Source organism: Spea bombifrons, chromosome 2 (genome assembly GCF_027358695.1).
Source record: "Spea bombifrons isolate aSpeBom1 chromosome 2, aSpeBom1.2.pri, whole genome shotgun sequence".
NCBI lineage: Eukaryota > Metazoa > Chordata > Amphibia > Anura > Pelobatidae > Spea > Spea bombifrons.
This window is the reverse complement of record NC_071088.1, coordinates 139104344-139244572: the sequence shown is the minus strand read 5'-3', so window position 1 is coordinate 139244572 and position 140229 is coordinate 139104344. Positions and strand designations below refer to the sequence as shown.

The window sequence follows — 140229 nt, the reverse complement described above, 5'->3', positions numbered from 1 at the left end:
CTCTAGTTGTTTTTTTTTTATCATTTTAACAGAAAAGTTGATTATTTATGATCTTAAAATATAATTATAAGAAGCCATCTTTAGCTGAAGGGTCAACCTAAAAAAAAAAAAAAAAAAACAGCATTAGCTAAGGTAAGGTTCTGAGACCTCAGAGGTGTCTTCTTCAGAAGAAATGAAGTCTGCGGTCCCAAAAGCTTATGTAACGTTACATTGATTTTTTAAGTCGGTCCAATAAAAAGCATCGACTTCAACAGACGCCCCATTTTCTCGCCTGTATCCATACTTACTATATAGATATAAAGGTAACCCGTGGTGGGGAGTAAACCTGGGAACCTTCTGGGTTACGCCTGGAGAGTCCGGGTCGCCATGGCGAAATGCCAGAGTTCTAAAACGAAATTATTATTATTATTTATTGTTTATATAGCGCCATAATTCCGTAGCGCTGTGCAATGAAATGCATCATTATATTATATATATATTATATATATATACCGTATATCAATTTACTAACAGGTCAGCCCGAGCAGGAAGTTGGAAGCCGCTTCCTGTTCTCTCCCCGCGTTGTTTTAGCAGACATCGATATAATGCAGTTAGAACAGAAGACATGCTTGTGTTGTACAGCACTATGGAATATGATGGCGCTATATAAAACAATAAATCTATTAAATCACAATTATTTTTGGGCAGACCGTGACAGCATTACTTTTCCTTCCTCTGCGTTATAACGGGCTGACCCCAGGGAGCGTCTGTAATGGGAAGGTGGGAGGTGGCCCTGTATAGTGTGTAGGTAAATCAGCAGGCCAGCCCTGTGTAATGTATAGGTAAATGAACAAGCGTTTAATATTCTGTCTGCTACACGGGGGGTTCAGCTCTTCTTACAGAAGTTTACTGTTTCGTGAACAAAAGGACCTTTCGGTGAGAACAAGAACTGCGGGTTCTGTAAATCCAAGATTTATGGAAAAAGCGGCCTCTAAAAAATATATAAAAGAGACAAACTTTGTTACAGGGAACAGCAGAGCCAACCCTTTAAACATGCGCGGGATAGACATACGGCTTCCGAATCTAAGACGAGACCAACGACTGATTAAGGTTTGAGTCGTTACAGCAGGAGAAACGGGCGACTAGACGGGGGCCGGATGGGGCCGATCTGCCGGCAGCTTCTATTCATACCTAGAAACTCCCTGGGTTTTGCCCGGAGACTGTGGGAGTAGCGATGCTTCTCTGGGTCTCCGGATGAACACCGGGTCGCAGCATTTTGACACACGTCGCCCATGACCGCCCACTGACGGCAGCCGGACTACCTGGCAAGGGGGCCCCCAGGTAGCCGGAGCCGGAAAGTTTGCCGGTACAGTTCTACGTGTCTAATATTTTGGTGAAATCAGGAATTCCACCTCCATCCAGGAACGCTCTGGAAATATAAATACCCGGGAACTTCTGGGCTCCGAGTACCCGGCGCCTACCCTTGCGGGACGCGGCCAGGACGGGGTCCCACTGACGTCAGAGGGCGGCACTGCTGATGTCAGAGGGCGGTACCGCTGATGTTGGGGGCGGTACCACTGACATCGCAGGAAACGCCCCCATTTAAAGGAGAAATGGGTGAGGAGGCGGGGAGTGTTTAAACCTCGCCCCCGCGACCCAGAGAACAGGTGCTTCTCCCGGGCTTTCTGGGTCAAACCTGGAGAGTTCAAAGTTCTGGAAATATTCCCTCCCCGGCATATGCTAAATTCAGAAAAAAGTGAAAAACCCCCCAAAAATAGACGCAAAGGAACTTTTAGCGGCCTTCTCTCCGTGTAATGGCGCCAAATACCACGAACTTCCCTTTCTTGGTTTTTATCCATCTGGCCCAATTTCGTTGGATTTCCCGTACACCAAACCACACGTCGGGATTCCTTCCCCCTGACTCTGCCCAGCGTGACCGTTCCACGCCTCCGCATATCACACATGGCCTCCCGAGACCCTAAGATCATCCTCACACGGGAACGATCCGGAATAACAGGGCTACGGAAGACGACCATCGCGGTCAAGAAATAAGAGGTCATCTTGGCGTCTCCCGCGGCCCATCTGGACATCCAATCATCTCCAATTGTGTTAAAAAGGCATGATTTCAGGAAACAAACGCTAAACTTTACCGGTAATGTTTGGCACTGGCTGTTACCCTTCTTGTGGTATGGATGCTCTTGTGTAAGGATTTTCTGGCGCCGCGGTTGCCATATCAGCACATATGTTTCACATCATTTTTTTCCCCCATATCAGACGTTTCCTTTTGAATTGAGCAGGTGCTCCAAACAATGGGGGGAAATATATTTTTTGGCAGCCTGCTGCGCGGACAACCCTTTATTTGTTCGTTTTATTTGATATTTCAGTTTTTTTTCTTAGATAATGGTCAACAGATGCGGACACCATTGCATTAACCCCTTCAAGTACCACACAGAAGTTTCCAGTCTGGAAGAGAAGAGATAAATGATAAATTAAATGATTTAGCATTATTTATAAACTCTTAATTTATGAATATATTGTATTATATAGTAATCATATAATATTATATATAATAAATAATGAAATATATTATATTGTTAGATAGCATAATATGTGGATTTGCCCCCTCGTGTTCTGCGTGTGGCATTTAACTGCCATGCCACCGAGCTGGACACGCAATCTCGTCTTAATGTAGCAGAATCTGAATAAAAAAAAAGCGTTTGTGGGTTTATTTAACATGCTGAGGTCAGTGGAGTATTTCCCTCTGGTTCTGTCCTAGGCCTGACCCAGGATTAGGGTGACCACATTTTTTTCTGCCATTCAGGTACACACTATGAAGCAGATGAGATCCCACACACAGGTGTATTATATATACATACACTGATACATTTTATATATTATATATATATATCATATACACCCTGATTCACATATACTATTATATATTAATTATTAAGAAGCCTTGGAAACCATGTTGATTTCAGATTTAATAAAATACATACACTCATTACAGACATGAGTAGATATAGAATGTTAACCCCTCTATTACCAGGCATGAGTAGATTCAGAGAATTAACTCCTCTATTACCAGACATCACACACACAGTAACGTAAACAGACAAACACAGTGACAGACGAACAAACCTTGTGACAAACAAATACACTCACACAGACACAGTGACAAACTGTCAAACACATACCTGGGGCCGGCTGCAGCTTACTCTTGAGTTAGTGTGAAGGAAGAACTCAGCCTATCCGGAGAGGCTTCTGAACTCTAAGGCAGTCAGGAGAGTTGAGAAGTCTCCCCTGATTGGCTGAGACCTCCTTCACTCAGACTCCTCAGTCCGGGACAAGGCATTGTCCTGGATTGAGGCTGCCCGGGATATGTGGTCACCGCACTACCAGGATAGCTTTTTCTAATGCCCCCTACACGGCTGCTGTCCAGGATATGATGTTGGCAGCTATTTGGGGCACCGCCAATAAATCAGGACTGTCCTGCACCTAATGTGTTAAGCATTTAAAAGAATTTATCAGTAATAAGCCCTGTATAATGAATAGATAAATTAGTGAGCCGACCCTGTGTAATGTATAGATAAAACAATGCGCCGGCCCCTGTATAATGTAAAGATAGGCCCCTGTAATATGTAAAGATAGTGTTGGCCCTTCCTAGTGAATGTTAAACCTAGTTAAACCAGTAATGTTCTCTATGGAATAAACTCCAGACACTTGGGAGGTATGGTTACAATGTGAGAACGCTAATGTTTGTGGCAACCCCCCCCCAAACCCTGAGACGGGGCAGTTGCCCCCCTCGTCAACCCCTGGGGTCCAGTTTTAAACTGGATACATCCAGCACTAGGCACAGGGGCACCTGGAAACACGCAGGGGCAAGATGGAGGATCAAACAGGTAGTAAAGGGGCAAATCCGTTAGAGAAAACAAACAGTGAAGGACGGCGGTTTATCTGTGCAAGAGCCTAAAGGGGCAACAAAAATTAGAAAAGACCCCCAACATAAAACTATAATCAATTTATTTACATATATTTGTAATGTTTTTAATGTAAAGAAACATACTTAATTATTCTTTCTATTGAGTGTGCTAACGGTGGGGGGCAGAGAGAGGGTCTCAGGGGGTATCAGGGTGAGAGATGGGATTTGCCCCAATCACCAGGAGTCAGTCAATAAGACATCCAGGGCTGCAGATACTCCAGGGGCGCTGCAGCCACTTGGAATCTCTTTTGTCCCTCTCCGGCTTCCTTCCAGAGCTCCCCGTACGTAACATTATCCACCTCATTCATACGCTAGCTCTGCTTAGCTATCCACCAATCAACAGTGGCGACTACAACTCCCGACTTTCCCCGCGCATGCGCAATGTCACCGGCGCGCCATCTTGACAGCGGGAGCCGCAATCAAACCAAGCGGATTTGTGCTGGCCGAGCTGCCCGCGACCGAGCCTTCCCCGGGAGGTGGGTTTCGGTCCGAGGACCTGACAGAAACACCGAGGACTCTTCCAGTCGCACCGGTCCCATTTATTTTGCGCTCCTTAAGAAGCCCCCCTCCTTCCTGTGTCACCTCCTCTTTTTGTTAATGCCCCTTATCCATGATAATGTACCCCGCATTTTACCCCTTCTGCCCCGTTTTTCTGCCTCTACCCATTTGTCGTTGTGTCCCTGTAGTTGGGTTATTGCAGTAAAATGGTTGGTACGGGCTGCCCCCCGGTCTCTGCTTATTACATCATTTACAGCTGCAGATGCAGTTTCCTGCGCGCGTATTACCTCATGCACGCTGTTCAATGTGAAAAACCATAATTTTGTTATCTGAAGTCCTTCACGGTTCCAAGTAGCTGAAGATGCACCCAGCTTGGGTTGGGTTGCCACCCGTTTCCTCATCCTCACTCAGCTACTGGATGGCTGAGGATGATGGGCAGTTGCATCACTAGTTCTGGGAGGCAGTAGTTGCCAATGCTTGCAAATCTCTCCAAGAAAGGCTTCCTTTAAGAGACCTGCCATTGTCTTGCAGGGAGGGAGGTCTCCGGATCAGGGGTAAAGATGCCCGTGGTGTGGCCAACACTCCTGGACTTCAGCAGGGATGAATGCAAGAGGATCCTCCGCAAGCTGGGTGAGTCACTCGGTCATTTTCCTTTATTTTAACCTCCATTCCGCCCTCTTATTCGTCTCTTAACCCTGTTCTGCTCACTGCGCACGCGCTTCCTAGTGTTATGAGTGACTGGTGTAATCCCCGCCCACTGACGTCATCCCATAGCTTCCTCTTGCCTTGTGCAGTTTGTAAACATTGCGACGACAGCGGAGGCTTGCAGTGCGAGTGGGGGAGGGGCGGCTACACGGGATCTCCTAACATTGTATTTATCCGATTCTCGGAATAAATCATTTTTCATAAATATCTTTCAAGTTATCTTGTTGTAGTTTTTACTCCAAAATATAATCATTTCAGGAAAAAAACATATTAGCCGTCTATATGAGTTCCCGCTCTGTTACAACTAGACCAAACTCCCGACTCCTTATCATACTGCCTGTGGGGAACAATAGAATGACTCAGTCTTAATCACACAACCAGACTCTCTGTAGAAGGCGCTGGGGGGTTATGTTAATGTATACAGCGCTGGGGGGGTTATGTTCCTGTATACAGCGCTGTATATTTCTCATGGGGCTCCCAAAGAAAGCACATTTTCCATCTGATTCCTATTCAGTCTGTTGAGTTGGCCTCCCTTCTCGTCATATTGTGGAACAATCTGTGCCATCGACTACAAGTCCCATCATCCTCACGCGGAGGGGTTGTAATGCGACACATTGTTTAAATGCGATCCAAAATGAAAATAAAGGTTTTGGGATGGTGTTCGGGAGGATAGAGGAATGGAGGTCATGTGATTAGTTTGCCACACTCGTCACTGGCGGCCGGAGTATGCCCTTGGCTTGCGCGTGAAGTTCTGGGTATATTTAGGCCGACCTGAAGTGACACTCGGACCCGCCGACTCCTCTGACAGCTGCCGGCCTCATGAATGTGTTTTTTTTTTTTTTGTTTTTTTTTTTTTTTTAATTTGGTGATTTGTGTGAAAATTAGAATTCTTATAGTTTGGCGTCTGCGCATGTTTTTCAGAACTGGAGGCGTATGCGGGTGTTATCAGCGCTCTCCGTGCGCAAGGAGACTTAAGCAGAGAGAAAAAGGACCTGCTTGGGGAGCTCTCCAAAGTATTAAGGTACCCCCCCGTATACCATCTTTCCCTCTTCTGTTATGTAATGAGATGAAATCCCTCCGCAGCCTTGCGGGCATCTCGCGGAGCGACTCATTTTACCCGTTTCTTCTCTGTTAGCATCTCGACGGAGCGGCACCGAGCGGAGGTGCGCAGAGCGGTGAACGATGAACGGCTCACCACCATCGCGCACAAGTAAGTCGTGGCTCCCCTAACCGTAACCGAGCTTTATTATTTACATATATGACGCGTAATGGATATTGGCTGGAGAGACGATGAGAGAGGCAGGAATTTCAGCAAATTATAATATTTTTTATTAAAAAAATATAAATTTTTCATTTATTTTGAATCCATTGAAACGATAGTATTGACAAGATCTCCGTTTGCGGTTTTGTCCTTTGAAGCTGGGTAATGTTCTAGATTTTGAAGCTGGGTAATGTTGTAGATTAGATCACGGATGTTCTCTCTCCTCTCAGCATGTCCGGTCCGAACAGCTCTTCCGAGTGGTCCATTGAGGGACGGCGGTTGGTGCCCCTGATGCCGCGGCTCGTGCCGCAGACCGCGTTCACAGCCACCGCCAACGCCGTAGCCAATGCTGCCGGACAACACAACTCATCCCTTCCCGACCCCGCGGAGACGGGCAACAAGGAAGGTGAGAGCGGCCCCTAAAACGGCAAAACTAGTCCGCCGGCCCCTAAAACGGCAAAAAATAATCCGCGGCCCCTAAAACGGCAAAACTAATCCGCGGCCCCTAAAACAGAAAAACAAATCCGCACCCCAAAGTTTTTTACTAAGAAAATGGCTCCTTGGTGCTCTGTAGAACCAAGGGAATTACATTTTAAAAAATATATATTTTTAAGACTCAAAGAAACAGTCGATGTATTCTTTCCTCTGGAGGTTTAAGCACGTGAAATTACGCAAGCATTTAAGAGGCTTTTTCGGTTTCTATGGCAACAACCTATCAGAACCTGGTTTTGTGTCACATGACAACTAAGTGTTCCCTACGAAAATGCAAATTAGACAAATCTTTATGTGCGAAAAGCAGAATTTCTGGGAAGGGTTTGATCGTTCAACAAATCAAGAAAAATGTTTCATATGCCAGGTTTAGTAAAAAAAAAAAAAAAAAAAAAATCAGTTTATATTTCTGGTTTACTTTGAAGATTAATCTGCTCTGCCACGGTCTGCCATGGGGGGACTTTAAAAAGGAACTTCTTTTGCATGCACCCCCCAGCCAAAGTAAATCTTAATAAATGGCATTTTTTTATGTATAATTATTGTCTCTTTCAGTCGTAGTGTGTTACTCTTACACTAGCACTACATCCACTCCCACATCCACTCCGGTTCCCAGCGGTAGCGTGGCCACCGTGAAGTCTCCGCGACCGGCCAGTCCTGCGTCCAACGTCGTGGTGCTCCCGAGCGGCAGCACGGTCTATGTTAAAAGTGAGTTCATCGTGTTTCTGCGCATGGCTTCCTTTGGAAGTTGTCGGCTCGTTACCGTGCAGCAGAAAGCACAGTCCGTGGATGTTTACCCTACGCGTTTCTTCCTTGTCTTCTGCAGGCGTCAACTGTTCAGACGATGACGAGAAGCCGCGGAAACGGAGACGTACCAACTCCAGCAGCTCCTCTCCTGTGGTCCTGAAGGATGTCCCCAAAACCCCTACCCCAGTGTCCAAAACCATCACGGTACCGGTTACCGGCAGCCCCAAAATGAGTAACATCATGCAGAGCATCGCCAACTCCCTCCCCCCTCACATGTCTCCTGTGAAGATCACCTTCACCAAACCCACCACGCAAACCACGAACACCTCCACGCAGAAGGTCAGTGCTGCCTGACTGTGGGCAGAGTTATTCATATTTAGAGTGAACTATAGTAGTTTTTTGGGGGTGTTTCTCCCCAAAATTGTCTATTTTATGGGGTTACAGATTAAAATAATATATATGAGAGCAGGTAGCCCAAGTTCCACGGCTTGGGATCGTCCTGATTCTTGTTATCTCTCTTATTGTGGATTTATTGGCAGGAAATTAGATAACGCTGAATGTGCCACGTTTAGCCACACGTTTCATCGTTCCTAAAATACGTCCGCAGCGTTTATTTTCTCTCCCCTTCTTGGCTGCTAACAGGTGATTATAGTCACGACCTCTCCGAGCTCCACTTTCGTCCCCAACATCTTATCGAAGTCTCACAACTACGCCGCCATTACCAAGCTGGTTCCTACCTCGGTCATAACGTCCACCACCCAGAAAGCGCCTGCGGTTGTCGCCTCCTCGCAGACCTCCGTAGGACAGACTCCGTCGAGCGGGAGCGTGGCTGTCACCGCAGTGGTGTCTTCTACGCCGTCGCTGGTCATGTCCACGGTGGCACAGGGTAAGCGCACGGGCTGGCGGGTTTCTCGCTGCTCTATACAGGCAAATACGCGCATGTACTGATATCTATGGCTGTCTATAGAATCTCATTATATGGAAATTTACCTACATGAAAAATAATGAAAATGAGATTTATATACCTTCTTCTCTACGTGATTACAGTGCTCTGTTAAGCGTTACCCTTCGGGGGCCGCAGGTCGGCACTCGCTGAGTTATGTTTCATGACGGATACAAATGATTGCCTCCATTAAAGGTGTCTCGACGTCGGCAGTCAAGGTGGCGACCAACAGACTCCCCTCTCCGAAGAGCTTGATGGCCTCCCCCGGGCAGATCTTGGCTCAGTTTCCGAAACAATACCAGCAGTCCTCAAAGAACCAGGTTCACCAGGTGCCACAATCGGCCACCCAGATGACGCAGGCGGCTACAGTGTCTCACACATCCACCGCTCTGCAGTCTCAGGTGCCCCCCGGGGTCAAACCTACCATTCAGATCAAGCAGGAGTCAGGTGGGTCGATATCGTCGCGTGTCATGTGTTTTGATGGCAGGTTTTATAGCCACGTAGCTACTTTCTCAGCAGAAACATAAGCCCAGTCTGCTTTATTCAGTAAATCCGGCCCCTGCTGCAAACGCAGGAGCCTGGACTCTGTCGGTAGATCGGCCCGTTCGGCCCGTCTCGTCTGCCTGTTTTCCCTGCTGAGAGACTCAGTTTTTCATTTTTCTAATGCAGGCGTTAAGATCATCACTCAGCAGGTCCAGCCCAGTAAGATCCTACCCAAGCCAGTGACCCCGGGGATGCCGAACAGCAGCAATGCTCCCATCATGGTGGTCAGCAGCAACGGGGCCATCATGACGACAAAACTCGTCACCACTCCTGGTGGTAAGCGTTCTTTCGTTGGTTATCGTTGGCTATGTCTTTGTATGGTTACAAAGAGTTAAATGTGATTTATGTCCTTTAGATCTCCCTGAACCAAAAAGTTTCAGATTAGGCCGGTTTAAAATTCTGTCTGAACGTTCTGTCACTATTGGGGATATTCCGACAGAAGTTGCATATTATCTGAGCCACAATCTACTAGACAAACCACCTGACCCCTTATCGTACTGCCTGCGGGAAACAATAGAATGGCTCAGTCTTAATCACCCAGTCGGACTCTCTGACTAATGAAAGTCTAAGGAGGAAGGGACTTCATTAGCATCGCCATAAAGCATCAGCTCAGTGTGGGGTTTGAGCCGGGAAAGTCACCCAAAATATCAGTTGAAGGAAAGCGATCGGTCGGTTTCTTATCAGCCGTAAAGCGAGGCTGGAACCAGCATTCGGAGGGTTCGGTTTGATAGTTGTGCTCTTGTGTTGATTGCTTGATTTCTTCCCCCTCTTCAGGTACTCAGGCCACGTACACGCGCCCGGCTGTCAGCTCGGCCCTGAGCGCTCGAATGACTGCCACCCCTGGGGCAACATATGTGAAGACCACCAGCGGAAGCATAATCACCGTGGTGCCCAAGTCCTTAGCTACTCTTGGGGGAAAAATCATCAGCAGCAACATTGTATCAGGTACGTGTCTGCAAAAGCATTCCGGGTTAAAGCTGCTGTTCCACTTGGATAAATTAATTGCGCTCTGCAGCATGCAAAGCAAATAACCGGATCTGCCGCTTATTCTTGCCTCTGATGGTTTAATCGCTTAATAAAAAAAAAAAAAAAAAAAGTTTCTTTGGCAACAGCCTATCAGTGGCTGCTTTTGTGTCACATGACAAATGTTTGCTGGCTATCCGTTGTTTCTTATGTTCTGGCTTCTCCATACGTTACCTTTTTACTGGTTTAACTCTTTAAGGCACAACCACCAAGATCACCACCATTCCCATGACGTCAAAGCCGAACGTTATTGTGGTGCAGAAAACGACAGGCAAAGGGGCGACTATCCAGGGACTCCCGGGCAAAAATGTGGTTACCACGCTGCTGAACGCTGGGGTAAGTCATGCCCGCCATTAAAGCATTGAGGTTCCTCGTCAAATGATTCAACAAACCCAAACGCCACCTCTAGCCACCGCTGAGAATGTTGGATTGTTTCTGTGTCCCAGCAATAAAGTTTTCTTCTTCTTCTAGGGTGAAAAGGCTTTGCAGGCGATGCCAGCAGGAACCAAGCCAGCAATTATCACAGCCACCCGGCCCATCACCAAGATGATAGTTACCCAACCGAAGGGCATGGCGTCTGCTGTGCAGCCGGCCGCCAAAATCATTCCCACCAAGATAGTGTACGGGCAGCAGGGGAAGACGCAGGTATGCCGCCTCTTACACAAAGACGCAAATACGGTATATTTATTAACGGGTAGGTTCCTCCGCCATCATGTATAGTGCAGTGAGTAAGAAGCAAATGGAGAAATCTCACTGATTTAACTATACATTATACAGGGCATCTCAGTGATTTAACTATACATTATACAGGGCATCTCGGTGATTTAACTATGCATTATACAGGGCATCTCAGTGATTTAACTATGCATTATACAGGGCATCTTGGTGATTTAACTATGCATTATACAGGGCATCTCAGTGATTTAACTATACATTATACAGGGCATCTCGGTGATTTAACTATACATTATACAGGGCATCTCGGTGATTTAACTATACATTATACAGGGCATCTCGGTGATTTAACTATACATCATACAGGGCATCTCAGTGATTTAACTATACATTATACAGGGCATCTCGGTGATTTAGCTTCATATTATACATGGCCAGCCAAACTCTCACTGGTGTTGGACCTTCACAATGCTTCGTTAAATCAAGGAATTAAAACCAAAACTCTCCTCACCATAGCAACCAAAGACAAAAAAAGTTTTTCTTTTTTCATTTATTTTACTTTATTAATTTCTAGAATACTGTATCGGGGTAACGCACATCTGCCAGGCATTCAGCAGAAGCTGTTCGTGTAACGGAGAGGATTTTGTGTTGTCTGGATGTTGGGGATAATCCCTGGCTCTGTTTCATTGTTCGATCTAAGAAGAAAATAGAATTTCTTTAATGTGCTTTTCTTTTTTTTAATTTTCTTTTTAAGGTCCTCATTAAACCAAAGCCGGTGACGTTCCAGGCGACCATGATGAGCGAGCAAACCAGGCAGCTGGTTACAGAAACGCTCCAGCAGGCTTCGCGGGTGGTGGAGACCACAAGCGCCACCATCCAGGAGGTGAAGGAAGACACGGAAAGCAGTTCCTCTTCCACCGAGTCCTCGCAGAGCTCCGATTCCCAGCCTGTGGTTCATGTTATAGCTTCTCAAGGGCAGGAGTGGTCAGAGCATGAAATCGCGTTGGACACGGGTCCGACCATCATATACCAGGATATAGCCGGAGAGTCTCAGTCGGCCACATCCACCATCAAGGCCCTCATGGAGCTCCAGCAGAACACAGGTGAGCTCAGACGTTGTCACGACTAGAGGTCATCCATTCTTTCTCCATGATTGGTCAAAAACCTCAAGAAGCCAATCCTTAGATATCATTTCTAATGCTTCGGCTTTTTCTCATTGCCTGCTTTGTCTAAATTACGGGACCCCTACTACTAACATTGTGATCAACATACTATTTGATTATTAAGTATGTTTTCAATGTGACAATTCACTGTCTAGAGAAGATACCATTTTTTATTGGGCTGACATAGAAACAGCTACACTTTCAGGACCTCGGTCGTCTCTTCTTCAAATTGAATCATTCTATGTGAAGAGGAGACCTCTAAGATGCAGAAAGTTTGTTACTTTATATGGTTTTCTATGTTAGCCCAATAAAAAGTCTCCCCCTTTGACTAAATAGTCCGGTATGGTCAACTGGATATATAGGGAACGTATACATCGGCCACTACAACCTTTATTGGGCCGTTTTATTTGGTAAGACAGACTATAGGGGCGCTTTCAAGGTGGACCTCGTCGATATACTGTTTCTTCACCTATAGGTAAAGTCCGCCAGGTGGCGTCCACCTCCACCGTGAGCTCTGGGGAAGTGCCTCTCACCTCTCTCCTCCAAGTCAGCCACCCGTCGCAGCACCTGCACTCCTCGCAGACCACCCGCACCTTGCTGCAGCACGTCTCCCAGTCTCAGTCGGCGGCGCAGGCGTCCGTGGTCGTAAAGTCCATCCCTACGTCATCGGCGGGAGCGATCACTCATCTCATGCAGCAGGTAGCCTCCTCTGATCCCCTCCGCTGGCCAGGCTGTAGCCACCCATAAACTATTTATTCTCACCTAGGAGAATGACGGACGAAACGTTATGAACCCCGTATGCAAACGGTTAATTTACATACCGTGCTGCATGTTGGTGTCTCGCAGCAGTTTTAAAGCTTATTTTCTATAGCCTTACTGTCGTTATTCAGCCATAACTGAAGCCACGTTCTTCTGGCTAATGTCCTTGCTGGCTCCTTCGCTTCCAGGTCACACTGGGTCATTCCGTGGGTTTATTTTATGTTATATATTCGATTATTGATAGTTTTTGCACCTTCTTGCTTATTTTGTCTCAAAGGCTTTGAGCAGCCACGCAGCTTTTGCCAAGAGAACGGAGGAGACCGTTACGGAGGAAGGAGAGGTCGAGGAGATGGACACCCTGGACCCGCAGACAGGACTCTTCTACAGGTCTGCCTTGGCCCAGAAGCAGCAGAAGCAGATCCACCTGCACCAGGAAGGCGCCCACCTCCAAGTGAAGACCGTGCAGTCCTTACAGACCAAGCAGAAGCAGATCATCCAGCTGCAGCCAGAGCAGATCCAGCACAAGATCCAGCAGAGCGCCCAGCTGTCCATCCGCCAGCAGAGGATCGGCCCCCTGTCACAGGACGGCGTCCAACAGCGCCACATGCTGGTTAAAGAGAGACAGGTGCCCTCCCTGGTGTCCCAGCCCCAGCAGACCGTGGTGCAGGTGCTAGCGGTGAAGACCACCCAACAGCTACCCAAACTGCAGCATGTCCAGGGCCAGCAGAAGATCTACGTGCCGTCGCAGGTGTCCCAGACCCCGGTGCAGCTGTCAACATCTTCTGAGAAAACGTCTACAACACAGGTAACCCCCTCCCCCCCTTCCCCGTGCACATTAGGACCACCTGAAGGCACTCTGATATTTCTGCGCCGCCTGGGCTAAATGTAAAAAAAAAAAAAAGTACTTGGAGCAGTTAGTGTAGAATGTTCTGCAGTGTGAAGTTAATTTTTATTTTACTGAGAGTATGGTAGATAAGTGGAACCGCCTCCCAGCAGAAACGGTAGAGGGTAATATAGTGAGGGGATTAAACATGCATGGGATAGACATACGGCTCCTGAATCTAAGACGAGACCAACGACTGATTAAGGTTTGAGTCGTTACAGCAGGAGGAACGGGCGACTAGCCGGGGGCCGATCTGCTGGCAAATGACTTGCGGTTCTTTCCGTCTCCATAGTTTAGTCCTAAATGTTTTTTCTTTTTCCTCCAGGTACCCCAAACCATAGTGTCGCAAGGATCCGCTGTCACCAAGATCACCTTCGAGGGACATCAGCCTCCTATGGTGTCCAAAGCTACTGTTGGCGAGTGTCTTCCCAAACTCACCCCGGCAGTCGCCAGCATCCTGCCCTCATCTGTGGTGACGGAGAAGCCTTCTGTGTCGGACATCTTGAAAATGTCGATGATGGAGGCAGATATCGACCCAAACGTTGAGCCCATGATTGTGGACCCTCCAAGCAAAGTTACCCCCATCATTAAACCTATGCCAGTATTAACTGAGGGGTCCATACCCGCACAGGCCACAAGGCTACCTGTATCCAGCACCGTCACGTCTACGGTCCCCCCTCCACCCAAATGTTTTCCAGCCCCCATAATCACCGCTGCGCCCGCTGGCGCCCTTCCTGTTCCTTTACCGCCGCCTCCTCCGCTAACCAGGAAAGTCGACGTGCCGGTCGCCAGTCAGATCATCCAGATCCAAAACGTCCCGCAAAAGAGAACCGAAGAAGTGCCTTCTGAGATTATCATCCAGGTGATAAATATGTTTTATTTTACTTTCCTAACGTCCCCCAGCATCGCGATTCCCACTTGCTGTTCGTATGAGGACATCCGGTTAATAACGAAACGGTTTCAGCCAATGTAGACTTTCTGCATAATAGCCACACGTTATCATCTGCAGAACCCAGCAGCACATAAAGAAGCCCCCGTACTTCCAAAAAAGTACATTAAAAAGAGTCGGTGAGTTTGGGCTGTAAGAGGCGTTTCATCTTAAATTTTGATTTCGGGTTAGCTGTACGTAGCTTCTAATTACAAAGCCGCCCGTCGGCCAATGTGACCCCGGTCGGTGCATAAAATGTAGATACAGCTCGACTGGCGTAAAGTTACCCGTAAAGAGAGCCTCAAATTCCGGTCCATTTTTTATGTATGTCCCATCTCTATCTGTGGATTGGCGGATCTGTGGTATGGCCTCCTCTGGGGCAGACATTAAGGTCTATAAATCCCTTTATTATTTATAATGGTTTGGTCCACAAGTGTTGTGTAGAGCGCAGGATGTTGAAAGCTGGCCCTTGGAATTTCCATGTTGCGATTGCTTTGAAGGCCGCACGTAACCTGTGGCTGATTTGGCAGTAGCCATTTGGCCCCATGGGGCCGTGCCAGGAAAGCCTGTTCACCTGAGTGTCTGTCTCTGAGCACCCAGGCAGATAAAGCTGGCAGAGACGTCTCTCGCGGTGAACGTAGGACATGGTTATTTGTGTTAATTGAAACAGGATGAGTTGTTTGATGCCATCGTAGGTACATACAAGTCTTTGTTTTCCTCTGCACTTTCAGACCATCCCTCAGTATCCCATCCCTTGTCGCTCCAGCTCCAATGTGGTGGTGGAACCCAGCGGCCTCCTGGAGATGAATAACTTCACCAGCCAGAGGCTCGGAGACGAGGATACGGTCATCATACAGGACGGGGACAGCGGCGGCATGGAGGAGCGGAGCCAGCGCAACCCGACGCTCAACATCGACAACATGTAGCACCTTCGCCGAAGCGGGAAATGAACGAATGTACAGACCTCCCGAGCTCCAAATCCGTAACCCTAAAGATGGAAACCTCTTTAGCGACCGCGTTTGGACTTTTTTTTTTTTTTTCCGCGTTTTGAGGCCAATCTCATCCTCCTCGTTGTCTCGATTTTATCAGTCTGAGTGTCGGGGGTCTCCACGGTTTTCGCTTCTAACCTGTCAGTTGAAAGGAGTTTTTTCTTTGTTTTTGTTTTTTTTCTGAATCCGTAAATCATTGGACGACTTCTGCATCATTTAGTTTTACGATCTCCGCCTCCCACGCGTAACCTCCAATCAGATTCTGATATGAGAAGTGTTCTCCTAAATTCTTAACCCTTCCACACAAATTATACTGGATTTTTTTTTTTATTTTATCCATATCTTTCTTCTTTCATATTCAGAGTACCATGAAGTAGCAGCAGAAACACTTTCGCCGGTTTCTGCCGTGTATAATACAACTTATTATATTTTTTATAACGGTTTGCTGGTGAATGTAGCAGCCGACCTCTGCTGGGTCCCTAAGCATTTCTTCTACATTTCACGTGATTTGGAGAGGGGCCGGTGATTACGGTGTTCTGCCCGGCGGGTAATAATGGCTAGGGGCTGTAAGTTAACGAGCCATCAATTATTGTAGGAATGCGTCGGAACAGGAAGGACGGGCAGCAGACAACAACTCCCATGACGCTTGGCTAATATAAAAAGAAAGCCTATGGCTGGCTTGGGCTTACAGGCGTTTTAACTCCACAGCTGCTGCTTCGCCCCGTATCCAGCTGGAAGCTCGTCTTATTTATCATATGATCATGGATATTATAGGGAGCTTCAGCAGTAACGTGATTGGTTCCCTGGACAAGTTTTTTTTTTTTACATTAAAACCTGCATCGGGGGTTAAATCCAGCACAGTGGGGAACGGCGGAGTTTGGGGGTCTCGTTAATATTGCATTATTTCCCCGCGGCTGTAAGTTTGTGTATATATTTCTATGTACAGTATAGGTGGGTAAATGCGTGCGGGGGAGGGGTGTATATAGCCACGTGTCGTTTCCGTTAATATTCCTTCAATATGTCGTTCTGTATGCCCCGGACAAGAGCAGACATGCTATGGCAACAAACATTTCCAACCAGTCCGTTTCCTCTCTTTGTGTCACAGGCAGGATTTTTTTTTTTTTTTTTTTTTTTTTTTTTTTTTTTTAGCTTATTACAATTTTAAATAAAATATTCGTAGCCTCACTCTTCAAGGTTATTACTATTTTTATTGTGGCTAACGGAGGCTGACTTGCTTGGAGTCCGAGCCATAATGTCTCCAAACGTTATATATATATATATATATTACATTTGTTTTATTATTTTTAGTGGAGAATGTAAAATATTTTGCCCATGCGCCCGTTGGATATCAGTTCTGCTTGGGTGATGTTTTTTTTTTTATTCCGTTATAAGCCGGTATTTACATTTCAGTCGTTGTATCTGAATTCTGTTGCCGCAGGTTAACCTGACACTTTTTTTGTTTTTCGTGTAAATAGATTTGTGTAAAAGCTGAATATTTAATGCGTTTTTTTACTTGCATGTGTGTATATAGCCACAGTTTTTACGACTGTTTTTTTTGTACAGATATAAATAACGGTTTCACGATGAATCGCCTGTGTTTGTGTATATCCTTTTCGTCCATTAACGGTACCGCGGCCTGCGTTTTTGTTACCATGGAAACGCCTGGTCAATCGTAGGTGTTACGGGGTTTCTGTTCCGGTAAGTCTGGCTACACGGCAAGCAAAGTCATTCGGACGAAACTTCCGGTCCGTTTTGGAAACTACATTCGGAGGGGTACTATTTATTCACAGCCGAAGGCCCCCCCGGGTTTAGGAGGAGATCCAGGCTGGGTTTTTGCACCGCAGGACCACCAGCAGCCCCCACGGTACAGAAGGGCACTGAATTTCTGCCAAAATTAGAAAAAAGGACCCTGCTGGGGTCTAACACCCCCCCCATCGGCTAACAGATCAGAAGGAGAGGGAGAAAATTTGGTTTTCCATTTCAAAAATGTATGTTTGTTTTTTGTTGTTTTATTAAAAGTTGAAAAAATGGAATTTAAAGGAAATGTAAAAAAGGATTCAGAGCCCAATGATGTCACCATGACATCACTTGCCTACTTTTTTTTTTTTTTTTTAGAAGCTTGCCTGAAAATGTAAGCTTTCAGCAGCCTTGAGTGTGGGAATGCACGGCACTTAGTAGATCTACCCCCTCGGACACAAAGCAGCTGCTGGTTACCCGCACGCAGTATACACAGAATGTTGTGACTAGATTGTGATCTCGTAGAGGTCTATTCACTAAAGGGAGTGTAGGCAGGAAAGTTGCGCTTCTAACCCTCACCCCGTTTTCCATTATTAGGGGCGCACAGGCAGGTTTCACCAGCAAGAAGGGGCCCAGCTGGTCCTGCACAATGTATAGCTCAATGGGTGCGGAGACAGACGACTGGTTAAGGTTTGAGTCTTAACAGCAGGAGAAGCGGGCGACTAGACGGGGGCCGGATGGGGCCGATCTGCCGGCAGAGTCTGTGGGAGGATTTTGCATTTATTGGACTGGAGCGATGGATTGTTCAGGGAGCGGAGAGGAGAGTTGCAGAAATATAGATTGTAAGCTTCTCTGACCAGGGGGTTTGAAGTCTGACAGCACGAGGGAGCAGCGCAGGTAACATGCTGGAGACGCAAGTCACGCGGGGGGCGAAGAGGGCAGAGCCAGGGGCATAGGCTTATTCAGGCCTCGTCTAGTCGCCGTTCCTCCTGCTGTAAAGACTCAAACCTTAATCAGTCGTTGGTCTCGTCTTAGATTCAGGAGCCGTATGTCTATCCCATGCATGTTTAACACCCTCACTGTATTACCCTCTACCACTTCTGCTGGGCGGCTGTTCCACTTACCTACCACCATTTCTTGAATTCCTTTACCAATAAACTAGCATCTAGATGTGTATCCTCTCCAAAAGTACCACTTTTCTGTAACATTCTGAGTTCCTAGAAAAGAGGGGCATATGGTTCTGGGTGTCAGAAGGACTGGCCAAACTAAACTGGGGCACTTGGCAGGTATGTTCTGTCACTGTACCCGGCCTATACACCTTGTGTGTCTACATTGGCTCTGCATTATATCTGCCCCAATATAACTACATTTAATTCCCCTTCCACGGGCTGGATTGCGGTATCTGCCCTTGTCTCTGTGACGCGGAACCTTTCTTTCCGCCCCGTGCTTCCGGGGGACTGTTTTACTGTTGCTCCAGTCCGTCACCGCTGTGTGTTCCCCGTGTCCTTGGAAGCTGTACCATGGTTTGGCTGCCGGACGAGGCGAAGTGTCTGCCGCCCCCGGGGCTGGCTAACAGGAACTCGCTGTGGTTCGGCCTCGTGGGGTATCTGACCGCAATTACCCACAATTCAATCTGCCGGTACCCGGCCCTACGGGCAGGTGAGTGCCGCGGATCAGTGCCCGGGGAGAGGGGGCAAGATGGGGGCAGTGCCTAGGCAGTGGAAGCATAGGAGGATTGGGGGGGGTGCTCTGTAACCCCGGGATACGGGGTATATAGGGGGGGCGCTCTGTAACCCCAGGATACGGGGTATATAGGGGGGGCGCTCTGTAACCCCGGGATACGGGGTATATAGGGGGGGCGCTCTGTAACCCCAGGATACGGGGTATATAGGGGGGGCGCTCTGTAACCCCAGGATACGGGGTATATAGGGGGGGCGCTCTGTAACCCCAGGATACGGGGTATATGGGGTGGAGGCGCTCTGCAACCCCAGGATACGGGATATATGGGGGGGAGGCGCTCTGCAACCCCAGGATACGGGGTATATGGGGGGGCGCTCTGTAACCCCAGGATACGGGGTATATAGGGGGGGCGCTCTGTAACCCCAGGATACGGGGTATATGGGGGGGAGGTGCTCTGTAACCCCAGGATACGGGGTATATGGGGGGGGCGCTCTGTAACCCCAGGATACGGGGTATATGGGGGGGAGGCGCTCTGTAACCCCAGGAGACGGGGTATATAGGGGGGCGCTCTGTAACCCCAGGATACGGGGTATATGGGGGGTGCTCTGTAACCCCAGGATACAGGGTATATAGGGGGGCGCTCTGTAACCCCAGGATACGGGGTATATAGGGGGGGCGCTCAGTAACCCCAGGATACGGGGTATATGGGGGGGAGGCGCTCTGTAACCCCAGGATACGGGGTATATGGGGGGGAGGCGCTCTGTAACCCCAGGATACGGGGTATATAGGGGGGGGCGCTCTGTAACCCCAGGATACGGGGTATATAGGGGGGGCGCTCTGTAACCCCAGGATACGGGGTATATGGGGGGGAGGCGCTCTGTAACCCCAGGATACGGGGTATATGGGGGGGAGGCGCTCTGTAACCCCAGGATACGGGGTATATAGGGGGGGAGGCGCTCTGTAACCCCAGGATACGGGGTATATAGGGGGGGCGCTCTGTAACCCCAGGACACGGGGTATATGGGGGGGAGGCGCTCTGTAACCCCAGGATACGGGGTATATGGGGGGGGCGCTCTGTAACCCCAGGATACGGGGTATATGGGGGGGAGGCGCTCTGTAACCCCAGGATACGGGGTATATAGGGGGGAGGCGCTCTGTAACCCCAGGATACGGGGTATATGGGGGGGGGCGCTCTGTAACCCCAGGATACGGGGTATATGGGGGGGAGGCGCTCTGTAACCCCAGGATACGGGGTATATGGGGGGGAGGTGCTCTGTAACCCCAGGATACGGGGTATATGGGGGGGGCGCTCTGTAACCCCAGGATACGGGGTATATGGGGGGGAGGCGCTCTGTAACCCCAGGAGACGGGGTATATAGGGGGGCGCTCTGTAACCCCAGGATACGGGGTATATGGGGGGTGCTCTGTAACCCCAGGATACAGGGTATATAGGGGGGGCGCTCTGTAACCCCAGGATACGGGGTATATAGGGGGGGCGCTCAGTAACCCCAGGATACGGGGTATATGGGGGGGAGGCGCTCTGTAACCCCAGGATACGGGGTATATGGGGGGGAGGCGCTCTGTAACCCCAGGATACGGGGTATATAGGGGGGGCGCTCTGTAACCCCAGGATACGGGGTATATAGGGGGGGCGCTCTGTAACCCCAGGATACGGGGTATATGGGGGGGAGGCGCTCTGTAACCCCAGGATACGGGGTATATGGGGGGGAGGCGCTCTGTAACCCCAGGATACGGGGTATATAGGGGGGGAGGCGCTCTGTAACCCCAGGATACGGGGTATATAGGGGGGGCGCTCTGTAACCCCAGGACACGGGGTATATGGGGGGGAGGCGCTCTGTAACCCCAGGATACGGGGTATATGGGGGGGGGCGCTCTGTAACCCCAGGATACGGGGTATATGGGGGGGAGGCGCTCTGTAACCCCAGGATACGGGGTATATAGGGGGGAGGCGCTCTGTAACCCCAGGATACGGGGTATATGGGGGGGAGGTGCTCTGTAACCCCAGGATACGGGGTATATGGGGGGGCATGGAGGTCTTCCTTTCTACACGTGGCAGTAATGACAGAATGATTGTTGCCTCCCCCAGGGGTGCATCGGCAGGTGCTTTTCACCACCATCGGTGTTTTCGTTGGGTACTATCTGACCAAGAAAGAGAACTACGAGCACGCCAAGCGAGACCGGGAGCTCTCCGAGTACGTGAGACAGCATCCAGAAGACTTCCAGAAACCAGGTATGGAGAGCCTAGAACCCCTGCGCAATCTAACACCAGAGGCCCAGATGGGTGGGAGATAAGTGGAGCAGCCTCCCAGCAGAAGTGGTAGAAGCTAACACAGTGAGGGACATGAAACATGCATGTGATAGGCATATGGCTCCTGAATCTGAGACCAGTGGCAGCTCACTTGAGTAGAAGCTGCAGCCATGCAGCTACCCTCTTTCCTGGTCGAAGCTGCCAGTAGGTGTGAGGAAAGCATCCCCATGTTAATCTCCCTGGGGCTGAGCAGACTCCCAGCGGCAGCGTTCACCAAGCCCAAGCTGAGTGGAAGTGAATGTCACATGGGGGGTGGCAAATGAATGTGGGGGGTTCTGCACTCTCCCCCCCTTAAAGAATTTAAAGGGACCACACAGCTATCATATGATGACGTGCGTATGAGGGCCGGCATGTTGGGGAGGATGATTTGATTCTTTGCCTGTGTATAAGGCGGAACCTGCAGTACAGAGATCCAGTATGGCGGGGGAGGGGGGCAGTCAGGGCTTGACTGTAGGGCTGCAACTAACGATTATTTTCATAATCAATTAGTTGGCCGATTATTTTTTTCGATTAATCGGATAAAAAAATAAATGTAAATTTTTCATTTATTTAAAATAATTTAATAAACAGATGTTAAAAACAAACGGCAGAATGAAAAAAAAACTTTGATAAAAATGCATTTCTTGTTTTTATTTCCCAACCTGCACCCCCAGTTATGCACATTTGAGCCCTGGCTTGCCACACTGCCCCCCCACATATGCCTTATATACCCCCTTGATATGCCACTCCGCCCTCCCCACTTATGCCTTATATACCCTATATGCCTTATACCCCCTGATATGCCACTCCGTCCTCCCCAGATATCCCATAGAGCCCTCATAGATTCACAGACTCATTCACAGCACACTGACACCATACTTTAATAAATAAACACAGGGTTAATCTTCACGGCCCCCAGGATTTAGATTCCCCTTAGTTTGGCCCCCCTTTATCTCTAACTGCACCTTAAGTTAACCTTATTTAATTACTTAAATTAACCCTCAGTCCTTGGCATTAAATTAACCCTAAAGACTCCATCAACCATAACTGCCCCTAAATTAACCCTAACTACCCCATCAACCATAACTGCCCCTAAATTAACCCTAAACACCTCATCAACCATAACTGCCCCTAAATTAACCCTCAATACCCCATTAACCATAACTGCCCCTAAATGCCTCATTAACCATAACTGCCCCTAAATTAACCCTAAACACCCCATCAACCATAACTGCTCCTAAATTAACCCTAAACACCCTGTCAACCATAACTGCCCCTAAATTAACCCTCAACACCCTATTAACCATAACTGCCCCTAAGTACCTCATTAACCATAACTGCCCCTAAATAAACCCCCACCTCCCCTAAGTTTCAGCAGCCCAAATATTAATGTTATACTCACAGTTAGATGAGTTGCTGAGCCATGTGAAGTTGTGGATGCTATAGGAAGTGGGCGGGGCCAATCGGAACTGGCCAAAAGGGGGCGTGGTCAACTGTCAGTTACTACTTCCAGTCCTTCCCTTCAGTAACTGCTGCTGTGAGTCTCACTGAATGAAACGGATTATAAAACGAGGGCTATGTTTCAGCGCATGTGCTCTAAGAAAAAAAAAAAAACTAATTTTATAATCGATAAAAATCTATTATTATCAATTTATGCGATTAGTTGACTGTTTACACCGGTTTTTCTATGAATTGTAAATGTTTGAGTGTTTAGTGAGCTGTATTAACTGTCTCTCTCACGCATCGTAGTCTCGAGCTGCCGATCGTTTTTTTTATTTTTCTTAAAACGTTTTGTTTTTTCTTTGGTTTTAGAAAAGAAGACAATGGCTGAAGTATTGGAGAAATTTGTCCCGATCCGCTAGACGGGTGAGAAGTCGGCCCGCCGGACGCCGGGGATCACTGAGAGCGGAACGTCTCCGGAGCGGCTTCATCGTGTTAACAAAGTTAATTGTCTCTACGGTATCGCTCGCTGCGGGGTTAAAAAGTCGTAATTTATATAATTAAAAATGTAAGAAAATGTCTTCTGTCTGACTTCATGATTTAATATCCCCCCAGCAGTCCCGGGGGGGTAAAAAGGCGTTGGTGGAGTTTATAAAATACTGCGAATAATTGAGTTATTGGAATAATGTGGTATTGCCCCCGGCCCCCCCGACTTCACGATCCATCATAACACTCTACCTGTGCCGTCATTGCCCCCTAAACAGACTGCTTGTGCCGTCATTGCCCCCCCCCCTACAGACTGTTTGTCAGGGCGCATAATGCCTATTTGGCAAGAGACGGTTGTAACGGCACAGATATATATATATATAAACACGGCGCATTTTAACGAAGACGCAACGTTGCTAAGCTAAAACCGCTGACTTCCCACATTTGTGGCCCTGGTGCGAGCTCGTAGTCGCTCGAGTAATATGAAGAGGATCGCGCTGGGTAGGATATATCTCGTATCTTGGAGGTGCTTCCAAGCCAGAGATAACACATTGATTTCACATGTAAGAGATTTATCTTATACATTCCATACGATAATGTGACCTCGTACACGCGGTATATCCAACACGCACACAAACACACACAGATACTGTTTGAGGGGCAACCATGAAAAGATGTCATTTTATTTATCCGTTATTTAAGGTGGAAGTCTCACGGGGGGGAAAAAACATTTCAACAGGCGTCATGTACGGTGCCGGCACTGACAAAAAACCCGGTCTGATTTCAGTCCTTTATCTGCAGACCTGGATATCGTCAGATGTGATGTTTTGGGTGACGCTTCCGGCTCAAACACTGTACTGAGTCGAAATGTTAGAAAAAAACCCCCCCAATAGTTCAGACTTTCCACGTTTAGGGTCCTGGTGCGAGCTCATAGTCACTCGACTCCGGTGATTGGGAAAACGAGTAATACGATGATGATGATGATGATGAACTCTCTTCAGGATCCGGCTGAGAAGGGTATATGTCCTCATATCTTGGAGGTGGCTCCGAAGGGATAGGGTCGTTGATGTATTCTACTCTTGGCCCCCATCGCCATGGAACGGTGTGTATGTCTTCCCCGACGCTTCCGCCGGAATCACGGTCGCCCCTTTCAAACAGGACGCTGTCGTAGGAAGGAGGGTCCCTGCTCATTGGCCAATCATCTCCTCCTGCAAAAGGTAGAGGTGGGGCTGACGGGACCGTGAAGACTTCGTCACCCCCCCTTACAGGAAGCGGCTGATATCTGCAGGCTTCTGGGTCCTCCTCAGAGTCGCCGTCCCGACGGTTTTTACTCAGACAGATAGCCAGGCAGTAACACAAGACGATTAGTATGATTACGATTGTCTGCAGTAAGGGAGTTTCACAGACTTTAGGGGGTTTGTCTGTGTTGGATACCGGCTTGCAGGCTGGAAACACAAGTCCTGGGATACTAATCAGTACCCCGCAAGCCAGTAACAGCACCCCGAGTATTACGAACTGCACAAACTGCCGGCTTTTCCCGCAGAGGAAGCTGCTATCTGGATCCGTCGGGTCTCCTTCTAATTCCCTCCTTCTCCTCTCTCGTTGGGCAGTAAACTCTGCCATCATTAAATATGCCAGCCCTACCCCGGCAAGTACCGGGCCCGTCGCCTTGTAGGTGATACAGCTGTCGGACTGGCATGTCGCGAACCCATAGACAGAAAGTAGAGATCCGCCGCATAAGAGCGCCCAGCCAAACACAAACAGCGTGAATGTTATGCTGCTGCTTGTGCGAGGGCCAGGAGTGCCGAAGCAAGTGCGCTCCATGACGGCTGAAACGTGTACCTGTCGGGGGTCAGTCAAAGATGTTCAGGTGCAGAGACTCGCGCCTATGTGCCGGCTATTGCGTCACACGAATGAAGGCCTTTTAATCTTTGCCTATTTTGTCTTTTTAAAGTCACTAGAAATGGCGATTTCGCTGCCTGTCGTGGACAGGTAACTGTTATGCTCAGTACTGCTACTGCTCACAATCTGAAACAACCAGAGTGTCTGGATGCGCTTTTACAGAACATCACAGCATTGTGATGTCACAGCACTATGACATCACAGTCAGGGCAGGCTGTATCACAGTGCACAGGCCATGGGGGTGTTCTGTCCTGCTTCCAAATACCAAAACAGCTGCCGCTTTCACAAATGACAGTGTTTTATTCCACAAATCATACATTTTCGAAAACTAGACACTCCGAGGTATTTCAAACGATGGTAGATTTTATTAAACACGAAAAAATAAACAGAAAGGCGATTACAGGACTGCCGTTGTGATAATGAGATACGATGACAGAGGTTAATGTCAGTTTTAAGTTTTTTATTCTGTTCGTTTTTAACCCAATTTCCTCATTAAATTATTTGAAATAAACAACAGATTTGCATTTTTTTTTTATTCGATTAATCGAAAAATAATCCTAAATTTATACGGCGCAGACCACCCTACTCCATGCGTGAAGCCCCTGTCACTGTTTACCCACTAGGTGGCGATATTGTTCTGGAGGGGTTCAGGGGCAATTCAGGTAAGAGAGTAAAAATCAGACTGCGCATAAATTAAGACTTTTAAAGGGCTCTGCGATTGGTTTGGGGGGGGGGCTTTCCAGACGATCTCCAATAATAAAACCTGTTTTTTCTGTATATCGTTGCCTTTTTGTGCGTTCTGAGAATGCTTTGTATCTGAAGAAGAGACCTCTGAGATCCTAAAATATTGGGCAACTCTTTAGCTTTTTCTGCGTCGGCCCCCAATAAAATCAGGTACTTTTGTATCAAATCATCTGGCTTTACTGTTACCTGAATACCTGTTATATGTTTTACCGAAGATACAAACTCAAACGTCATTATTCTTTTACTTTATTAGCCACGTAGCCCCCGAAAAAAACAAAAAAAAATGTGTCCAAAATGTCTGCTGGGACCGCGGCCAGACCAGTTCCCTCCGCACGCTCGCTGGTGTGGACTGGTTTGGAACATTCGAATGTTTAGTTACGTTTGTTGCGTGTAAAGTTCAGTGACGGCCACGCGGTCCCGGTCGATGCGGCGTCCGCGTCCCTCCATGGTCAGCGCCCCTCGGGCGTCCCGATGAGGTCATTGTACCTGCTGGTCAACGCGTTGGACTCTTTGGTCAGCTGGCCGAGGATGCAGAAGAGCCCCGCCAGGTGGTGATAGATCATCCCTTCGTTGTTCCCCGCGTTTGCCGTCTTCTCCTCGGAGTCGGTGTTCTGGACCCCCGCTGGGACCACGCCGTGCTCCAGGGTCATCCTGATGTTCTTCAGCTTCACGTAAAGTTCATACATGTCCTTGGCCTCGGAGCTTGGTGTGTTGGCGGACTCCTCCACGCCGACCTCGCGCAGCAGACTGGGGATCATGACCGCCTGTTCCATGTTCCGAGCGGCGGTGCAGAACCGGGCCAAGGCCGCGGCCACGCAGTTGACTTGGGGCGCTTGCATGGCTGCCTCCTTTTAGCCGGAGATGTCGGATGATGTCGGAAGTTGGAGCTTTTATAGCAATTATTAAAAAAAAGTAATGGGTGGTCTTTCCTAAAGCGTGTCCTCACATGATGGAAACCGACCAATCAGAGGCCGTCAAACCATTCGGCCTTTTTTTTTTTCTCTGAAAACCTGGCAGAATTCGCCGCTTTCTATAAAGCAGACGGCGTGTTTCGTAAGGCGATGTTTACACGGCAAACGCCGGCCTCGCAGAATCAGGGTTACCGGGGACTGGCAAATAAGTGACCGTTACATCAGGGAACATAAACGACGGGAGATATTCACTAAATCAGTGAATCCACGTCCCGACGCGTTAAAACATTGATACAAGTAACAGGACTGGCAGGGGAGAAACAGTGCACTTTGTATATATAGTTGATACATTTTATTGGGCCAACAAAGGAAAAAGTTACTAAAGCTTTCCAGACCTCAGAGGTCTCTTCTTCAGAAGGGTAATGAAATGTTACATTTGTTTCTATGCTGCTGCAGTGAAATGTATCAACTTCTACTAACGACTCCGCTTTCTATTATGGTTCATTTTGATTGAATAGATATGAAGATGCGGTAATGCAGGAGTTAATTATAAATTTCCTTTAGAACCCTTTATTCTCCCCATCAAGCCTTTTTTTTGCCGAGGTAGTGTTTGCATGTCCCTTCAATGCTTCAGGGTATTTTTTTGGAGAGAATACACTTCCAGATGCTAGTTTATCGGTAAAGGAATTCACGAAAGGGTTGTAGATAAGTGGAGCAGCCTCCCAGCAGAAGTGGTAGAGGGTAATACAGTGAGGGGGTTATACATGCATGGGATAGACATACGGCTCCTGAATCTAAGACGAGACCAACGACTGATTAAGGTTTGAGTCTTTACAGCGGGAGAAACGGGCGACTAGACGGGGGCCGGATGGGGGCCGATCTGCCGGCGGGTTCTGGGTTTCTATGAGCATAAAAATATCCTAAATGTAAAATGTAAAATGTGATTTATATCAGTGGGGTCATTACTGGGCCGCAGAGCTTGCGTTTCTATCAGTTCAGCCGCTTGCTGCACGTATGAGGGTAATAGGAGTCAGTGACCCAGACATGACATCACGGTGTCGGTTTCAACAGTCGGTTGCCAAACCGCGTCGCTGCCTTGGAGTGGCCCTCGGACTCTCCTGATATTTAACTGTTTCATTCGCTTTCAATAATGAAAATGAGACGAGAAACGCGTATATAATGAAAAAGTCGTGGAAGGAATGCTGTGTTTTTGGAGATTTTCTGTGTTGGTGAATATTATGTCATTTGGCTCATCTGATGGTTTATATGACGGGGGCACAAAATATGTCACATGATGATGCGTCACGTGACCCCTTTAGGCTCCTGCAGCGCAGAGATCGGTAAAGCCGGCTCTATTTAGGGCCAAACGGAAAATCAAACGGCCACCGAATCAAACGTAATTATTAGCGATATAAAATAAGAGACCGGTGACACCGAGTCAGTGAACCGGGCCGCTCCCGGGGGGAACAGTTTTGGTAGCGGCCCCCACGGACCAGCCATTCTCCGCTCCTAGAAAGGAGGGGCATCAGGGGAGGAGAGCGGCACATGGAGAGGTAACGTAAGTCTTCACATGGAGCCTCTACGGGAGGCAGGCGTGATGCCAGCACAGGTACCTCTACGGAAGGCAGGTGTGATGTCAGCGCAGGTACTTCTACGGGAGGCAGGTGTGATGTCAGCGCAGGTACTTCTACGGGAGGCAGGTGTGATGTCAGCGCAGGTACTTCTACGGGAGGCAGGCGTGATGCCAGCACAGGTACCTCTACGGAAGGCAGGTGTGATGTCAGCGCAGGTACTTCTACGGGAGGCAGGTGTGATGTCAGCGCAGGTACTTCTACGGGAGGCAGGTGTGATGTCAGCGCAGGTACCTCTACGGGAGGCAGGTGTGATGTCAGCGCAGGTACTTCTACGGGAGGCAGGTGTGATGTCAGCGCAGGTACCTCTACGGGAGGCAGGTGTGATGTCAGCGCAGGTACTTCTACGGAAGGCAGGTGTGATGTCAGCGCAGGTACTTCTACGGGAGGCAGGTGTGATGTCAGCGCAGGTACTTCTACGGGAGGCAGGTGTGATGTCAGCGCAGGTACCTCTACGGGAGGCAGGTGTGATGTCAGCGCAGGTACCTCTACGGGAGTCAGGTGTGATGTCAGTGCGGGTACCTCTACGGGAGGCAGGTGTGATGCCAGCACGGGTACCTCTACGGGAGGCAGGTGTGATGTCAGCGCAGGTACCTCTACGGGAGGCAGGTGTGATGTCAGCACAGGTACCTCTACAGGAGGCAGGTGTGATGTCAGCGCAGGTACCTCTACGGGAGGCAGGTGTGATGTCAGCGCAGGTACCTCTACGGGAGGCAAGTGTGATGTCAGCGCAGGTACCTCTACGGGAGGCAGGTGTGATGTCAGCGCAGGTACCTCTACGGGAGGCAGGTGTGATGTCAGTGCAGGTACCTCTACGGGAGGCAGGTGTGATGTCAGCGCAGGTACCTCTACGGGAGGCAGGTGTGATGCCAGCGCAGGTACTTCTACGGGAGGCAGGTGTGATGCCAGCGCAGGTAGCTCTACGGGAGGCAGGTGTGATGTCAGCGCAGGTACCTCTACGGGAGGCAGGTGTGATGCCAGCGCAGGTAGCTCTACGGGAGGCAGGTGTGATGTCAGTGCAGGTACCTCTACGGGAGGCAGGTGTGATGCCAGCGCAGGTAGCTCTACGGGAGGCAGGTGTGATGCGGATGCTGTTCTAGTATTTGGACAGCAGAGGGAGCTCTCGTTATAAAACAGTTTCTAGTCCAAGGACGCCGCGTGAAACAGTGGGGTATCACGGACCCCCGCAGCCCCCGGGGGGCCCCGTAATGCTCCTTGGTGCAGAAGTGAGACCTCTGAGACCAGCTGTAATCGGACGGAGTTCTTTTATTATATGTAAGGTGACGTTAAGGTTCTGCCGGCTCCCGTTTTGTGTTTTTGTAGACGAGAGCGCAGGAATGTCACGCGTTCCATAACATGTTGCACCGGGGGGGGGGGCTACTCAACACATTTAACAGTGGGGCCCGGGATTTTGGGTTATGCCCCTGCAGCTGAATATGTTATAATATCACAAATAATGCAGGAGACCCGGGGTGAATGCAGCTGTCAGCGTTGTGATTGGTCGCATCACAGGGTCTAAAAGGGTTAAAGATTTCTGCATGCCGCTAATTCACCCACCCTCCGGTCTTATGTCCTGCAACCACTTACCCCTAATTACTTCTTCAGGTAGCTACTACTCCCTCTCTTCATTCAGTCACCCATAATAATGCTTTTTAGATTGTAAGCTCATGCGCGGGGCCCTCAGGGGCCGACCATTCTTGCCAGAAGCTTTGTATGAAGGAACCGTTGGGCTGGATGGCAGCTGGTGGCCCTCGGCTCCTGCCAAACCTCAAGGGTCCTGTCACCGTTTGTGTTAGAAAATCATTCCTCATTCACACGCATATCACACATTCACACGCTAACACCCATAGCTACAATCGCATGTTATGATACGCCGCCTCACTTCTGCCCGGTCGTGTGGGTGTGGCTTTATTTACATATGCGGGCGTTCGCAGCACAGTCAGCGACACACCCAGCACAGTCATTCATCGTACGCTTATCTCCTGCAGCCTCACCTTTTCTTCCGGAAAATTCTGACGAGAGCCGCTGTACTGCGCTGCGGGATAAGACGGCGCTATATTAATCCATGAATAATCCGATCTGGTGATTTATTAGCAAAAAAATGTAGAAAGAGCCGCCTCACCTTAACCTTAAATATTTTATTAACCCTTTATTAGAATCTGTGATACGGCCCCCATATTTGCTCAGGTCATAGGTCAGCTCTGCCCGCCTTCACGGTGTCTGTACTCAAAACACGCGCGGCCGCCATCATCTGGCACCCATGGGCAAATGCCGCTGGCCGACAGCAACACACGCTCACCCGGCAGATCATGTGCTGCACATTACATCCGTGTGAAGGGCCACTTCTCTGGGTCACCACGGGGCCCCGGGGCCACACTCCCCGCCCAGCTCTCCTCCCACATCCCCGCCCACCACGGCCAGGTCTGGTGCTGCAGTGCAGGGCCACCAGGTGGAAATGCTCCGCCAACCTCTACCTGAGTGTAAGAAACCCCAGGGCCACCCCGTCATCGCCATGGCGATGTCCCTTTAATACCTTTTTTTTTTTTTACCTAGAAATGTTTAAAGTCAGAGTGTAAATTCCAGCCATTCTCGGTAGACGTAGAAATCGGCCAAACGTTAATCTTTCCCCATCCGCCGGCGCCGACCGATGGAGGTGCAGCGTGAACCGGTCCTCCCCGCGCGCCCTGCGTTCCAGGATTCACAGAGGTGGCGCGCAGCTTAGCGGACGCGGCTCTCGGGCGCTCGTTTCGCGTGGACGGAAAGCAAAGGGTGGATCGGAGTTTCGTATTTACACAAGAAAACCTATTTGTTTGAAGTGCGGCGACTCCATGAATAACACAGAAAATTACGCAACCTGTCACACAGAGCCCGCCGGCAGACCGGCCCCCGGCGGCCCCCGTCTGTAAAGACTCAAACCTTAATCAGTCGTTGGTCTCGTCTTAGATTCAGGAGCCGTATGTCTATCCCATGCATGTTTAATCCCCTCACTGTATTACCCTCTACCACCTCTGCTGGGAGGCTGCTCCACTTATCTGCCACCCTCTCAGTAAAGTATATTATGACCTCGTGTTGTAACGTTTCTCATCTGAAGCACGTTTCTCTCAGTAATTGTAAGAATGACCGATTAACGTTCCCTGAGAGATTGTTGTTGAGAGCGTTCCGGGGAGGAAGATGCTGGGAGGCGAGGCGTGGGAAAGATCCGCATTGTTAAGATGTTGAATACAGGGGTGTAATAAGAACCATGGTCACAGGAGTGTACAGCGCTACAGAATATGTTGGCGCTATATAAAACAATAAATAATAATGATAAGCCAGCCCCCTGTGCCCACCGATGTCCATGCAGTAAGGGTGTTCTGCGCAAAATAGATGCCAATACAATTACAGGCACTCGAGGGGTTAATTATTTTTCTTCAGTTAATCCATGGCTTTGTTACCATTTTGGTAACTTTGTGTCGTTGTCGCACTTATTCCTCCCCTCCGCTGGCTCCCATTCAGCAAAAAATCTCCATTTGTGGCCATCGCTACCGGCTGGCCAGTGGGGGGGGGGGGCACCAAATATCTTTAATATTTAACTATTTGATTAAAAATTACATTTTCAATGATATTGGGCTGCGTTATAGTTTTTTCTTCCTGTGAGAAAATCCTAAATCTCATCAAATAACGCATTCTATCCACAAACGATCGCTTATAAACCGCATTCATAAAACATACCTCCCAAGTGTCCCTATTTAGTTTGGGCAGTCCCTCTCTAAACCTCAGGACCCTGATGCCCCTTTTCTCCCCCCCTGATGCCCCTCTTTTCTAGGAGGTCAGAATGTTTGCTGGGGATGAGGGTATCGCAGGGTTCTACTGCCCTAAAAGCCCCAATAATGTGTATAGAAACAGCAGGGAATGGGTTAATAAATTAAACGGGGTAAATAAATACATTATGGAGTTTGAAGGAGAGAGACGGGGGATGGGAGAGACATTTAAATACATAAAGGGACTTAACGAAGGACAGAGGGTGAGATAGAAAGGAAGGAATTTTTACTTTACCGAGAGGGTGGTAGATACGTGGAACAGCGTCCCAGCAGAAGTGGTAGAGGGTAATACAGTGAGGGTATTAAACATGCATGGGATAGGCATACGGCTCCTGAATCTAAGACGACACCAACGACTGATTAAGGTTTGAGTCGTTACAGCAGGAGAAACTGGCGACTAGACGGGGGCCGGATGGGGCCGATCCGCCGCCAGGTTCTGGGTTTCTGTGTTGGATGCACGGTTAGGATGACGTCATTCGTTTATTTGCCATTTTCTTTGGCACGGCATGCTGCTGTTTGTCTGTGTCAGCTGTAGGGTGACTGAGCTCTTCCGCTGGGAGGCGGACACACCCCCTACTACACCTGTTAGACGTGGGAGGTTTCTGGAGGCAGGAGCAGAGGCCGCTCGGGTTTACAGGAAGGAGTCTGGGGAGATGCTGCGATCTGCGTGATTCTGCGCTGGGTGTCAGCGGCAGGAATGAGCGTCTCCAACCATAAGGGCGCCGGGAAGCAGGTGACCAGCAGCCTGCAGAGCGTGAGTAGTGGGGGCAGAGCGCCGGGTGCCAGGGGGGGTGGGTTCGGGGCGATCCCCTGTAACCTGGCTCTTTGCAGCTTCACAATTAACACATTCTTTATTTTAACCCCTTTGCTGCCAACCCTTTCCCAGGTGGTCGCCTCCTAAGGTTATTATTATTATTTATTGTTTTATATAGCGCCATCATATTCCGTAGCGCTGTCCAACGGGTAGATTATATCAGGAGATCCAATATTTAGTAAAAGTAACGGCGGTTATTGGCGGCATAGAGAGAGTAACCTGGGTGTTTAAAAAGCACTCGGGTTTTGTTAAAAAAAACACTTAATTTAGCGTGCGGCATTTTGCGTCGCCTGGTATCGGGCAGTGAAAGGGTTAATTAGCTTCCATTTGCTGTGGGAAGGGGTGATATTTCCACTAAGTAACTAAAACAGACCGTAGAACCCTGTGATACCCTCATACCTCCGAGCTCCAGGAGGAGAGAGGGCCCATGGAGGGACTGGCTATGTTAAATAGGGACACTTGGCAGTTAATTGTGGCAAGAGGCTTGTTTATGCCACCGGCAAGCATTTGGTGATCTTACAAACCCTGTCTGGGCGCAGGGACACTCGTCATGTATGATTGAAAATGCATCCCCCCCCCTTAAACAATAAATGATTTACCCTGCCCCCCCCCGAGGACCCTGAATGTAGGCTGCAGAGCTAGCAATCACACTTAAAACAATAAAGGTAATAACTTGTATTGGGCTGGCTGAGCAGACCTCAGAGGTCTCTTGTTCATTTTTATGTTAGAAACAGACCCGTGATGTATGTCTGAATCGCTGTAAGTTGTACCGGGGTGTTTTAAGGGTGCACCCCAATACAGGGCTCTTATTCTGACCTCCGGCGGGGGCTCCAGGATCCGGCTTGGCGCCCCTCCCTCCTCACACACGGCGACTGATCGGCAAATAGACTTTGGGGCAGATTTCTGAGGTTTTGTGACATCAGCAGAACGCTGGTAAAATATTTCCATTCTCACAGATAAATGACTTCGAATTGTTTCACGTTAACCGGGGAAAAACACACCAGGGGGGAAAAACACACCGGGAGGGATCGGCAGCTGCTGACTACGGCCCTGCGTGCCCCAAACATGAATGAACATTATTTATAAAAGAATGACGAGTTTGATTTACCCCGTTTAATTTATAAAGCGGTTTCCTGCTGTTTCTATACACATTATCGGGGCTTTTAGGGCAGTAGAACCCTGCGATCCCCTCATACCCAGCAAACATTCTGACCTCCTAGAAAAGAGGGGCATCAGAGGAGGAGAGAGGGGCATCAGTGGGGGAGAGAGGGGCATCAGGGGGGAGAGAGGGGCATCAGGGGGGGAGAGAGGGGCATCAGGGGGGGAGAGAGGGGCATCAGGGGGAGAGAGAGGGGCATCAGGGGAGGAGAGTGGGGCATTGTGGGGGAGAAAGGGGTATCAGGGGAGGAGAGAGGATACACAGGGATTTGGGGATCAAAAAAGGGAGATGGGGGGTATAAATATGACATGAAGTGGTCCCAGAGGCATTTTTTTGTTGCCACTGGAGATAATTGATACATTCATTGATTAATGTGTTAATATATATTTTTAAGTATAAACCTATAAAGCGTTTGTCCTGTTTGCTCTTCTCGCCCCCCCCCCGCAGATGTCGCCGATCGTGCAGCTCAATATCGGGGGCTTCCTCTACACGACGACTCTGGGGACCCTGAAGAAGTGTCCCGGCTCCAAGCTCTACGAAATGTTCAGCGGGCAGCCCAAGCTGCGCACGGACTCCGAGGGAAGGTTCTTCATCGACCGAGACGGCAGGGACTTCGGCTACGTCCTCGAGTACCTGCGCAGCAGCCAGCTGCCCACCCAGCGCATCCCGGAGGTGTACCGGGAGGCCGTCTTCTACGAGATCGAGCCTTTGGTGAAGAAGCTGGAAGAGACGCCGCAGATCTTCGGCGAGCAGGTCGGGAGGAAGCAGTTCCTGGCCCGGGTGCCCAACTACAGCGAGAACATCGAGGTGATGATCCGCATCGCCCGGGCCGAGGTCGTGGCGTCTCGGTACTCCAACGTCATCGTGTGCATCGTGAGGACGGAGGAGGACGCCGCCAAGTGTCACGACGCCCTGAACGCCCTCGATATGGACAAGGAGTCGGTGGTGAAGTTCGGCCCCTGGAAGGCCTCGCCGGGGATCACGGACCTCTTGGACTGCATCAAGGCGGACATCGAGGAGAAAGGCTATAAGGTGTCCTACACGGCTTACGACGTCAACAAAGGCTTCCGCATGAAGTATTATGACTTTATCTACAAGTTTGCGTTCGCTTGGTGGTGAAGCCGTTAACGAGCTGCTGCCCGGCATGCGGACCCGGAGAAGGAATCTCCCTCGTAATGTTTACACCATGACGTTTTTATACGTCAACGCGGAAATATTCAGCGCTTCCCTATCATGTTCATTTAGGGGCGCAATCGGACCTTTTTGTAGAAGATGAGGTTTTGGAAGACGGGCTTTTTTTGTTGGTTCTGTACAAGAAAAAAAAGGGGGAGGGGCAGCCGCAGCCAACAGCAGGGGGTTCGGGACCGTGGCATTAAATATACGTCTGGAATGCTCAACTTTATAGACCGCAGAAGAGAAGTCGGTGTTCTGCAAATAACGATCCTAAAAAAAAAATATTCTGGTTTGGTAAATTTGAGACATATAAAGTATTTTTTGATGGTGAGCGAAATATATTAAAAGAATATTTACTTTACCGCTACTGCTCAAGAAAGAGGGGGGATGACTGCCTAAACTTCACGTCCTCATTTATATGTACGAGAAACCTGTAGAATCTGCAGAATGTACATAAAACTATGAAATTTACTGTTGTCTTTCATGGTACCGTTAAGTTCGCAGCTTAGAAGACATGGCCACACCTGCCACCTCTCTGGGTTTGAGTCTCCGGATAAGGTGGGGGTCTCTGGGTCACTTTCCTCTTTCCCTGGGCATATGAGGGGTATTTGGCCACGCCCCCTTTCCAGCCGCCCCTCCCATAGAGCTCTGGGCAGCTACCCTGTGGTGTTCCCGCGCATGCACAGGGGCTGCTGTTAGCAAATAAAACCATACCTCCCAACATTCCCGGTTCCCCCAGGGCAGTCCAAATTTTCGGGTCCCACTTTTGCAGGCGATGGGGATCCCCCCCTGCCCGGCTCAGGAAGGTGAAAAAAAAGCAATGGAGGTCTGCGGTTACATTATCTCACGGGGGAATTTATACCTTACAGTAAGAGCGGTAGAGATGTGGAATCTGCTCCCTACAGACTGCCCTATCAGATCCAATAGATGCCTTTAACCCCTTCACGACAAAGCCTGTACATGTATGGGCTCACGATGCAATGCGGTGCGTTCTGTGCCTTTGCAGCATCTACGGAATCCTCACAAGAGAGGCTAGTTGAGGATATTGGGAGAAGAGCCCCCCCCCCTCCAAAAAAAAATGGTGGGTGGAGGGCTAAAACAGAGCTTAGGAGGCGATCAGCGGTATTCAGCTCCCCCTGCCTGCTGAATACAGGTACTGCAACCAACCATGCAAGTCAACGGCGCCCAGCTTACAAATCACAATGTGATTAATAAAAAAAAATTAAAATAAAAAACTGGTAGCAAATAAAAATTATTCCCCACTGGTGTCACCATCAGGAGAACCTTCCAGTTCCAACAAAATTTTAAAAAGGTAATATATATATATATATATATATACACATAAAAAAGCAAGTGCTAAAATTAGCTATATCTTCTCGCACGGAAAGAGTTAAAATACTGGCATGTTAAATGCCCATGGGGTGTCTAGTTTTTTTTTAAAAAATGTGTTTGATTTGATGGGGTAAATTGAATTGGCTGGGTTCAAAGATGTCCCAAAAATAGGACGTGGGCACAGACTGACCAGATGTCCAAAAAAAAAATAAAAAAAAATGCACACCTCACGTGGCCTTTCACCTCCCAAAATAACCCAACAAACCCATGCATAGGGGGTATCGCTGTACTCACGAGATTCTGCTGAATCCAGGAGCGGTAAATTCATACCTGAAGTAAATTGTGTGTGGAAAAAGAAAAAATGCAAAAACATTACTATCGCAAAGTTTGAATACGGCTGGCAGTAGAATAAGTGCCTGAAAAGGGTTAAAATATCAGCATTTGAAATACCCTGGGGTCTCTTGTTTTCAAAAATATATGGTTTGATGGGGGTAAATTGCATTGGCCGGCTTTAAAGATGTCCCAAATAGGAAACGGGGACAGGATTACAAGATTTGGAGAAAAAAAAGGTTACCTTATTGCCCAAAAAATACCATAAAAACATTGGAAAATTTCCAACCTGAGGACAAATAGCAGAATCTACTTAGCAGGTTTTTCATTACCCGTAAAACATTTCTCCAAATTTTTTTTTAAAAACACCATATTTTATATATATATATATATATAGATGATGTAATAAAAATAATTAAATAATAAAAAGCCTTTCCTGTCCTGAAAACAAAAATATATAAAATTGTGCGGGTTCAGTAACTGAGAGAGAAGAAAATTACAGCTAAACGTGAGCGCCGCAAAAGTGTTAAAACAAGTAAAAAAAAAACATCTTGTCATTAAGGTGTTAAATACACATTATCGGGGCTTTTAGGGCTGTAGAACCCTGCGATCCCCTCATACCCAGCAAACATTCTCACCTCCTAGAAAAGAGGGGCATCGGGGGGGAGGAAAGACGGGTACCGGGAAGATGGGGTTTAGTGCCCAAGGAGGGACTGGACAAAATACACGTTCTTGGGAGGTATTATTTCACAATGTTATTTTCGCAATGTTTCTAAACATATAAATATCACATGCTCCTGTCTCCATGGTAACCAGACCCTTGGAAAACGCGCCTGACCGTCTTTAAATCTTCGGGTTCGCGGTTTCTCCACAGACGACTTTTTTTTTCTTTCTTCTTCAACAAACTTTATTTGAACGAAACAGTCGATTGTGCGCACACCGGCCTTCCGCTGTGAGCTTGCAAGTGGACGGCGGTCGCCGAGGGTCATCCCGCCTGAAACATGGCGGCTCACCTGAAAAAACGCGTCTATGAGGAGTTCACTAAAGTGGTTCAGGTGAGACAAACGGCCGTGAACAGGGGAAGATGTGAGGCCCCTTTCCAGCTCTACCTCCTGGTGCTCCCCGCTGAGGCCGCGCCATCCCCTGGTTCGGGTTTAAGGAAATCCCGAGGCCTCACGCCTTGATGTCATAATAACATTGGAAGCTAAAATGTGAAAATAAACTGTATTTACTAAAATACGGGAACATTCGGCGGCCGTGGGTGCTGTGACAAGGCCCCTGAGTCCCAGACCCCCGCTAGAGATAACATCCCGTGTGTGCAGTATAACCCACATCACGCTCAGCCACGCCAGGCCTTTCTACCAAAGGCTTGAGATGAGAATAAGCAATTTCTGGTATTTCACCATCTGTTACTCTGAGATCCTCCATCCGGCTCCTGGGGGTGGGAGTGAGAGATTTTCCGGCCGTTCCCTGACCCAGCAAATCTCATCACGCTTAGCCGTAATGCAGCAGCTGGGATGCCGGGGGGGTTTGTCGAAATCCTGCATCTGATGCGTGGCTTCTTTTAATTCATGTTAAACATAATCGCATTCAGACAGCGCGACGCATGCATTGTGTAAAGTCACCAATGGGACTCGTTTCACCCGTAAATACGGTACATTTTATAGTAAAAAAAACATGAATTTCGGGAAATCTGGCATTGTGCCCAAACCTGATGGAAACATAAACTACCTGAAGAGGCCATGCAATACATACGTATGTGGGATGTGTATATAGATAGATAGATATATAATTTACTTTTTTTGTGCCTTTGTTACATGCTCAGCAGCAGCCTGTCGAGGAGATCTCGGCGAAAAAGCTTCGGCTCACGAAACCGAGCAAATCCGCAGCCCTCCACGTGGATCTGTGCAAAGCGGCATCGCCGTCGGACGCCCTGCAGCACCTTCTGCACTTCGCACGCAAGCCGGTGGAGGCCGACAGCGTGGAGGGAGTGCTGAGGATCCTCCTGGAGCATTACTACAAGGTGCGGGGCGCCCGTAACGCGTTCAAACTCATTCCGGCGCAGTTACGGTTAATATAATATAGGATTTTCTTTATTCCCATATTTATATTTTTGGATGATTAAATATTTCTATACAAAATATCTTTTGTGTTTTTAGAAGACACTATTTGTATATGGTTCTCTATTATTATATTTTCAATTAAAATTGCAATCTTTTTCACTTTAATGCCCCCCCCATCATAACCAGGAACACTTTTGGGATGTCTAAAAATGTTAAATTCCGACCGCCGCATGAAGATAACCTGCAGATACCGTCTACTGGCAGCGGCCAAGATGGTGGCTGGCATCGTGACCCCCATATTTATCGATCTGCCTTCTTCCTTACAGGAGAACGACACCTCTGTCAGGCTGAAGATCGCGTCGTTACTCGGCTTACTGTGCCGGACTTCCGGATTTTCCCCCGATTGCATTGTGGACGACGTGATCAATATTCTTCAGAATGAAAGTAAGTTATTTTACGTTCCAGCGAAATTCTGTCCCAATTAACACCGGTTTTGCCAATTTAAAAAAATATATAATTTTATAAATGTATATATTTTTAAATTAATATGATTGATATGATGATATAATAATAAAGATATAATTCTCCTGCCTCTCCTAGAATCCCACCAGGTCCTGGCCCAGCTGCTGGACACTTTGCTAGAGATCGGGTTAAAGCTGCAGGATAACGTCTCTCATCGCGTGCGGCTCGTTGACGTGGCCTACAAGGTACCCGGAGCGTGTGTGTGTGTGTGTTTATGAGTGTTTCCCATAAAGTAAATAAGAGGAAATAGAATATATATATATATATATATATATATATATATATATATATATATATATATATATATATATATAGCATATATTAGAGAAGAGGGGAAAAATGCAGTCTGTAGTTGAAGTCTGAAGCTTATTTGGACAACGTAGAGAATAATGTACAGTTATGCAAGCTTTTGGAGAACTCGTATTCAGTCAGATGAAGAAGAGACCTCCAAGCCCCCAAAAGCACATGGTACCGTTTTTACCGAGTCATATTCCCCCTTTTAGTGGGTAGGGATTGGGGGGTTGGTTAAAGATTGGTCCGCTTTAAGGGGGGAATAAAATACAAATGAAAACATTTTTTGTTTATCCAGTAGGGTGCTATGAGCTGCTCGGTACCGTTTATTAACGCTGGCTGGAGCTTTAAATGTTTGTTTGGGTAGTGGTTCAGTTTTAAGTTATTTGGTGCAAATGTATTTTAAATGTATTTTTTTTAATAATTAAGGTGATTCCTTCATTGGGGGGATTTAATATGAAGGGGTTAATACATGTAAACCTCTTGTGTTGATCCCACAGCATCTTTTGGACACGTCTCATGGCGTCAGAAACAAATGCCTGCAGCTGATCGGATGCCTGGGAATCGTGGATAAAATTGCCCCGAAAGAGGCAGAAACTGCGGCGGCCAGAGACGTCCAGAAGGTTATTGGGGATTACTTCAACGACCAGGACCCCCGCGTCAGGACTGCGGCTATTAAAGCCATGGTGAGCCCCCAGTCTGGAGATTTAGCGTGCTTTCAGGCCAGGGATGTCATATTCCAGCCTCTAGGACTACAAACCGACCAGGCTTTCTGATATCCCAGCACCGAGCCGCGCAATCCAAAGGGTTTGAACGGATTAAATCACTTGTGGCCAAAGCAGGGATTTTCTGTGTGTGTGTGTATATATATATATATATAGATAGATAGATAGATAGATAGATATAATTGTGTGTGTGTATATATAATTATAAAACAACCTATAATTATTCCAACACCTCATGTTTACTTTCAATTGCAAAATTCTTAATTGTTCTGCAAATTCCAGATCTTGAAACTATTGAAGGGTTGAGTTTTCACTTTTTTTTTAAAAATAGGGTAAGTAGTTGGGGCATCTGGCTACCTGTAGAGGCGTGAGAGGCGAGGAGCGCAGGGTCTGATGGATATGTTTATTGTGAACAAACAGAATAATTCTCGTGTCTTTAGTTGCAGCTGCACGAAAGAGGATTGAAGTTACAACAGGCGACCTATAGCCAGGTATCGTCTTCTTTCTTTAAGCTTTGTAACTCCAATAGACTTCTAGTCGGGGGGGTAACGTGATCTGCTTTTATTTCCTTCTGTCCAGGCCTGTAAACTTTTGTCAGATGACTACGAACAAGTCCGAAGTGCCGCAGTACAGCTCGTCTGGGTCTTAAGCCAGAATTACCCAGAAAGGTATTTAACATAACCCGAAGTGAGCAAAAATGCCCGTATTTGTTTGCTCTTTTAATGTAATCGGGAGGATTGGGCTGCATCGTGGTGCTGTAATAAGAGTTTCAGAAACGTTATTGGTGCGTTGTGTCCTCAGCATCGTTCCCATCCCGTCCTCCAATGAGGAGATCCGCCTGGTCGACGACGCTTTCGGGAAGGTCTGCCATATGGTCAGCGACGGCTCCTGGGTGGTGCGAGTGCAGGCCTGCAAACTTCTGGTAATTGGAATTATGGATTTACCCATTTTAGGCGATCTATAGTGAACAGAAGTTCATATGACATTCCAGTGACTTCTATAGTGTACGGCCCGTATAACTAATCCCGTCCTTATAACCCGTTATATCCTGTATATTCCTCATATTATATATTATATACTCTCCGGCCCGTATAACTAATCCCGTCCTTATAACCCGTTATATCCTGTATATTCCTCATATTATATATTATATACTCTCCCCCCCCGTATAACTAATCCCGTCCTTATAACCCGTTATATCCCTGTATATTCTTCATATTATATATTATATACTCTCCGGCCGTATAACCAATCCCGTCCTTATAACCCGTTATATCCCTGTATATTCCTCATATTATATATTATATACTCTCCGGCCGTATAACTAATCCCGTCCTTATAACCCGTTATAGCCCTGTATATTCCTCATATTATATATTATATACTCTCCCCCGTATAACTAATCCCGTCCTTATAACCCGTTATATCCTGTATATTCCTCATATTATATATTATATACTCAACCCCCCCGTATAACTAATCCCGTCCTTATAACCCGTTATATCCCTGTATATTCCTCATATTATATATTATATACTCTCCCCCCGTATAACTAATCCCGTCCTTATGACCCGTTATATCCCTGTATATTCCTCATATTATATATTATATACTCTCCAGCCGTATAACTAATCCCGTCCTTATAACCCGTTATATCCTGTATATTCCTCATATTATATATTATATACTCTCCCCCCGTATAACTAATCCCATCCTTATAACCCGTTATATCCTGTATATTCCTCATATTATATATTATATACTCTCCGGCCGTATAACTAATCCCGTCCTTATAACCCGTTATATCCCTGTATATTCCTCATATTATATATTATATACTCTCCCCCGTATAACTAACCCCGTCCTTATAACCCGTTATATCCCTGTATATTCCTCATATTATATATTATATACTCTCCCCCGTATAACTAATCCCGTCCTTATAACCCGTTATATTCTGTATATTCCTCATATTATATATTATATACTCTCCGGCCGTATAACTAATCCCGTCCTTATAACCCGTTATATCCCTGTATATTCCTCTATATATTATATACTCTCCGGCCGTATAACTAATCCCGTCCTTATAACCCGTTATATCCTGTATATTCCTCATATTATATATTATATACTCTCCCCCGTATAACTAACCCCGTCCTTATAACCCGTTATATCCTGTATATTCCTCATATTATATATTATATACTCTCCGGCCGTATAACTAACCCCGTCCTTATAACCCGTTATATCCTGTATATTCCTCATATTATATATTATATACTCTCCCTCCGTATAACTAATCCCGTCCTTATAACCCGTTATATCCTGTATATTCCTCATATTACATATTATATACTCTCCGGCCGTATAACTAATCCCATCCTTATAACCCGTTATATCCTGTATATTCCTCATATTATATATTATATACTCTCCCCCCGTATAACTAATCCCGTCCTTATAACCCGTTATAGCCTGTATATTCCTCATATTATATATTATATACTCTCTGGCCGTATAACTAATCCCGTCCTTATAACCCGTTATATCCTGTATATTCTTCATATTATATATTCTATACTCTCCGGCCGTATAACTAATCCCGCCCTTATAACCCGTTATATCCTGTATATTCCTCATATTATATATTCTATACTCTCCGGCCGTATAACTAACCCCGTCCTTATAACCCGTTATATCCTGTATATTCCTCATATTATATATTCTATACTCTCCGGCCGTATAACTAACCCCGTCCTTATAACCCGTTATATCCTGTATATTCCTCATATTATATATTATATACTCTCCGGCCGTATAACTAATCCCATCCTTATAACCCGTTATATCCCTGTATATTCCTCATATTATATATTATATACTCTCCCCGTATAACTAATCCCATCCTTATAACCCGTTATATCCCTGTATATTCCTCATATTATATATTATATACTCTCCCCCCGTATAACTAATCCTGTCCTTATAACCTGTTATATCCTGTATATTCCTCATATTATATGTTATATACTCTTCGGCCGTATAACTAATCCCGTCCTTATAACCCGTTATATCCTGTATATTCCTCATATTATATATTATATACTCTCCGGCCGTATAACTAATCCCGTCCTTATAACCAGTTATATCCTGTATATTCCTCATATTATATACTCTCCCCCCGTATAACTAACCCCGTCCTTATAACCCGTTATATCCTGTATATTCCTCATATTATATATTATATACTCTCCGGCCGTATAACTAATCCCGTCCTTATAACCCGTTATATCCTGTATATTCCTCATATTATATATTATATACTCTCCCCCCGTATAACTAACCCCGTCCTTATAACCCGTTATATCCTGTATATTCCTCATATTATATATTATATACTCTCCGGCCGTATAACTAATCCCGTCCTTATAACCCGTTATATCCTGTATATTCCTCATATTATATACTCTCCCCCGTATAACTAATCCCGTCCTTATAACCCGTTATATCCCTGTATATTCCTCATATTATATATTATATACTCTCCTGCCGTATAACTAATCCCGTCTTTATAACCCGTTATATCCCTGTATATTCCTCATATTATATATTATATACTCTCCTGCCGTGTAACTAATCCCGTCCTTATAACCCGTTATATCCTGTATATTCCTCATATTATATATTATATACTCTCCGGCCGTATAACTAATCCCGTCCTTATAACCCGTTATATCCTGTATATTCCTCATATTATATATTATATACTCTTCGGCCGTATAACTAATCCTGTCCTTATAACCCGTTATATCCTGTATATTCCTCATATTATATATATTATATACTCTCCGGCCCGTATAACTAATCCCGTCCTTATAACCCGTTATATCCTGTATATTCCTCATATTATATATTATATACTCTCCCCCCGTATAACTAATCCCGTCCTTATAACCCGTTATATCCCTGTATGTTCCTCATATTATATATTATATACTCTCCGGCCGTATAACTAATCCCGTCCTTATAACCCGTTATATCCTGTATATTCCTCATATTATATATATTATATACTCTCCGGCCGTATAACTTATCCCGTCCTTATAACCCGTTATATCCCTGTATATTCCTCATATTATATATTATATACTCTCCCGTCCTTATAACCCGTTATATATCTGTGTGTGTGTGTATATGTGTATATGTTTATGTATCTGGGTGTGTGTGTATAATGTGTAAGGCAGTTGTTTTCATTAAGGTGTCTCTCTGTTCATGCTGAAGGGCTCTATGCAGCAGGTCAGTCCTCACTTCCTGGAGCAGACGCTGGATAAGAAGCTCATGTCAGACCTGAGGGTGAGTCTGCATCGATTTGGCAAAATATATAAAAAATCTGAGTTATTTAAAGCGTTTTTATTGTGTATTACGGATTATTATGTGTTAATGACGCAGTCGTTCGCTCCCGCAGAGAAAGAGAACGGCTCACGAGCGCGCGAAGGAACTGTACAGCTCCGGGGAGTTCTCCAGCGGCAGAAAATGGGGCGATGACGCCCCCAAGGAGGAACTGGACAGCGGCGCGGTGAACCTCATCGAATCGGGCGCGTGCGGGGCGTTCGTTCACGGCTTGGAGGACGAGATGTACGGTACGGAGAACCCGCGGTGGTAAAGTCCGCTCATTAATCAGCTGCATTGACGCGGTTAGCGGCCCTCCGGCAGGGTGCGGATCGCTGTTAGCCGCTGGTGGTTGTCGGTCGCTCCCGGCGCTCATCTGTGTTGCGTTCCTGCAGAGGTGAGGATCGCCGCCGTGGAGTCGCTGTGTCTGCTGGCTCGCTCCTCTCGCCCCTTCGCCGAGAAGTGTCTGGACTTCCTGGTGGACATGTTTAACGATGAGATCGAAGAGGTCCGTCTGCAGTCCATCCACACCATGCGCAAGATATCCGATAACATCACTCTGCGGGAAGACCAGCTGGATACCGTGCTGGCCGTGCTGGAGGTACGGCTCGCGAGAGCTTCGCTGCGTAGCCGGCCCGCTGCCCAACGAGCCGATGGGTTATCACAAAAAAAAGATAGAGCTATGCATTATACAGGGGCCGGGGCGCAGATTTAACTATGCATTATACAGGGCATGTGGGGTTGTATAAATACATATATATGTAATCAAATTGGCAGCTTTGGATGGGCCATCGGGAGCGTTCTGTCGGTTGTTATGGTGATTGCTCCGCTTTGCACATAGTGATTGTCCGCCACGTTCCTGTTGTGCAGGATTCCTCCCGAGACATCCGCGAAGCTCTGCATGAACTCCTGTGCTGCACCAACGTGTCCACCAAGGAGTGCATCCAGCTGGCCCTGGTGGAGCTTCTGAAGAACCTCTCCAAGTACCCGACGGACCGAGACTCCGTGTGGAAGTAAGTATCCGGCAGCCATACCGCCTACTGTCCATTCAGACCCGTTCATCCGCGTGTCATCACCGAGGGCCGGGAGGACACGGGCTGCCTCCTGAGATCGCTGGGTAACGTTCTTAGTATTAGAGGGTCGGAGGCTGAGATGGAATGTAAGGATGTTTTTACTTTACTGAGAGGGTGGTTGAGAAGTGGAACAGCCTCCCAGCAGAGGTGGTAGAGGGTAATACAGTGAGGGGGTTAAACATACATGGGATAGATGTACGGCTCTTGACAAGACAGACGACTCATTAAGGTTTGAGTCTTTACAGCAAACTTGGGGCCGATCTGCCGGCAGATTGTAGAAACAGTTACTGTTTATGGGGGAAAACCTAATAAAAAGCATTTAAACCAAATTGAGGTTTCTTATGCTGTCGCCAGCGTGATGTTGAAAGTAGAATAATGTTTTGTCGGTCGGCGTTCCTCGTCCCGTGACGCGCGGCGCGGCTCAGGACGTAAAACTCGTTCGCTGTGAAGATTTCTCAGAATCCCATTTTTTTGCTCCTTTTTTTTTTTTTTTTTTTTGCAGATGTCTGAGGTTCCTGGGCAGCCGGCATCCCACCCTCGTCCTGTCGCTGGTCCCCGAGCTGCTCAGCACCCACCCGTTCTTTGACACCCCCGAGCCCGATATGGATGATCCGGCCTGTATCCCTGTCTTGGCTTTTCCATAACGTTTGAATGAATATATATATATTTACTATGCTTCTGGTGTGTGTATATATATAATGATTATAATTATCTGAGGTTCGCTCCGGGGACCGGAAAGGCAGAATTCCGCCGGTTTTTATATATTATTATATATATTTTGTTGAATTGGTCCGGTTTAGGCTTTTTTCTGCCGTATTCTTGTTTCTCGTCCCTCTTTGCTGCGGTTTTGCGCTTTAACTCGTCTCGCCAGATATTGCTGTTCTGGTTTTGATTTTTAACGCTGCCAAGACCTGCCCCACCATGCCTGCGCTGTTCTCCGATCACACCTTCCGCCATTACGCGTACCTGCGAGACAGTCTCTCCCACCTCGTCCCGCCTCTCAACGTAAGCTTCTCGTCTAGATTGTCAGCTCCTCTGATCAGAGCCCTCCTTACCTTTTCCTTCCTGGAGGTACCAATCGTTTTGTGATTCACTATTTATGTAATATGTAATATAATATAACGTATATTCAGTTGCCGGGTGTGAAATGGTCTTGGATACCGGATTTGGAGAAGGCGACCCCCAGCGAGGACGCGTCCCAGCAGTTCCTGCAGCACAGCCTGGAGCGCGTGCACAGCCTCCAGCACCTGGGCTCCCAGGGGACACAGGAGCTGCTCGAATACACCATCAGGTACACGTAACAGCTGGGGCTATGGGGGGCTCTGTGGAGAAGCGGGGTCTGCGGCCATCTCGGTGGAGAAGCGGGGTCTGCGGCCATCTCGGTGGAGAAGCGGGGTCTGCGGCGGTCTCGGTGGAGAAGCGGTGTCTGCGGCGGTCTCGGTGGAGAAGCGGGGTCTGCGGCGGTCTCGGTGGAGAAGCGGGGTCTGCGGCGGTCTCGGTGGTGAAGCGGGGTCTGCGGCGTCTCGGTGGTGAAGCGGGGTCTGCGGCGTCTCGGTGGTGAAGCGGGGTCTGCGGCGTCTCGGTGGTGAAGCGGGGTCTGCGGCGGTCTCGGTGGTGAAGCGGGGTCTGCGGCGGTCTCGGTGGTGAAGCGGGGTCTGCGGCGGTCTCGGTGGTGAAGCGGGGTCTGCGGCGGTCTCGGTGGAGAAGCGGGGTCTGCGGCGGTCTCGGTGTGGAAGCGGAGTTGCGGCAGTCTAGGTTGGGTGCGGGGTCTGCGGCAGTCTCGGTGGAGAAGCGGGGTCTGCGGCGGCGGTCTCGGTGGAGAAGCGGGGTCTGCGGCGGTCTCGGTGGAGAAGCGGGGTCTGCGGCGGTCTCGGTGGAGAAGCGGCGGGGTCTGCGGCGGTCTCGGTGGTGAAGCGGGGTCTGCGGCGGTCTCGGTGGAGAAGCGGTGTCTGCGGCGGTCTCGGTGGAGAAGCGGTGTCTGCGGCGGTCTCGGTGGAGAAGCGGTGTCTGCGGCGGTCTCGGTGGAGAAGCGGTGTCTGCGGCGGTCTCGGTGGAGAAGCGGGGTCTGCGGCGGTCTCGGTGGTGAAGCGGGCTCTGCGGCGGTCTCGGTGAAGAAGTGGGGTCTGCGGCGGTCTCGGTGGAGAAGCGGGGTCTGCGGGGGTCTCGGTGGTGAAGCGGGCTCTGCGGCGGTCTCGGTGGGGAAGCGGAGTTGCGGCAGTCTCGGTTGGGTGCGGGGTCTGCGGCGGCGGTCTCGGTGGAGTGCGGGGTCTATCAGAGCGATGTGTATCAGTGAATGTATCGGCGCGGGATGTACGAGACCTCCGTGCCGGGTGTAATATCTATCGCTTTCCTCTTTGTAGAGACCTGCAGAGGATCGGGGAGCTGCAGTACGAGCTGGCCGGAATGGCGGACTTCTCGGCCACGTACCTGCGCTGCCACTTGCTGCTGACCAAGGTTTGCCGCTTACTGTCCTCGGCTCGGAGGCGGATTTTTCCGCGGTGTATTCACCGCCGCCGGCCCGGATAAAATAATAATTTCTCTTCTTGTGACGTTGTCTGTAGGCTTTGAACGAGAAGCTGTGGAGCTTGGCGGCTCCTCTCTGTCTGAACCAGAATCCGCAGACAGCGGCCGCCGTGAAGCAGGTGAGATAAAATAACCACGGATTTAATAATTAAATGTCGCTCGGGGCCGCGGCGTGCGTTACGGGGCTGAGATTTGTTCTTTGCGTGCTGGGAAAGTCGCCGTATTAACCCTTTCACGACACAGGTGTTATGGTGTGAGCGGCAGCACTCGCGTTGATCGCCGTGACATCAGATGAGTGTCACGGGAGCCCCGGGCTGTCGTCCGAGGGATATCCGTTAACTGGTGCACGGCGGGAATTCCACTCCTGTAGGCATCGGTGCCGCCACCAAACTGGAGGGTCCCGGGAGGAGCGGAGAAACCAACGGACCCGGCTGGGATCTCCGATTTCGCCACCTGCTGGCTGATTACATGCGTCGCGATCAGCAATGCGAGTCTACGGAGCTTTGCTCGCTGATCGCAGTTTGGAGGGAAGGGAGTGAGAAACAACATAAAGTAATAATACAGTAAGCTCAGTGATGTCGTTATGACATCACTCCTTACATAAGATGTGTGAGAGATCTTTGAGGAGATCCATATTGATATATAGGGGGTGTAGAATTTTGTTATTTAAGGGTTATTGTCGTCTTCTTTTTTTTTATCACGATGGATAATTCTAATCACTTACATGAAACTGACGATTTATCGACAATAATAAATAAACTAATCCACCAACCCCCCCCCCCGCAATCTGGTTTTGAGACTCGTCTTCACAGGTTATGGGGGGCCTCATCGAGGTCCTTTGTTTCTGAACCCCGGAGGACCCCTTGCGTTGAATATCTGGGATACTCCATAAATATACTGTCCAAGCTTAAGCTTAGTGAAAAGCATCATTAACCCTTTCCATCAGTATAGACCTTGTGCCGTTAGTGTATGGCGGGCGGCATGCGGTGTGACTGGGGGCCGCGCGGGCCGTCTCCTCGTCATGTGTTCGCGTCGTTCCCGTCTCTGCGCCACAAACCTCTCTCTGTATTCTGTGACTTTTAGATCCTTGAAGAAACCTACAAGATGGAGTTCATGTACAGCGGGCTGGAGAGCCGTCAGGTGGCCATAATCCACCACATGAGGCTGCAGGCCAAGGCGCTCCAGCTGCTAGTCACGGCCCGCACCACCCGAGGGTGAGCATGCGCGGGGATCGTGGCCGTTCTGTTTTGGGTTCATATCCTGCTTTTCTCTCCGTTCTGCGAAGGCACTTTTTTTTTTTTCACGAAATCTAGCTTTTATTTAGTGAATATTTCTCCCTGACGTCTTTTCTCGTTCTTTCTTCTTTTTTGTGTTTTTTTTTTTTCACAGATTTTAACCCCTTTTTTCTTTTATTATTATTGTCAGCGTGGAGCCGCTGTTCGGGATGTGCGAGCAGTTCCTGCAGGAAGTGGATTTTTTCCAAAGGTCTGTAAATTTCCCACCAATACTTTCTTTGTCTATTGTCTAACCCCCTTTATCTGCAGCCCTGGAGCCGCCGTTGCTGTCAGTCATGTGATATTTTGGGTGACTTAAACACCACACTGAGCTGACGCTTTATGGCGATGCTAATGAAGTCCGTTCCCCCATAGACTTTCATTAGTGAGAGAGTCCAACTGGGTGATTAAGACTGAGCCGTTCTATTCCATACAGACAGTATGATAAGGAATCGGGGGGTTGTTTAGTAGATTGGGATCAGATAACTCATACAGCCGCCTGAAATCAGAGTTGTAAATCCCGTTGGTTTCGCCCCCGGAGGTTGGAATCTTTTATCCGAATCCTTAGCCGTTCATTAAGTCCGCGCCGGTTCTTTCCTGTTTGGTTTCTGACTCTGCGTTCGGTTTTCTGTCTCCCTCCCGGCGCAGATCGTTTATCTCTGAGCTCCCTCAGATGCAGGAGAGCTTCGTGGATAAGCTGCTGGATCTGATGCCCAGACTCGTCAACTCAAAGCCGCTAGAAATGGTTAAAATCCTGCAGGCGACCCTGCGGCAAAGCAGCTTCCTGCGTCTGACTCTACCGGAGCAGGTAAACACCCAGCCCCCGCCGGCAGATCGGCCCCATTCGGCCCCCGTCTAGTCGCCCGTTTCCCCTGCTGTAAAGACTCAAACCTTAATCAGTCGTTGGTCTCGTCTTAGATTCAGGAGCGTATGTCTATCCCATGCACTGTATTACCCTCTACCACCTCTGCTGGGAGGCTGTTCCATTTATCCCCTGCCTTTTTCATCTACCACCCGTCCCTGATTTCGTGGTTCTGGGTTATTGGTTGGATTACCTGTTTGCCTATTTCTTACAGATCCACAAAGCGTCGGCCAACATTATAGAACCGGCTGAGGAGTCCGACAACCCGATCCGCTTCACCTCGGGCCTGGTGGTGGCTGTGGATGTCGATGCCACGCTGGACCACGTACAGGACCCGCAGAGCACCGTGAAAGTCCAGGTGTGATTGTGTGTCGTGATGCGTTGGAGCAAAGGCTGCCCTGCAGTATCCCCAAAACATCGGCCCCATCCGGCCCCCCGTCTAGTCGCCCGTTTCTCCTGCTGTAAAGACTCAAACCTTAATCAGTCGTTGGCCTCGTCTTAGATTCAGGAGCCGTATGTCTATCCCATGCATGTTTAATACCCCCGCTGTATTACCCTCTAACACCTCTGCTGGGAGGCTGTTCTACTTATCTACCACCCTCTCATTGAACTAAAAGTGTGTTCCATTCCTTTCCCCTGTTAAAACTTTTTATTGGTTCCACATACAGATATAAATAAGAGCAAAGAGACAAAATACACCCCAGCCTTTGAATCCTGACTACAGCCTCCATCATCTGAAGCTTAGTAGATCGTAGATGATGCCCCCCCTGTTTATGATCCTTGTACTTGTGAGCCAATGGAAAGCTAGGAAATAAACCCCAATCTGTTCCGCCATTCGGCGAAGTCCACCTCAGTGCCGCCCTCCCCAGTATCTAGTACTCTACTCTTCCATGCTTTAGCGAGGCGTACTTTAGTTTCCACAGCTAGACCAATTTATGTTTAGCGGGACCCCCACGCCGCTTGTCTTTGATTTTTTTTTTTTTAGGTAACCTACCCAGACGGACAGGTCCAGATAATCCACCCTAAACCAGCGGACTTCCGGAATCCGGGGCCCGGGCGGCACCGGCTCATAACCCAGGTGTATCTTTCACATACGGCCTGGACAGGTAACCGGAAACAAATGGGGCCCTTCTTACAAATCAGCATTTTATTAATATAAAGTCATTTGCCCCCAGAAAAAGTAACAAATTCTCCGGCTGCCTGGATTTTCTGCCTCCTTTTGTATCTATCTATTTATATATTTATCTGTATATTTATTTCTACAATTTAACGGGGGCGGTATGCGAGTATAACGTGCGATTCTCCCGGTTCCGCGTGAGCTGGCGGGGGAGAATCCCGGTTCTGGTTCCGTTGACCGGTTCTGACCCATCCCCCCCCTGGTTCTCTGTTCCAGAGCCCTGCCAGATCGAAGTGAGGCTCCTGCTCGCCTACAGCGCCACCCGCGGTAAAGCATCGAGTGGCTCGGCCAAATCGTGCGGCGACGGCCCGGAGACCATGCCCCCCGCCGACAGCACCACGGAGGGCACCGTCCACCTCAGCAAACCCGTCAGAGTCTACCTGATGCCCAAGTCGGCCAGGAGGTGAGAGATCCGGAGGGTCCGGCTGCCGAGGGGCACAGCGCTGGATGTTGAGTATCCCCCCGGGGGGCCGGCTGCAGCCATCGCCAGAACCGCAGAGGAAGCGAGAGAAAATCTTTGTATTTTAGATGTTTTCTTTACTCCAATAACACCAAATGACATCATACCGAGGGCTCTATCTACTTAACGATGGGAAATCATTCTGCAGAGCTTTTGTATAACCGCGTTTGTGTATACACAGCGCATGTTCCGCCCGGCGCGTTTCCGTGAAGGGGCCGGTATCGGCCCGCGGGGCTCTGTCAGGATGGAGAGAAGTTTTGAGGATAACGCAGGAATTGGAGCGTTCTCCCCCAAACCCCGCTCGCTGGGAACAGTAAATGTTTGTAGAATCTGCAGATTCCGCTTTATTACGAATCTCGCTGTAAATACATTTAATGTAAACGTGATGTAATGGGGGAGGGGCTTGCAGTAACCCCCCTCCCCCCAGCACAGTGGCTGCTAGTGTGGAGACGCTGTACAGAGTATTAAAGTGTAATATGAACGGGTTTAACCCCTGCGTTGCCTCTTTATTGCCGATAACTTTGTTTCTCGTTGTGTTAACGAATTGACGACACTTTTCTGAACCCAAAGCTAGCAATTTAATTTCATTAAAATTATTTACAATCTGCTGGAAGATTCCGGACTGACCCCCCCGACATGTCTCTTCTCTCGTGGAGCGCGGCCCCCTGACTGTATTTAAGGCAAACTCAGCGCCGGTGATCGGCCAATCAGCAGGTGGAATGAAAGACCCCACCCACTTTGAGACCCTGCGCGGCCAGTGCGTTGTACTCTTCCACCGCCTTCTCCGTCTGGAGGACCCTGACATCGACGCCGTGGCCTCGGACGTACTCCAGCGTAGCCGGCGGGACCTGCGAGGGACGAGACAACACAGATTACCCCGTCACGGGGCGCAAAGAACGCCAGAAAAACCTTAAAATCACAGAATCTATGTATGAAAACACGCAGCATTCACACGAATTTACTGCATTAATGGTTTATTGGGACGGAAAAACAGAACGCATTATGTCCAGAGTGGGGGAGACGTTTAAATACATAAAGGGTTAATAAAGTACAGGAGGGAATTTATTTCAAAGGAGGAGAAAAGTTACAAAGCTAGAGGATCAGAGGCTGAGATGGAACGGAAGGACATTTTACTGAGAGGGTGGTAGATAAGTGGAACAGCCTCCCAGCAGAAGAGGTAGAGGGTATTGAACATGCATGGGATTGGCTCTTGGATAAGCTGGAGCAGCACCGTTACTGTAAGGTTATAAAGGCAGAGGGATCTTGGCTACGATTATTTCCCAAGGATTTCCCCCGCAGAACGTCGCCTCTCAGGGTATTTACCTGCAGGGCCTCGCTCATCCCCCGGCCGATCACCAGCGTCTCCACACCTTTCTTTACCACCTCCTCCAGGTCAGCGGGTTGGACGCCGGGATGATGCTGTTTGGAACGGGAGAAGAGTTAAATGCGCATCTCAACAAACGGGGCGGCTTTGGTCTCTTCCATTTACAGAGGGGGTTATAAAGAGCAAATCTGGCGCTGTCTTATCACCATGGCGACCAGCAGGCAGATTGCATTGGTTGGGGATTGCGCTCTGTCTGGTGATTCTCAGGCCATTTGGAGCTCAAATTACCAGCTGCACTGGACGGAAGCAACTCCAACTACTACTCCAAGCGGGGGGGGGTTGCCAAGCGTGGCTTTGGATGGGTTTTACGGGAAGAGGGGGACAGACATTCAGGAGCGGACAGGAAGTCCCAAACCTCGTTATAGTTAATTGGGGGGACAAGAAGTCTGCAAAGTTACCCCACTGATTTAACTATACATGATGCAGGGCCAGCCAGTTCCGGGTGACGTCTTACGTTGGTTCCGGTTTCCCGCCAGTCCCACGCCCTGCTTCCTCCCGGCCAAACCTTACAGTCCTTGTACTGGCGGCCGCCGACGTTCATGCTTCCCCAGGACAGCTTGGAGATTTCAGGAGAAGACATTTTGCCACACGAGATCTATTGGGGGGGTAAGAAAGGTAGCCATATGTGACAAGCATTTACATTATTCCCAGCATGCATCACTCAGCCCATGCGCAAGCCTGAGAATCTGGATGTCAAGAACGCTCCGTATAGACGATAGAGCCCTAATGAAAAATAGTTTCATATATTTAGCAATAAAATGGGATTAAAGTGATGCGCTCCTGACCAATGAACGCACGCTAAGGTACTTTAACCTTTTGCGTGCTGGGCATATTTTTTGCTTCATACAGGAGCTCATCCCCCACGCTGCAGAAAAAGCATGGGGTCCACAGTAACTTTCCAATCGTGACATTTTGCGTCATCCATATTTTTTTGGACAGGGAAACTGATAGGCTGTTGCCATAGAAGCAGAAAAGGCACCATAAGTTTGTGTTATTTGTGCGACAGAAACTTTTCAGAGGAAACAAAGAGTCTGATCAGCAAAAGTTTACTTAACTACAGAGGGGGCAATAAATACTGCAGCCAAAGGCATGGCAGTGCTTGGGGCAATAGAGCAGGCTGGGGCTGTTCGATCACACTGCCTCTATGGCCAGATTTAAAGGCCTTTGGCTCTTTAAATGAGGGGCTGGCTGGATGCCAAGAGCCCGGGCTTAACCTTTACCCGCAGAGTCAGCTGCTACATCTGCCCCAGGGGGTAGATTCGGCCAAGCCCAGGTAACTGGCAGCATGCCTGCTGCGCACATGGAGCAATGGGTTAGGGGCAAATACATGCCATAGAAATTGCCACAACTGCTGAGGGCACTGATTAACCCTTGGAGGTTAGTGGCGAAACGGGTAGCATGCAGAGTAGTTAGGAGCCGGGGCGCACGGACCCCCACGCGTGAAACTCTAGTACAGACCACTTAGGTGGGCGACCCAGTACCAGACAGTGAGTGGGTGCCGAGCGGGTGTTGCACAGACATACCGGTCAAGCACACAAGCCCTCCTCAACCGTCCGTCTGTGACACTGCGTCACCAGCAGCCGCGGATACTGCTATTTATACACCCACTGCTGCCTTCTTATTGGACAACATGCTCAAAACACGCCCCAAGCGGTAGGCGGGAAAGAGAGTGCTGCTGCTGCTGCTATAGGACTGTGTGCTTGGAGAGGACGGAGTTGGACGGCTGGCGGTGCCTCCGGTAGCAGCACGCTGCGCTTGGCGCTTGTCTGCGGCGAGCACAACCATCAGTGGGCTTCAGGGGTGGGTTCTCTTCCGCTAGCACTCACAGCGTTAATTAAGTATGCAGAGCACGCCTTTAGATCAATGACGTATTCTCGTACCCGATGCACCGCCGCGCGCTGCGTTGTTTACGCCAGGAGAGTGTTTTGTTCGTGTTAACACTTTGAAATAAAGTTGCGTGAATAAAAAAACTTTTCCTTTGTTGTTTTGACGCCTCTTCTACCCGTCTTACAATGGGCGGGGAGGGGTACCCCTGTGGTTTCGAATGCTTTCTAGGTGCATTGTGGGATAGGAATTAGACTCAAGCCGCTGAAAGAAGGCGTAGCCGCTTGGGCTGCTGCGCTTATACTGACTTTAACCCCGCCTATAGCCCCGCCCACTCTGGCTGAGTCTCGCGCCCGTGCGCGCGCAGACACTCCCCCCTGTCTACCTCCCCGTCTCCTTCACCCCGCCCTCTCCCTCCTCCAAACTCCAAGATGGCGGCAGCGGCGGCTGATGCGGAGGCTTTGGCTCCCCCGGCGGACAGCCCGACGGTGGCGGCCCCTCCGTCCGGAGCCGGAGCATTGCCGGATTTCGCTGTGGTGTGCTCGTTCTTGGAGCGTTATGGCGCCTTGCTGGACCTGCCCGAACTCACCTTCCCGGAGCTGGAGGAGGCGCTGGAGGAGACCGGGGGAGGTGAGGGGGGGCGGGTATTGGGGTTGTTGATGGGATGATGGAGCAGGGGGCTGAAGGAGTACTGGGGGATCGCGGGGTCCGAGCTGCCCCGGGGGTGAGGCGCAGGCCTGCATCTCCTAGTCACAGCCTGGAATTGGAGTCTACGCCATCACGATCCTGGTGGTACCCCCACGTCACCCCTCCCCCCAGCTCGGGCAGGGATACTGCGGGGTGCCCTATCTGCGCCTCTGCACACGGGGGGGGTCTCATTAACCCTTTGCACCCTGCATCGATGCTTTGGCGCCTAAGATGCCCCATCCCCATTCATCATCATCATCATCATCAGCCGTGCGTCTCAGGCACTGCTGGGGGTGGGTTACCGCCATGTGCTGCCCGCAGCAGGCAGAGGGGTAGTTTGCCCTGGGCTGTGGGTGGGCACTGGGGTCAGTGGATGTGTTGTGCCCCTGCTGCCAGTCAGTGTAGGGCGCATGCTCCCAGCCTCTCTCCTGCACTCACAGGAGGGGGGGTCATGACAACAAACAAACGGGGCCCCTCAATCTGGGCTCCCAGGGGCCACTCATACTGAGGCTGGCGCTGTGTCCGGGAGGCAAGCGGGACCCAGCCGTCCGCTCTTCCTCTGGGGACCGCTGATGCCCGGGGGCAGGGATGCTGCAGCTATTGGGAATGGATGAATTTTGCAGTATTTTGGCTGTTTTTGGGTTGAATTGCTATATTTATGGGATTTGTGAAAACTGAATTGATTTCTTAACCCTTTCATTGCCGGAGGACTTGCTACCGCACTTCCAGCGCGTTGTATTGTTTGAATCCAGGATTGGTCTGGAAAGCCCTGATCACTGGAGCTTGCAATCTATGGGGGGGGGGTCGTTGTGCCTGGATGGGGACCGTGTTGTAGGGGGACGCCGCCAGACCCCATTCTTTTGTGTGTTGCTGAGGATCTTTAATTGTCGTGCGGATGCTTTAATGTTTACGTGTATTGTGATCAGTGCCCCCCCCCCCGCTAGAGAAGAGTACTTTCCATAAACTTCTAGTTCTTTAAGCGCCAACATATGCCGCAGCGCTGTACCATTTTTAATATGGGGTCATCACCAAGTACGTAACAAACATTTAAACCTGCAGGTGCAGCAGGGGTTTAGAACTCTGCCCGTGAGCTTGCAATCTATCCATATGGCACTTTCGCCCAACCTTCTTAAGTACGGTGGGCTTATGAGGACCCCGCGCATGAGCTTACATTCAAAACGCAATCAATTGGGGCGCTCGGCTTCGTTCATCAAACCGCAGAGCCGGCTTTCTTATAATAACTGAACTGAGATATTTGATGATTTTGAAGCTGTCAATCCCTTTTAAGTCCATTTTTTAGTTATCCATTCTCCGGGGCGGTTTTATTCGCATCTAAAGCTTTGTTAAATCCCCTTTTTTTGTATATATGTGTACTGCTCCCACTGGAAGTCCCTTCCAGGTATCCACTACCTTTTTTTTTTTGTGGCCGGTGTCCTGCTTGCAGAAAGTTTTGCTGCCGTGTGAGAGAATAACTTAAAGGCTGTTTGAAATCCCGTGTTAGGTGCGTGCAGCCGGTTCGTGGTATCCCTGGCTGGATAAAACCTCGCTGTCGGGGCCCGATGTGTCGCTTTTGTGTAAATCGTTCGTTCTTCGTGTCACAAAGTTACCCGGCCGCTGTTACCGGATTGTAGCCGTTTTCCCCAAGTGTTTAGAAACTGACATTTACCAGAAAATGATTAATCTGTCTGTCCACCCTACGGACAGGTGCGTCATAGAACCTGCCGGCGGATCGGCCCCATCCGGCCCCCGTCTAGTCGCCCGTTTCTCCTGCTGTAAAGACTCAAACCTTAATCAGTCGTTGGCCTCGTCTTAGATTCAGGAGCCGTATGTCTATCCCATGCATGTTTAATACCCTCACTGTACTACCCTCTACCACCTCTGCTGGGAGGCTGTTCCACTTATCTACCACCCTCTCAGTAAAGTAAAACGTCCTTCCGTTCCGTTAAATGCTTTAAAGCGTTCTGGCTTGTTACCAAATAAATGCATTACTTGGCACACAAGCACCGAAGGGGTTAAATGGCATTTAAATACTTTGTATCCAAGCAATGATTTAGTTCCAGTGAAACGTTGTGTTTTGTGGCGGTTTGTAGGATGTTTTCTCGGGGGCTTTCAAATGATTTATTTATTATTTTTATTATCTGTTCTTCAGAGCGCCCCCCGAAACTACAACTGACAGACTGGGTCCCCCCAATAAATGAGGTACACAGGGCTCGGCACGCAGGCTTACAATCTATTAGCACGTGCTTAGAAAATATACAGCTTTCCTGAAATTTCAACGGGGCGAGATGTTTGAGATCGCATCGCTGGTTTTTGAGACATTTTGGGAACACGTTTTTATTGCCCCCCCTGTCCTTTTATTTTGGGGGCGGGGTAAAATCATACAACACCTGATGTATATGTGCGTATAAAGTATGAAAATGCTAATTCTTCATATGACATCATAATCCGGGGCTCTAGTTTACAGCATCAGGTATAGAAAGGATGTTTTACCCCCCCCCATCCGCAAGTTTAAGGATTTCAGAGGTGACCTCGCACCATTTGTTTATTGAATTTTAAATATCACATTAGAAAAGTTTTCAAGAATGTTTTCAGGCAGCTGCATATCAGCCGTTTGTATGATTCTCACTCTGTTATCTGACCCCCGATCTACTAAACCCCCCAACTCCTTATCATTACCGCCTGTGGAGAACAATAGAATGGCTCAGTCTTAATCAACCAGCAGGACTCTCTGACTAATGAAAGTCTATGGAGGAACGGACTTCATTAGCATTGCCATAAAGCATCAGCTCAGTGTGGTGTTTGAGCCGGAAAAGTCACCCAAAATATCACATGACTGACAGCAACGGCGGCTCCAGGGCTGCAGATAAAGGGGGTTTATTGGGACAAAATGTGATAAAAGGAGGTTTTAGTCACTGATCTATATTACTGTATACAGCCCGGGTGGGGGGGTATTACTGTATACAGCCCTGGGTGGGGGGGCATTACTGTATACAGCCCGAGGTGGGGGGGTATTATTGTATACAGCCCCAGGGGGGGGTGTATTACTGTATACAGCCCCGGAGGGAGGAGAATATTTTTCTATACAGCGATACGGCACTTGGGGGGTTTAAAATTGTAATACCCCGTTTCCCTACCTTCCTTAGATGCCACTTATTTTCGATAACAGGGAAATTTAAAATGTGTTTGTTCCGAGTGCTTGGAGGAGAAGAGTTGTGGAAAAAAACATTTCAATACATAAAGGGATTTACTTTACTGAGAGGGTGGTAGATAAGTGGAGCAGCCTCCCATCAGAGGTGGCAGAGGGTAATACAGTGAGGGGATTAAACATGCGTGGGATAGACATACGGCTCCTGAATCTAAGACGAGACCAACGACTGATTAAGGTTTGAGTCGTTACAGCAGGAGAAACGGGGGCCGGATGGGGCCGATTTGCAAGCAAAATAATGTTTTTCTTGGCGTGTGGAGGAGGCTTGTGTTGTATCCGTGTAATCAGGGGATATATCTAGGAACCAGGTTTTTTTTTCTCTTCTAACCATGTAAATATTTCCTTTAATATATAATATGTATAATATATTCAACCAAAAACATACGCAGCGCTGATTTATAAATCCACCGTCACCATAATATAAAAAAAATAATGAAATTAATACAAACCGATTATTCCAGAGACGGAGAAAAAAAAATTCAAACCGGCTCCAAAAATATAAAACCCAAAATATGGAAATGTCCTAAAAAAAAGAGATGAAATCCTAAAAGAGAATATAAGTAAATAAAAGCATAAAGGGACCAGCAACGTACATTTACAACAAAATATAACAAGAATATAAAGTATATATCCAACAAAATTACAATAATATAAAATGCTTAATTCCACCCCCCCCCCCGATAACCTTATTTATTTTTATATATTACCTAACTTTATAATGGCTGCCCTGCAGAGCCCTGGGCACCAGCAAGTGGATTCTCGTTGCCAGGGTTTGTGAAGCCCTGCGTTAACCCTTTCTAAAACATCTATGGAATAAATCATATGGCATATACCTATATAAGTATCGCCTATATATAAATAATAGGCGTAAATGGTAGGAGATATCGCTCTGTCCAGAGCCTCCTGAGACGTCTGAGCTCCCCTGCTGGCTGATCATGGGTATCGCGATCAGGAATGCAGGGCAATGGAGCCCTGCTTACCCATCACTGTGAGCCCCGCTTACCCATCACTGTGAGCCCCGCTTACCCATCACTGTGAGCCCCGCTTACCCATCGCTGTGAGCCCCGCTTACCCATCGCTGTGAGCCCCGCTTACCCATCACTGTGGGCCCCGCTTACCCATCGCTGTGGGCCCCGCTTACCCATCGCTGTGAGCCCCGCTTACCCATCGCTGTGAGCCCCGCTTACCCATCGCTGTGAGCCCCGCTTACCCATCGCTGTGAGCCCCGCTTACCCATCGCTGTGAGCCCCGCTTACCCATCGCTGTGAGCCCCGCTTACCCATCGCTGTGAGCCCCGCTTACCCATCGCTGTGAGCCCCGCTTACCCATCGCTGTGAGCCCCGCTTACCCATCGCTGTGAGCCCCGCTTACCCATCGCTGTGAGCCCCGCTTACCCATCGCTGTGAGCCCCGCTTACCCATCACTGTAATCAGCAAAATATAAATTCATATATAACATCGTTAGAGAATAAAAATTGTAAAATACTCCAGTAACGTCACCATGACATCATAAAAGGAACTGTAAAAATAAAATGTCAAAAAATACATTAAAAACACATTCTTGCCCTCAAAGTACAAAAATAAGAAAAAAAAAGATTTGGGGCCTCTTATAACATGGCAAAGCGCTACTTGGCTGCTGGGTATTTTTAAACTCGGGACAAATTATTTTAATCTATTTTGAAAGGTTTTTTGCTTTTGTAGATGAGTACAAGATTTTTCATCTAAAAGCCTGGAAAAGGTTTTTTTTCTCACCCCCCCCCCCCCGGTTTATAGTAGATAAGATATGATCTAAATAACGGTATGTAAAGAAAGGCCCGCGCCCCCCCTCGTTTCATTTGTTTGTTCGCATGAGAAGGACGCGAAACACAAAAGCCGCAGAAATGCCGGCCCGGTGCCCGGAGTTTGTAATGGTGCCCTTCTTCTTATAATGGAAGGGACGCTGGGACTGGTTTTCCCCCTCACCCGTTCACAAACTCCGTGTGCGCTGATGCCCCTGTCGCTGCTGCTTTACTTATCATTCATCTTATAAGAGGGCGATATTTTCTTCCATCTCCGCAGCCTCCCGGCCGTCTTTACTCCACGGCGGCAGAAAAGATTCCGTCGTATGAGTAAAAAAAATAATTACTCTGTAACATGAGCGAGGTTCAGCCGACGGGGACCCTGCGCTGCCAGGTGGCTGCTGGAGAGATAGCGAGGCCTCTGCGATTAAACCTAAAGTGCGGAGCGGAAACCTCCGGCAAATAAAAAAATATATCACCCGCTTATTTCACTTTCTCCTGGAGCGTAACTCCTCTCCCCCAGCGCTGTATACAGTAATATAACCCCCAGCACTGTATACAGTAATATAACCCCCCAGCGCTGCATACAGTAATATAACCCCCAGTGCTGTATACAGTAATATAACCCCCAGCGCTGTATACAGTAATATAACCCCCAGCACTGTATACAGTAATATAACCCCCCAGCGCTGTATATAGTAATATAACCCCCAGCGCTGTATACAGTAATATAACCCCCCAGCACTCTATACAGTAATATAACCCCCAGCGCTGTATACAGTAATATAACCCCACCAGCGCTGTATACAGTAATATAACCCCCAGCGCTGTATACAGTAATATAACCCCCAGCGCTGTATACAGTAATATAACCCCCAGCACTGTATACAGTAATATAACCCCCAGCGCTGTATACAGCAGGGCTCGACAAATCCCAGGCGCCATGGCGACTCAGAATTTTGTCCTGGCGCCTAGGTGTTTGTCAGCCTGTTACATCCACAAAAAAATGCCCCCACGTCACCACGCGGGGGCGCTGCTGCTGCTGTCTATCCAGGAGTCTGGGCAGACGGCACAGCCACTCAGAGCCCGAGCCTGAGATCCCTCCCACGGAGTGAGCCTGTAGGCTGAAAGCGCGATTGCAGGAAAACCTGCAATAGCATTTTCAGCTGCCACAGGCAGCTTCAGGGAAGGGGGTTGAGTGTTGATTGCAGCAGCTCTTCATTGGTTGATGTCAGTGCCAGTCACCAATAGGGTCGCTTGTGCGGACCTTTAACTCCTAACAGCTGCCCCTCATTGGTTGATGCCAGAGGAGGCCCCTGCAGGCGACCAATAGTCGCTCTTACGTTTTTTTTCCCTTTTCCATTAACCCCATTGTGTGTGTGTGGGGGGGTTACACAGATGTGCTCTCCTGGGGGCTGACATGGGCCACGGCGCAGTGATCAGGTGCTGTGACAGCAAATGAATATAAAGATATGCCTGGACATATATTCTAATATTCATATATTCTACCAAACTATATATTTTACTTATTTCAGTAATAACTTCTGTCCGCATAGCTGGCAAACATCCTTTTGCCCCGGCCTGGACTGCTTGACATGTTTTTTACCCATTTAGCTAACCAGACCCCCTGATATTTTGCCAAGCCCGTACGTACCCGTGTCCCCCCCCGTACCCGTGTGTGTCCCCCCCTACCCGTGTCCCCCCATACATTTACTGCTGTTAGGAATAGAGCGCAGGGCCACGCTTGCCCCGAATCCACGTGTTCCGCTCTGTTTTATTCCGCCCGTCGCTTCTGTTTCCGAGCTCGTCCTGTTAACCCGCGTTACAGGTGAAGCGGAGAATGGCCGAGCGCCTCTTCATTAATCTAAGTGCAGGGACGTCGGAGATAACGCGGGGTGGGGGGGAAACCGGAGATGGCCGGAGGGTTGGGTTTGTCCACGTGGACGCGTCCGTCTGCTGTGATCACGGGGACGGCTTTATCCCGCGTGTCTTCAAAAGAAAAACCAATCCAATCACCTGTCCCCTCGCCTTTCCACGCGTGAAACGTGTCACGTGTTACTGGTGGCCCCCGGGAGGGCCCGGGAAGCTTTACTGCATATCTGCTTACGGCAATTCTGCTTATTGAGTTTATTTTTTCTCTATTATTTTTTGTAATTATTTAGTGAATTTACTTTAAATCATGGGAATTATCATTAGATTATCGTTGATGCCGTATAGAGCATATAGCGCTACGATATCTGCCGGCGCTCTGTAAATAACGTAATAATTCTCACCCTGTGTTTTTTTTCTCTCTTTAGTCACAAAGCCTTTAATGGAGCTTCACCTGAAACTCATGAGAAAGATTGGGAAGTCGGTAACGGTTGACAGATGGGAAAAATACTTAATGAAGGTGCGGTACAAACCTCTCCATCTACGCATCAAATACGTCCTTCTGTTACAGCGAAAAGCAGATCTGAAATGGATCAGAAATCCAGCGCAGACGGGGTTAATGCTGTAAATGACTATTGTGGCTGGAAATGGCGTACAGAGACCCTTTATCACTCCCATCACTCCTGTGTTCCAATGGCTCTTTATCGCTCCCATCACTCCTGTGTTCCAATGGCCCTTTATCACTCCCATCACTCGTGTGTCCCAACGGCCCTTTATCACTCCCATCACTACTGTGTCCCAATGACCCTTTATCACTCCCATCACTCCTGTGTTCCAATGGCCCTTTATCACTCCCATCACTCCCGTATTCCAATGGCCCTTTATCACTCCCATCACTCCTGTGCTCCAATGACCCTTTATCACTCCCATCACTCCTGTGTTCCAATGACCCTTTATCACTCCCATCACTCCTGTGTCCCAATGGCCTTTATCACTCCCATCACTCCTGGGTTCCAATGGCCCTTTATCACTCCTGTCACTCCTGTGTCCCAATGACCCTTTATCACTCCCATCACTACTGTGTTCCAATGGCCCTTTATCACTCCCATCACTCCAGAGGCTCTGATCAGGGAAGGAGAAAATGCCGTAACCAGGGCCTCTCTTTAAGTTAACAAAATAAAGTTTCCAGTTCCTGTCTGTAGGCAGAAATGGGTTATGAAGCCGGCGGCACAGAATGACCGGCTGCTGCCGTGGAAAAAAAAAAGGCTTGGCAGCATGCAGACACAATGTTTTGATCGATGCGTGCAGACGCAGGGTCATTTATCCAATCCCTGGTCACATGACCACGCGGTCCTGTGTTTCCGGCAGCGATCTACCGGCTGCGCTGGTTAATCCGTCTCGGCGATAAATGATCGCCCGATGCCCGTCGGGTTACCGATGTCCTTTCGGTTCCAGCTGCAGCGGGCGAGTGTCCGGTGAGCAGCGAGTGATCCTTTTGGTAAATATCATGTCTTCCAGATCTGCCAGGAGTATAACGGCACGTGGGCCTGGGAGATGGAGAAGAAAGGCTATCCGGAGATGAGCCTGGAGTGCAAAGTGGGCTTGCTGAAGGTAAGCGATCCCCCCCCCCCCCCGTGCCATAAAATCACGGGAATGACCGCCAGCTTCCCTCGCGTGGCGGCCGCTCGTTGACCGCTGCCGGTTTTCCCTCGTTGCAGCACCTGTGCGAGTGCCAGTTCGACGACAATCTGAAGTTTAAAAACATCATCAACGAGGAAGACGGCGACGCCATGCGGCTCCAGCCCATCGGGCGCGATAAGGACGGCTTGATGTACTGGTTCCAACTGGATCAGGATCACAACATCCGCGTGTACATCGAGGAGCAGGACGACCAGGACGGGTCCACGTGGAAGTGCATCGTCAGGTAGCCCTCCCGCGAGTCTCCTCGTACTTACCGGCAATGCCCCGCCTCCCCCACCCCCCCGCGCGGCACGCGTTTAACGGGCGTTTATCACAATTTACCCACAAATATATAAAGAGCGAGGCTTGTCTCTTTCCGCGTCTGCCGGGGACGTCTCCGGTTTGTTATCTTTGTTGATCATTCGTGATGGTCCTCCGTTTAGGGGGCTTTCTGACTGGGACTGGGATCTGCTAATCAGGGGTTAAACGATACGTGAAGGTCTGACCGATCCCTTTCCTAATAATCCATCCTAATGACGTCTTTAATATTTTTTTCCCCCTTTTTTTCTGATGCAGGAGTAGGAATGAATTGGCGGAAACTCTGGAGCTGCTAAAAGCTCAGATAGACCCTGCGTTATTAAAGAAATCCGACCCGCCGGAAAGTTCTTCTCGCGAGAGTCCCGATCCGGAAGACGACGAGATTAAAAAGGAAAACGAGGGTGCGTTACTTTTTATATATATTTAAAAAATTTTAATTTTATTCTTAAAGAGCCCATTTGGATGCCGATGATGTAAGGAATCGCGGCATGTGAGTGGGACGGAAGACCCCCAGGTCTGTCATTATTAAAAATATAATAATCTTAGAACTCCCAACTGAAATCCCATCTAACCCAAATGCCAACCACATGACATCATCACCAACAATGATCCCGAAATAAGCCATCTCAGCTTTCCTTATATCGGTTAGTGTATATGTGTAAGAGTTCTATCGGTGAGTGTATATGTGTAAGAGTTCTATCGGTTAGTGTATATGTGTAAGAGTTCTATCGGTTAGTGTATGTGTAAGAGTTCTATCGGTGAGTGTATACGTGTAAGAGTTCTCTCGGTTAGTGTATACGTGTAAGAGTTCTATCGGTGAGTGTATATGTGTAAGAGTTCTATCGGTTAGTGTGTATGTGTAAGAGTTCTATCGGTTAGTGTGTATGTGTAAGAGTTCTATCGGTGAGTGTATGTGTAAGAGTTCTATCGGTGAGTGTATATGTGTAAGAGTTCTATCGGTGAGTGTATACGTGTAAGAGTTCTATCGGTGAGTGTATACGTGTAAGAGTTCTATCGGTGAGTGTATACGTGTAAGAGTTCTATCGGTGAGTGTATACGTGTAAGTTCTCTCGGTGAGTGTATACGTGTAAGAGTTCTATCGGTGAGTGTATACGTGTAAGAGTTCTCTCTGTTAGTGTATATGTGTAAGAGTTCTATCGGTGAGTGTATATGTGTAAGAGTTCTATCGGTGAGTGTATACGTGTAAGAGTTCTATCGGTGAGTGTATACGTGTAAGAGTTCTATCGGTGAGTGTATACGTGTAAGAGTTCTATCGGTGAGTGTATATGTGTAAGAGTTCTATCGGTGAGTGTATACGTGTAAGAGTTCTATCGGTGAGTGTATACGTGTAAGAGTTCTATCGGTGAGTGTATATGTGTAAGAGTTCTATCGGTGAGTGTGTATGTGTAAGAGTTCTATCGGTTAGTGTGTATGTGTAAGAGTTCTATCGGTTAGTGTATATGTGTAAGAGTTCTATCGGTTAGTGTATATGTGTAAGAGTTCTATCGGTTAGTGTATATGTGTAAGAGTTCTATCGGTTAGTGTATATGTGTAAGAGTTCTATCGGTTAGTGTATATGTGTAAGAGTTCTATCGGTTAGTGTATATGTGTAAGAGTTCTTTCGGTTAGTGTATGTGTGTAAGAGTTCTTTCGGTTAGTGTATACGTGTAAGAGTTCTTTCGGTTAGTGTATACGTGTAAGAGTTCTATCGGTTAGTTTATATGTGTAAGAGTTCTATCGGTTAGTGTGTACGTGTAAGAGTTCTATCGGTTAGTGTATATGTGTAAGAGTTCTATCGGTTAGTGTATATGTGTAAGAGTTCTATCGGTGAGTGTATATGTGTAAGAGTTCTATCGGTGAGTGTATACGTGTAAGAGGTCTATCGGTTAGTGTATACGTGTAAGAGTTCTATCGGTTAGTGTATATGTGTAAGAGTTCTATCGGTGAGTGTATATGTGTAAGAGTTCTATCGGTGAGTGTATACGTGTAAGAGTTCTATCGGTTAGTGTATATGTGTAAGAGTTCTATCGGTGAGTGTATATGTGTAAGAGTTCTATCGGTGAGTGTATACGTGTAAGAGTTCTATCGGTTAGCGTATATGTGTAAGAGTTCTATCGGTGAGTGTATACGTGTAAGAGTTCTATCGGTTAGCGTATATGTGTAAGAGTTCTATCGGTGAGTGTATGTGTAAGAGTTCTATCGGTGAGTGTATGTGTGTAAGAGTTCTATCGGTGAGCGTATACGTGTAAGAGTTCTATCGGTGAGTGTATACGTGTAAGAGTTCTATCGGTGAGTGTGTATGTGTAAGAGTTCTATCGGTGAGTGTGTATGTGTAAGAGTTCTATCGGTTAGTGGATATGTGTAAGAGTTCTATCGGTTAGTGTATATGTGTAAGAGTTCTATCGGTGAGTGTATATGTGTAAGAGTTCTATCGGTGAGTGTATACGTGTAAGAGTTCTATCGGTTAGTGTATACGTGTAAGAGTTCTATCGGTGAGTGTATACGTGTAAGAGTTCTATCGGTGAGTGTATACGTGTAAGAGTTCTATCGGTGAGTGTATATGTGTAAGAGTTCTATCGGTTAGTGTGTATGTGTAAGAGTTCTATCGGTTAGTGTATACGTGTAAGAGTTCTATCGGTGAGTGTATATGTGTAAGAGTTCTATCGGTGAGTGTATACGTGTAAGAGTTCTATCGGTTAGTGTATACGTGTAAGAGTTCTATCGGTGAGTGTATATGTGTAAGAGTTCTATCGGTTAGTGTATATGTGTAAGAGTTCTATCGGTGAGTGTATATGTGTAAGAGTTCTATCGGTTAGTGTATATGTGTAAGAGTTCTATCGGTTAGTGTATATGTGTAAGAGTTCTATCGGTGAGTGTATATGTGTAAGAGTTCTATCGGTGAGTGTATACGTGTAAGAGTTCTATCGGTTAGTGTATATGTGTAAGAGTTCTATCGGTGAGTGTATACGTGTAAGAGTTCTATCGGTTAGTGTATACGTGTAAGAGTTCTATCGGTTAGTGTATATGTGTAAGAGTTCTATCGGTGAGTGTATACGTGTAAGAGTTCTATCGGTTAGTGTATACGTGTAAGAGTTCTATCGGTGAGTGTATACGTGTAAGAGTTCTATCGGTTAGTGTATATGTGTAAGAGTTCTATCGGTGAGTGTATATGTGTAAGAGTTCTATCGGTGAGTGTATACGTGTAAGAGTTCTATCGGTTAGTGTATACGTGTAAGAGTTCTATCGGTGAGTGTATACGTGTAAGAGTTCTATCGGTGAGTGTATACGTGTAAGAGTTCTATCGGTGAGTGTATATGTGTAAGAGTTCTATCGGTGAGTGTGTATGTGTAAGAGTTCTATCGGTTAGTGTATATAGAGAGACATTTAGGTCTAAATGCATGCATTTTTTTGTTGCAGTGACAGAGAAATCCATAGAGGATGGAGACGTAAAAGAGGAGAAGCCGGCTGACGGGGTTAAGCCGGAAACAGACTGCCCGGAGAGCGGAACCAAGACGTGTAAATCGGAGGCAGAGACTGTAAAGGCCCCGAGTCACATAAAGAGCGAGCCGTCCACGGATCCCTGCGAGGCCCCCGTCGCTGCCAAAGAAGACGACTCTTTCAAGGAGAACGTGAAGCCGATAAAACTGGAGGAGAGGTCAGAGCCGAAAGAATTAAAGGGGAACCCCGAGAAGATCCATCCGCCCCAAGAACCCGAGCGCTCCGAAATATCGGTGATCGTGAAAAGAGCCGAAGAGCCCGCCGAGAGGTCCGTGGAGGAGTCCGAGAAGCTGAAGAACGACCAGCAAGCTAAAATCCCCTTGAAGAAACGAGAGCTGAAGTTGACCGATGATTTCGACAGCCCCGTTAAAGCGTCGCTGCACAAGCCCGTCACCCCTACGAAGGAAGTGCTACAAAGGGACGACGGGAAACAGGACGATGACGCGGCCAAGACCTCCGCTGGGGCCGCGGCTGCCGCCGACGGGAAGCAGCTTGTGAACGGAGAGGTGAACTGCGAGAAGGTGGCGCCCAAAGCCAAGCCGGACCCGGCCGAGAAAAACGGGAACAGCGCGAGAGAGTCCGTTGTGTCCGTGGCCAAGGACGAGAATGGTCTAACGAGCAAGAAGAGGAGCGAGCCGGTCATCAAAAGCCTAGAGGAGCCCAAGGAGAGCTCCAAAAATACGAGTCATGATAAACTGGAGAAGGTAGCGGAACCTGGAGATGATCCGTCTTCTCCTTCCGCAGAAAAAGCCAACCAAAAGCCAGCGAAAGAAGACCTCGGCAAGACTGAGTGCCATAAAACCGGCTCCGAGACGAAAGAGGGAGAAACGAGGAGAAAGGAACTTGTTTTGGTCCCCAGTAAAGCCGCAGAGGCTTCATTTAAAGAGGATTCCAAAAAAGACCTTAGCTGTTCGAAGTCCAGCACGGAGCCGGCCACGCTGGAGAAACCAAGAGCCCCGTCTCCAGGTGATGGCGGTAACTTGGCCCAACTCCCGGCCGCGGATGGGTCTGAGAAGAAGCCCGAGCAAACGGCTCAGGAAAAGCACGACCTTCCGAAGGAGATGGAAGATGGCGGCCAACCGGAGGAGAAAATGGATCCTGAACCCCAAAAACCTTCGGCTGCGAAACCTGATTCACCCGAGGAGGACGTGACGGGATCCTCAGCCACAAAGGCCAATGCTGCCGAGACGTTATTAAAAGAAACCTCCGCGGAGGCCGAGAAGAAAGCGAAAAGTTCGAGGGCGGCACCGAGAGACACCGTGGCTCCAGTAGAGAGCGAGACCAGCGCATCACCTGAAGATAAGGAGGTCAACGAGACTCCAAAGGCAGAGGTGGAAAAGCCTTCGAAGACGGAGAGCCAAGTGTCGTCCTCGAGAAACAGACAAAAGTATAAACCGGTCCTGGAAGAAGAGAACAGCGGGGCGGAGGGGAAGGAGATGACCTCCGAGCGGCAGAAAGATGGCATCAAGCTGACCATCAGGATCTCCAACAAGAGAAAGAGGAATGAGCCGACGCAGCCTGCGCCAGACGAGGCGGACGACGGCGAGGAGAGCATCGGTCGGTCTTTGAGACGCTCTCCGAGAATATCGCGCCCCTCGGCCAAGGTGGCGGAAACGAAGGAGCGCAAGCCGGAAAAGAGACAAAGTGACGACGAGGAAAAGGCTGCCCCCCCGAGGGCAGAAAAAGACGAAGAAAGGAAGTCTGAGAAAGACTCGTGTCAGAAAGCCAAGCGGGTGCAGGTAGGATTATACGAGGCGCCGGCGGCGGCAGGGAGCGACACCCGACTCTCTGCATTACGGCGCTGGATTTTACGCTCAGTGGGAGTTTTTACCCCACTTAGACCCATCCGGCCCCCGTCTAGTTGCCCATTTTGTCCCACTCGACGGTCGTCGTTCTCATCTTAGATTCAGGAGCCGTACGTCTATCCCATGCATGTTTAATCCCCTCACTGTATTACCCTCTACCATTTCTGCTGGGAGGCTGTTCCACTGTTCTATCGCCCTCTAATGTAGGTTATCATTGACGACAAAAACACAACGCATTCGACAGTAATGTTGCTTGGAATTGGCAAAAACCTGGAGGCTGATGGTTTATGGCGATGCTAATGAAGTCCGTTCCTCCATAGACTTTTATTACTCAGGGAGTCTGGCTGGGTGATTGAGACCGAGCCGTTCTGTTGTTTCCCACAGGCCGTATGATAATAATGAGATCTCCTTCAATCTGACCCAAATAAATGAGTCTCTCCGTCCCTATTGATCGTTGGCGGTAGAATTGGGTTTGAACAGACCGTATAGAGCTGTGTTTGGCGATAGTCGCCGGTGGGAGACGCTCATCGCTCCGTCACGCTGAGCTCATTCATACGTTAAATGGAGACATTAAAGTGTTTTTATCGCGGTTGTCGTCGGGCGCAGGGGGTCGGGGTCGCCGCGCGGCTTCGCCGTCTCTCCACGTGTTTACTTTGCCATTCCTTTGTAGAAGCCCAGGCAGAGAAGGCGAGCTCGCTGGACTAACTTTCGATCACGTCGCAGGCGCAAAGAGTCCAGCGAGGAGGAGAGCGAGGAGAGCGACAGCGAGGAGGACTCGGAGGACGGGTCCGAGGAAGAGGGGAACGAGGAGGCGGCTCCGGGGGAGGACGACGAGCCGTGCAAAAAGTGCAGCCTTCCCAACCACCCGGAACTGGTGAGTGCGCCGGAGCGCGCCGCGTAGCGAAGGAGCTCACAAAGGTCAGGTGTATCGGTGCTCAGGGAAATGCTGGTGATTTCCGGGCGATATCCAGACGTACGGGGTAATAAACGTGGGGGGGCTCTGCGGATATTCTGTCTGCCTTTATATATAATAACGGTCACGCGTCTCTCTGTTCCAGATCCTGCTCTGCGACTCGTGTGACAGCGGCTATCACACGGCGTGCCTGCGGCCCCCACTCATGCTCATCCCGGACGGGGAATGGTTCTGCCCCCCGTGCCAACATGTACGAATCGGGTTATCTTTATTCCGGCTTTCCTTATAAACATGCAGATAATTGAAATGCTCTGAACCCAGAACCTGCCGGCTAATCGGCCCCTGGTGGCCCCTGTCTAGTCTGTCTGTTTTTTCTCCTGTGGTTGGTCTCGTCTTAGATTCAGGAGCCGTATGTCTATCCCATGCATGTTTAATACCCTTGCTGTATTACCCTCTACCACTTCTGCTGGGAGATTGTTCCATTTATCCACCACCTTTTCAGTAAAGTAAAACCTCCTTCCATTACATTTAAATCTGACGCTCTAGTTTTATTATGACCTCGAGTGCTGACACTTCTTCTCCTTCTGAACCCAATAATATTTCCGTGTCTTGAGAGCAGAAGAGGCTTTTGATGAATTTATTAGGATCCCTTATTGAAGGAGTAGAAATGGTGAACGTTCCTTCGTTTTATTGCCTTCTTCCTTCCGTGATAAACGTTCTAAAAATTCATTCTCTGAGCCGAGAGCCCAATCTAAATCTGTCGCTTTTCTACCTGAACAGAAATTGCTGTGCGAGAAGCTGGAGGAGCAGCTGCTGAACCTGGACGTCGTCCTGAAGAAGAAGGAGCGGGCGGAGCGGAGGTTCGTCTGCATCGGGCTTTCCTTAGATAATAAACCGGGTGTCTCGGGCGCGCGATACAGAGGGGGTTTCCAAATGATCTCCCCTCCAACCTACTCAATGGCAGTCGTACTGCTTACCGCAATGATAGATATAACCCCCCCCTGTCTCCAGTAATATAACCCCCCCACACACTGGAGCTGTATACATTAATATAACCCCCCCCAGTGCTGTATACAGTAATATAACCCCCCAGCACTGTATACAGTAATATAACCCCCAGCGCTGTATACAGTAATATATACCCCCCAGCGCTGTATACAGTAATATAACCCCCCAGCGCTGTATACAGTAATATAACCCCCCAGCGCTGTATACAGTAATATAACCCCCCAGCGCTGTATACAGTAATATAACCCCCCAGCGCTGTATACAGTAATATAACCCCCAGCACTGTATACAGTAATATAACCCCCAGCGCTGTATACAGTAATATAACCCCCAGCGCTGTATACAGTAATATAACCCCCAGCGCTGTATACAGTAATATAACCCCCAGCACTGTATACAGTAATATAACCCCCCAGCGCTGTATACAGTAATATAACCCCCAGCGCTGTATACAGTAATATATACCCCCCAGCGCTGTATACAGTAATATAACCCCCCAGCGCTGTATACAGTAATATAACCCCCCAGCGCTGTATACAGTAATATAACCCCCCAGCGCTGTATACAGTAATATAACCCCCCAGCGCTGTATACAGTAATATAACCCCCCAGCGCTGTATACAGTAATATAACCCCCCAGCGCTGTATACAGTAATATAACCCCCCAGCGCAGTATACAGTAATATAACCCCCCAGCGCTGTATACAGTAATGTAACCCCCAGCGCTGTATACAGTAATATAACACCCAGCCCTGTATACAGTAATATAACCCCAGCGCTGTATACAGTAATATAACCCCCCAGCGCTGTATACAGTAATATAACCCCCAGCGCTGTATACAGTAATATAACCCCCCAGCGCTGTATACAGTAATATACCCCCAGCGCTGTATACAGTAATATAACCCCCAGCACTGTATACAGTAATATAACCCCCAGCACTGTATACAGTAATATAACCCCCAGCGCTGTATACAGTAATATAACCCCAGCGCTGTATACAGTAATATAACCCCCAGCGCTGTATACAGTAATATAACACCCAGCCCTGTATACAGTAATATAACCCCAGCGCTGTATACAGTAATAAAACCCCCAGCGCTGTATACAGTAATATAACCCCCCAGCGCTGTATACAGTAATATAACCCCCATCGCTGTATACAGTAATATAACCCCCCAGTGCTGTATACAATAATATAACCCCTAACGCTGTATACAGTAATATACCCCCAGCACTCTATACAGTAATATAACCCCCAGCACTGTATACAGTAATATAACCCCCAGCACTGTATACAGTAATATAACCCCAGCGCTGTATACAGTAATATAACCCCCAGCGCTGTATACAGTAATATAACCCCCAGCGCTGTATACAGTAATATAACCCCCAGCGCTGTATACAGTAATATAACCCCCAGCGCTGTATACAGTAATATAACCCCCAGCACTGTATACAGTAATATAACCCCCAGCACTGTATACAGTAATATAACCCCCCAGCGCTGTATACAGTAATATAACCCCCCAGCGCTGTATACAGTAATATAACCCCCAGCGCTGTATACAGTAATATAACCCCCAGCACTGTATACAGTAATATAACCCCCAGCGCTGTATACAATAATATGTTTTGGGTGACTTTTCCGGCTCAAACACCACACTGAGCTGATGCTTTATGGCGATGCTAATGAAGTCCGTTCCTCCATAGACTTTCATTAGTCAGAGAGTCCGGCTGGGTGATTAAGACTAAGTCATTCTAGATTAGTAGATTGGGGATCAGATAACAGAGCGAGAATCATACAAACGGCTGATATGCAGCCGCCTGAAAACATTATATTACGGGGCAAAAACTACAACTGGGGTAAAAGAAAACAGAGCGATATTTTTGAAAGCGTGTTTTTAATCTGTCAGTAATAAAGCGAATCTGTGACGCGTACGCGCTTACGTCTGTAACTAAAGTCCCTAAGGAGAATTAGCAGCTTCGCATGTGGCAGAAAGCCAGGAAAAAGTTGGCGTTGATCACCCTTCAAAACACCCCGGGGCAGTTTCTTTTTGTTTAAGTGGCAGTAAAGCAGACAGCTGAAGTTTCCCTGGTTGGGTCCGTTAGAATCCTCCATGTATTTGTCTCTTGTAGGAAGGAGCGGCTGGTTTACGTCGGTATCAGCATCGAAAACATCATTCCCACGCAGGTACGTCTGACCCGCTGCCACGTTTTGTGCTCAGACGCTTTTGTGTTGTTTGGGGATCGCGTGACGTTTGTTTTTTTATCGCAGGAAACAGAAGAGGTCCCAGAAATCCAAGAAAAAGAAGAAAAGAAGAAGAAAAAAACGAAGCTGCTCGAAAGGAGGTCAACGCGGACGAGAAAATGTATAAGTTACAGGTAAGCCCCGTCCGAAAGGTGTGCCCAGCCTTCTCAGCGTCTACGGCAACAGCCTATCGGTGGCTTCGGTTGCGTCCATTCATTTTGTCCTCTCGTTTTTAGGTTTGATGAATTCGACGAGGCGATCGACGAAGCGATCGAGGAGGACATCAGGGACGCGGAGGGAGGGGGTGGTAGGTAGATCACATTCCTGTCCTCTCGGGATCGGGAAGCTCCTCGTATTCCGGCAGCGTTCCGGGTTCTCACCGGGCTATAAATGATAAATAAACCATCCATACTCCAGAGCGTCTTCATCCGACGAGAAACCCGATGGCCTTTTGGATTGGAGAAGGATTCTTTTTTTTTTTCTGCCGAAGTGGCAACCCCCCCCAAAAAAAAAAATTAAAAAAGCTTAGATTTATTTCTTTTTTTGCCTTTTTTGGGGGACCCATAAGCTGGAAGGGTTGAACTTGATGGACTTAGGTCTTTTTTCAACCTTAAATACTACGTTACAATAGAGTGATGTATCCTGGCGGGGCGGGGGGGGGGGTTGTTAGTCCCCCTGCTGCAATATGGGGGGGTGCAGGACACACTTCTTAGCTGATCAGGCCCCCTGCGGCTCAGTAGACCGGTTGGAAGGAAGATCTCTGACGCTCATTGAGTTCTGTAGCAGGAGCGATTCTGTGTCACCAGCGAGCCGTGGATCAGTCCGGCGGCGTTTAAATCTTCTGGGAATTATATTCCGAAGTGGGGCGTTTGGAGGTTAAAAATAAATAAGTTTGATCTATACATATGCTAAACGGTTGGGTTTAAGTATAATCTCTAATTCTCTGTGTTGACTCGGCAGTTGGCCGGGGGAAAGACATGTCCAACATCACCCGGGGAAAGGACATATCGACCATCATAGAAGGAGAGAAGACTGAAGGGAAACGGCCGCAAAGAGCTACCAGTCGCCGCAAAAAACGCCGGCGACTCAACGACCTGGACAGCGACAGCAACGTGGACGAGGAGGAGAGCGAAGACGAGTTCCGGATCAGTGAAGGGTCAGTGTTTCCGTTTCAGTTTTTGCCCCGTTGCGTGTAATGTTCCTGCGCGGGCGTCTGATGCTGTCGCTCCATTCTGTGACCGGTGCTTTTATAAGTTGTCTGTCCGGCGGTGTCCGTCTTATCCGTCTACGTACCGTCCTCCTTATATTATCTGTTGGGTTCTTCCAGATCCGAGGAAGAGTTTGTCGTCTCTGATGAGAACCCCCCCGATAGCGACGACGATCAGCAGTCTAATGACAGCGACTTTGGGGCGCGCAAGCCCAGGCGCCACTACAGGAGACCGATGAGGAAAAGCAAACGGGTGGCGCGGCGGTCCAAGAGGAGGCGGTATTCTGATGATGATGACGACGACGGTGACGACGATTCCGATGAGGACGTCCAGGAGTCCGGTGAGTACAATAATGCCATTTTTTGTGACTTTAAAAAAAAAATCCTTTTTCTTATTCTTCACGCCTGCTCTGTCTTCTCGGGGGGGTTTGCAGAAACAGAAGAAAGTAGTGATTACAGTGATGACTATCTGGACACCAGGAGGAGGAGGTCACGGAGGAACCAGAAGCGGCAGGTCAACTACAGAGAGGACTCGGAGAGCGACGGCTCCCAGAAGAAAGCGCGACTCGGCCGGGGCAAGGAGATGCGACGGGTGCTGAAACGCAGGTTCTCCAGCTCGGAAAGCGACGGTAAGAAATCGGCCACGTTACCCATGATCCTCCTCGGCTCGGCGTCCCAGGGTTAGTCACGTGATGCGCATGAAGCCGTGACTTTTATGATAACGTCACAAACATAGACAGGAAAATCCAACCACAAAACTTATGACATGGTGAGAATTTTATAAGTTTCATATAAAGAGGGGACTGAAGAAATTGCCATAGGGGGGTTATTACTGTATACAGTGCTGGGGGTTATATTACTGTATACAGCGCTGGGGGTTATATTACTGTATACAGTGCTGGGGGCTTATATTACTGTATACAGTGCTGGGGGCTTATATTACTGTATACAGCGCTGGGGGGTTATATTACTGTATACAGCGCTGGGGGGTTATATTACTGTATACAGCGCTGGGGGGGTTATATTACTGTATACAGTGCTGGGGGTTATATTACTGTATACAGTGCTGGGGTTATATTACTGTATACAGTGCTGGGGGTTATATTACTGTATACAGTGCTGGGGGCTTATATTACTGTATACAGCGCTGGGGGGTTATATTACTGTATACAGCGCTGGGGGGTTATATTACTGTATACAGTGCTGGGGGCTTATATTACTGTATACAGCGCTGGGGGTTATTATTGTATACAGTGCTGGGGGGTTATATTACTATATACAGCGCTGGGGGTTATATTACTGTATACAGCGCTGGGGGGTTATATTACTGTATACAGCGCTGGGGGTTATATTACTGTATACAGCGCTGGGGGTTATATTACTGTATACAGTGCTGGGGGTTATATTACTGTATACAGCGCTGGGGGTTATTATTGTATACAGTGCTGGGGGGTTATATTACTGTATACAGCGCTGGGGGTTATATTACTGTATACAGAGCTGGGGGGTTATATTACTGTATACAGAGCTTGGGGGGTTATATTACTGTATACAGTGCTGGGGGGTTATATTACTGTATACAGTGCTGGGGGGTTATATTACTGTATACAGTGCTGGGGGGTTATATTACTGTATACAGTGCTGGGGCTTATATTACTGTATACAGCGCTGGGGGGTTATATTACTGTATACAGTGCTGGGGGTTATATTACTGTATACAGTGCTGGGGGGTTATATTACTGTATACAGCGCTGGGGGGTTATATTACTGTATACAGCGCTGGGGGGTTATATTACTGTATACAGCGCTGGGGGTTATACTTTTAAGGGAAAGTTGGAGACCCCTGGTGTAGACGGTGATATTTATCCCATTCCTCACTGCATAGGCCAGCGGTTGCCCCGGGTGTTGGTTGAAATAATGGTGGAATTCTCCTCAGAAAGAGTTTCCTTTATTTAGATCATGCGCATAATCGAGACAAGGCACACAACACACAAAAGTCGAAGCGTTGTCTGATTACATGTTTGGATTACTGATTGGTTACTTTTCAAGCAGGTTACGCCTCTTTAAGCTGCATAATTAAGAATGGCCTATACTTGACCCTTTGCACATATATATATATATATAATATATAACATAGAGTAGATGTGTTGGCGGGAACTCGTGCATATATCATAGACCTATCTTATGTCTTTGTCAGCAATAATATTTACGATGACAAGCATTTTTCTAACACCGGGTAACACCACGTTTCCTCCTGTTTCAGTAACAGTTCTAGCTATGCAAAGTGATACAATCAGAAACATTCTGTTGGTTGCTATGGCGATTGCACCACATTTTACACTTTGAAACATGACACTGGAAGTTAGCGGATACTTGTAGATTGTATTGGTACGCGACAATGAAATGGTGATAATGATGATAAATTCCATAATTACTCATCTCTGATGTAATCCCGAAACGTTGGTATCTTTCAGAGAGCGATTTCTCCAAAGCCTCCGACGCAGACGAGCCGCAAACGGGGCGCAAGCAGTTGCCGCGGAAACGCATCCGCAGCTCGGACGACGATCTCTCGGAGGAGGAGGAAGAGGAGAAGCCTGCGAGGAAGAGACTGAATCGGATAGAAACGGACGATGAGGACGAGGAAGGGGACGGGAAGCCTTCCCCAACTGCCCCGTCTGCCCCGCCGCCCCCTGCGGAGAAACCATCGACGACGAGCGCCCTGCCGGAAAGCACCAAGAAGCCCTGCTATCGGCTGGAGAGCGACGACGACGACGAGTTTGAGAACGTGGGGAAGGACGGAAGCCCGTTGGACTATAGCCTGGTGGATTTACCCTCCGCTAACGGACAGAGCCCGGGAAAAACCATGGAGAACTTGATTGGCAAACCGAGCGAAAAGAGTCAGAACTCTAAGGACGCTTCGGCCAACGCCAGCCAGCCTTCCAACGGCACCGGCGGCGGCCCGGAAGCGGCGGCGCCGGAGGAAGACGAGGACGAGCTGCTGAGGGTAACGGACCTTGTGGACTACGTCTGTAACAGCGAACAGTTATAAGACTCGGCGGCTTCCGTTTTTGCGCTAATTTATTCCAGAGCAGCTCGTGCCGGTGGGCCGGTTCCAAAATGCGGTTTTATTCCACCTCCAGAACTTTCCGCCACTACAGTTTTACCTTTTTTTATAGCGACCGACGGTCCCGACGTCTTTCTGTGAAGTGACCCGTTTTTGAACATTCGGCAAAAAATTCTGTAAAAACAAACCAAAAAAAATACTTTTTTTTATTATTATTTTCGTTTTCTCGCGTTTTGTGGTCACGCGTAATTCCACAAACTGAAACCATCCGACACAACGTCAAAAAAAATATAATAATAATAATAATTGTGGTTCCGCATAAATTTTGTGAATAGCCTCGGGACGCCGTGCATTCCAAACGTCCCGACAATAAACGATTATTTTTCTTCGTGGACAGGGAGCGTAATATTCCAAATGACGAAAGTAGGGGGATTAAAAGGAAGAAGAAAAAGAAGGGGGGGGAGGTTCGGGGGAGGGGGAGATAAGCACTTGATGCTTTTAGCTTTTTCATATGAAATATATATTCTATTTAAATACTTCAGTACTTAGGTTACTACAGGCAGTTACGAATAAAAAATACCAACGACTTCATTGTTGCTTCGTGAGTCTTAGTTATAAAACGGGTCACTTTCATTTAGTTTAGTGATTTTTTTTTTTTTTATAGAGCTAGATTTTTATTAACCACTTCTGTGTCAGAAGGTCCTGCAACACATTGTCCTTTCCCAACGTCATTTCTAAAAATAAAAACCACCTTGTGACTGTTGCCCCCTCTCAGTACCGCAGGAGGGGTAGAAACAGCTCTGAGCCCTATTTTTTTTATTATTATTAAAGGCATTCACCATGGCAACGGGATGCAACATCCTTCCCGATTGCTCCACTTTTACCCTATTGCTTCCTCGTTGTGTGGCTACAGCCTTTTTGTTATGTGTGGTTCTGAAAGGGTTAAAAACACAGGAAACCCCGGATCGTTCTCCACATCCCCCCCCCCATTTTGTGAAATTGTCGTTTTCGTTATTATGGCACAGATTTGTCTGATGAAGGGTCTACGCGGTAAATTGTTATTAGTATGCAAGGATGGCTGGTGTTTAACCCCATCAGCACTGAAAGGGACTGTAACCCCGCCCCCCCCTCCCCTTGTGTCCCTAGCCCCTTTCAGGATTGAAGGGTCCGGCCCGAGGTGCCACGTTCCGTCTGCTTCACACTGAAGTAAGCTCTTGGGTGGGGGGCGTCGTGTGTGTTTCATGTGATTCTGTGTCTTATAAACTTCTGATGGTTTGTAAAGTACTGGAAATGTTCATTGAAATCATTTTTTTTTTGTAAGTACCAACGCTTGCCACGGCTTTATTTTCTTCCAATCATGATCCATTATTGGAGGGGCCACAAAAACGCAAAACGTGTCATCTTGAGATGTGCCCCCGATCTTTTGTATGAACTACGGTATTTGTGGAATATGGGTTTGGGCCCAAAAAATCTTTAAAAAAAACAAGATACGATATAGCAGGGGTATCGGCGTTTACCTTTCGGGGGGTTTGCTGCATGCTGTCTTGTACCATCCGTCACGTGCAGAGTGTATCATGAGAATAAAGCTGTGGGTAGCAGCATCGGCGCATGTGCAGGTAACCCGCTATCCAAGCGCCAGCTCGGCCCCGTTCTTTATTTTCTGGAACATCACTAAAAGTGAAACAAACGTTCTGAGTTAATGGCGAGCGAGAGAGTGATGGTGTGCGAACAGCAAGTCATGGCACAAAGAGTTCATCTGAATCACAGCCCATGATAACAATTCAGCGGCTTTGATGTGTCGCTGCCGTTGGGCTTGGTCAGGATGCTGGGAGTTTTTCATCAAAAAGTGAGTTAGCCGTTTCCTACCAGGATATAAAGCGTATAGAATGCGGCTTTTACGGAGAATGCCGTCAGCGGCCTGTCGGGAAAACGTAACTCCATTTATCAGCATCGTTACTCTATACTCGATTAGAAGACAACCCCCCAATCTGAAAAGAGAAATAAATAAAAGCCCTGAAAGTAAGATGACCCTATTGGGGGACAAAAAAAAACTACAGCTGTTTTTACTCGTTACACACACTCATTCCTTCTCCTCTCACACTCATTCCTTCTCCTCTCACACTCATTCCTTCTCCTCTCACACTCATTCCTTCTCCTCTCACACTCATTCCTTCTCCTCTCACACTCATCCATTCTCCTCTCACACTCATTCTCCTGCCTCTTTTTTCTGCAGCTCCGCTTCTTCTCTCGCCTCTTCTTGTTCTGTCGTCTTTCTCCGAAACATTTAGAATAGAATTGGAATAAGAAACTTTATATAAACGTTAAAAAAAAAGTCTACTCTTATTTAATTCATAGGGTTAACAGTGGCACTTAAATGGTTAACGCATATGATAGCTGGGAGGTCCCTTTTCATTTACGTGGGGTTTAGTAAATGCAGAATCTCGTGTCATGTGATACGCTTACCACCAGTCAGCTTCAACTCTGGCTTGGCGAATGCTCTATTGAGACCCTCGCTACAAGCCCCGCCCATTTGTTTTAATTGGCAGGCTCAGCTGGCGTGAGCTGCAGCTTCTCCCTAAGAGCCCCCCCCCAACTTTAAGCAATGCATGTGTTTTTTTCCCCATGTTTTTATTTTATTAATTGCAGGTTACATTATTCTTGTTGAGCTCATCCTTCACAGAACAGATCCCGGGAAGGAGTGCAGCTGCGTCCGTACAGAGACCTCGCGTGTCTCCTGCTCCCCGGGCCGCGCGTAAACGGCATCAGCTGCTAAGCTCCAGCCCTGGATTTGTTGTCGAATATAAACAGTTTAATGTCACCGTGAAGTTGCCCTCTGTGACCACTTTAACATGCCTTCTTCCAAAAGCGGAAGCTGCAGCCAGGGCGCTACAGCTGGCATCTTCCCCTGTAATGGGGCGTTTCTCGCTGCTGATTGATTGGTAGGAAATGCTCCAATACTTTCAATGGGAGTACTGCGCACTGGGGGTCTCGACGGACCACGGTATGTAGTGTTGGCCAGCGCTGGAGCTGACTGGAGGTACATCACGCGCATGGAGATGTATTCCCCATAACACTTCTCAGGCGAATTCCTTTTTTGGCCGGGAGGGGGGGGGTTATGCAGAATCTGTAGCCACCTGACAAATGACTGCAGGTTGAGGTACGCTGGGGGTTATTGAATATCCGCTTATCACACAGAAAAAAGAATGTGATTTTGTGGGAAGCTGCAGAGAAACACCTTCAGTACGGCCTCTCGCTCCATCGCTTTGCAAAAGGGACACCAAAAAAATGTGAAAGCGCTGATTTAATTATCTGCTTTAAAGCGTAAATTACAGCTGGGGGATCTCTCTAATAGAAGACAGGGTTATATTACTGTATACAGCGCTGGGGGTTATATTACTGTATACAGTGCTGGGGGTTATATTACTGTATACAGCGCTGGGGGTTATATTACTGTATACAGTGCTGGGGGTTATATTACTGTATACAGCGCTGGGGGTTATATTACTGTATACAGCGCTGGGGGTTATATTACTGTATACAGTGCTGGGGTTATATTACTGTATACAGTGCTGGGGGTTATATTACTGTATACAGCGCTGGGGGTTATATTACTGTATACAGCGCTGGGGGGTTATATTACTGTATACAGCGCTGGGGGTTATATTATTGTATACAGCGCTGGGGGGTTATATTACTGTATACAGCACTGGGGGGTTATATTACTGTATACAGCGCTGGGGAGGGGTTATATTACTGTATACAGCGCTGGGGGGTTATATTACTGTATACAGCGCTGGGGAGGGTTATATTACTGTATACAGTGCTGGGGGTTATATTACTGTATACAGTGCTGGGGGGTTATATTACTGTATACAGCGCTGGGGGGTTATATTACTGTATACAGTGCTGGGGGGTTATATTACTGTATACAGCGCTGGGGGGTTATATTACTGTATACAGCGCTGGGGAGGGGTTATATTACTGTATACAGCGCTGGGGGTTATATTACTGTATACAGCGCGTTTACGTAAAGCCTTAAAGGGAAGGTTTGCACAATTATCCCTTCAGGAAGGAAAAAAAGCTCTTTTACTTAGATGCTTCGTCCGCCGTTGCTGTCAGTCATGTGATATGTTGGGTGACTTTCCTGGCTCAATCACCACACTGAGGTGACGCTTTATGGCGATGCTAATGAAGTCCGTCTGGCCGTAGACTCTCATTAGTTAGGGCCGCGGCATTCTATTTATAACGAGGTGAGTGAGGAGGATTGGGTGTCTTCAGTAAATATCCTAAAATAATATATTTAGGGCAAAATCATTTAATTCAAACAGATCCGTCACGTTTCCCAATCCTGTGTTCTAAAGGTTCTCCTACATTGTGGTTGGAGGCGCTTGGCTTCGTTCGGGCAATAAAGCTGATTCAATGCTGACTCTGCCACAGGCTGCCACTGTCCTCCGCTTCCATGAAGTAAACTTTTAAATTAAGTATCAGGGCCCCAAAGAGGGACTGGCTACACTAAACAGGGATTCTTAGCACATGTGCTTTGCAGATAATAGTAGACCCCTAGCTTGCTGAGAGTTGTGGGAGTCGACCGCCATCAATTTCTATACTGATATATACATGTATAATAATACCCCACATAACAGATACAGAAGGGTTTTAGTAAATACCCCAGGCAGCGGGACGTCTCTGGTAACGCGCACGGTAACCGGTAAGGCGTGTATTACCCGGTTGCCTTCTGTAGGGGGCGCTCACCGAATCCCACAATAGCCTCACAGCCCGGGAGCCATTTTGCCGGAGCCCACTCTCGAGGTTTCCGGCTGCTCCGGAAGCATGGCGGCCAGGCGGAATCTGTAAGAGTCTCGCGCGCCGAGTTTGGCGCGTCACTTCCAGTCTGCGGTAGTGAGTGAGAGCGTGCTTTTTCGCGCTGTTTCCTGTCAGATAGCATGACCGCCCTCCTGAGCAGCCTGAGTCCTCCAGCGGACGGGGTCCGCCGGCTTCAGCCCGGCACTGAGGCCGTAGTGAGCGGGGAGGGCCTGGGACCCGGCACCCTCTACATTGCGGAGAGGTAACCCGCGGCGTGGTTCCCTGTACTCCTTCACAATGCTGCACGTACCCTAGACAGGCTTGGCTAAAAGTGACGCAAAAAGCTAGAACTTTCCTCTGGTTTCCATGGCAGCCGCGCCATACTTGGCTTAACAGTTAAATCGTAAAATACTAAAGACGTAGAGCCCAGTGAGCCTGATGCAGTATTGTGGTCTGGCTCATCGCATGATGTCCGGCCTGACTGTCATTCTGTCCACTGACAGCTTGTTGGAAATTGTTTATGGGCCTAAAAAGGAGGAAATAACGTTTCCGGCATCTGATTCTGAGCCCCATCCGGCCCCCGTCTAGTCGCCCGTCTAGTTCATCCTGCTGTAAAGACTCAAACCTTAATCAGTCGTCTGTCTCGTCTTAGATTCAGGAGCCGTATGTCTATCCCATGCATGTTTAATACCTTCACTGTATCTCCCTCTACCACCTCTGCTGGGAGGCTGTTCCACTTATCTACCACCCTCTCAGTAAAATGTGGGGTAGTAGATAAGTGGCACAGCTATCGGCAGAAGTGGTAGCAGTGTTCTTTCTATCTGCGGAATCCATTGGCTCGCGCGGTTGCGTGTATCGCTGACGTGGCGTTGCCTTTTCTTTTAGCCGTGTGGCCTGGCTCAACGGGTCCGGACTTGGCTTCTCGCTGGAGTATCCGTCCATCAGTCTTCACGCCATCTCCAAGGACCCGGCCGCCTACCCGGAGGAGCATCTCTACGTCATGGTGAACGCCAAGCTCGGAGGTCTGTGTCTCGGGGCTCGTACCGCTGGGGGGCTTTATAGAGGGGGCTGTCCGGTCCTAAATGTCCGATGGCGGCTGATTTTCACGGGTTTGGCTATAACCGGAGCGCTTTGTCTTTATAAATGACTCCGGGGTAATATTCTATAGGACTGCCCCTCCGCGCCCCTCTGCGCACCTGTATCCCGGGCACATTGCCTCATATCCTGTCCAGCACCGACGCCATTATTATTATTTATTATCAGACGCAGACGTAAAGGAACGGCCTATGGGTGATGAAGAGGAGGAGGAGGAAGAAAGTGATGACGATGAAGAACCGATCACAGAGATTCGTTTTGTTCCGGCTGAGAAGTCTGATTGTACGTACCCCATTATACCGAGACACCAGGGGCACGTCGCAGGGGAGCCGCCGCGGCCCTCATGGGGTTTCAGGGGATAGTAAACATCTTTGGTGCTGGTAGAAATGTGATAAATACCCTACAGCAGGGCCTGTGGTGTTGCCCTCCCCTATGAGTACTGCCCCCCCCCGCGATAACATGTAACATACACCGATCCGCTCTGATAAAAGTCGCTCGTCGCTCGCGGAACCCCACAGCCTGTCTTTTTGTTTTCAGTAGGAGAGATGTTCTCTGCGATGTGCGACTGCCAGGCTCTCCATCCCGACCCGGAGGACGAGGACTCGGACGATGACTTTGAAGGGGAGGAATATGACGTTGAAGCACATGGTGGGTGTTCCAGTGAGGCGGGGGCTTGGCGGGGCAGATGGTGTTATTACGTCGGGGCAGATGGTATGTATGTTTTTCTGGTGTCTTTCTGTTGGCTGCAGAGCAGGGACAGTGTGAGATCCCCTCCTTTTACACGTATGAAGAAGGCTTGTCGCACTTGACCACCGAAGGTCAGGCTACGCTGGAGAGGCTGGAAAGCATGTTGGCCAACTCTGTGGGCAGCCAGCACACCATGGCCGGCGTCCGAACGGATGGCTCTGCGCTGGAAGCAGAAGGTGAGACTCTCCCCTGGCGGGGGCTTATGTAATTTTAAGGGGTGTGATGCTGCGGGGGGACCCCCCTCCTGCAAAAATCCCGTGTGCTAAACGCCCACCTTTTTACTTTGTTTTTGCAAACCACATATAATATATTTATATATATTATAACGATTGTATATTTATTGACTTTCCGATGCAGACGGGATGGATGTGGAGGCCGTTCCCGCGGAGGCCGGGCAGTTTGAGGATGCCGACGTCGATCACTAACGGGAGACTGCAGTCCGGTGAGTGTGGATGAAATACACAAGCAAGCGTTTTGTGCGCCCCCCCCCCCGTCTCCTTACCGTGTTCCTTTTTGTTTCTAGGCGTTGCACTCGATCGGGAGTGGGCGGCCGTTGCTTTTCAGTTACCTTGCGTGACCTCCGGCTCGCGTCGTTCCGTTTCCTTAGATCTGCTAATGAAATGCCTCTGCCTTGTCGTTCCAGCGGGGCGATATCAGGACTGTTAGGACTAAATGTCAAGAGTGTTTGCCACGGTTCCCTGTGATTAGAAACGACCTGACCCTCCTGCTCGTCCTGCCGGGGGGAACCCCGCGTAGCCGTTTGGAGTATCTAGCGGACTGTAACATTTCTAACTCTCGTTTGGTTTATTTGGGTTAAATACGTTTACTTTTTGGTTTGTATGATGTCGTCACGTGAATGTTTTGGAGGGGAATGTCTTGCGCATGTAAAGGTTATACCACCCTGGCTCCTCCCGAACGGATCTCGGCGAGCTGCACCCGTCAGACGCGTTAGTGAGTCGCGGAGAGGCGGTTCCGTTTGCCAGACATTCCTAGAGATTTTTATTTTTGGAGACCCGTTCCTGCGCTGTGACGCCGTTACACGAGGACCTGATGAATTGGGGGAACTAAAGGCGCTTCGTCGTAACGCTCTGTAGTATAACGCTCTTACGTTTCTCAAATAAACTTAGATTTTGTATTGAACCAACGCCGGGGTGTCTGATGTTCCCGCAGGGTTAAAAAAAAAAAAAAAAAAAAAGCCATGCCTATCTGAGCTCGCTGATTAACCTGCGCACGCGGCTCTGATCCATCGCTCAAGCTATGCTTCGAGTTCGGTGGTTTTGCCGGCTCGCTGGATGACCAACAAACCCAACTCGGTCAGGAAAATGACCTCCACCCCAGGTTTTCTTTCCTCTCGATCCGGTACGCTCACCCCCCCCCCAGGTTGAAGTGTGTAAAAACTGCAGTGCGGTTAAAGACCTGACAGCCGTAGTCGCCGGGTATAATCCTCTCCCCACGCCTCAAACATCTCAAAGTGCCCCAAAACTTGTTGGGAATCACGTGAACAGCCCTTCTGGGTTTTGTAAATAGTGATCTACTCGTTCAGCAAATCGCGGCCTTTCTGCGCCCGATGCAATGGGGCGACCCGCGGGCGAGGGACCAGTAACCGGGCCGGCTCTATAAACGTCAGATTTCATCCATGCTTAAAATCCCTCTAAATATCCCCAAATCCTAAAGGTGCGGATGATTTATGTATTTTATATGCGGCCGTGTCGGGTAATTGGAGTCGCGCCGCTCGCCGATATTTCTTATTCGTTACCAGCGCAGACCCGGCGTTCTTTATAACAATGTCCGAATTAGTAGATCATTGTTTTATTTGTTTATATTGCGCCGTCATATTCCGTAGCGCTGTACAATGGGACGCAACAAGTAGTTTGTAACATTTACTCAGAAGATAAATTATGGCGACAAGGGAGGTCGCAGGCAGAACTTTGCAATTTAATTAGATCCTGTCCGATAAGATTAAATCCCCTGGGGTTGATGGGGTAAAAAAAACAAACCTGTAGAAATAGTATTAATGGTTCCGTTCACACAAATCAAGTACATCAGTGAATTATAGTCGTTGGTCTCGTCTTAGATCGAGGAGCCATTGTGTTTAAATAATGCATGATTACCTTCACTCCCTCTATTAGTCTTTACCACTTCTGCTGGGATGCTGTTCCACTTACCTATCACCCCATCAATCAAATGAAACCTGCTTCATTTCCACTAAGGCCCCAGTTGTGAACATCCTCTATATATAGGATGGACATAAACAAGTATAAACTCCGCCCCCATCAGTCATCGCACGTCATCTGAGAAACATGAAGACGTACAATAAATTTTTTTTAAAAAAAGGCAAAAGAAGCTAAAAAAATAAGCTTTTTATTGCAAAAATGTATTTTCTATCACTGAGCCAAGTAATAAAAATGTAGAAATCTTCATAGACATGAAATTTATTTTTATGCCTTTAGGTTATAAAACTCAGAACATCAGAAATACAATCAGATTTTAGAGCCACTCGTCTCGTAACCTTCATGAGTGCTTTTGGTGCTCTGTGACAGCGGCCTCCTGGCAGGGGTGGTTGCTCCAAGTCTTTGGCTCACACATTTACTAACGAGAGAAGAGCAGCTTCCGCTCACTGAGGCCACGACCTGACAAATTTCTCCAGCAAAAGGATTGAGCCGGCCCTAGGTATAGTTCAATCAGTCAAGGGATTTTCAGGACAACTCTGCCCACATTAACTATACATACCACGGGGTCCCCTTACTGATTTAACTATGCATTATATGGGAGCCAGCTCAGTCATTCCTACAAGAGAACCCCCCCCTCATTCACTGGGGTCAGCACATTATATGGCAGGACCGACATGTATTAACACAACTTAACCAGCATCTTTGGAATTCAGCCCCTTCAGTCCCCTATGGACGTACATGTACGTCCTAAAAAGCTCTGCTTAGAAGCCCTTTAGGATGTACGTGTACATCATGGCTTTCTTGCAGTGGCAGGGACATTTGCTGGCTTCCTGTTGATCGATCGCTTGGCTGCTGGAACGAGCGCCGGTAAACCTTTCCTTCCGTTATACAGCGCAGATTATGTCAACCAGAAGGTTACAGGAGGGCAGGTATCCCCCCCCCCCGGTCCATCTCCCCCCCCCCCGGTCCATCTCCCCCTGCTGGCTGATCACACACATTGCAGCCCCCAATGGAAGTCTATGGAGACTTTCTCGGTATCACAGCGTATCGCGATCGCAGGGAAGAGAAATAATGTTTCTCCCTCCTCCCGCAAGTGGAAACATTTATAATAATAATAAAAATAAAAAAACAATAAAGTGAGCTGTGATGTCATTGTGACACCACTGGCACACAACATGTTTGAAAGGTGCCTAAAAGGATCTCTATCCATATTGCCCTAGAGCTTCATGTAATGATAAATTTGGTCATTGTGCAAACAGAGGCACCTAAAGCGTAGAAGAAATTCTAAGAAATTAGCAAAATCACTTTTTCTTTAGGTTTTTTTTTTTTTTACAGCACTTATTTTTTGCATCTTTCTATGACATCAAACCTGGAAAAGGGGCATCTCAACGAAACCCACATATGGTAAAAATGGCAAAATAGCTCCGGCACGTGAGGTACACCCATGCCCCCCCCCCCCCCGCAGAGGCACAGGGGGCAGGGCAATTACAATATTTTATAGCAGCGATGTCAGAATACTGCTTGGCACAGATACGGTTAACAGTCCTTTATAAAGTTCACAGCAGCAGCGAGGCTCGGGGTTCAAATATTAAAAAATCTACGAAGGTAACTGGCGGGGCTCAGAAACGGCGGGTAACCATTGGATGTTGCCCCCAAATCATAACCCGATTGCGTAACCATCCCCCTGCAGCCCGGCTGGGGAAGCCTTTCGCGGCCCCCCGGGGAACCAGAGGTATTTTCATGGGAATGTAAAAAATGGACAGAAGAGGCTCCCGTTCATCGGTTTAAAAACACAGCGCAACAGGGACTGGATATATAACCCCAGGAGAGTCTTCCGCTGTCATGCAGCAGTGCATGATGGGATTTGTAGTCGACCACAATGCAAGTAAAATTCCATAGAGGAAGAAGCCCCGAATGAGTGCCGGGCTCGTGCCGAGATCCCGTATCCGCCGTCCTCTTATTGCTCGCGGGAACGCTCCGCACGGAAGCCACGGGGCGATTACTGGGATTTCTTGCCATCGGCTTTCAGATTCCGCCTGAATTTCGGGACGCAGCCGTCGGTCAACAGGATCGAGAGAAGTAAACCTGCAACAGCACACAGAGAGGGCGTGAAAAACACCGCGACGCGCGCTCGCCCGCTATAACCCGTCCTGCCCCGCGAGGACAGCGTGAAACCAGACGGGGCAATCCGAGCAGCGGGACCCAGGAGGTCATGAAGACCCCGCACGAGCCCTGATGTATCGCCTCCTCCAGGGGCCACAGCCTCGGGCTCCCCCTGTAAAAGGGGGCGTGGCGGTTTAACGAGCATACGGTAAAAACGAAGAACAAAAAAATGGGTCCTTTGGTTATGAAAAAAACTCTCGGAATTCGCAGGAGGTGCCCCCGACGCCCCCATCGCCAACCGAAAACAGCCCTTCGCCGAGACCCCCGCCTCCTCCAGCGATTATCTGTATCTCCCACCCCACGTAGTCCTTTATACGGCAAACGCGCCGCGACTTACCGACGACGGGTCCGAGCCAATACACGGAGACGTTCCGCAGGAAGGAGCTTCCGTCACAGTGGAACAGCACCGAGTAGGCGAGCGCCGGATTGAACACGGCTCCGGTCAGACCCCCTCCTGCAAGAACAGTCAGACACGTTAAACACGCAGCGCGACGGCCGACAGCTTTAACCCTGTCTCTTAGTACAGTAGCTCCAGGCCACGCCCCCCACATGGCCCTGTCTCCGCCTCTTTTAGGTTTTAAGCTAAAAAGGACAGTAGATAAGTGGAACAGCCTCCCGGCAGAGGTGGTAGAGGGTAATACAGTGAGGGTATTAAACATGCGTGGGATAGACATACGGCTCCTGAATCTAAGACGAGACCAACGACTGATTAAGGTTTGAGTCGTTACAGCAGGAGAAACGGGCGACTAGACGGGGGCCGGATGGGGGCCGCTTTGCCAGCAGGTTCGGCGCAGCTTTCCCATTAAGGGGTCTCGCACATTGTCTGATCGCATAACCTACACATTTTATGGTATTTCCGTAATCCGGAGGGGCAGCGGAATACATTTTGGTGATTTTTTGCCCGCGAAAGACGCTCATGGAGAAAGTTTTTTTTCCCCCAACAAAAACTATCGCAAACACCGGCAGCCAAACTGTTGTTTTATGTTTATTTTGGGTTTTGTTTGCGATTCTCGTTATAAACCCGGATACTGACTGTAAAAATACTTTGAATCCGCAGTGTCTGAGAACGGCCAAAAAAAAAATAAAAAAGTAATTCTTACAGATACGGCATTTCCTAACAACGCTTAGATTAAAGGATTTTGGGGTATTTTGGGCAACTCAGCTACTTCATACAAATCATACAAAAAAGGCGTTTTTCAGTTTTTTTATATATATATTATTCAGACGAGATGTTTACAGCTGAAAGCGGCATTTAAAGAAAGCTCTGTCTTAAAAAAAATGTGTAATTTTTACAGCCGCACGAAAAATGAGAAAAAACACTTTAAAAGCACGAAAGAGGCTCCGGGTGAAGAAAGGGTTAAATGCCCGTCTGTAACCCAAGCTGTCAATCATTACACAGGTTCCAAGTCCAAAGATACCACCCTGGGGTATTTACAGATCCCCCCCCCCCAGGCAGAGGTCAGACTGACTTGTTGGGTAACAATGTCGACCTTGGCGGATGGGGCCCGCGGGTGAAAGGGAGAGCGGAGGGTCGGAGAGCGCGGAGAGGGGAGAGCGGAGGGGGGTATCGCCACCGAACCCGCCAGCAGATCGGCCCAATCCGGCCCGTTTCTCCCGCTGTAAAGACTCAAATCAGTAATTTGGCCTCCAGGGTGTTTAAATGCCCTTGCTGTATTAGCCTCTACTACTACCTCTGGGAGGCAGTTCCACTTATCCACCACCCTTGCAGTAAAGCGAACGTTTAATCCACCTCACAGCCCTGTTTATGCGTCTCGTGTTCCGCAGAAGATTTTAAACGAAAATCCCTCTTCAATTAAACGTTAACCAGCCAACACCTATCACTCTCAGCCGGCTCCTGATGGAAAACGCCAGTCTCAGCACCTTAAGAGTTACTTTCACAAACAGCAGTGACCCGGGTACATCTGCCCCTCCCCCCGCACCCCAATATCTGCCTCTGCCATCTATAACCCTGGCATTTAACCCCTCCAGCCCCCAACCAGCTAGCGCCCTGCCAGCACCGACCCCCTGTGCTCCCACCCCTGCCCCGGTTACCTGCACAGACCAGGCCGGTGATGAGAAGGGCCACCGCATGCACTCTGTAGGCCTCCCGCACCCGGCCCAGCTGCCGCAGCAGGATGTACAGGCACAGGGCGCAGAGCATCTCCACCCCGAACCCAGCCAGGGGCCCCACAGTCAGCGGGCTCCGGCAGGGCCCCTGTCCGGCGTGCAGAGGGGACAGCCTCAGACCCCACAGCAGGGGGGACGTCAGTTTCGCCACCTTGGCCCCCGACACCTGAGCCGCCACCCGCAGCAGCGTGTCCCGGGCCAGGGCCTCCCCGCGCAGCCACTGCAGCAGGCTGGCGCAGGGGTTACAGTCCGCCCCGGCGGTCAGGCAGTGCAGCACGGTCTGCAGGTAGGTGAGGCAGAGGCCCTGCCAAGGCTCCAGGGCCCCGGCGGCTCCCAGCAGCGCCAGCTCCCGCACACAGAGGCACAGCTGCGCGGTGGACACGGCTTCCAGGGCCAGCTCCTGCGGCAAACCTCGCAGCCAGGCCCGGGACACGCGGCGCAGAGCCTCACACAGGAGCACCGCACCGGCAATCAGCAGCAGCGCGCCCCAGAGGGCCTCCGCACCGGCCGGCAGCAGCCCCATGCCGACCTCTCACCGCCTAGGACGCTACCTGACTGACTGAGCTGGTTACCAGGGCAACGTGACACGTCATCATCCCGCCCCTTCTCCGGACACGTCACCCGGCTGGAAGTGAGGGGGGCTCCGCTTTTAAAGGCTCGGCGGCGTTACAGGAGAGATTGACGGGGTTCCCGGTTACAGGAGAGATTGGGGGGGTTCCCGGTTACAGGAGAGATTGGGGGGTCCCGGTTACAGGAGAGATTTGGGGGTCCCGGTTACAGGAGAGATTGACGGGGTTCCCGGTTACAGGAGAGATTGGGGGGTCCCGGTTACAGGAGAGATTTGGGGGTCCCGGTTACAGGAGAGATTGACGGGGTTCCCGGTTACAGGAGAGATTGGGGGGTCCCGGTTACAGGAGAGATTTGGGGGTCCCGGTTACAGGAGAGATTGACGGGGTTCCCGGTTACAGGAGAGATTGACGGGGTTCCCGGTTACAGGAGAGATTTGGGGGTCCCGGTTACAGGAGAGATTGACGGGGTTCCCGGTTACAGGAGAGATTGGGGGGTTCCTGGTTACAGGAGAGATTGGGGGGTCCCGGTTACAGGAGAGATTTGGGGGTCCCGGTTACAGGAGAGATTGACGGGGTTCCCGGTTACAGGAGAGATTGACGGGGTTCCCGGTTACAGGAGAGATTGACGGGGTTCCCGGTTACAGGAGAGATTGGGGGGGTCCCGGTTACAGGAGAGATTTGGGGGTCCCGGTTACAGGAGAGATTGACGGGGTTCCCGGTTACAGGAGAGATTGGGGGGTTCCTGGTTACAGGAGAGATTGGGGGGTCCCGGTTACAGGAGAGATTGACGGGGTTCCCGGTTACAGGAGAGATTGGGGGGTTCCTGGTTACAGGAGAGATTGGGGGGTCCCGGTTACAGGAGAGATTTGGGGGTCCCGGTTACAGGAGAGATTGGGGGGTCCCGGTTACAGGAGAGATTTGGGGGTCCCGGTTACAGGAGAGATTGGGGGGGTCCCGGTTACAGGAGAGATTGGGGGTCCCGGTTACAGGAGAGATTTGGGGGTCCCGGTTACAGGAGAGATTGGGGGGGTCCCGGTTACAGGACCGGGTCTGATTGAATACCCCATTTAACTCTGTTTTTTTGTAGTCGCATCCCAGACACCTAAACAAGAGGACTTGCTGTATCCGGAGATTTATGTGGCGTTAATCCAGTTTTTAGGAATTATTAATCCGTCCGTCTCTCAAACAAACAGAAAAAAGGATCCGAGTCCAGAAGAACCCGTTCAGCGCGATATCACATTCTGGAACCGGAATGCAGACATTTAATATTCATTTTACCTTTACTTCCTTCATCCCTTCACTTTACTGACAGGGGAGTAGATAAGCAGAAAAGCCTCCCAGCAGAAGTGGTAGAGGGTAATACAGTGAGGGTGTTAAACATGCATGGGATAGACATACGGCTCCTGAATCTAAGACGAGACCAACGACTGATTAAGGTTTGAGTCGTTACAGCAGGAGAAATTAGTAAACCCCCCGATGCCCCTCTCTCCTCCCCCTGATACCCCTCTTTCCTAGGAGGTCAGAATGTTTGCTGGGTATGAGGGGATCGCAGGGTTCTACAGCCCTAAAAGCCCCGATAATGTGTATAGAAACAGCAGGGAACGGCTTTATACATTAAACGGGGTAAATAAACCCCATTATTCTTCTAATAAATACCCCACTCAGTTACACAAATACCCCGCGATAGGGCACAAAGTCACATAAAGAGTCTGGGTAAGTCCCTGTTCTGTTTTTGCCATGCACGGTGTTGGGTGGTATGCCTGGGGTAACCCCCCCCCCCCCGATGCTGCCCTATTTACGGGTAACATCACCGGTGTAAAGGCACGCATTGTAATAATACTCTGATTACTAATAATAATTACAGAGAGAGTGTGACACTGAGTCCGGCCTGTAGATGGCGCTGCAGTCAATGCAAATACATGAGACCCAAACTGCCCTACGGAGCGCTCATCACCTATGGTATTAGTGCACGCAGCAGCTTCCCGTGCGGAATGCCCCGGATTCATCTGCCCCGCTTTCCCATCCCTCCGGCTAAATGCCCCATGGGGCTGGCTCAGAGAACACTGTGGAAGGGGGGTGTATTCTGGACCCCGGTGCGCAGCCAATCAGTGGCAAGAATGGTTGGGCCATGGAGGAGGAGGGCATCTGTAGCAGGAGGGCTGCAGCTTCTCCCTTAGGCGGGTGCTTTATGTTTTTAGTTGGGGTCACTCACAGGGTGCCCTAATACTCACTCTTCTACAGTGGGGGCCGTGGGGGGCAGTAAGCCGTCTCTTTAATAAACCATCAGCAGGCGCTCTCGTGCTGCGGCAGGCGACTCACAGCTGAGTAAGGGTTCGCTCACGTAACCCGGGGGGGTCTCGGGGGGTCGCAGCGCGATCAGCAACCAAATGACTCACGAGACGGATCCCGAGAGCAGCGCTAGACGTCCTGCCGGGGGGGGGGGACTGTCAACTCAACGCAGTGCCCGCAGATACCGTAGCGCTGTACAGGATAGACTCAGGAGCCCCAGAAACGCAGCAGGACGGAGCGTTTACCCCGAAGAGAGAGAGAGAGAGAGGACGCGGGGCTCGTGGAAGCCCCGGTGCTGCTGACCCGGCTGGGTCCTCTGAGAGTCTGTGCCATCTGTGCCCCCAAACAGCTTTTCAGTGCCCCCAAACCAAGCCATTTATTGGGGGGGGTCCTCACAGACCTCCAGTCAGGCGCTGAACCCCCCCGGGTAACACGCTGAGCGCCGGCGACGTCCTTGAAGTGCTCTGCGACTTGGTAGGACTCCCCAGAGAACAAGCGAGCGCGTCCAGGGCGTGCCGGGATAACGCAGATCGCAGATTTGTGAAATAAATGACATTTTTGGTGTCCTTAAATTTTAAAGCGGGGGGAGGGGGTTCCCAATCCAGGTGCCAATACTACCTACCCCCCCCCCCGATCCAGATCTCAGCCCACCGATCACGCCCTGAACAGCATCATATATATATATATATACGCTTCCTGATTATGGCACGAGGATCCCGGCCGCGGAGGGGTTAATGATTGTAAAGCGCAGGGAAGTCGTTACATCATAAAGGACAGAAATAAAACGTTTAAACGTCACGATTTTTCCTCTGTTGTGTGGGATCCCTGAAAGGGGCGGGGCTTGTGTCCGTGTCAGCCAATCAGGTTTACAGAAACTGACCTTGGGGATTTCAGAATTCCTCGAAGTGACATTTACTATGGATCCGCAGGGGGGGGGTTCTTTATACATTAAATACCCCCCAGGTGCAACTGTGTTACTTTTAGTTTTTATTAATCCCTACCAGGTTCTAGTAAAGTAACATAACTAGGGGTTCCGGGGGTTAAATGTAGCGTAAGGATGTTTTACTTTACTGAGAGGGTGGTAGATAAGTGGAACAGGTAGGAGGAGGTGGTAGAGGGTAATACAGTGAGGGTATTAAACACGCATGGGACAGGCATACGGCTCCTGAATCTAAGACGAGACCAACGACTGATTACGGTTTCAGTCTTTACAGCAGGGGAAGCGGGCGAGTAGATGGGGGGCCGCCGGGGGCCGATCTGCCGCAGGTTCTGGTTTTTCAGTCTGAAAATCCTTGATCTGTAAAATAGAAGCCGGACGATCCGCTCGGAATAAACGCATCCAGCATTTGGTGAAAGCTTCTCTGTGAATATATTCTGTAAGCGAACGCGCCCCGCAGACAGAGACGCCGGCATCGCCCGTCCCCACAGACCCATCGCGCTGCGACACGGCATATGGCGGCATACGGGCTGGTATTCTCAATGAAGTCACCTGTATTCAAGCAGGGATTCCAGCTGTGGAATAGCAGGGAGAAAAGCACCGATCGGGGTGCTCGGATATCATTAAATCAGAGGAGTCGGCTCCAGACTGTGTGACCCCAGAATCTGGCTCTTCATCCCAACACCGGGGTAGAAACCGACAGACCGGGGCAAAATTCCTTTTATAACCCAGATTTGGCTGCCATCCTGTCTGAGCAGCACCCCCCTGTGCAGCTGGAACCTTCTTTACTACCCCTTTTGTCTCAGGCACCCATATAATGCCTTTTTAGATTGTTAGCTCACGTGCAGGGGCCCTCTGGAGCCCATCGTACATGCCAGGAGCTGCTACTGAAAGGGTTCCATAAGGGTTTAAATGACACCTGAAGAAGAGACCTTTGAGACCTCAGATGATTGAGAGCCGCTCCGCTGATCTCCGGGAGCTAGCTAGTTAACTTGCACCCACGTGGGTAGTCTGTCCCCCCCACGCTTGAGATAACGTGATCCGTGGGTAACCAGGTCTGTGGGAGGGTAGTGGGCGTGGCTTGTCCCAGGTAACAGGCAGCGCTAGATGAAGCAGATCGCAATTGGAGGTGGTTTATTCAGTAGGCGGAGTTCACCCCTCCTGGATGGAAGGTGGTGGCTGGCGGTAGGTGGTGTCCTGATTGGGCACATGCATTGAAGGGGCGGATGGTTATGGCGCGAGGTTAGGAAGCGGTGAATGTGGTTGGCGGCAATGTTAGGTGGGCGTGGCTCCGGTCGGCTTTCGCTTCTCAGTGATCAGTATCGGTAAAGGAGGTAAGGAGTGGCCGGGTGTGGGGAGTAGTGTGTACGCGGACCGGTAACCCAAGGGAGGAAGCTCAGCCGGAGAGTGACAGAGCCTAGAGGAGCTGCACCTGAGCGAGGTGAGACCCGGGGACAGGCATATGTAATACGGGATCTGTCATATGCAAGGATCTACTGACTATCTTATATACAGGGATCTGCTGGGAGGGTGTAATATACAGGGATCTGCTGGTAGAGTGTATTATACAGGTGCCCCTATCAGTGTCTGACATACATGTTATATACGCTCTCAAAACTCACTTCTTCAGACACTACCTCTCACCCGTCACTGATACCCCCCCTACCTCTCACCCGTCACTGATACCCCCCCTACCTCTCACCCGTCACTGATACCCCCCCTACCTCTCACCCGTCACTGATACCCCCCACACTACCTCTCACCCGTCACTGATACCCCCCCACACACTACCTCTCACCCGTCACTGATACCCCACACACTACCTCTCACCCCTCACTGATATCCCCCCCACACTACCTCTCACCCGTCACTGATACCCCCACACTACCTCTCACCCGTCACTGATACCCCCCACACTACCTCTCACCCATCACTGATACCCCCCACACTACCTCTCACCCGTCACTGATACCCCCACACTACCTCTCACCCGTCACTGATACCCCCACACTACCTCTCACCCGTCACTGATACCCCCCACACTACCTCTCACCCGTCACTGATACCCCCCCACTACCTCTCACCCGTCACTGATACCCCCCACACTACCTCTCACCCATCACTGATACCCCCCACACTACCTCTCACCCGTCACTGATACCCCCCACGCTACCTCTCACCCGTCACTGATACCCCCCACACTACCTCTCACCCGTCACTGATACCCCCCACGCTACCTCTCACCCGTCACTGATACCCCCCACTACCTCTCACCCGTCACTGATACCCCCCCCACTACCTCTCACCCGTCACTGATACCCCCCCCACTACCTCTCACCCGTCACTGATACCCCCCACACTACCTCTCACCCATCACTGATACCCCCCACGCTACCTCTCACCCGTCACTGATACCCCCACACTACCTCTCACCCATCACTGATACCCCCCACACTACCTCTCACCCGTCACTGATACCCCCACACTACCTCTCACCCGTCACTGATACCCCCCCACACTACCTCTCACCCGTCACTGATACCCCCACACTACCTCTCACCCCATCACTGATACCCCCCCACTACCTCTCACCCGTCACTGATACCCCCACACTACCTCTCACCCGTCACTGATACCCCTCCACTACCTCTCACCCGTCACTGATACCCCCACACTACCTCTCACCCATCACTGATACCCCCCACACTACCTCTCACCCGTCACTGATACACCCCCACACTACCTCTCACCCGTCACTGATACCCCCCCACACTACCTCTCACCCGTCACTGATACCCCCCACACTACCTCTCACCCGTCACTGATACCCCCCACACTACCTCTCACCCGTCGCTGATACCCCCACTACCTCTCACCCATCAGTGATACCCCCCACACTACCTCTCACCCGTCACTGATACCCCCACTACCTCTCACCCGTCACTGATACCCCCCCTACCTCTCACCCGTCACTGATACCCCACACTACCTCTCACCCGTCACTGATACCCCCACACTACCTCTCACCCCTCACTGATATCCCCCCCACACTACCTCTCACCCCGTCACTGATACCCCCCACACTACCTCTCACCCGTCACTGATACCCCCCACACTACCTCTCACCCGTCACTGATACCCCCCTACCTCTCACCCGTCACTGATACCCCCCACACTACCTCTCACCCGTCACTGATACCCCCCACACTACCTCTCACCCGTCACTGATACCCCCCCACTACCTCTCACCCGTCACTGATACCCCACACACTACCTCTCACCCGTCACTGATACCCCCCACACTACCTCTCACCCGTCACTGATACCCCCACTACCTCTCACCCATCACTGATACCCCCCACACTACCTCTCACCCGTCACTGATACCCCCCACTACCTCTCACTCGTCACTGATACCCCCCACACTACCTCTCACCCGTCACTGATACCCCCCCACACTACCTCTCACCCGTCACTGATACCCCCCACACTACCTCTCACCCGTCACTGATACCCCCCACACTACCTCTCACCCGTCACTGATACCCCCCCACTACCTCTCACCCGTCACTGATACCCCCCACACTACCTCTCACCCATCACTGATACCCCCCACACTACCTCTCACCCATCACTGATACCCCCCCACTACCTCTCACCCCTCACTGATATCCCCCCCACACTACCTCTCACCCGTCACTGATACCCCCCCACTACCTCTCACCCATCACTGATACCCCCCCACTACCTCTCACCCATCACTGATACCCCCCCACTACCTCTCACCCGTCACTGATACCCCCCCTACCTCTCACCCATCAGTGATACCCCCACACTACCTCTCACCCGTCACTGATACCCCCACTACCTCTCACCCGTCACTGATACCCCCCCTACCTCTCACCCGTCACTGATACCCCACACTACCTCTCACCCGTCACTGATACCCCCACACTACCTCTCACCCCTCACTGATATCCCCCCCACACTACCTCTCACCCCGTCACTGATACCCCCCACACTACCTCTCACCCGTCACTGATACCCCCCACACTACCTCTCACCCGTCACTGATACCCCCCTACCTCTCACCCGTCACTGATACCCCCCACACTACCTCTCACCCGTCACTGATACCCCCCACACTACCTCTCACCCGTCACTGATACCCCCCACACTACCTCTCACCCGTCACTGATACCCCCACACTACCTCTCACCCGTCACTGATACCCCCACACTACCTCTCACCCGTCACTGATACCCCCACTACCTCTCACCCGTCACTGATACCCCCCACACTACCTCTCACCCGTCACTGATACCCCACACTACCTCTCACCCATCACTGATACCCCCCCTACCTCTCACCCGTCACTGATACCCCCCCCACTACCTCTCACCCATCACTGATACCCCCCCACTACCTCTCACCCATCACTGATACCCCCCCACTACCTCTCACCCATCACTGATACCCCCCCACTACCTCTCACCCGTCACTGATACCCCACACTACCTCTCACCCATCACTGATACCCCCCCTACCTCTCACCCGTCACTGATACCCCCCCACTACCTCTCACCCGTCACTGATACCCCCACACTACCTCTCACCCTGTCTCTGTGCGTTATGTTTGCCACCCCATTCCCTTTAGATTGTAAGCTTGCGAGCCGAGTCTCTCCACCTAACGTATCGGTTTGTCTCAGTCTGTCAGTTCTCATCTTGTCAGACCCCTTGAATTAATGTATAAGGGGGGGGATCCGCCGGCTGTGTGTTGGTTTATAGGGGGGGGATTCCCTCACTGTATTACCCTCTACCTCTTCTACTGGCAAGCTGTTCCATGTGTGTACAACTGGGATTATAAAGAGCTAATCACAGTGAAAATGGGTTGTATCCCGAAAGTTACTCAAAGACCTTGGAGGCAGAATGCGGCGTCGGGGGCTGGGAGCGGCTGAATGCGGGGATTCTGCCTCCGGAGTTAAGGTGAGGCCTCAGGTGTTGGCACCAGAACCGGGGCTTTCCAGGCGGCCCCCCGGGGTGATCTATAATAATTATAATTAATTATCATATAATAATTAATAGTAATATAATTCATAATAGTAATAATCATTTCTATCTTTTCATGGCCACAAAAATAGCTATTCTTATGGCCCTTGGGCCACTGTTTGGGCTTCTTCAACTGCCACGCAATGTGTGTCCGAGCTATGACATCACTCTACCCATCGCGCAAGTTACATGGCAGTTTGATGTCACAGGGCAGTCCCGCGTTGGAGACTGGCTCAGCAAATCGGGACAGTTGGCAGCTATGTTTGCCTTCGCGTGTAATCATTGGCCACCTTACGGAATGTCAGCAGCTCGTGCGAGACGCTCGTCCGCCCCGCTACGTGCTCAGCGCCCAGGTTCCGGGGTATGATGTCATACCCGTGTAAATAAAGATCAGGGATCCCCATGGTAACCGGCCCATGGTGTACTTGTTGCTCCCGTCCCACGGAATGCATGATATTTACTAAAGAAAAAAAAAATGTTTGCAAAATTGGGGAGATTCTGTAAAATTCCAACTGGAGCAGGGAATAAAAAAAAACTAAGAAAAAACAAAAAGAAAACCTACCCAAAACAACCAAAAATAAAGGGATTTCTCCAAAATTTCCCTAGGAAGAGCGATGCGGGGCGAGTCTGCGGCTGATCCCCTCTGCAAACATTCAGGGGCAGAAATCTCTCCACAATCCCTGCCTGCTGCCCAGAAGCATCATGGGAGGCAGAGGTGTACCTGAGACCTGTTATTCCACCCCTCCCCCGCCGCTTTATGGTCGGTCGGATCCCGCAATAATTATATAATCAGCAGATTTTCATAATGTTATGCTGGGAACTCTTTATTGACGCGCTTCTGTTTTTAGTTTTTTTTTGAAAGCAGTAAATGTTAAATAATTCTATTAAACTTTATATAGCGGGAGAAGTAGGATTTTATTAACTGTATAAATAAGATTTATTATACACAGTGCTGGAGGGGTTATATTACTGTATACAGTGCTGGCGGGTTATATTACTGTATACAGCGCTGGCGGGTTATATTACTGTATACAGCGCTGGGGGGTATATTACTGTATACAGCGCTGGGGGTTATATTACTATATACAGCGCTGGGGGTTATATTACTGTATACAGCGCTGGGGGTTATATTACTGTATACAGCGCTGGGGTTATATTATTGTATACAGTGCTGGGGTTATATTACTGTATACAGCGCTGGGGGTTATATTACTGTATACAGCGCTGGGGGGTTATATTACTGTATACAGCGCTGGGGGTTATATTATTGTATACAGCGCTGGGGGTTATATTACTGTATACAGTGCTGGCGGGTTATATTACTGTATACAGCGCTGGGGGGTATATTACTGTATACAGCGCTGGGGGTTATATTACTATATACAGCGCTGGGGGTTATATTACTGTATACAGCGCTGGGGGTTATATTACTGTATACAGCGCTGGGGTTATATTATTGTATACAGTGCTGGGGTTATATTACTGTATACAGCGCTGGGGGTTATATTACTGTATACAGCGCTGGGGGGTTATATTACTGTATACAGCGCTGGGGGTTATATTATTGTATACAGTGCTGGGGTTATATTACTGTATACAGCGCTGGGGGTTATATTACTGTATACAGCGCTGGGGGGTTATATTACTGTATACAGCGCTGGGGGGTTATATTACTGTATACAGCGCTGGGGGGTTATATTACTGTATACAGCGGGGGGTTATATTACTGTATACAGCGCTGGGGGGTTATATTACTGTATACAGCGCTGGGGGGTTATATTACTGTATACAGCGCTGGGGGTTATATTACTGTATACAGCACCGGGGGTTATATTACTGTATACAGCGCTGGGGGGGTTATATTACTGTATACAGCGCTGGGGGTTATATTACTGTATACAGTGCTGGGGGTTATATTACTGTATACAGCGCTGGGGGGTTATATTACTGTATACAGCACTGGGGGTTATTACTGTATACAGCGCTGGGGGTTATATTACTGTATACAGCGCTGGGGGTTATATTACTGTATACAGCGCTGGGGGGGTTATATTACTGTATACAGTGCTGGGGGGTTATATTACTGTATACAGTGCTGGGGGTTATATTACTCTATACAGTGCTGGGGGTTATATTACTGTATACAGCGCTGGGGGGTTATATTACTGTATACAGCGCTGGGGGGTTATATTACTGTATACAGCGCTGGGGGTTATATTACTGTATACAGTGCTGGGGGTTATATTACTGTATACAGCGCTGGGGGTTATATTACTGTATACAGCGCTGGGGGGTTATATTACTGTATACAGCGCTGGGGGTTATATTACTGTATACAGTGGCTGGGGGTATATTACTGTATACAGCGCTGGGGGTTATATTACTGTATACAGCGCTGGGGGTTATATTACTGTATACAGTGCTGGGGGTTATATTACTGTATACAGCACTGGGGGGGTTATATTACTGTATACAGCGCTGGGGGTTATATTACGGTATACAGCGCTGGGGGTTATATTACTGTATACAGCGCTGGGGGTTATATTACTGTATACAGCGCTGGGGGGTTATATTACTGTATACAGCGCTGGGGGGTTATATTACTGTATACAGCGCTGGGGGGTTATATTACTGTATACAGCGCTGGGGTTATATTGCTGTATACAGCGCTGGGGGGGTTATATTACTGTATACAGCGCTGGGGGGTTATATTACTGTATACAGTGCTGGGGTTATATTACTGTATACAGCGCTGGGGGTTATATTACTGTATACAGCGCTGGGGGTTATATTACTGTATACAGCGCTGGGGGGTTATATTACTGTATACTGCGCTGGGGGGTTATATTACTGTATACAGCGCTGGGGGGTTATATTACTGTATACAGCGCTGGGGGTTATATTACTGTATACAGCGCTGGGGGTTATATTACTGTATACAGCGCTGGGGGTTATATTACTGTATACAGCGCTGGGGGGTTATATTACTGTATACAGCGCTGGGGGGTTATATTACTGTATACAGCGCTGGGGGGGTTATATTACTGTATACAGTGCTGGGGGGTTATATTACTGTATACAGCGCTGGGGGGGTTATATTACTGTATACAGCGCTGGGGGTTATATTACTGTATACAGCGCTGGGGGGTTATATTACTGTATACAGCGCTGGGGGGATATATTACTGTATACAGTGCTGGGGGGTTATATTACTGTATACAGCGCTGGGGGGGTTATATTACTGTATACAGCGCTGGGGGGATATATTACTGTATACAGCGCTGGGGGTTATATTACTGTATACAGTGCTGGGGGTTATATTACTGTATACAGCGCTGGGGGGTTATATTACTGTATACAGCGCTGGGGGTTATATTACTGTATACAGTGCTGGGGATTATATTACTGTATACAGCGCTGGGGGGTTATATTACTGTATACAGCGCTGGGGGTTATATTACTGTATACAGCGCTGGGGGTTATATTACTGTATACAGTGCTGGGGGGTTATATTACTGTATACAGCGCTGGGGGTTATATTACTGTATACAGCACTGGGGGTTATATTACTGTATACAGTGCTGGGGGGTTATATTACTGTATACAGCGCTGGGGGTTATATTACTGTATACAGCGCTGGGGGTTATATTACTGTATACAGCGCTGGGGGGTTATATTCCTGTATACAGCGCTGGGGGTTATATTACTGTATACAGTGCTGGGGGTTATATTACTGTATACAGCGCTGGGGGGTTATTACTGTATACAGCGCTGGGGGGTTATATTACTGTATACAGCGCTGGGGGGATATATTACTGTATACAGCGCTGGGGGGTTATATTACTGTATACAGCGCTGGGGGGTTATATTACTGTATACAGCGCTGGGGGTTATATTACTGTATACAGCACTGGGGGGTATATTACTGTATACAGCGCTGGGGGTTATATTACTGTATACAGCGCTGGGGGTTATATTACTGTATACAGCGCTGGGGGGTTATATTACTGTATACAGCGCTGGGGGGGTTATGTTACTGCATACAGTGTTTAGGGAATCGGCCCCGTTGCCCCCCGCAGTGTGTGTGAGGGGCAGTCGGATGGATTCTGTGTTATGAAGCTGAGCGATAAATCCCCGAGCGTTTCCTCAATCAGCCGGCGTATTTATAGAGGAGAGGGATTGGCCGGAATCGGAGGGTCCGAGGCTGAGAGGGAAGGAAGTTTTACAAACAAAATAAATGACCCGCCTTTGGGAAACAAAGGGTTAAACCATTGATCGCTGGCATCAGGAGCTCCTGCGTTCTTCGGGGAGGAATAAACGGAAAGCCCCCGTTAATAATTAATCGTGTAAGAGGAAGCGCCGGGCAGATAAACAGCCCATCGCCCTTTCACCTGTTAGCTGTGTCTGCTGGCTTTCAGCGCCACTTAAGTCTCTTTCTTACGCGTCCGCAGGCTGTGCTTAGCATTAATGTACCCTTGTGATTTGCCCCCAGGCACCTGGGTACTCGTTAACAGCCCCGCTTACAGACCCCCGTTACTCGCTGATGGAGACTTGTCAGGAGGTAATTATATTCTGAATGGAGTCACCTGTATTCAAGCAGGGATTTCAGCTGTGATGTCGCAGGGAGAAGAAAGGGACGCTCGGATATCGTTAAACCAGAGAAGAACGTGAAGGGGTTGGGGGGAGGGGCATCAGGGATTTGGGGTTGAAGAGGGACTTGGCAAACTAAACCAGGAGAATTGGGTTTTTATGCATCAAATATTTAGCTCTTATGAAATAATTTGAGCATCGGGTGATGATATGGCAACAGAGCTCCCTGCCAATTGTCATGTTTCTATGAAAACCTGCGATTCACGCCGTCCGTTTCTGTCTTCGTTTTTTAAGGGATTTCTTCTACGTTTTCAGTCCCTTTTCAGTATATTAAAATTTTGAAGGTTAACCAAAAACGCTGTTATTTCCCCTAAATAGCAAATTTGCAGTCCCATATTTAAGGATCTGTACGTCGCGGTGTCCCTTTTATGGCTCTCAGCCTGCGTGGCACACCCCTGCTGGTTGGCGGATGCGCTCTTTCTCACTCCGCGTTCACCTACTAATGCCAGCAGTCACGCGGTGACCCAAACGGCAAATCCCGATCCAGAACCCGGACTTTAAATAACAGCCGTTTAACCCTCTGTGTACTAGAACAGTAAAAAAAAAAATTAGTTTACAATTTTAATTTAATTTTTTTTTCATGATTCATCATTTATTTAATATTTCTATTTATTTAGTTGGGTTTTTTTTTTATTTAAACGATCGGGTCCGATCCCCGGCGGGTCTGTAACCTCTCGGGTACCTGAAGACCGGAGGTATTGGTGGTGATGTCACCGCGAGAAAATGACAAAAATTGATCCAAATACTGGATTTATTTTTCAATTCTTTTTTCTGTTTTTATTTCTTGTTTTTATTCTCTGTTACGTTATAATTATAGTATTTTTTTTCAGTGTTCTTCCTGATTGGCTGCCTTTGGCATTACAAAGTTTGTATGGCTGCCCAAAATGCCCAACGCATGTTTGTTAATAAAAAAAAAAAAATAATAATAATAATAATACATTTTTTTTAGCAATAAATATCTTTTATATAGGATTTTTTTTATCTTCTACAGATAATTTTTAAGATTATTTGCAAAAATTGGAAAATAAAATTGCCTCTTCCCTTTATGGAAATACGTGTTTTTTGGGTTTTTTTTTTGTCCAGCATTATGATGATCCGTGATGTCACACAAGGTTTTAGGAGGTAAACAGTTGTGATGTTCCTGCTGGGCGATTTGGTGAAAAGTAGACAGAAAAAGGCTAGAAATTCCAAAAACGTCATTTTACGCCCATTTTCTTTCTGGGGCCGCGTTGGACTCTTCAGTAGCTCTCCCGGGTATACATTCAGCCGGGTCCGTCAGAATTGAGCCACACCACAATATCGTGGTCATTAAGCTCGTAGCTGGAAGGCGAGTCCCGTGAGATGTGTGTTGTTGCGTGATGTGTGTTGTTGCGTGATGTGTGTTGTTGCGTGATGTGTGTTGTTGCGTGATATGTGTGTTGTTGCGTGATATGTGTGTTGTTGCGTGATATATGTGTTCTTGCGTGATATATGTGTTCTCGCGTGATATATGTGTTCTCGCGTGATATATGTGTTCTCGCGTGCTATGTGTTCTCGCGTGATATATGTGTTCTTGCGTGCTATGTGTTCTTGCGTGATATATGTGTTCTTGCGTGATATATGTGTTCTTGCGTGATATATGTGTTCTTGCGTGATATATGTGTTCTCGCGTGATATGTGTTCTCGCGTGATATATGTGTTCTCGCGTGATATATGTGTTCTCGCGTGATATATGTGTTCTCGCGTGATATATGTGTTCTCGCGTGATATATGTGTTCTCGCGTGCTATGTGTGGTCTCGCGTGCTATGTGTGGTCTCGCGTGCTATGTGTGGTCTCGCGTGCTATGTGTTCTCGCGTGCTATGTGTTCTCGCGTGCTATGTGTTCTCGCGTGCTGTGTGTTCTCGCGTGCTGTGTGGTCTCGCGTGCTATGTGTTCTCGCGTGCTATGTGTTCTCGCGTGCTATGTGTTCTCGCGTGCTATGTGTTCTCGCGTGCTATGTGTTCTCGCGTGCTATGTGTTCTCGCGTGCTATGTGTTCTCGCGTGCTATGTGTTCTCGCGTGCTATGTGTTCTCGCGTGCTATGTGTTCTCGCGTGCTATGTGTTCTCGCGTGATATATGTGTTCTCGCGTGATATATGTGTTCTCGCGTGATATATGTGTTCTCGCGTGATATATGTGTTCTCGCGTGATATATGTGTTCTCACGTGATATGTGGTCTTGCGTGCTATGTGTGGTCTTGCGTGATATGTGTGGTCTTGCGTGATATGTGTGTTCTCGAGTGCTATGTGGTCTTGCGTGATATATGTGGTCTTGCGTGCTATGTGTTCTCGCGTGCTATGTGTTCTCGCGCGATATATGTGTTCTCGCGCGATATATGTGTTCTCGCGTGCTATGTGTGTTCTCGCGTGCTATATGTGTTCTCGCGTGCTATGTGTGTTCTCGCGTGCTATGTGTGTTCTCGCGTGCTATGTGTGTTCTCGCGTGCTATGTGTGTTCTCGCGTGCTATGTGTGTTCTCGCGTGATATGTGTGTTCTTGCGTGATATGTGTGTTCTTGCGTTGTGTGCTTGGAGGGCTGTTTGTGTAGAAGCGCGCCCCCCTCTTTTCTCGGGATGGGTTGTGGTGACAGCTGATGCACCCGGGGGCCGCAGGAAGCAGGTGATGATGCGATGCTCAAACACCCTGATGCCGCCGACTATTTAGATGCAAATGGTTGTCTTTAACCCCCCCCTTCCAGCGTATCCACCATCTGCCGACCCGCAGCCGCCGCCCGGGAGCATCGAGTGGGACTGATCCTCACCCACTCAGCCAGTCCTGTTTTATTAATGAGTTTCCTGCTTGGTGAATATTAGATGTTCTCCGGACCATTAAGGCAGAGTGTCCGGAACCGGAGGGATCTAGAACTCGCCTTCTACCCCCCCCTTTGCCTCTTTCTCTATGCTTCTCATCCCGCCAACTGTGTACCTCCGAGTCCTTTCCCCGTTCATCTTAAATTCGTGGATGGAATGGCTTTCGTGCCGCTGAGTTACCCCTCCTGATCCAGAGCATCTGTCGCGTCCCCCCGAATTCTACACTTTTATCAGGCTCAATCACCACACTGAGCTGATGCTTTATGGCGATGGTCTTCCTCCATAGACTTCCATTAATCAGAGGGTCAATATGTGACCCCATGTTCTGGCCTGGGGTGGGACCACCAAGTCGGCAGCAGCCCCTCTGCCCCATAACAGGGGTGCGAATCGCTCGATTGGCTCCCCATAGCACCGATCCTCAATGGAGAGATCGCTGAGCTCCCCAACTGGCCCATTAACACTATGGAGCACCGTATCGTCACAGCCTCCATAGTTCCCTCCTGCCCTGTGCTGTGCGTCCTTTAAAAAGGTATGATGTCATAGGAGGACGGAGGGGGTAGCACAGAAGGTAAATCCAGCGCTGATGTCACCTGTAACGATAACATTGTTCTCTCTGTCTCCGTAGCAATAAAGCTGGGATCGTTGAAGATGTCCGACGGCGTCTTGGAAGTGGAGGAAAAGCCCCCGGCCCCGCCCATGAGGATCACGAGCACGTTTATCGAGAGCAGCGCTAAAGACGAGGACGCGTTAAGCCATGGCTCCAAACCCCTACCCCCCAACCCCGGAGAAAAGAAAAGCCTCTTCCAGTCCCTCTTCCCCCGCACCGCCGATAAAGGTGACCTTTAATATTTATTAATGCCTTTTCCAGGGTCGTAAATATTCTGCGTTTCATAACGAAACAAAGTCGCCCCTCGGCTGCTTTTAACACGCGGCGGCGCGGAGGTGATAAATGCCATGACCAAAATGTCACAGCTCAACGTATAGGTCAAATAATGTACCCCGTGGGGGTTTATTCACTAAACGTGGAGTTGTAGCCCCAGGAAAGCATCTTAAAATACACCGTGCTGTGCTTACGAGATGAAACGCCCCGGTTAGTGTTTAGGCTCAGTAGAACAGCGCCTTTAAGGGGTTAATGCCTTTTTAGCGCTGTCAGCAGTGTGTCCGGCGTTCGCTCCGCGCATGTTTTGGGATTCCGTGGTACGGACGGGTTTGACGGAAACGTCTCCTGTCAGACGGAAGCCCGCGAAGCGTGACCTGCGTGAATATATTGAGCCGATAGAACCGGAACGTTCCCTCGCCACAGACCCGCATTTTAAACATACATTTTTTGTTTGTTTGTTTTTTTTTTGCCCAAATGGGAAAAAAACTAAAAAAAACTAAAAAAAAAAACCTGCCAATCACAGTGAATTCCCTCTAAATTGGCTTTTTTTGCCCTAGATAGACATTGGTTGGTAACAGACTATTATTAATATTATTATTAATTATTTTTATATTAATATTATTGTTATATTGTAATTAGTAATATAATACAAATAATAATATTGTTTTTATTAATATTATTTGTTAATAAAATAGTTTTGTTATCATTAGTATTATTATTATTGCTGTTATATTATTAATATTGTTATATTATAATTAATAATATATATATATTTTAATTATATTATTAATTATATTATTAATTATTATTATTATGGTCAGAAAAATTCCAAATATTTTTTTGAGATCTTCCAAAAAAGGATTCCTTCATTTATTTGGAAAGTACAGCTTGGCTGATAAAAGATGTCTAACATCCCTCCCAGCTATCCTGCTTTTTGCTAGACAGTCCCGATTTTGCCACTCTATCCCATGGCAATCTATGAATAGCTTAATGCCCCCTCCCCCCCCAATGAATAAATATATCGGTTCGCCTGATAAAGTTAAAGCTGTTTTACAAGATTTTTTTCTTTAAAGAAAATCTGCCTGACCTCCTGGGGAGGAAAAATATATCCCAATCCCTGGCACTCAAAGAGTTAAGTTGTTTTTAAATCACTTTCGCTGCTTTGTCCTTGACATTTTCATTAATTTTTGAAGCCAAAACAGTGTCAATTTTTAAAGATAAAGATTTGGAGCCGATGTACATAAAACGGGGTTTATTTCCGTTAAATATAATCTCGTTTTGGGGTTCGTTCATTCACAGATAGTTTTTAATTATTTACATTTCTTAAATAATTTTTTCTAAAATAAGAAATGTAACTAATTAAAAATCTATCTCTTATTTTATATGCATGATTTTTTTATATAGCGCGTGCACTGAGCAGGCCGTGTTATTATTACGCGCATGTTGGAGAACGTATTGCCGCCCCCGCCGCCGCCCCCCCAGTAGAACTTGTTATTTTTTCATTGCGTTCTGACCTTTTTTGTCCCGTTTTGTTTTCCTGCAGTTATTAAAAAGTCTGCTAAGCTGGAAATCTCGCTTCCCTCGGATTTCGAGCACACGATTCACGTTGGTTTCGACTCGGTCACCGGGGAGTTCACGGTACGAGGAATTCTGTCAACTTATACCCTCAAAAATGAGTTACCATCCTTCCTTTAACGGGCAGATCGGCCCCCATCCGGCCCCCGTCTAGTCGCCCGTTTCTCCTGCTGTAAAGACTCAAACCTTAATCAGTCGTTGGTCTCGTCTTAGATTCAGGAGCCGTATGCCTATCCCATGCATGTTTAATCCCCTCACTGTATTACCCTCTACCACCTCTGCTGGGAGGCTGCACCACTTAAAAATAACGTGTATAGAAACAGCAGGAAAGGGCTTTATAAATTAAACGTAAATTATTTTTCTTCTAGATGCCTCACTTAGTTATAACGTAGAAAAATGTGTAAAGTTCTGTTTCTATGACCTCAAAGGTCTCTCGGTCAGATAAAGGAAGAGGCCTCTGAGGTCTCACGTTCGCTCTGTCTCGCAGGGTATGCCGGAGCAGTGGGCCAGCTTACTGCAGACGTCCAACATCACAAAATCTGAGCAGAAGAAGAACCCGCAGGCCGTGCTGGACGTGCTGGAATTCTACAATTCCAAGAAAACCTCAAACAGCCAGAAATACATGAGCTTCACAGGTAATCGCAGTAATAACACCTGTCTGCCCCGCCAGTCCCTACACCCACTGCCCGCCAGCTGGACCTTCCCTCCGCTCCTTCATAAAATCTCCTGTCCCGTTTCTGCTGGGAGGCCTTTTGGCCTAAAGAGGATCTCCCGCCATTTCTTATCCCTGATATCAGATGAAAAATAAACTTTTCTTTTTTACCCCAGTTGTAGTTTTTTTGCCCCCATAATATAATGTTCTCAGGCGGCTGCGTATCAGCCGTTTTTTTTTTTTATTATTATTTTTCTGGCTTTTAAGACTCTTTCGGTTCTTTGCCTTTAAGAGCCCCGCGTTTCATAGCGAGGGATCCCCGCAGTAACCGTGTGATCCGTAGGATCGTGTTCATTTGTTTCTTGGTGGAGACTTCAGTGACCTCTGTCAGCACTTTCTGAACTCTGCCCAGATATTCGCGATAAGCTGCCAGGCTTTGTGCTTTTTACAAGGCAAGCAATAAACGCTGATTGTTTCCGATATGAGTCACGAGCGCCGTCCGGATCCGCTCCCCGGCTGTGTTTTGGCCGTGCCTGCGTTGTTTGGAGTCGCCGGCCTTCAGATAACTGGCTGCTGCTTCCATTACTCATCCTGGCTCAGATTAGTAAGGGTTGGCTTCCCTCCAAACATAATCCTCCTACCTTTTCTTTAATATTACGTTATGTACAGTTTATGCAAATTCCCCTCCGTTTCCCATGATCCCTCAGTGCAGACTGCATCGGAATCCTCCTGTCAGCCCGAGCAGGAAGTTGGAAGCCGCTTCCTGTTCTCTCCCTCCCGTCAGCCCGAGCAGGAAGTTGGAAGCCGCTTCCTGTTCTCTTCCTCCCGTCAGCCCGAGCAGGAAGTTGTAAGCAGATTCCTGTTCTCTCCCTCCCGTCAGCCCGAGCAGGAAGTTGGAAGCCGCTTCCTGTTCTCTCCCGTCAGCCCGAGCAGGAAGTTGGAAGCCGCTTCCTGTTCTCTCCCCGCGTTGTTTTAGCGGTTGGCGCAAGAGTCTCTAGCGCTAGAGATCATTTCCAGCCGCGCAGGTCCCTCCGTAACGCTGTTATCACAGATATCTCAGGGCGACGGGCGATTTATACCCTGTGTCGGGGTGAAAAATGGTGCTGGTACCCATAAGGGCCATGGGAGCCCCCAGATCCCCCCAGGTCTTTTTCCTTGGGGAGGTCGGGCTCCTTGAAGGGATGTGCGACCCCCTTCCTCGGGAGGGCCAGATGTTCTATCTGTTGGTCACGTGAGGGGCGTTTTCTGCACCAATTAGGAGGCAGCGGTAACAGACCCTGGAAACCAGGGGCATGAAGCCTTTGGCCCCCCTAATTGCCCCGTGTTGCCCTTTCTGATTGCAGCCTTTAGTATACGACTATAACAGGGCGTGTCTAAATTACAACCAATGAGGAGTGAGCAGCGTGCAGATTCTCTCATTGGCTGTACACAGTCCTGCGCTTCCTTACATTAATTTCCAGAGCTCCTGTAGTTAACCCCTTATATACGCACTGCTTAGAATTCTTTGTCTCATTGACCGCGTTCTGGTTGTGTATATTTATTCCCCGGTGATGATTCTCTGTCTCTTCCTCGCAGATAACTCGCAGGACGTCTATAACTCAACAGTGAACTCGGTAAGCGTCAATATATACAGAATTACTAAAAATCTTCCTACGAGATGTGATTTAATACATCATGATGTATGTCGTGTATGGAATGCCGTAGAGTCAGGGTTACCGGGGCTGCTACATTGTATCCGCTCTGCTGGAGGGGGGGCTGCCGGGGCTGCTACATTGTATCCGCTCTGCTGGGAGCGGAGGCTGCCGGGGCTGCTACATTGTATCCGCTCTGCTGGGAGCGGAGACTGCCGGGGCTGCTACATTGTATCCGGTCTGCTGGAGGGGAAGCTGCCGAGGCTGCTACATTGTATCCGCTCTGCTGGGAGGGGAGGCTGCCGGGGGCTGCTACGTTGTATCCGCTCTGCTGGGAGGGAGGCTGCCGGGGCTGCTACGTTGTATCCGCTCTGCTGGGAGGGAGGCTGCCGGGGCTGCTACGTTGTATCCGGTCTGCTGGGAGGGGGGGCTGCCGAGGCTGCTACATTGTATCCGGTCTGCTGGAGGGGGGGCTGCTACGTTGTATCCGCTCTGCTGGGAGCGGAGGCTGCCGGGGCTGCTACATTGTATCCGGTCTGCTGGGAGCGGAGGCTGCCGGGGCTGCTACATTGTATCCGGTCTGCTGGGAGCGGAGGCTGCCGGGGCTGCTACATTGTATCCGCTCTGCTGGGAGCGGAGACTGCCGGGGCTGCTACATTGTATCCGGTCTGCTGGAGGGGAAGCTGCCGAGGCTGCTACATTGTATCCGCTCTGCTGGGAGGGGAGGCTGCCAGGGGCTGCTATGTTGTATCCGCTCTGCTGGGAGGGAGGCTGCCGGGGCTGCTACGTTGTATCCGGTCTGCTGGGATGGGAGGCTGCCGGGGCTGCTACGTTGTATCCGGTCTGCTGGAGGGGAGGCTGCCGGGGCTGCTACGTTGTATCCGGTCTGCTGGGAGCGGAGGCTGCCGGGGCTGCTACGTTGTATCCGGTCTGCTGGGAGCGGAGGCTGCCGGGGGCTGCTACGTTGTATCCGGTCTGCTGGGAGCGGAGGCTGCCGGGGCTGCTACGTTGTATCCGGTCTGCTGGGAGCGGAGGCTGCCGGGGCTGCTACGCTGTATCCGGTCTGCTCAAATCTGCTGTCTTCGGCACCCGACTTGACCTATAAAATAATAAAGGGGTCAAGCCAGTGAAACACCGCTTGAAGCCCAATGTATAGAAGGGACCATTGGAGCGGGCAACAATCACACCATGCGCAACTTAATGCCCCCCCGCCCCGTGGATTACCCTCCTTTTTTGAAAATGAAAGAGTTAAAGGGACCCTTCCATACATATGATAGCAGAGCGGCCCCTTTAGATTTCCACATGGAAGGGTTCTGCAGAATACCCCCATTTCCCTACCCCCAGCTCCTTGTATTCTCGGATATACCTGCCCCTGGGCCGCCGCAGGTTCTAGACTCCCCCCCCATGCAGATACGCGGAAAGCGCTCGCGTTAATCGGTGGCAAAAATGATCCGACGGGGGGCCTCTTATAAGGACGGATTTAATATTTGCGGGTGTTTTACGTTCCGTCTTCCATGCAGAGAGTGAAGTCCGTGCTGGAAGTTCCCACGGTCCCTCCTGTGTCTGAATACGAGGACGACGCTTCCCCTCCTCCTATCATCGCCCCCCGTCCAGAGCATACGAAATCGGTGAGTTTAAAGCAGAAATGCCTTCCAAAATCTTGGGTCATAACCCTGTGCTGTACTTATTTTTGTAAGGAAGTTTTACTTTAGTGAGAGGGTGGTAGAAAAGTGGAACAGCCTCCCAGCATGGGTGGTAGAAGCTAATAAAGTGGGGGCATTTGAAGCAGGAAAAACAGGCAGACTCGAGGAAGACTCTGTGATATCTAGCAGCTATTATCGGTATCCTCGTGTTGCAGATATGCACCCGGTCTGTGATTGAGCCGCTGCCGCCTCCGCCTGTTAAAGACGAGGTGACCGCGCCGGCCCCTGAGCCGTCAGAAAACGACTCGCCGCGCGTCCAAGCGCCGGCAAAGAGCGCCGAAAAGCTGAAGAAAAAGCCCAAGATGACGGACGAGGAGATCCTGGTGAAGCTGCGTATGTATCGCCGGCCGTTACGGAACGTGTTCTGCTAGGTACCCCCCCCCGGCAGGTATGGGGGTAATTATCAAATTCACGTGGGGGGGTTAGAGATAAACCAGGATGCTACAAGTCATCTGCACCACCCACACGAATATTATTACTGTATATCGATAAATGTATAGCGCCACCATATTCCGCAGCGCTGTACAACGGGTAGGGAATCCGGGATACACGAGTGCCGAGTAGTTTGTGTATCAAGAACAGAACGCGCCGCATTCAAAAGAACTTACAATCTATTTTTTTTATTCCAATTTCTTCACATTTTTTTTTATTATTTTTTTCTTTTTTTAGCTCCATGTAGCGGAATAGCAGATTATTTTTTTTTTCGTACCGTGTGCTAGGTTTTAATCCGTAGACAGTTCAGCCTTTTATTTTAAGAAAGAAAGAAAGAAAGAGAGAAAAAAACACTCCTTGTTTTTTTTTTGTTTTGTTTTTTTTACAGTTTATTTTACTGTAAATTACTTTTGTGCCCGGGATTCGGCCCCCTTCTTTACCCTTTGTTTAAATACCCATTTTTAATTATTTCCTTAGGATAGCTTTATGCACATGTCGAGCTTTCTTGAGTTTGCTTAAAATACTCCCACTGGAAGTCTGTTCCAGGCATCTACTACCCTTTCTGTAAAGGATAATACAGTGAGGGTATTAAACATGCATGGGACAGGCATACGGCTCCTGAATCTAAGACGAGACCAACGACTGATTAAGGTTTGAGTCTTTACAGCAGGAGAAACGGGCGACTAGACGGGGGCCGGATGGGGGCCGATCTGCCGGCGGGTTCTATGTTCCTAATGCAATGTTTGTTTGTTTTTTTTCTTTTAGGAAGTATTGTAAGCATAGGGGACCCGAAAAAGAAGTACACGCGGTTCGAAAAGATCGGTCAGGGGTAAGAACTGATTCTGTCCGCATAGACGCTCTAATCTCAGAACCCTTTAACCCTTTGAGTGATGCAGGCGAGAGCAGAGCGTAGACTCGGAATGGAGCGCTCGATGGGATTTATAACGGCTTATAATGCTTGGCTTGTATAGTTGGCCGTTCTCTCAGCAGCCGGACTTGAAAGGGTTAATAGCGGATACTCCGTTGAGCCAGGGAAACGAACGAAAGAAACATTTAAATAAAGGAGTATTTTATGAACTAATTTTATAAAAAGACGTACATTGTTCCAGCGTTCCCGCGAAGGTGATCAGTTCGGCACTGAGGTGGTTAAATGCACTCAGCAGGACGGACCGAACCGGTCCTCTATGCCTCATCTAATAGGCTGCTGCCGGCTGGCCGAGCGTCATGAGATTTGTAATTCTAAAATGACCGTAAAGCGGTAAAATCCGGATGATGTCAGAAGCAGGGGTTTTTGTCGCTGCTCGGTATGGAGACACGGCAGATTAAAGGGGCATTTTCCCCTAGGGAGGGGGGGGAGAGGGGCAGTTAACCGTGATAAATGAAACCGCCAGCATCTGTTTGGCGCTGCCCAGAGAAGCAGGCAGGAGATCGTATGTCTGGGAAACAAAGTCTCCTTTTATTTCTGCCGACACCTATAATTAATCAGGAACGCTCTCCCGTTACTAAGCCGTTTCCGCGGCGAGCCTTTGTGTTTTACCCCTATGAAGGAGGTGAGATGGGGGGGGCAGGGGGTAGTAGATACAGTGAGGGCATAATAGTAATCCCTGTATGCATGAAATATCATATTCAGAGAGTGTCTTACTTTCTGTTGTCAGACTGTGTACGGGGCGCCGGCAAATTGTTTTATATAGCGCCATCATGTTCTGCAGCGCTGTACAACGGGATCACGGTTGTTTTTGTACTCGTAGCCCCGGAAGAGTTGTACCACAGTTCTTCGCTGTATTTGGAGTTGGTGATTTCCCCGACTCAACTCCTTTTAAGATTAAACAATAGGTTTATTTTTCCCAAATGCGTAACTTTGCATTCATCAACATTAAATTCGCTATATGGCTGCCCAGTCCTCCGATTCGCGGAGATCTCCACGCAGAGAAGCAACTTTATTATGTTACCTAACTCTGTGTCGTCTGCAAACGCCAATAACTGAGTTTTAATGCCTACGGCAAGATCTTTGACCCCTTCGTGCGACAGGATGTAGTATTACGTCATGTACAACGTGCTCAGGATAACAGAGGATGTGATGTAATCCTATGGTTTTTGCACCGGCGAGGACGTTTCCCGGCCAGTGTGCAGGAGGTCAGGGTGTCCTTCGATAGTTTGGAGTCTCCCAAGTCGTCGGGAGCCGACATCGCTAGTTTCCTGCTGACCAATCCAACATGTCGCCGGAATATCGGTGTGTTCGGACATTCTCTGCCGGCTGCGTCCGTCCTGACAACGCCAGAAACAATATTAAGTGGATCGGTCCAGACCCTCCTGAAACCTCTATGATCAGCAGCAGTGGAGATCAAAGTGAATAGAGGGAGGAACGGTGTCTTAAAAATACTTAGAACAAAAAAAATAATTTAAAATAGTGTTAAAATAATAAAAAGGGGCGTCATGGTTGCAGAAACCTATTTCTTTCGATTTTTAGGGCCTGCTCAGACGTAAAGTTAAATTCAGCTAAAGAGGAGAAACTCCAATTAACTCCAATTAACGTCTTCCATGGGTTTGAGGGCTCGGCAGGGACAGCTAATTAATTAATTATCCTGTCTAATGACCCCCCCCCCCGAGCGTTAATTATCTCCGTAACGGGTCCCGGTGGAAACGGCTCTGGGGGTTTCTCCTCTCGTTCTTCCATGAAGGTAGATTAGATTAAAGCCCTCGCCCGCAGGCGCTCAGAATACCTTAACGACGCATTATTAACGCCGATGAGTTTGAATGCCCCGCCTGAGCTGGTTTTTGCCCCCCCGGGGACATTAGTGCTCGTCCCCCGGGCGCGAGGAATGCCTCTGTCTCGATGAACGACATGAAAGTCTCTCTTTGTCTCCGGTCATCAAACGCTGGCAGAAGATCAGAGGGACCTTCGCCCGCCGGGTCACGGGACGCAGCCTGCGCAGGTTCATCCAGAGAAGCTTCTAACGCCGTGCGATCTCATTCGCCGATAACTCGGCTGCTTCAGGCGCGGACATTCTCGTTTTAAATTGATTACCGTGATAAAGTTACGGACGCCGCTGGAAGCTCGCCTCATTGGTCACGCGGATTTGATTGACGGCTTGCTATCGCAGCCTTTACCATAGCCAAGTGCATTGATTATGGAAGCTGAGGCCGGTGGCAGCCTGTGGCAAAGCCAGCATTATCTGATCGACTTCCTGAAGTTCTCAGCAACTTAACAATGGAGGAGAAAGAAATAATTTGCATTATTATTCCCCAATATCCTGTTAGAACATTATATATATTTATATTATATTATATTTTCCACGTCTTGTATTCTGAAGGAATAAACAAGCAGGGATCTAACGCTTGTCCTCTTGTTGAGCGGGCGCTGAGGGTTTCCAAGGGAACGGGATACAGTTTTTTTTTTGTTTTTTTTTTTAATCTCCAAAGCTTTATTCAAGACCCATTTACATTAACCCTTCGTGCTAACCTCTTTCTTCTGTCTATCAGAGCGTCTGGGACGGTGTACATTGCTGTGGATGTAGCGACAGGCCAAGAGGTGAGAACCCTTTACGTGACTTTCGTATATAACGATTGTAACGATGGAGGACGCCGATGTCCAGAATATCACCGATTCTTATGTTGGTTTAATAACCATGTTCTACATTCTTTCCACTTAATAAAAAGTGCATTTTATGCAAATTCCCCTCAGTTTTCCATATCAGAATACTTCCGTCAGCCTGAACAGGAAGTTGGAAGCCGCATCCTGTTCTCTCCCATCAGCTCGAACAGGAAGTTGGAAGCCGCTTCCTGTTCTCTCCCTCCCGTCAGCCAGAGCAGGAAGTTGGAAGCCGCTTCCTGTTCTCTCCTTCCTGTCAGCCCGAGCAGGAAGTTGGAAGTTGCTTCCTGTTCTCTCCTTCCCCTCAGCCCGAGCAGGAAGTTGGAAGCTGCTTCCTGTTCCCTCCCTCCCCATCAGCCCAAGCAGGAAGTTGGAAGCCGCTTCCTGTTCCCTCCCTCCCCATCAGCCCAAGCAGGAAGTTGGAAGCCGCTTCCTGTTCCCTCCCTCCCCATCAGCCCGAGCAGGAAGTTGGAAGCCGCTTCCTGTTCTCTCCCCGCGTTGTTTTAGTGCACGGCGCATGAGCCTCTAGCGCTAGAGATTGTTTCCAGCCGCGCAGGTCGCTCCGTTACGCTATTATCACAGATATCTCAGGGTGGCGGGAAATTTATACCCTGTGACGGGGCAGCAAGATGGCGGCTTCTGCATACAGCACTGCCGGGTGTAACTTTTACATTAATACTTTAATCCTGATGCCGTTCCTTTCGTCGTGTTTCCCCGCGTAGTTCGTCCTTCTTCGGGATTGTAGAATTTTACAGCTTGTGTATCCGGCCCTTTGGACTTCACGTAGATTATTTCCTCCTCTTCCCACGTTCAGGTGGCCATTAAACAGATGAACCTCCAGCAGCAGCCGAAGAAAGAGCTAATTATTAACGAGATCCTGGTGATGAGGGAAAACAAGAATCCCAACATCGTCAATTACCTGGACAGGTGAGAGGGATTTATCTCGCTGACGGCGTAATATCCGCCTTCCGCAGATTAACCTTAAAAGAGCAGAAATCGTGATTTATAACGCGCCGTCGCGATAAGGATCCTGGGATTTATGGGGTTCTGCTGTCTGATAATCTCCGGCTGATGTCATGATTTGTGGAGGAACTTGTGCTTGCGCTCTATTACATCGTATACGCGTTAGGGACTTAAAGGGGAATCTATGAATTCTTCCGCCATGTTCATAGACGGCCATTTTGAAACGGCGGATTCATGGCGGTTTACGCCATAGGCGCCGATGTGTCGTGTAAGTGGCCCCTGACGTGCTAACGGTCCAGTGAGTGAGCCCTGAGTGTGCTTGTGTGAAGACTCATCCGGTTCTGCCGCACTCTCTCTCTCTGGCGTCTTCCAGTTACCTGGTCGGGGACGAGCTGTGGGTGGTCATGGAGTACCTGGCTGGCGGATCTCTCACCGATGTTGTCACGCAGACCTGCATGGACGAAGGGCAGATAGCAGCCGTGTGCCGAGAGGTAATGAGCTAGCTCGGGGGCCGGTACGGACAGTGGACGTTTGGGATCTGAGATCTCAGGTTTACCTCTCCCTGTCCTTCTCCGTCTCCAGTGTCTTCAGGCTTTGGAATTTCTGCATTTAAACCAAGTTATCCATCGAGATATCAAGAGCGACAACATCCTGCTGGGAATGGACGGCTCCGTGAAGCTTAGTAAGTAACTGAAAATATCTGCGTCTCTAGGAATAACATTTAAATACGGGGACTGTCGCCCCAAAAATCACCCAGCCCGGACTCCCTGACTAATGAAAGTCTATGGAGGAACGGACTTCATTAGCATCGCCATAAAGCATCAGCTCAGTGTGGTGTTTGAGCCGGGAAAGTCCCCCAAAATATCACATGACTGACAGCAACGGCGGCTCCAGGGCTGCAGATAAAGGGGGGGTTATTGGGGAGAATGAGATAAAACCAGGTTTATTACTGTATACAGCGCTGGGGGTTATATTACTGTATACAGCGCTGGGGGGTTATATTACTGTATACAGCGCTGGGGGGTTATATTACTGTATACAGCGCTGGGGGGTTATATTACTGTATACAGCGCTGGGGGGGTTATATTACTGTATACAGCGCTGGGGGGGTTATATTACTGTATACAGCGCTATGGGGTTATATTACTGTATACAGCGCTGGGGGGTTATATTACTGTATACACCGCTGGGGAGGTTATATTACTGTATACAGCGCTGGGGAGGTTATATTACTGTATACAGCGCTGGGGGGTTATATTACTGTATACAGCGCTGGGGGGTTATATTACTGTATACAGCGCTGGAGGTTATATTACTGTATACAGCGCTGGGGGTTATATTACTGTATACAGCACTGGGGGTTATATTACTGTATACAGCGCTGGGGGGGTTATATTACTGTATACAGCGCTGGGGGGTTATATTACTGTATACAGCGTTGGGGTTATCTTACTGTATACAGCGCTGGGGGGTTATATTACTGTATACAGCACTGGGGGTTATATTACTGTATACAGTGCTGGGGGTTATATTACTGTATACAGTGCTGGGGTTATATTACTGTATACAGTGCTGGGGGTTATATTACTGTATACAGTGCTGGGGGGTTATATTACTGTATACAGCGCTGGGGGTTATATTACTGTATACAGCGCGGGGGTTATATTACTGTATACAGCGCTGGGGGGTTATATTACTGTATACAGCGCTGGGGGGTTATATTACTGTATACAGCGCTGGGGGTTATGTTACTGTATACAGTGCTGGGGGTTATATTACTGTATACAGCGCTTGGGGTTATATTACTGTATACAGTGCTGGGGGTTATATTACTGTATACAGCGCTGGGGGTTATGTTACTGTATACAGCGCTGGGGGTTATGTTACTGTATACAGCGCTGGGGGTTATATTACTGTATACAGCGCTGGGGTTATATTACTGTATACAGTGCTGGGGGGTTATATTACTGTATACAGCGCTGGGGGTTATATTACTGTATATAGTGCTGGGGGGTTATATTACTGGTATACAGCGCTGGGGGGTTATATTACTGTATACAGCGCTGGGGGGTTATATTACTGTTATACAGCACTGGGGGTTCTATTACTGTATAACAGCGCTGGGGGTTATAGTTACTGTATACAGCGCTGGGGGGTTATATTACTGTATACAGCGCTGGGGGTTATATTACTGTATACAGCACTGGGGGTTATATTACTGTATACAGCGCTGGGGGGTTATATTACTGTATACAGCGCTGGGGGTTATATTACTGTATACAGCACTGGGGGTTATATACTGTATACAGCGCTGGGGGGTTATATTACTGTATTCAGCGCTGGGGGTTATATTACTGTATACAGCGCTGGGGGGTTTATATTACTGTATACAGCGCTGGGGGGTTATATTACCTGTATACAGCGCTGGGGGGTTATATTACTGTATACAGCGCGGGGGGGTTTTATATACTGTATACAGCGCTGGGGGTTATATTACTGTATACAGGGGAGGGTTTATATTACTGTATACAGTGCTGGGGGGTTATATTACTGTATACAGTGCTGGGGGTTATATTACTGTATACAGCGCTGGGGGTTATATTACTGTATACAGCGCGGGGGGTTATATTATATATATATATATTATATGGTACATTTGGAAATAATAACGATGATAAAAGCTGCCGCCGCTGCTCTTGTGTTTGGCCTTCGGAACGCTCTATGTTCTAAGGTTCTAGGCCTGAGTGGTGCAGGTAATTCCCGCACTCCGTGTAACGCGTTCACTCTTTGCAGCGGACTTTGGGTTCTGCGCGCAGATTACGCCGGAGGAGAGTAAGCGCAGTACCATGGTGGGCACCCCTTACTGGATGGCTCCCGAGGTGGTGACGCGGAAAGCTTACGGCCCGAAAGTAGACGTCTGGTCTCTGGGAATCATGGCCATCGAAATGGTGGAAGGAGAACCTCCGTACTTGAATGAGAACCCTCTGCGGGTAAGGTCAAGTTATGTTCCAAAAACTACTGAGACTGTAGTAAATAAGTGGAGCAGCCTCCCAGCGGAAGTGGTAGAGGGGATAGGCTATCCTAATTATCTGTGACTCAAAACGTTATAAGGCTTGCAGTTTGAGATGTGATCAGGTAAGCTTTCACTCGCTTTCTGTCTTGTTGTCTGTGTTTGTTGTGGGGCTGGGTATGAAAATGTCCTGCTCGGCACAGATAAAGAGCTCTAAACCTGAGCGTCTCGTAGAGCTCGCCGTTTAAAGCAAACGTCTTTCCTTCGCCCAGGCTCTTTATCTGATCGCTACAAACGGCACCCCGGAGCTCCAGAAGCCGGAGCGGCAGTCGCCCACGTTCAGAGATTTCCTCAACCGCTGTCTCGAGATGGATGTGGAAAGGAGAGGCTCGGCCAAGGACCTCCTGCAGGTGTGTGAGAGGGGAACGTAAGGGAGTTTTACTTTGCCGAGAGGGTGGTAGATGAGTGGAACAGCCTCCCAGCAGAAGTGGTAGAGGCTAATACAGTGAGGGGATTTAAACATGCATGGGATAGGCGTATTGCCGGGGGCCAGATGGGACTCGATTGAGGGGGTTTGTTGAGTTCCCGTTGACATTGTTCCTTCGGCACGCCAGATACCGGGATATGAGCAGGTGGCATCTCCCCCGGCAGCGGCCAGACACCCGGCAGACTGAAACGTGACCGCTGTGATTGGCAAAGTATTCAGCGTGAACAGACGCTCTGACATCATGCCTTAAAAATAGAGCGCTCTCGGGATGTGCGAAAAGATTTCAGCGAAGGAGGTTTCTGAGTTGTATGAATTTAAGGCTTGTGGGGCAAGAAAGACTTTGATTGCCTGACTTGTGGGATGTAACTCCCATGGCCCTCAGCCAGCACTTTGCCCTGGTGTTATTTTGGTGAGTTGAGAAGGGTAGGAGTAGCAGTTTGTTTTAACTGGAGAACTCTAGAGAGACCGAATCATAGTGTGCGGAGCGGAGCGGAGGTAGAAAAGAGCGGAAGTCAGAAGAAAAAGTAGAGGAAAGGGGGAGAGAAGAAAGAGAGAGAAGAGGGCTGAAGGAAAAACCAAAGAGAGGGAGAGCAAGATGGAGATAGAGAAGGGGGATGGAGAGAAGGGGAGATATGGAGAGGGAAGAAAGATGAGAGAGGGAGTGAAGGAGAGAGAGACTAAAGGGAGAATAGAGAGGGAAACAAATAATAGGGTAAAGAGAGTGTCGGGGCGAAGGATGGAAATGGGGCGTTGGGTTTATATATCTTTATTTTGGGTTTAAATGTCTTTATTTTGGGTTTAAGTGTCTTTATTTTGGGTTTATATAACTAACTGGATATGTTTGAAGAGCAACTCTGATTTCACAAATCTAAAACTAGACAAAGTTTTACTTTACTGAGAGGGTGCTGGGTATGTTGAACAGCCTCCCAGCAGAAGTGGTAGAGGGTAATACAGTGAGGGTATTAAACATGCATGGGATAGACATACGGCTCCTGAATCTAAGACAAGACCAAGGTTTGCTGAAACATTCCATTCGTTGCCATGGTTATTGCACCACTGGTAAAACGTTAGCCCGGTCGCTGCCGGTTTTGGCTGATCCGGTGAACCCATCTTATTACGACGCATTTCACATTAACCCTTTGTGTTTATCCCACCTCTCCCCGCAGCACCCATTCCTGAAGGTTGCCAAACCTCTCTCCAGCCTGACGCCGCTGATAATCGCAGCAAAGGAAGCCGTGAAGAACAACCCCTAAAATGAGGAGCCAGTTTACCCCGGGGGACACTTTTTTTCCCCCTTTTTAAAATAATTGGAGTGATTGAGCCCTCTGAGACCTCCCTCTTTGACCTCGTCTTCAGGCTGCTGGGCACCAGGGACCAGGATCGCCAGTGCCATCGATGCTAGTGTTAGCCCTTTAGGAGTCGCATGTTCGCTCCTCGTGGGAGGGGCTAAACTACAGACTTTTTACAAACACCCCTTAGGGGACAAATAGAACATTTTTGTGTTTTGATTGAATATTTTTAAATACTTTTGGAACCTTCGGCGTTCTGAATAAATGAAAACAATTTGTTCTCGTGTCTTTCTATTTCCCTAAAAGGACGTGGTTGGTTCCGGCTTCAGCTTTGAAATTAACGATGGCTCCTTTACCCAGGGGCAGGTATAAAAAAAATATTTTAATCAAATCTGAGCCTGGGGGCAAAATTCTAATAGCCCCCTACAGTTTTATATATTGAATAATTCCCACCAACAGAAAATACCTATTTATTGAGGGTTTTAAGGAAATAAAAGGTGGCTGATTATGCCACTTTTTGCCACAGATATCGGGTCCCGGGGAGGGGGGCCTAACATTTAAACTAAACGTCTGCAAAACAATTACCCTGATTTACAAAGTAATATGTAGTTAGGCGGAACGGGCATTTTATATGGCTGCCTGTTACCATGACAACATACATTTATTGTGGGGTCAGTTAACCATGCGTGGAAAAAAACCTCCGATCTCTGCTTGAACCGGAGAAGCAGCAGCGCACGCCCGGCAATCTCCGGTCAAACCCAGAGAGTTCCCAGGAATGCTCATTTCCCATCTTGACTACTGCAACACTCTACCGGTCGGCGCTCCACTGTCTCCACTCTCTCCTCTACAGTCTGTCCTAAATGCCGCTGCTAGGCTTATCTTCCTTGCACGTCGCTCCTCTTCTGCTTCCCCCCTCAGTGAATCCCTCCACTGGCTCCCAATTACCTTTAGAATTAAATTTAACATCCTGGTACTGACATATAAGGCCATCCATAATACTGCTCCCCAATAATACCCCCCATAACACTGCCCCCCCATAACACTGCCCCCCATAACACTGCCCCTCCATAACACTGCCCCCCCATAACACTGCCCACCCCCATAACACTGCCCCCCATAACACTGCCCCTCCATAACACTGCCCCTCCATAACACTGCCCCCCCCATAACACTGCCCACCCCCATAACACTGCCCCCCATAACACTGCCCCTCCATAACACTGCCCCCCCATAACACTGCCCACCCCCATAACACTGCCCCCCATAACACTGCCCCTCCATAACACTGCCCCCCCATAACACTGCCCACCCCCATAACACTGCCCCCCATAACACTGCCCACCCCCATAACACTGCCCACCCCCATAACACTGCCCCCCATAACACTGCCCCTCCATAACACTGCCCCCCATAACACTGCCCCCCCCATAGCTCCTTACATTTCTGCCCTTATAAGCAAATGCTCTCCTACTCGATCCCCACGTTCTCCCCATGGGCTAAGGCTCTCCTCCTCACTCATCACCTCTTCCTTTTCCCGAGATTTCACTCCTTGCCCCCAAATCTCTGGAATCTCCTCCCCCCCCAACCTTCAGCTTCCACCCCCCCCGACATTCAACAAACATCCAAAAACCCACTTCTTCAGAGAAGCCCCCATAACCTCCCTGTCACTGATACCCCCACACTACCTCTCACCCGTCACTGATACCCCACACTACCTCTCACCCGTCACTGATACCCCCTACCTCTCACCCGTCACTGATACCCCCCGCACTACCTCTCACCCCTCACTGATACCCCCCCACTACATCTCACCCGTCACTGATACCCCACACTACCTCTCACCCGTCACTGATACCCCCCACACTACCTCTCACCCGTCACTGATACCCCCCGCTACCTCTCACCCCGTCACTGATACCCCCCCCACTACCTCTCACCCGTCACTGATACCCCCCCCACACTACCTCTCACCCGTCACTGATACCCCCCCACACTACCTCTCACCCATCACTGATACCCCCCCCCACTACCTCTCACCCATCACTGATACCCCCCCACACTACCTCTCACCCATCACTGATACCCCCCCACACTACCTCTCACCCGTCACTGATACCCCCCACACTACCTCTCACCCGTCACTGATACCCCCCGCTACCTCTCACCCCGTCACTGATACCCCCCCCACTACCTCTCACCCGTCACTGATACCCCCCCACACTACCTCTCACCCGTCACTGATACCCCCACACTACCTCTCACCCGTCACTGATACCCCCCCGCTACCTCTTACCCGTCACTGATACCCCCCGCTACCTCTTACCCGTCACTGATACCCCCCACACACTACCTCTCACCCGTCACTGATACCCCCCCACTACCTCTCACCCGTCACTGATACCCCCCACACACTACCTCTCACCCGTCACTGATACCCCCCACACTACCTCTCACCCGTCACTGATACCCCCCCGCTACCTCTTACCCGTCACTGATACCCCCCACACTACCTCTCACCCCTCACTGATACCCCCCCACTACATCTCACCCGTCACTGATACCCCCCCCACTACCTCTCACCCGTCACTGATACCCCTCGCTACCTCTCACCCGTCACTGATACCCCCCACACTACCTCTCACCCGTCACTGATACCCCCACACTACCTCTCACCCCTCACTGAGACCCCCCCCACACTACCTCTCACCCGTCACTGATACCCCCACACTACCTCTCACCCATCACTGATACCCCCCGCTACCTCTCACCCCGTCACTGATACCCCCCCCACTACCTCTCACCCGTCACTGATACCCCCCCACACTACCTCTCACCCATCACTGATACCCCCCCACACTACCTCTCACCCGTCACTGATACCCCCCCCACTACCTCTCACCCGTCACTGATACCCCCCCCACTACCTCTCACCCCGTCACTGATACCCCCCCACTACCTCTCACCCGTCACTGATACCCCCCCCACACTACCTCTCACCCGTCACTGATACCCCCACACTACCTCTCACCCGTCACTGATACCCCCCCGCTACCTCTTACCCGTCACTGATACCCCCCGCTACCTCTTACCCGTCACTGATACCCCCCCCACTACCTCTCACCCATCACTGATACCCCTCGCTACCTCTCACCCGTCACTGATACCCCCCACACTACCTCTCACCCGTCACTGATACCCCCACACTACCTCTCACCCCTCACTGAGACCCCCCCCACACTACCTCTCACCCGTCACTGATACCCCCACACTACCTCTCACCCATCACTGATACCCCCCGCTACCTCTCACCCCGTCACTGATACCCCCCCACTACCTCTCACCCGTCACTGATACCCCCCCACACTACCTCTCACCCATCACTGATACCCCCCCACACTACCTCTCACCCATCACTGATACCCCCCCACACTACCTCTCACCCGTCACTGATACCCCCCCCACTACCTCTCACCCGTCACTGATACCCCCCCCACTACCTCTCACCCGTCACTGATACCCCCCGCTACCTCTCACCCGTCACTGATACCCCCCACACTACCTCTCACCCGTCACTGATACCCCCCCACACCACCTCTCACCCGTCACTGATACCCCCCCCACTACCTCTCACCCGTCACTGATACCCCCCACACTACCTCTCACCCGTCACTGATACCCCCCCACTACCTCTCACCCGTCACTGATACCCCCCCACACTACCTCTCACCCGTCACTGATACCCCCCACACTACCTCTCACCATCACTGATACCCCCCACACTACCTCTCACCCCATCACTGATACCCCCCACACTACCTCTCACCCGTTACTGATACCCCCCACACTACCTCTCACCCGTCACTGATACCCCCCCACTACCTCTCACCCATCACTTATACCCCCCCGCTAGCTCTCACCCGTCACTGATACCCCCCCCACACTACCTCTCACCCGTCACTGATACCCCCCACACTACCTCTCACCCGTCACTGATACCCCCCACACTACCTCTCACCCGTCACTGATACCCCCCCACACTACCTCTCACCCGTCACTGATACCCCCCGCTACCTCTCACCCATCACTGATACCCCCCCGCTACCTCTCACCCGTCACTGATACCCCCCCACACACTACCTCTCACCCGTCACTGATACCCCCACTACCTCTCACCCATCACTGATACCCCCCCCACTACCTCTCACCCGTCACTGATACCCCCCACTACCTCTCACCCGTCACTGATACCCCCCCACTACCTCTCACCCGTCACTGATACCCCCCACACACTACCTCTCACCCGTCACTGATACCCCCCACACTACCTCTCACCCGTCACTGATACCCCCCCGCTACCTCTTACCCGTCACTGATACCCCCCACACTACCTCTCACCCCTCACTGATACCCCCCCACTACATCTCACCCGTCACTGATACCCCCCACACTACCTCTCACCCGTCACTGATACCCCCACACTACCTCTCACCCGTCACTGATACCCCCCCCACTACCTCTCACCCGTCACTGATACCCCTCGCTACCTCTCACCCGTCACTGATACCCCCCACACTACCTCTCACCCGTCACTGATACCCCCACACTACCTCTCACCCCTCACTGAGACCCCCCCCACACTACCTCTCACCCGTCACTGATACCCCCACACTACCTCTCACCCATCACTGATACCCCCCGCTACCTCTCACCCCGTCACTGATACCCCCCCCACTACCTCTCACCCGTCACTGATACCCCCCCACACTACCTCTCACCCATCACTGATACCCCCCCACACTACCTCTCACCCGTCACTGATACCCCCCCCACTACCTCTCACCCGTCACTGATACCCCCCCCACTACCTCTCACCCCGTCACTGATACCCCCCCACTACCTCTCACCCGTCACTGATACCCCCCCCACACTACCTCTCACCCGTCACTGATACCCCCACACTACCTCTCACCCGTCACTGATACCCCCCCGCTACCTCTTACCCGTCACTGATACCCCCCGCTACCTCTTACCCGTCACTGATACCCCCCACACACTACCTCTCACCCGTCACTGATACCCCCCCACTACCTCTCACCCGTCACTGATACCCCCCACACACTACCTCTCACCCGTCACTGATACCCCCCACACTACCTCTCACCCGTCACTGATACCCCCCCGCTACCTCTTACCCGTCACTGATACCCCCCACACTACCTCTCACCCCTCACTGATACCCCCCCACTACATCTCACCCGTCACTGATACCCCCCACACTACCTCTCACCCGTCACTGATACCCCCACACTACCTCTCACCCGTCACTGATACCCCCCCCACTACCTCTCACCCGTCACTGATACCCCTCGCTACCTCTCACCCGTCACTGATACCCCCCACACTACCTCTCACCCGTCACTGATACCCCCACACTACCTCTCACCCCTCACTGAGACCCCCCCCACACTACCTCTCACCCGTCACTGATACCCCCACACTACCTCTCACCCATCACTGATACCCCACACTACCTCTCACCCGTCACTGATACCCCCCCACACTACCTCTCACCCGTCACTGATACCCACCCACACTACCTCTCACCCGTCACTGATACCCCCCCGCTACCTCTTACCCGTCACTGATACCCCCCACACTACCTCTCACCCCTCACTGATACCCCCCCACTACATCTCACCCGTCACTGATACCCCCCACACTACCTCTCACCCGTCACTGATACCCCCACACTACCTCTCACCCGTCACTGATACCCCCCCCACTACCTCTCACCCGTCACTGATACCCCTCGCTACCTCTCACCCGTCACTGATACCCCCCACACTACCTCTCACCCGTCACTGATACCCCCACACTACCTCTCACCCCTCACTGAGACCCCCCCCACACTACCTCTCACCCGTCACTGATACCCCCACACTACCTCTCACCCATCACTGATACCCCCCGCTACCTCTCACCCCGTCACTGATACCCCCCCCACTACCTCTCACCCGTCACTGATACCCCCCCACACTACCTCTCACCCATCACTGATACCCCCCCACACTACCTCTCACCCATCACTGATACCCCCCCACACTACCTCTCACCCGTCACTGATACCCCCCCCACTACCTCTCACCCGTCACTGATACCCCCCCCACTACCTCTCACCCGTCACTGATACCCCCCGCTACCTCTCACCCGTCACTGATACCCCCCACACTACCTCTCACCCGTCACTGATACCCCCCCACACCACCTCTCACCCGTCACTGATACCCCCCCCACTACCTCTCACCCGTCACTGATACCCCCCACACTACCTCTCACCCGTCACTGATACCCCCCCACTACCTCTCACCCGTCACTGATACCCCCCCACACTACCTCTCACCCGTCACTGATACCCCCCACACTACCTCTCACCATCACTGATACCCCCCACACTACCTCTCACCCCATCACTGATACCCCCCACACTACCTCTCACCCGTTACTGATACCCCCCACACTACCTCTCACCCGTCACTGATACCCCCCCACTACCTCTCACCCATCACTTATACCCCCCCGCTAGCTCTCACCCGTCACTGATACCCCCCCCACACTACCTCTCACCCGTCACTGATACCCCCCACACTACCTCTCACCCGTCACTGATACCCCCCACACTACCTCTCACCCGTCACTGATACCCCCCCACACTACCTCTCACCCGTCACTGATACCCCCCGCTACCTCTCACCCATCACTGATACCCCCCCGCTACCTCTCACCCGTCACTGATACCCCCCCACACACTACCTCTCACCCGTCACTGATACCCCCACTACCTCTCACCCATCACTGATACCCCCCCCACTACCTCTCACCCGTCACTGATACCCCCCACTACCTCTCACCCGTCACTGATACCCCCCCACTACCTCTCACCAGTCACTGATACCCCCCCACTACCTCTCACCCGTCACTGATACCCCCCCGCTACCTCTCACCCATCACTGATACCCCCCCACACTACCTCTCACCCGTCACTGATACCCCCCCACTACCTCTCACCCGTCACTGATACCCCCCACACTACCTCTCACCCGTCACTGATATCCCCCCCGCTACCTCTCACCCGTCACTGATACCCCCCACACTACCTCTCACCCGTCACTGATACCCCCCACACCACCTCTCACCCATCACTGATACCCCCACACTACCTCTCACCCATCACTGATACCCCACACTACCTCTCACCCGTCACTGATACCCCCCACTACCTCTCACCCGTCACTGATACCCCCCACACTACCTCTCACCCGTCACTGATACCCCCCCCGCTACCTCTCACCCATCACTGATACCCCCCCACACTACCTCTCACCCGTCACTGATACCCCCCCACTACCTCTCACCCGTCACTGATACCCCCCACACTACCTCTCACCCGTCACTGATACCCCCCCCGCTACCTCTCACCCATCACTGATACCCCCCCACACTACCTCTCACCCGTCACTGATACCCCCCCACTACCTCTCACCCGTCACTGATACCCCCCCTACCTCTCACCCGTCACTGATACCCCCCACACTACCTCTCACCCGTCACTGATACCCCCCACACTACCTCTCACCCGTCACTGATACCCCCCCGCTACCTCTCACCCGTCACTGATACCCCCCCACTACCTCTCACCCGTCACTGATACCCCCCCGCTACCTCTCACCCGTCACTGATACCCCCCCACTACCTCTCACCCGTCACTGATAACCCCCACACTACCTCTCACCCGTCACTGATACCCCCCACACTACCTCTCACCCGTCACTGATACCCCCCACACTACCTCTCACCCGTCACTGATACCCCCCCCCACACTACCTCTCACCCGTCACTGATACCCCCCCACACTACCTCTCACCCGTCACTGATACCCCCCCGCTACCTCTCACCCGTCACTGATACCCCCCCGCTACCTCTCACCCGTCACAGATACCCCCTACCTCTCACCCCGTCACTGATACCCCCCACACTACCTCTCACCCGTCACTGATACCCCCCACACTACCTCTCACCCATCACTGATACCCCCCCGCTACCTCTCACCCGTCACTGATATCCCCCCCACACTACCTCTCACCCGTCACTGATACCCCCCCACACTACCTCTCACCCGTCACTGATACCCCACACTACCTCTCACCCGTCACTGATACCCCCCACACTACCTCTCACCCGTCACTGATATCCCCCCCACACTACCTCTCACCCGTCACTGATACCCCCCCACACTACCTCTCACCCGTCACTGATACCCCCCACACTACCTCTCACCCATCACTGATACCCCCCACACTACCTCTCACCCGTCACTGATACCCCCCCGCTACCTCTCACCCGTCACTGATACCCCCCACACTACCTCTCACCCATCACTGATACCCCCCTACACTACCTCTCACCCGTCACTGATACCCCCCCACACTACCTCTCACCCATCACTGATACCCCCCCCACACTACCTCTCACCCATCACTGATACCCCCCCACACTACCTCTCACCTGTCACTTATACCCCCCACACTACCTCTCACCCATCACTGATACCCCCCCCACTACCTCTCACCCATCACTGATACCCCCCACACTACCTCTCACCCGTCACTGATACCCCCCACACTACCTCTCACCCCATCACTGATACCCCCCACACTACCTCTCACCCGTTACTGATACCCCCCACACTACCTCTCACCCCGTCACTGATACCCCCCCACACTACCTCTCACCCGTCACTGACACCCCCCGCTCTACCTCTCACCCGTCACTGATACCCCCCCACACTACCTCTCACCCGTCACTGATACCCCCCACACTACCTCTCACCCGTCACTGATACCCCACACACTACCTCTCACCCGTCACTGATACCCCCACACTACCTCTCACCCGTCACTGATACCCCCCACTACCTCTCACCCCATCACTGATACCCCCCACACTACCTCTCACCCGTCACTGATACCCCCACACTACCTCTCACCCGTCACTGATACCCCCTGTGACAGAAGCCTCCATCACTGGGGCCACTGGAGAGGCCTGGCTGCCAGCCTCCTCCCTATTGACTATGGGCCCTGGGTTTCTAAAGACTTCTGTGGCTACCCCCAGCAGTATCATCTCATCACTAGCTGAGGGGATTATCTCCAGCAGACAGCCAGGATCTGCCACCAGGGAGTGACCGCCATTGTTTCAGTCTAATGTATAAATCAGTCTCCCCCACCTATTGTATTGTTAATCCCGTTACTGCCCCTGTTGTCTCTGGGAGGCAGATTAAGGGGGTTGTTTGTGTCCCAATATCTTGTTTTTTGTAAATGTGTGTTTTGCTGGATATATCCAGCTCTGTGTGTGAGAAATAAATCAGTCTTCGTTTGGTTTTCCCCTACACTGAGTCTCGGCGAGTGACTGGGGAACCGGGGAAAGAGTGTTGTCCCAGGCTAAGGGAGGACAAGACAGCGGAGGTAGTCGGTCAGACTAGCCAGCTCCGTTACATTGGTGGCAAGCGGCGGGATTTCGTCTTAGTCTGAGAGACACTTACTTTCTACCGGGATTGACCGACAGGACGGCAGACTTCGGTCGCCTTGACGAGGACATGGATGTGGTATCAGAATTCCAGGGGCTGCTGCGGGTCATCCTCTCCTGCTACACCACTGCCCTGCCTACAGAACAATACCAGAACCTGAGGCAAGTGGTTCGACGGTCAGTTTGGCAGAGGGCTGTTATATGCCGGGGTCAGTGTCTTCCAAGCTCCGAACAAAAGATTAGAGACCAGCGGGAACTACGGATGTCCTTCCTGGGACAGCAACCCCAGGAGCAATGGGTATCCGAATTGGACAAGCTGGTCCAGCAGGAGGTAGAGCTGGAAGATCACTATAGGGATCTGCAGTGGTATACAGAGCAAGCATGTTGGGGAACTGCGAAAGAATGTTCTCCAGAGGGCTATGACTGCGGTGGCCCTGGATTATTATGGGATAGTCTGCAGGAGGATCCGGACTTCGGCAGCACAGCGGAGTGGCGGATCGAGGACATCCGGGATTTCAGGGAGTGGGACCTCCCAGATGCACTAGGATTTAAAGGTGATTTAGACTTTTTAATTACACAGGAGTGGGAACTGGAGAAGGCATATAAAAAACTGTTGGACCGCGTTCAACAGAATGCCCCAGTGTCCAGGGATTGTGTGGATTTTGTGGATGTGATTGAGTGGTCAGCTGAGGATGTTGACCCAGGCGGGGTGGATGGGACTGCGGTCTCCACCCCTGAGTCAGAGGGATACTGGGCACCTAATCCAGATCCGATACTGGAGCTGTGCGACTGTGCTCCACAACCGGATCCAGAGATTGTGGATCTAACTGATGTAACATCTGAAGATGTTGGTCCGGGAGGGCTTGCAATTGGCTTTCCTTCCCAGGGAAAGGAAGAAAGTTTTCTGGGTGTAGTGGATGGGACTGCGGTCTCCACTAGCACCCACCCAGCTGAAAAGCTAGCAACAGGGCAGAGCGCTGCTGGCTTCTGCCCCACACCTTCAGTGGCTACAGGGGTCCAGGGAGATGCGGCACCCGGCCCATCTCCCCAGCGGCAGCTCACATGTCCGGGAGCGGAGGAACCGGTCCTCCCTCCCCAGCGGCAGGCCCACCCACAAGATGCCCTAACCCCAGCTGAAGTGCTGGCAACAGGACAGAGCATCGCTGGCCTCTGCCCAGCACCTACCAAAGCCGCAGGAATTCAGGGAGATCCAGCAGCCGACCCGCATCCCCAGCTGAAGCAGGGAGGTGGAACAGCCGGTCCATCTCCCCAGCGGCAGAACCTAATTCCAGGACCGGATCAACCTGAACTCCCTCCTCAATGGCAGCAGGAGCACCAGGGAGGGGATGCAGGAGGCATCACTCCCCAGCGGTACCCAGGAGATGGCGCAGCCGGCCCATCTCCCCAGCAGCAGCAGGAGTACCAATTTTGGGAGGGCATTAATGGGCCAAATAAACTGACTGACTACGGAGTCAACCCGTTTGGGGTCTCATCCTATGTCAGTCCAATTCGAAGGGGGAAGAATTGTGACGGAAGCCTCCATCACTGGGGCCACTGGAGAAGCCTGACTGCCAGCCTCCTCCCTATTGACTATGGGCCCTGGGTTTCTAAAGACGTCTGTGGCTACCCCCAGCAGTATCATCTCATCACTGGCTGAGGGGATTATCTCCAGCAGACAGCCAGGATCTGCCACCAGGGAGTGACCACCATTGTTTGATGTTTAATGTATAAATCAGTCCCCCCCTATTGTATCATTAATCCCGTTACTGCCCCTGTTGTCTCTGGGAGGCAGATTAAGGGGGTTGTTTGTGTCCCAATATCTTGTTTTATGTAAATATGTGTTTTGCTGGATATATCCAGCCCTGTGTGTGAGAAATAAATCAGTCTTCGTTTGGTTTTACCCTACACTGAGTCTCGGCTAGTGACTGGGGAACCGGGGAAAGTGTGGTGTCCCAAGCTAAGGGAGCACAAGACAGCGGAGGCAGTCGGTCGGACTAGCCAGCTCCGTGACACCCCCCCACTACCTCTCACCCATCACTTATACCCCCCCGCTAGCTCTCACCCGTCACTGATACCCCCCCCACACTACCTCTCACCCGTCACTGATACCCCCCACTACCTCTCACCCATCACTTATACCCCCCCGCTAGCTCTCACCCGTCACTGATACCCCCCCACACTACCTCTCACCCGTCACTGATACCCCCCACTACCTCTCACCCGTCACTGATACCCCCCACACTACCTCTCACCCGTCACTGATACCCCCCCTACCTCTCACCCGTCACTGATACCCCCCCCACTACCTCTCACCCGTCACTGATACCCCCACACTACCTCTCACCCGTCACTGATACCCCCCACACTACCTCTCACCCGTCACTGATACCCCCCACACTACCTCTCACCCGTCACTGATACCCCCCGCACTACCTCTCACCAGTCACTGATACCCCCCACACTACCTCTCACCCGTCACTGATACCCCCCACTACCTCTCACCCCTCACTGATACCCCCCACACTACCTCTCACCCCTCACTGATACCCCCACACTACCTCTCACCCGTCACTGATACCCCCCCTACCTCTCACCCGTCACTGATACCCCCCACACTACCTCTCACCCGTCACTGATACCCCCCCACTACCTCTCACCCGTCACTGATACCCCCCCACACTACCTCTCACCCGTCACTGATACCCCCCACACTACCTCTCACCCGTCACTGATACCCCCCACACTACCTCTCACCCGTCACTGATACCCCCCACACTACCTCTCACCCGTCACTGACACCCCCCGCTCTACCTCTCACCCGTCACTGATACCCCCCACACTACCTCTCACCCGTCACTGATACCCCCCCTACCTCTCACCCGTCACTGATACCCCCCACACTACCTCTCACCCGTCACTGATACCCCCCACACTACCTCTCACCCCATCACTGATACCCCCCACACTACCTCTCACCCCATCACTGATACCCCCACACTACCTCTCACCCGTCACTGATACCCCCCACACTACCTCTCACCCCATCACTGATACCCCCCACACTACCTCTCACCCCATCACTGATACCCCCCACACTACCTCTCACCCCATCACTGATACCCCCACACTACCTCTCACCCGTCACTGATACCCCCCACTACCTCTCACCCATCACTTATACCCCCCCGCTAGCTCTCACCCGTCACTGATACCCCCCCCACACTACCTCTCACCCGTCACTGATACCCCCCACTACCTCTCACCCGTCACTGATACCCCCCACACTACCTCTCACCCGTCACTGATACCCCCCCTACCTCTCACCCGTCACTGATACCCCCCCACTACCTCTCACCCGTCACTGATACCCCCACACTACCTCTCACCCGTCACTGATACCCCCCACACTACCTCTCACCCGTCACTGATACCCCCCACACTACCTCTCACCCGTCACTGATACCCCCCGCACTACCTCTCACCAGTCACTGATACCCCCCCACTACCTCTCACCCGTCACTGATACCCCCCACTACCTCTCACCCCTCACTGATACCCCCCCACTACCTCTCACCCCTCACTGATACCCCCCCACTACCTCTCACCCGTCTCTGTGCGTTATGTTTGCCACCCCATTCCATTAGATTGTAAGCTTGTGAGCCGAGTCTCTCCACCTAATGTATCTCGTCTTGTCAGATCCCTTGGATTTATGGATTGTGTTAAGCGCTGCTTAAATTGTCGGTGCTATATAAATAAAAGATAATAATAATATAACACCGTAATGCAGTGAGGGCATTTAAACATGCTGAGAGGGTGGTAGATGAGAGGGTGGTAGATAAGTGGAACAGCCTCCCAGCAGAAGTGGTAGAGGGTAATACAGTGAGGGTATTAAACATGCATGGGATAGACATCCGGCTCCTGAATCTAAGACGAGACCAACGACTGATTAAGGTTTGAGTCTTTACAGCAGGAGAAACAGGCGACTAGACGGGGGCCGGATGGGGCCGTTGCGCTTAGCGAAGAGGTTATTGAAATGTTAATGTGATTACAGCGCCACCTAGTGATGTGATGCAGTAATGTTACAATGTAGCACACCTGTCGCAGTATAACACAAAACACAGCAAATACCGGAATAATAAACAGAAATGAGTCCTACTTGTTCTCCGCCTGTCACCCACTCGTCCCGTCTCGGGGTAGGTTGGGTGGGGGACAGAGGGGTTGATTTCCAAAACCACAATGTGAGATAAAATGAAATAGTTTTCATTTATCGGGTTCTCTCTGTATTGTGAACGGCCATCGCTGGCGCCTCTTCTGCAAAAAGAACCTTGCTGGCCTCGTGAAATTCAAGATAAAGAGAATTTCAATGAAAAAATATAATTCCGTATAGAATTATTCTGCAGCCCTGAAGAAAAGTGTGACTTCCCCCAATAAACCCCCTTAATCTGCAGCCCTGGAGCCGCCGTTGCTGTCAGTCATGTGATATTTTGGGTGACTTTCCTGGCTCAAACACCACACTGAGCTGATGCTTTATGGCGATGCTAATGAAGTCCGTTCCCCCACAGACTTTCATTAGTCAGGGAGTCCAAATGGGTGATTAAGGCATTCTGTTGTATACCACACATGAGAAAGAACTGAATTCACTTAAAAATAGTGTTTGTCTGAAAGAAAAAGAGAAAGACTTTCACTCAATGTGTATATAGCCGTATTATGAGGTAAAAACGATTATTGTTTTAAAAAAACAAAACAGCATTTAATTATAAAAGCGACAGTAGTATTAAAAAAAACTCCAGTGCTCGTTCCCCTTTATATATTGCTTCAAGGATTTCAATTTGGAATGTGGGGCGCTTGGGTTGGACATTAATTACACATAGTGAATTAAATAGAGAATATTGAAATTACTGAAAAGTCTTTATTTTCCTAGAACATTAAACCTGTGAATTATTGTAAATTATGTTGTAGAAATATTTCCAATGAGCCAATGACCCATAGAAATCAATATAATAATAATACTAATAATAATAATAATAATAATAGTAATAATACTAATAATAGTTCTTTGATTCGGCCACTAGATGGCGCTCCAAAATAGTACAAGAAGAACTTAAACACCCAGCACCGCAGAATCAGATTAAATATCTCTAAGCAGATATGTTCGAGACATTAAAGGGAATCTACCAGCACTTTTATCCCTAGTATTGGATTAAAACTAAGATTTTAAAAAATATTGTTCCGTTTTCTTTTTTTAAACCAGTTTTTTTTTGCCCCATAATGTTTTTAGACAGCTGCATATCAGCCGTTTGTATGATTCTCGCTCTGTTATCTGATCCCCAAACTACTAAACACCCCGACTCCTTATCATACTGCCTGTGGAAAACAATCACACAGCAATAATAATAAAAGGAAAGGCACATAAAGGATACAGGCACGGTGTAAATGATGCCTGATGCTCTGGTTGCTATAATCCCCCTAGTGGCTGTTTGTAAAATTGCAGCAAATAGTTCCCCCCCCGACCCCCGCCTCCCACATCTGGGTTTTTTCTGTTTGTTGCGGATCGGACGCCGGCGCCGGAGCCAAAATTCTAGAAAGTTCAGCCAAACATTAAAATCCTGGGAAACCAAAAATGTGGAAACAGCGGCCGTTGCGTGGGGTTTCTCGTTATTTTGACACTTTTGAGTCATTTTGTTGAGTCTCGTTTTGCAACCTTTTCCAGCCGAGGTGCCCTTTAGTAACCGATTCCCCCAAGATCCACACGAGGCTGCGGATACACGGTGTATAAAACATTGGCAGGAACATTCTGTTGGTTGCTATGGTGATTGCACATTTAACACTTTGGACTAGAATTGCTCATTGTACATAATTCTTAATGCATACCTGGGAGGTGTCCCTGTTTAGTTTTAGTAGTCCCTCTTTGGTCCCAAAACCCCTGTCCTCCCTTTCCTCCACTGATGCTCCTCCCCGATACCCCTCTCCTCCCCTGATACCCCTCTTCTCTCCCATGTGCCCCTCCTCCCCAATGCTCCTCCTTTCTAGGAGGTCAGAATGTTTGCTGGGTATGAGATATTATATTATTGCCCCGGGGTGAAGGGGCAGATTCTCTGGGTAAACAATCTGGAGCCGACTCCTTCCTATTCTCCCCGCTGTGATCAT

The 140229-nt window shown here is 49.4% G+C and overlaps 11 protein-coding genes across 14 annotated transcripts; 7 read left to right on the top strand and 4 right to left on the bottom strand.

Moving 5' to 3' along the window:
• The first annotated feature begins 4373 nt into the window (after positions 1–4373).
• EMSY (EMSY transcriptional repressor, BRCA2 interacting) lies at positions 4374–15516 on the top strand. Of its 2 annotated transcripts, XM_053456710.1 has the most exons (18): positions 4374–4437; positions 4991–5089; positions 6086–6185; positions 6300–6374; positions 6656–6831; positions 7467–7619; positions 7738–7997; positions 8301–8544; positions 8797–9048; positions 9271–9420; positions 9919–10089; positions 10367–10503; positions 10639–10812; positions 11597–11945; positions 12481–12704; positions 13042–13569; positions 13973–14509; positions 15307–15516. In XM_053456710.1, exons 2-18 carry the CDS (start codon positions 5020–5022, stop codon positions 15499–15501), a joined length of 3795 nt encoding a protein of 1264 aa, XP_053312685.1. In that variant the 5' UTR covers positions 4374–4437; positions 4991–5019; the 3' UTR covers positions 15502–15516. The 2 variants fall into 2 exon arrangements, with proteins under 2 accessions (XP_053312685.1, XP_053312686.1); XM_053456711.1 differs by lacking the exon at positions 4374–4437 and having other exon boundaries at positions 4961–5089; positions 15342–15516.
• Positions 15517–18759: 3243 nt separating this feature from the next.
• Positions 18760–23306, top strand: NDUFC2 (NADH:ubiquinone oxidoreductase subunit C2). Its single transcript, XM_053457923.1, has 3 exons — positions 18760–18960; positions 21089–21232; positions 23102–23306. Exons 1-3 carry the CDS (start codon positions 18822–18824, stop codon positions 23149–23151), a joined length of 333 nt encoding a protein of 110 aa, XP_053313898.1. The 5' UTR covers positions 18760–18821; the 3' UTR covers positions 23152–23306.
• An 818-nt stretch (positions 23307–24124) lies between these two features.
• Positions 24125–25039, bottom strand: LOC128473932 (transmembrane protein 171-like). The gene has a single exon (XM_053456154.1). The coding sequence runs from the start codon at positions 25037–25039 to the stop codon at positions 24125–24127; it is 915 nt and encodes a 304-aa protein (XP_053312129.1).
• A 1007-nt stretch (positions 25040–26046) lies between these two features.
• On the bottom strand, positions 26047–26733 carry THRSP (thyroid hormone responsive). The gene has a single exon (XM_053457921.1). It carries the CDS (start codon positions 26698–26700, stop codon positions 26311–26313), a length of 390 nt encoding a protein of 129 aa, XP_053313896.1. The 5' UTR covers positions 26701–26733; the 3' UTR covers positions 26047–26310.
• A 6096-nt stretch (positions 26734–32829) lies between these two features.
• Positions 32830–35820, top strand: KCTD14 (potassium channel tetramerization domain containing 14). Its single transcript, XM_053457920.1, has 2 exons — positions 32830–32957; positions 34624–35820. Exons 1-2 carry the CDS (start codon positions 32901–32903, stop codon positions 35293–35295), a joined length of 729 nt encoding a protein of 242 aa, XP_053313895.1. The 5' UTR covers positions 32830–32900; the 3' UTR covers positions 35296–35820.
• A 2114-nt stretch (positions 35821–37934) lies between these two features.
• Positions 37935–52385, top strand: INTS4 (integrator complex subunit 4). 2 transcript variants are annotated; one of them, XM_053457918.1, is made up of 23 exons: positions 37935–38066; positions 38840–39034; positions 39401–39518; positions 39675–39781; positions 40388–40573; positions 41053–41103; positions 41192–41280; positions 41414–41534; positions 44897–44968; positions 45081–45255; positions 45400–45605; positions 45875–46017; positions 46580–46695; positions 46949–47082; positions 47211–47368; positions 48438–48531; positions 48639–48719; positions 49684–49814; positions 50026–50085; positions 50523–50682; positions 50951–51094; positions 51722–51842; positions 52130–52385. In XM_053457918.1, exons 1-23 carry the CDS (start codon positions 38013–38015, stop codon positions 52318–52320), a joined length of 2907 nt encoding a protein of 968 aa, XP_053313893.1. In that variant the 5' UTR covers positions 37935–38012; the 3' UTR covers positions 52321–52385. The 2 variants fall into 2 exon arrangements, with proteins under 2 accessions (XP_053313893.1, XP_053313892.1); XM_053457917.1 differs by having other exon boundaries at positions 37971–38066; positions 38837–39034.
• Positions 52386–52927: 542 nt separating this feature from the next.
• AAMDC (adipogenesis associated Mth938 domain containing) lies at positions 52928–54363 on the bottom strand. The gene is made up of 3 exons (XM_053457919.1): positions 54212–54363; positions 53697–53792; positions 52928–53221 (listed from the first exon to the last, which is right to left on the bottom strand). The coding sequence occupies exons 1-3, from the start codon at positions 54335–54337 to the stop codon at positions 53081–53083; spliced, it is 363 nt and encodes a 120-aa protein (XP_053313894.1). The 5' UTR covers positions 54338–54363; the 3' UTR covers positions 52928–53080.
• A 1634-nt stretch (positions 54364–55997) lies between these two features.
• On the top strand, positions 55998–79104 carry RSF1 (remodeling and spacing factor 1). Its single transcript, XM_053456709.1, has 16 exons — positions 55998–56211; positions 63548–63639; positions 64638–64730; positions 64838–65043; positions 65376–65518; positions 68541–70354; positions 71091–71294; positions 71479–71583; positions 72114–72193; positions 74481–74535; positions 74620–74726; positions 74829–74899; positions 75553–75748; positions 75920–76140; positions 76234–76428; positions 78274–79104. The coding sequence occupies exons 1-16, from the start codon at positions 56013–56015 to the stop codon at positions 78846–78848; spliced, it is 4356 nt and encodes a 1451-aa protein (XP_053312684.1). The 5' UTR covers positions 55998–56012; the 3' UTR covers positions 78849–79104.
• A 4633-nt stretch (positions 79105–83737) lies between these two features.
• On the top strand, positions 83738–86652 carry CLNS1A (chloride nucleotide-sensitive channel 1A). 2 transcript variants are annotated; one of them, XM_053457916.1, is made up of 7 exons: positions 83738–83928; positions 84552–84688; positions 84930–85043; positions 85299–85409; positions 85511–85684; positions 85866–85945; positions 86032–86652. In XM_053457916.1, the coding sequence occupies exons 1-6, from the start codon at positions 83807–83809 to the stop codon at positions 85931–85933; spliced, it is 726 nt and encodes a 241-aa protein (XP_053313891.1). In that variant the 5' UTR covers positions 83738–83806; the 3' UTR covers positions 85934–85945; positions 86032–86652. The 2 variants fall into 2 exon arrangements, with proteins under 2 accessions (XP_053313891.1, XP_053313890.1); XM_053457915.1 differs by having other exon boundaries at positions 85866–85950.
• Positions 86653–89666: 3014 nt separating this feature from the next.
• On the bottom strand, positions 89667–92492 carry AQP11 (aquaporin 11). The gene is made up of 3 exons (XM_053457914.1): positions 91895–92492; positions 90180–90296; positions 89667–89764 (listed from the first exon to the last, which is right to left on the bottom strand). The coding sequence occupies exons 1-3, from the start codon at positions 92490–92492 to the stop codon at positions 89679–89681; spliced, it is 801 nt and encodes a 266-aa protein (XP_053313889.1). The 3' UTR covers positions 89667–89678.
• Positions 92493–97087: 4595 nt separating this feature from the next.
• Positions 97088–124791, top strand: PAK1 (p21 (RAC1) activated kinase 1). The gene is made up of 15 exons (XM_053456708.1): positions 97088–97205; positions 108918–109127; positions 110716–110810; positions 111235–111382; positions 112975–113012; positions 114551–114658; positions 114889–115066; positions 115931–115994; positions 118646–118694; positions 119569–119681; positions 120091–120208; positions 120300–120399; positions 122511–122707; positions 123000–123137; positions 124381–124791. Exons 2-15 carry the CDS (start codon positions 108941–108943, stop codon positions 124465–124467), a joined length of 1620 nt encoding a protein of 539 aa, XP_053312683.1. The 5' UTR covers positions 97088–97205; positions 108918–108940; the 3' UTR covers positions 124468–124791.
• Positions 124792–140229: the final 15438 nt, after the last annotated feature.

What these genes read in the sequence shown, in the direction of transcription:
- EMSY (XM_053456710.1), top strand. Translation starts at nt 5,020, where the DNA reads ATGCCCGTGGTGTGGCCAACACTCCTGGACTTCAGCAGGGATGAATGC. An exon ending in TCAGATCAAGCAGGAGTCAG is followed by an intron (nt 9,049 to 9,270) that starts GTGGGTCGATAT and finishes TTTCTAATGCAG; the next exon opens with GCGTTAAGATCATCACTCAG. An exon ending in GGAGCTCCAGCAGAACACAG is followed by an intron (nt 11,946 to 12,480) that starts GTGAGCTCAGAC and finishes CTTCACCTATAG; the next exon opens with GTAAAGTCCGCCAGGTGGCG.
- NDUFC2 (XM_053457923.1), top strand. Translation starts at nt 18,822, where the DNA reads ATGGTTTGGCTGCCGGACGAGGCGAAGTGTCTGCCGCCCCCGGGGCTG. An exon ending in GTACCCGGCCCTACGGGCAG is followed by an intron (nt 18,961 to 21,088) that starts GTGAGTGCCGCG and finishes TGCCTCCCCCAG; the next exon opens with GGGTGCATCGGCAGGTGCTT. An exon ending in AGAAGACTTCCAGAAACCAG is followed by an intron (nt 21,233 to 23,101) that starts GTATGGAGAGCC and finishes CTTTGGTTTTAG; the next exon opens with AAAAGAAGACAATGGCTGAA.
- LOC128473932 (XM_053456154.1), bottom strand. Translation starts at nt 25,039, where the DNA reads ATGGAGCGCACTTGCTTCGGCACTCCTGGCCCTCGCACAAGCAGCAGC.
- THRSP (XM_053457921.1), bottom strand. Translation starts at nt 26,700, where the DNA reads ATGCAAGCGCCCCAAGTCAACTGCGTGGCCGCGGCCTTGGCCCGGTTC.
- KCTD14 (XM_053457920.1), top strand. Translation starts at nt 32,901, where the DNA reads ATGAGCGTCTCCAACCATAAGGGCGCCGGGAAGCAGGTGACCAGCAGC. An exon ending in TGACCAGCAGCCTGCAGAGC is followed by an intron (nt 32,958 to 34,623) that starts GTGAGTAGTGGG and finishes CCCCCCCCGCAG; the next exon opens with ATGTCGCCGATCGTGCAGCT.
- INTS4 (XM_053457917.1), top strand. Translation starts at nt 38,013, where the DNA reads ATGGCGGCTCACCTGAAAAAACGCGTCTATGAGGAGTTCACTAAAGTG. An exon ending in GACCGAGACTCCGTGTGGAA is followed by an intron (nt 46,018 to 46,579) that starts GTAAGTATCCGG and finishes TTTTTTTTGCAG; the next exon opens with ATGTCTGAGGTTCCTGGGCA. An exon ending in ACGGCCCGCACCACCCGAGG is followed by an intron (nt 49,815 to 50,025) that starts GTGAGCATGCGC and finishes TATTATTGTCAG; the next exon opens with CGTGGAGCCGCTGTTCGGGA.
- AAMDC (XM_053457919.1), bottom strand. Translation starts at nt 54,337, where the DNA reads ATGTCTTCTCCTGAAATCTCCAAGCTGTCCTGGGGAAGCATGAACGTC. An exon ending in GGCGGGAAACCGGAACCAAC is followed by an intron (nt 53,793 to 54,211) that starts GTAAGACGTCAC and finishes CGTTCCAAACAG; the next exon opens with CATCATCCCGGCGTCCAACC. An exon ending in GGATGAGCGAGGCCCTGCAG is followed by an intron (nt 53,222 to 53,696) that starts GTAAATACCCTG and finishes CGTCCCTCGCAG; the next exon opens with GTCCCGCCGGCTACGCTGGA.
- RSF1 (XM_053456709.1), top strand. Translation starts at nt 56,013, where the DNA reads ATGGCGGCAGCGGCGGCTGATGCGGAGGCTTTGGCTCCCCCGGCGGAC. An exon ending in GGGAAAAATACTTAATGAAG is followed by an intron (nt 63,640 to 64,637) that starts GTGCGGTACAAA and finishes CATGTCTTCCAG; the next exon opens with ATCTGCCAGGAGTATAACGG. An exon ending in ACGTGGAAGTGCATCGTCAG is followed by an intron (nt 65,044 to 65,375) that starts GTAGCCCTCCCG and finishes TTTCTGATGCAG; the next exon opens with GAGTAGGAATGAATTGGCGG.
- CLNS1A (XM_053457916.1), top strand. Translation starts at nt 83,807, where the DNA reads ATGACCGCCCTCCTGAGCAGCCTGAGTCCTCCAGCGGACGGGGTCCGC. An exon ending in ACCCTCTACATTGCGGAGAG is followed by an intron (nt 83,929 to 84,551) that starts GTAACCCGCGGC and finishes CTTTTCTTTTAG; the next exon opens with CCGTGTGGCCTGGCTCAACG. An exon ending in TCCGGCTGAGAAGTCTGATT is followed by an intron (nt 85,044 to 85,298) that starts GTACGTACCCCA and finishes TTTTGTTTTCAG; the next exon opens with TAGGAGAGATGTTCTCTGCG.
- AQP11 (XM_053457914.1), bottom strand. Translation starts at nt 92,492, where the DNA reads ATGGGGCTGCTGCCGGCCGGTGCGGAGGCCCTCTGGGGCGCGCTGCTG. An exon ending in CACCGGCCTGGTCTGTGCAG is followed by an intron (nt 90,297 to 91,894) that starts GTAACCGGGGCA and finishes CTGTTCTTGCAG; the next exon opens with GAGGGGGTCTGACCGGAGCC. An exon ending in TTGGCTCGGACCCGTCGTCG is followed by an intron (nt 89,765 to 90,179) that starts GTAAGTCGCGGC and finishes GTGCTGTTGCAG; the next exon opens with GTTTACTTCTCTCGATCCTG.
- PAK1 (XM_053456708.1), top strand. Translation starts at nt 108,941, where the DNA reads ATGTCCGACGGCGTCTTGGAAGTGGAGGAAAAGCCCCCGGCCCCGCCC. An exon ending in GAAATACATGAGCTTCACAG is followed by an intron (nt 111,383 to 112,974) that starts GTAATCGCAGTA and finishes TCTTCCTCGCAG; the next exon opens with ATAACTCGCAGGACGTCTAT. An exon ending in ATCGTCAATTACCTGGACAG is followed by an intron (nt 119,682 to 120,090) that starts GTGAGAGGGATT and finishes GGCGTCTTCCAG; the next exon opens with TTACCTGGTCGGGGACGAGC.